Source organism: Odocoileus virginianus, chromosome 24 (genome assembly GCF_023699985.2).
Source record: "Odocoileus virginianus isolate 20LAN1187 ecotype Illinois chromosome 24, Ovbor_1.2, whole genome shotgun sequence".
Lineage (NCBI taxonomy): Eukaryota > Metazoa > Chordata > Mammalia > Artiodactyla > Cervidae > Odocoileus > Odocoileus virginianus.
The window spans coordinates 22981035-23116395 of NC_069697.1; the positions used below are offsets into that span (position 1 = coordinate 22981035).

Sequence of the window (135361 nt, forward strand, 5' to 3'; positions counted from 1 at the left end):
ACACAGAAGATAAAAACCAATATGTGTTTTTCAATATGTGTTTATTCAATTGTTTAATTATAAGATAAGACAAAGATCACTTCTTCCAGAAACCCTTCCCTGAATTTCTTAGTCTACATTTTTTGTGTTCCTGTAGCTCACTCTACACACTCCTATTAGATGTTACTATAGTACACTAAAATTCTAAAACAGACAACAAAGATGGTCTCACAGAAGACTAGGCATTTCAGATATTGGAATTTTATAATTGGAATTTTGTAAGCCACAGTTTATAAAACAACTAGGCATACAATGTTTAAAACTTCCAGTAGTCTCCCCCTTTTGGTAATAGCATCTGGGTAATCCAAAGTACCCCACCCTGACTTTGGAAGACAACTAGAGAAGCTGAACAGAATATAAAAAAAATTTCTCGTTAAAGGCAATAGAGAAATAACAAGATAGTGAAGGGCTACTATCAATACCCTAGAGATTTGGAAATCGAAAGAGGAATTTGAGAGGCTTAGAGACCGATCAGGGCTTTTTATAGTTTTGTGGAAGCTAAGGGTTTTTGGAAAACTCAGCAGTGGCCACAGGACTGGAAAAGGTCAGTTTTCATTCAAATCCCTAAGAAGGGCAATCCCAAAGAACGCTCAAACTACCGCACAATTGCATTCATCTCACACGCTAGTAAAGTAATGCTCAAAATTCTCCAAGCCAGGCTTCAGCAATATGTGAACTGAGAACTTCCAGATGTTCAAGCTGGTTTTAGAAAAGGCAGAGGAACCAGAGATCAAATTGCCAACATCTGCTGGATCATCAAAAAAGCAAGAGAGTTCCAGAAAAACATCTATTTCTGCTTTATTGACTACGCCAAAGCCTTCGACTGTGTGGATCACAATGAACTGTGGAAAATTCTGAAAGAGATGAGAATACCAGACCACCTGACCTGCCTCTTGAGAAACCTGTATTCAGATCAGGAAGCAACAGTTAGAACTGGACATGGAACAACAGACTGGTTCCAAATAGGAAAAGGAGTACGTCAAGGCTGTATATTGTCACCCTGCTTATTTAACTTATATGCAGAGTACATCATGAGATGTACTGGTGTTCTTCCAGTACACTGGGCTGGAAGAAGCACAAGCTGGAATCAAGATTGCCAGGAGAAATATCAATAACCTCAGATATGCAGATGACAACACCCTTATGGCAGAAAGTGAGGAGGAACTAAAAAGCCTCTTGATGAAAGTGAAAGAGGAGAGTGAAAAAGTTGGCTTAAAGCTTAACATTCAGAAAACTAAGATCATGGCATCTGGTCCCATCACCTCATGGGAAATAAATGGGGAGACAGTGGAAACAGTGTCAGACTTTATTTTTTTTGGTTTCAAAATCACTGCAGATGGTGACTGCAGCCATGAAATTAAAAGACGCTTACTCCTTGGAAGGAAAGTTATGACCAACCTAGATAGCATGTTAAAAAGCAGAGACATTACTTTGCCAACAAAGGTCCGTCTGGTCAAGGCTATGGTTTTTCCAGTGGTCATGTATGGATGTGAGAGTTGGACGGTGAAGAAAGCTGAGTGCCGCAAAATTGATGCTCTTGGACTATGGTGTTGGAGAAGACTCTTGAGAGTCCCTTGGACTGCAAGGAGATCCAACCAGTGTATCCTAAAGGAGATCAGTCCTGGGTGTTCATTGGAAGGACTGACACTGAAGCTGAAACTCCAATACTTTGGCTACCTCATGCAAAGAGTTGATTCGTTGGAAAAGTCCCTGATGCTGGGAGGGATTGGGGGCAGTAGAGAAAGGGACAACAGAGGATGAAATGGCTGGATGGCATCACCGACTCGATGGGCATAAGTTTGAGTAAATTCCGGGAGTTGGTGATGGACAGTTGGTGATGGCGTGCTGCGATTCATGGGGTCGCAAAGAGTCAGACATGACTGAGCTACCGAACTGAATGGAAGGATTTTGGAGTCCAGGCTTTCCAACGGGAGGCTGCATCCTAGGAGTAAGAGTTGTCCTAAAAGTAGACCTAGACCAGCACATTCAAAGACAGCTTCAAATGGCTGCATTCTCTGAAACTGAATTAAGGTGACCCCTGGCTGTTTCCTCAAGCCTCTGACACAAACAAATGTAAATCTCCTTCAGAACAAGATAACTTCATCTTATCCCTCAAATTATTTTTAAAAACAATTTTTATTTTTTTTTAAAAGAGAGCTGAGGTATTTCTTTATTTAAAACCCTTTTTATTTTGTAATGGGGTATAACCAACTAACTATGTTGTGATAGTTTCAGGTGAACAGCAAAGAGACTCAGTCATACACATACAGGTATCTATTCTTTCCCAAACTCCCTTCTCATCCAGGCTGCCACATGACATTGAGCAAAATTCCATGTGCTATATGGTAGGTCCTTGTTGGTTTTCATTTCAAATACAGTAGTGTGATATTTTGGTGACTCTTCCAATATTTAAAACTTTTTCATTATTATTATGTTTGTTATAGTGATCTATGATCTTTAATGTTACTATTGCAAAAAGATTAAAACTTGCTGAAGGCTCAGATGATGGTTAACATTTTTCAGCAATAAAGTATTTTTTAATTAAAGTGTGATGTTAACATTGGTTTTTAGACACAATGCTATTGTACACTTAATAGACTACAATTTAGTTTGATACAACTTTTATATGTTCCAAGAAACCAAAAAATTTGTGTGACTCATTTCATTGTGATATTTGCTTTATTACCGTGGTTTGGAACCATGCAGTTTGGGACACCTGATGGAGTTTCACTTGAATACTGTCTTTATAAAATGGTCCACAGCACAAAGGAGCCACTTGCATTTTTCTTCTAAATCATGGTTCCATTAGCATAGTTTGAAAAAAATGACATAGGTTTTCTAGCTAAGTGTTTAACATGAAATAAAAGGGAACATTGTTTCAAGATCAAAGATATTTGATGTGGAAAAGAATTCTAAATGTGGGGAACTCCCTGGTGGTCCAGTGCTTAGGGCTTGGCACTTTCACTGTGGGAGCCTGGTTTAACCCTGGTTGGGGAGCTAAAACCCCTCAAGCTGCATGGCATGGCCAAAAAAACAAACAATAAAAGAATTCTAAATGTGGATCTTAAATTTTTTATCTCTGAGCACTGGTTATATTATTACATTGATATTTAAAAGCTGGAAAGCCCATTTTTGCAAACATTGAATATATTTTCATAGTAATAATTCATTAAATTTCTGTATTTTTTAGAGCTTAAAAATCACTTTCATAAATATCACCTTATCAATTTCTAATACTCACCCTATGAGTCAGCTAATGTGTTATCTCTATTTTATGTTATTTTCTTTGTAAATCATATATATATATATATATATATATATATATATGCATTAGTGGTAAATTTATCTATTGCTCAAATAAAATGATAGAGATTGGATAAAGACAAATGTCATATGATACTAGTTATATATGAAATCTAAAAAATGATACAAACTAACTTATTTACAAAACAGAAATAGACTCACAGACTTAAGGGGAAGTGGGGGAGGAATAAACTAGGAGTTTGGGATTAAAATATATACACTACTATATACAAAATAAACAACAAAGACCCTACTGTATAGCACAGGGAACTATATTCAATATCTTGTAACAATTTGTAATGGGAAAGAATCTGACAAAGGAAATGCATATAACTGAATCACTTTGCTGTTTATCCCAAAACACTGTAAATCAACTATACTTCAATTTAAAATAAATAAATAAAATGATAGAGACTGTACTTATTACAGTAATTATAGTAACACCTATCATTTATTAATTCCCTGGTGGCCCAGTAGCTTAGACTGTGCTCCCAATGCAGGGGGCCCAGGTTAATCAATTTTATCACATGTAAAATGATGCCAGTAATTATAGCTCCTTCACAGAGTTGTTAAGAAATTTAATGTACATTTGAAAAAAATAATCTTTATATGTTTGGTTTACTTTTCAGACAAAAGCTCAAATAATCGACTGTTGAGTTCAAAACCAGATGATGAAAGGCATCAAATGAAAAACCTGGGCAGCCAATAAACCTCTGAAGCTTTATATAAATAGACCTACTTAATGCTCACATGCTTAATGCTCAGACCTACTTAATGCTTAAGACTCCCCTAGTGGCTCAGATGGCAAAGCATCTGTCTACAATGTGGGAGACCCGGGTTTGACTCCTGGGTCAGGAAGATCCCCTGGAGAAGGGAATGGCAACCCACTCCAGTACTCTTGCTTAGAAAATCCCATGGACCGAGAAGCCTGGTAGGCTACAGTCCACAGGGTTGCAGAGAGTCGGACATGACTGAGCAACTTCACTTTCACTTTCACTTTCAATGCTCACAAGACAATCTGATTTCAACCACTGAGTGCCAATTTAAGACCAATTGTGGATGCAAACTGACCAAGTTATACTGAATTGCATTTAGGCAGAAAGAGTTGAAAATGAAGAGACAATGACGGACTTCTGAAAAGAGAAGCAACTTGCTGGGGTCTTGAGAAAAGTTATAGCAGGCTCAAAAAACCCCAGACCAGAATAATATTTACTGGGGCTTTTCAACCCTGTATTATTGACATCTTTGATCAGATGATTCTCTGTTTTTGGCTGTTATGTATGTGCATTGTAGGATATTTAGCAGCATCTCTACACACCATATTGACAATACTGCCACAACTGCCCAGTTGTTAACAATCAAATAGGTCTTTGAAAAGTGAAAGTTAAGGGAAAGTGAAAGTCACTCAGTCGTGTCCAACTCTTTGCAATACCAGGGAATTCTCCAGGCCAGAATACTGGAGTGGGTAGCCTTTCCCTTCTCCAGGGGATCTTCCCAACCCAGGGATTGAACCCAGGTCTCCCGCATTGCGGGCAGATTCTTTACCAGCTGAGCCACAAAGAAGGCCCTTAGACGTTGCCAAACATCCCTGGTTTGGAATGGGCTGGGGAGCTGTGCCTGCTTGAGAACTCATAGATTGACAACTTTTAAGCTTTGTGATGTATGTTCTAGGACAGGTTGAGGTATTTTAATTTCCATTTCACCAATTAAGAAACTTTGTAACTAGAGGGTAAAAATGCTGTGGAGTGACTAGTTTCATTATTTCATTTATCTTTGTGGGCTTTACACAATTTCATGCTTGTTAATTACAAATCTCTTAAGTACATTCTATATGTCAAGCACTATTTTTGGGACTGGGGATAGAGAAGTGATAGAGAAGGGATTAAGTAAGTAAACTATCTTAACCTTTATAGACTTGACACTTTCATGAGGAGAGAGAGGGCAAACAAATAAATAGAAATATCATTTATAAAGTTAGAAAGTATTAAGAATAACAGAAATGTTAGGAAGGGGACTAAAGAATACCAAAATGGGCATACGGTGGAAATCTGAGATAAGGCAAATAAGAAAAGTCTTACCACAAAGGTGATACTTAAATAAAGACTTAAAGGCAACAGAGAGTAAACAGTGCAGAAAGCTGAAGAAACATCTGGAACAAATTGCCTAAGGCAAAAGTGGAGCTGGATTTGTTGTGAAATAGCAAGGAAATCCAGATGACTGGTTGATTTCACCACTTTTGCTTAAATCAACCAATAATTTGGCCAAAATAAAGTTCTCCATTGACTTCATAATCAGCTTTGAAATAGAAATTCCTTGATGTGGTTTCTTGGGGGATGAGGAATAGGGGAGGACTGGTCCTGACCACCTTATAACCTTTTGAGAATGTAAAGTGACCCTATCAAATAGAGAATAAATTCCAAATGTTTTACTTATAGTTAGCTCCTTCAGTGCATTCCAAAAGGGGTAAGTGGTCTTCACATTTTCTCTTTCCCCATATTTTCCTTTTTGGTTTTATCTAAAAGAAAAGAAAATTTTCTGATTAAAAAAGACAAAAAATATCAGTCAAAAGTAAGTTACTTTTTAAAAAAGTAAACTATAATTTGACAAAACTGAGCTATATTATTACCTGATCAAAAAAAATAGATGGGTCCAGTGTCCAAAAATTTAATTTCAGTGAAGTCTTCCATTCTACCAAGAGACCTAAGAATGAAAAATTGGAATTTTGAAGTTAAGTTATCATGTCTGTAGGTGATATTTCGAAGTACTTGATGGTTTGAAAGTTTAAATATTTTATTTTCAATGAAGTGTAAAAAAATTAAGGTGGGGCACAACCCTCCCTTTACCTCTACATTCATTTCATAGGCTATTGACTTGACATTGATACAATCAGGATTTCATGCTCATGTCAATACCGAGTTTCTCAACCTTGATACTACTGACATTTTAGGCCAGATAATTCTTTGCTGTAAAGTGTTGCCTTGTGCCTTGTAGAATGTTTAGCGCCATCTCTGGCCTCTACCTACCAGATACCAGTAGCATAACTTCTTACTCAGACAACAAAAAGTGTCTCCTGACCCTGCCAAATGTCTCCTGGGAATTAAAATTGCCTCTTATTGGGAATGACTATGCTAGTGTAATGGCCAGGAGACAAAAGTTTTGATAGGGAATGATCTGGTGCTTATGAAGATGAGTGATACTACTGATGGCAGGGTCATCAGAACAGTGCAACTCAAAAAGTGGTCCCTGCACACCTATGGGCATCTTATCTTTGACAAAGGAGAAAAGTATATACAATGGAGAAAACATAGCCTCTTCACTAAGTGGTGCTGAGAAAACTAGACAGCTATGTGTAAAAGAATGACAGAACACTTCCTAAAACCATACACAAAAATAAGCTCAAAAAGGATTAAAGACTTAAATGTAAGGCCAGAAACTGTAAAGCTCTTAGAGGAAAATATAGGCAGTACAATCTTTGACAAATTGTGGTAAGATTCTCTCTGACCCACCTCCAGCTTGATGGAAATAAAAACAAAAGTAAACAAATGGGACGTAATAAAACTTAAAAGCTTTTGCACAGCAAAGTAAACTAAACAAGATGAAAAGACAACCCTCAGAATGGGAGAAAATAACTGCAAATGAAGCAACTGACAAAGGGTTAATCTCCAAAATATATAAGCAACTCATACAGCTCAATACCAGAAAAGCAAAAAATGCAATCAAAAAATGGTCAGAAGACCTAAAAGACATTTCTCCAAAGATGTACAGATGACCAACAGACATATGAAAAGATGCTCAACTTTGCTCCTTATTAGAGTAATGCAAATCAAAACTACAGTGAGGTATTACCTCACACCAGTCAGAATGGCCATCATCAAAAAATCTACAAATAATAAATGCTGGAGAGGATGTGGAGAAAAGGGAACCCTCCTGCACTGTTAGTGGGAATGTAAACTGAAATAGCCATTATGGAAAACAGTATGAGATTCCTTAAAAACTAGGATGAATCTACCATATGACCCAGCAATCCCATTACTGGGCATAAACCTTGAGAAAAACCACAATTCGAAAAGACACCTGTACCCTAATGTTCATTGCAGCAATATTTACAATATCCAGGACATGGAAGCAACCCAGTTGTCCATCAACAGATGAATGGAAAAAGAAGCTGTGGTACATATATACACTGGTATATTACTCAGCCATAAAAGCGCTGAATTTGTGTCAGTTGTAGTGATGCGGATGAACCTAGAGCCTCTTATATAGTGTAAAGTAGGTCAGAAAGAGAAAAACAAGTATCACATGTTAACGCATATATATGGACACTACAAAAATGGTACTGAGAAATCTAGCAGAGAATGGACTTGTGGACACAGCAAGGGACAAATTGAGAAAGTAGCATTGACCTATATACACTATTATGTGGGAAGTTGCTAAATAACACAGGGAGTCCAGCCTGGCACTCTGTGATGACGTAGAGGGGTGGGTTGGGAAAGGGGAGGGAGGCTCAGGATAGAAGGGATATAGAATTATACAGATATATGTATAATTATGACTGATTCATATCCTTGTAAAGCAGAAACCAACACAAAATTGAAAAGCAATTTTCCACCAAATAAAAAATAAATTAAAAAAATCTAAAAATGTGAAATAAATTAAAAAAATCTAAAAATGTGGTCCCTGGGCCAGCAGTATCAGCATCACCTGGGACCTTGTTAAATTGCCCTCATGGGTTTGCAATGAAGAAGATGAGTACACAATGGAAGACTGGGCAGTAGCAACAGCATCAAAGAACTGGGACATGCAGTGGACTGAGGATTATTAGCTATTATTATTAATAAGAAAATTTTTTCCAAGGCTCAGGCTTGACTCTTTCCAAGGCTAAGAATCTGTTTAAAACGAAACTTGAAGTACACTAAAAGCTCCTGTTTAATTAAACATCTCTAGCTCATTGTCTTGCCGCTATGGCTAAAGTTTCCATTTTGAATAAATTCAGTATCTCCAAAATCCCTGGTTAAAGTGTAAATACTGGTATATATGCTCTGATATATACATTTGGGAAAAACATCATGCTTTGTAAAATTTTTGCACTAAAAATAATTCGGTTTATGAGAAAAATAAGATTAGGACACACTAGTTAAAATGTATGCCACTTTGGAACCAGAGCACAAAAGAAAAACAGTAATTGGCACCACACAAAGAACTTAAATAGTCCAAGCAGGCAGCTGTGGCCAGAAGATGCCTCAGGGGATATTTAAAATAAACAGAGTAGAAATGCAAATTTATGAGTGCTGAAATAATGTGGATGAAGTAGATCTTGCCAATGGGATTGAGTTTAAGTTGGGTACAGAAAGAAATTAAACCTGCCAGAATCTAAAAGCCCTAAGTCTGGGGTTGTGCCCTTCTGGAAAACGATTCCTGGGTACTAGCACTCATTTTTAGGTTTTTTTATTTTTTAGGAGTTGAAAGAGCTCTTGCCCGTGCAGCAGCTGAACTGAAGACTTTTCCTTGTCCAATTGTTACTTCTGTGACCCCCACTTTACTAGAAAAATCAGGTATGGAAAATTGAGAATGACAATTTCTACTTACACTGAAATCATTCACTTATTTAACAATAATTAGCTAATTTGCATTATAGAAACAGAAATTGTGATAAAGAGACAAAATGTTTCTTTGGGAAGAGAGAAGAAATAGCTTAAGCTAAAAATAAATATAGAGTGTTTCATATGAGTTCATTATCAGCTTGAACAGAGAGCAGGCCTTGAGGAAATCAGAGAGGTAAGTATAGCAAAAAGAAGGCAGTAAGAGGATGATTCTGAGAACATCAAACATTAAAGAACTTCAAACAGTTCTAGCATAGACACACAACAAAAGGAAAGTTGGAGCTATCAAAAACTCAAGCACTAAGAATATCCTACATTCATAAAAAAAAAAAAAACACAGAAAAAGAAAACCTTCCCTACTCAATCTACCAAGCAAACATTATTACAAAAATCAGACATCACAAAAATAAAGCCTCAATTCAAAATGGTTGCACTATGGTTACATCTCGGGCTTTCTGCAACTATAAAGAGGTGGTTATGAAAACCATGGCCCTCAGTATCAATATCTAAATGCAGCCATCACCTATTCCACAAATATTCTCTTTAAGGATTTTTTTCTTAATTTTTCTTAATCAATCCTGCTGTTGTTGCTGTTTCTTAGCAAAACTAGAAAAAACAAAACTGCAAACATTGAACATAGCATTTTAGAAATTAAGATATTTAGAACTTTAAATCTATAGGAAAGGGAAAATTACAATAGGAAAGGCAAATATATAGTAAGGATTTAAGACCACTTAAATAAAACTGTATGTGGATTAAAAACAATTAAACTATAAAACAATTATAACTACAATTAACAGTAAAAGGATAAGCAGGAAGATGTAAAACAAATCATTAAAATTGAAAAATGTGGGGAAGGGGAGTATAAAAATGTAGACCTTTTAGAATGTGTGTGAACTTGTATATCTATTAGTTTAAAGCAAATCGATATAGTTATGGGTCAACATACTTGAACTACATAGTAAGCACAAGTCAAAAACATACAATAGATTCAAAAAAAATAAAAAGAAAGGAACTCAAGCATACTACAAAAGAAAATCATCAAACCATAAAAGGAGAAACAAAAAGTAGAAATAAACAAAAAAGAACTACAGAGACAACTGGAAAGTAAGGAATAAAGTGGCAATAAGTACATATCTATCAATAATTACTTTAAGTGTCAATAGACTAACTGCTTCAATCAAAAGACACAGAGTGGCACACTAGATTAAAAAACAAAGAAACAAACATGAATCTGTACTGTGCTGTCTATAAAAGACTCACTTCAGGGTGAAAGACACACACAGACTGAAGGTAAGAGGAATGGAAAAAGATATTTCATGTAAACAGAGACAACAAGAAGGCAGGGGTAGTAATACTCATATCATAAAAAATAAAAGGCCACAAAGAGAGACAAAGACGGGCATTATATAATGATAAAGGGATCAACACAAGAAGAGGATATTATACTTGTTATCATATATGCACCCAATATAGGAGCACCTAAATATATAAAGCAAATACTAAAAGACATAAAGGGAGAAATTGACAATAATACAATAACAGTAGGAAACTTTAACACTTCACTGTAATCAAAGCACAGTTCATCCAGACAGAAGATCAAAAAGGCAACAGAGGTCCTACATGACACAATTTAGATACAATAAACCTGTTGGATTTAATTAATATCTATAGGACACTCTATCCAAAAAAATCCAGAATACACATTCTTTTCCAGAATGCATGGGGCATTCTCTAGGATAGACCACACATTAAGTCACAAAACAAGCCTCAACAAATTCAAGAGGATTGAAATTACTTCAAGGACCTTTTCTGACCACAGTGGTATAGAACTAGAAATTACCACAGAAAGAAAAATGGGAAAATAACAAACAGATGGAAACTAAACAACATGCTACTAAAAAACCAATGGGTCAACAATGAAATCAAAGAAGAAATTAGAAAATGCCTTGAGGAAAAGAAAAATGAAAACACAACTTTACAAAATCTATAGTAAAAGTAGTTCTCAGAGGGAAGTTCATAACAATACAGGCCTTCCTCAGATAAAAAAAGAAAAATCTCAAATAAACAACCTAACTTAGAAAAAAAGAACTAGCAAAAGAACAAACAAAGCCCAAAGTCAGTAGAAGGAATGAAACAATAAAAATCAAAAATACAATAAATAAATAAGATCTTTAAAAAATAGAAAAAAAAGATCAATAAAACTTAACAGTTGAATTTTTGATAAGATTAACAAATCAACAAACCTCTATCCTGGCTCACTAAGCAAAGAGAGAGAACACAAATAAACAAAATAAAAAATGAAAGAGGAGAAATAACAACTGATTCTACAGAAATACAAAAAAAAAATCATAAGAGAATATATGAACAATTATTTGACAATGAAGGACAACTGAGAAGAAATGGACAAACTCTAAAACATTCAGCCTACCAAAATTGAGTCAAGATGAAACATAATTTGGACAGATCACTGGAAGTGACATAGAATCTGTAACTTAAAAAACTCCCTGCAAACAAAAGTCCAGGACAGGATTGTTTCACTGGAAAGTTCTACAAAACTTCAAAGAAGAATTTATACCTATCCTTCTCAAACTATTTCAAAAATTCAAGAGGAAGGAAAACTCTCAAACTCATTCTGTGAGGCCACCATCACCTTAATACCAAAACCAGGAAAAAACAATACAAATAAAGAAAACTATAGGTCAATATCTTTCATGAATATAGATGCAAAAATCCTCAACAAAATATTAGCAAACCAAATCCAATAATGCTTAAAAAGGATAAAACCTTAAAAGGATAAACCATGATCAAGTTGGACTCATTCCACAGTCACAAGGATGGTTCGACATATGCAAATCAATCAATGTGATACATCACATTAACAAAAGGAAAGACAAAAACCACATGGTCATCGCAAAAGATGCAGAGAAAAACATTTGACAAAATTCAACATTCATTTATGATTAAAAACTCTCACCAACATGAGTATAGAGAACTTAATATAATCAACAGTGAACAGCCGACTCATTGGAAAAGACCCTGATGCTGGGAAAGATTGAGGGAAGAAGGAGAAGAGGGCATCAGAGGATGAGATAGCTGGATGGCATCACCAATGCAATGGACATGATCTTGGGCAAACTCTGGGAGATGCTGAGGGACAGGGAGGCCTAGTGTGCTACAGTACATGGGTCTCAAACAGTCAGACATGACTGGGTGACTGAACAACAACAATAACTTAGGCCATTTACAACAAACCCACAGCCAATATAATACTCAACAGTGAAAAGCTGAAAGCCTTCCTACTGAATTCAGGAACAAGAGATGTCCACCCTACCTCTTCTATGCAGCTCAGTGCTGGAAGTCTTAGCCACAACAATCAGACAGGAAAAGAAATAAAGGTATACAAACTGGAAGGGAAGAGGTAAAACTGTCACTGTTTGCAGATGACATGATACTCTGTATGCTGCTGCTGCTGCTGCGTCGTTTCAGTCATGTCCAACTCTATGCGACCCCATAGACGGCAGCCCACCAGGCTCCCCCGTCCCTGGGATTCTCCAGGCAAGAACACTGGAGTGGGTTGCCTTTTCCTTCTCCAACGCACGAAAATGAAAAATGAAAGTGAAGTCGCTCAGTCGTGTCCAACTCTTAGCAACTCCATGGACTGCAGCCCACCAGGCTCCTCCATTGATGGGATTTTCCAGGCCAGAGTACTGGAGTGGGGAGCCATTGCCTTCTCCAGATACTCTGTATAAAGAACCCAAAAGTTTCCACCAAAAACTGTTAAGAACAAATAAATGAATTCAGCAAGGAGAGAGGATAAAGGATTAATATACAGAAATATGTTGCATTTTTTTTACATTAATGATGAAACATCAGAAAGAGAAAATAAAAAAAAAATCCTGCTTAAAATCATGTCAAAAAAATAAAATACCTAGGAATAAACTTAACCAAGGGGGTGAAAGACCTATGCACTGAAAACTTAAAGCACTGATAAAGGAAACTAAAAATTATTCAAAGAAATGGGAAGTTATCCAATGCTCTTGGATTAGAAGAATTAATATTGTTAAAATGGCTATACTATTCAAAGCAATCTATAGATTTAATGCAATCTCTATCAAAACACCCATGACATCTTTCACAGAACTAAATAATCCTAAAATTTATATGAAACCACAAAAGACTCAGAATTGCCAAAGCAATTATTCATAATAGCCATAGAATAAAAACAATCCAAATGTCTTTCAACTGATGAATGGAAAATGTTGTGTAATTAGATAGTGGTGGTAATTGTACACTTACACTAACAACCACAGAATTGTACACTTTAAAATGGTGAATTTTGTGGCATGTAAATTATTGAGATTTTTAAAAAGGGGTACCCAAGAGCTTCACCCAGTTCTTACTTTAACTCACTGCAACCTAGATATGCCAACTTCCAGAGATCAGGTCCTTGAAAATATGTGAATGACTTAAAAAGTACCTACTTTCTGTCTCACCAGCTGCTGCCAGTTTTCAGACCCAAAGAATGCTAGAGAGCTGTTGATTCTAACCCCAAAATAACTTAATACCAGTGTTCCATTCAGAACTTCAAGACCTGTTGATTCCATTAAAGTCTTTCATCAGTAATCCTCAGTCACTGGAAATAGAAGCTTGGAATATCTAGACCAAGAATGCCCAACTGAGTGTTAACTCCTTTACATTCTGAATTTGTACCAGTTTCAATGACTTTATAAATACCAGAAATCTGTTTTAACAATATAGAGATGTACATCTTACATGTTTGGAGGAAGAGTGACTAGCATAGGGTTTTTGAAGTCAGAGGCTGAATAATACAGTCAAGGGCCAGCATCTTTCTATTCTTCTCCAGATTTCATCCCCAGGGATCATTTTCTCAGACTTGAGAACACCTAAAAGAAGAAAAGGGACTGTGTTTTCTTTTCTTTTCTTTTCTTTTTTAAGATTTAAGGAACCTTTTCCAGAAGTTCTCAGTGGCTTTTCTTCATGTCTCATTGATCATAACTGCAACACATTTCTGTGCCTTAAGAATTCATAGGAAGAGGGACTGGAATTGTTGTGTTTTAGCTTAGCTCAACCAGGCTGCATCTTTGAACTCAGGACAGATTCACTCAATCAGAACATGGTTAGGCAGAAAAGAGTAAACACCTGGACCTAAACAGGCCTATGTTAGCAAGAGAAAAACTAAAATGAATTCAGGATAGGTATCCAAAAGTACCTACTATGGGGCTACAAAGTCTATGATCCACTTAGCATGCATTCTACTAAAGTAAAACTTTCCAGTTTGACAAAGCCCTCCTCATTGACACAAAAGTCACAGTCAGTTTTTACACTGCCTCATATAACATTATGTCTTGGCAAGCAATGCGCATCAGACAGTTAAGGAAAATCAGAAACATGTAAATGAAAGATCATGATAAAGATTTCTCATTTCAATCATGATATAATAACTGATATTGAACAAAAGACCTTCCACAGTAAAACAACTGTTTTTAGACACTGGTCAATAGGAAACATAGAATTCTGATCCCTAATAAAAGGGAAACAAATGAACAAGCTTCATGATCACCACAGCTTTCTGTGTGTACGCACTTTTCAGACTACAGCACAGGGAAGGGCCAAACAAAGGATGGTGGTGTCACTGAGCTGAGGTGACACAGATCAGATATCAGGGAGAAGAAGGCTGCACAAAGAATTGTGCACAGGAAAGGACCCCAGGAGACTAGGCGAAGAACAGCTATTAGAGAACTTACAGGGAACTATGACCTGAACAATGACCAGAGATTGCACAGGGATGGGAGATGTTAGTGTTTCAACCAACCACAGTGTAGAGATCTCATTAACCATCCCAATAATTTAGTAGACAACCTAGAAAGGCTGAGTCTTAGTAGTAGGGAAAATCCAGCACTACAGCAGCATTATTCAAGAGAAATACAAGATATCACAAACATAAAATTTCTACCTTTTTTTCAAGTAACCAGGAAGATGGTGGACCTTCAGACAAAGTGTGCCTACCAAAAGCAACCTACCAACTTTCAAAATAAGAAGAGGGTCCTGCTTGCAGAAAGTGGCAAGGAGAAGCTCCCGTGATACTACCAGAACTTTGGTTTGGGCTTCAAGACACTGAAGGAGGCCATCGAAGGCACCTACATTGACAAGAAATGCCCTTTAACTGGTAATGTCTCCATCCAAGGGCAGATCCTGTTTGGGATGGTGACCAAGATAAAGACACAGGGGACCGTTGTCATCTGGAGACTACCTTTACTGCATCCAAAAGTACAACTGCTTCCAGAAATGCCACTAGAACATGTCTCTGTACCTTTCCCTCTGCTTCAAGGACATCTGGATCGGGGACATTGTCACAGATCGGGGACATTGTCACAGTGGGCAAGTGCGGGTCCCTTGCCCTTGAAAGGGACAGTGGGCTTCAATGTGCTCAAGGTTACCAAGGCTGCTGGCACCAAGAAACAGTTTCAGAAGTTCTGAGACTGGATCCCTACTCACTGCCCCAAACAAAATAAAGTTATTTTCCCAGATAGGTAGATAAATAAATAAAATTTCCTAGTAATCTCTTGAAAAAAGTAAAAATTAACAGATAAAATTGTTAATATTTTACTTAACCCAGAATATTCCAAATATTGTCATTTTAACATGCACCCAACATAGAATATGAGATATTTTACATTTTTTTCACACTAAGCCTTGAAATTCAGTGTTCATTTTTCATTTACAGAACACTTCCATTTGGACTAGTCACACTTCAAGGGCTTAACAGCTAAACATGGCTAGTGAATTTCATATAGGACAGTGGTGCCTTAGAGTAAAGGTTACTCCAGTTCTGTATAAAAAAGAGCTTAAAAACAAACCATGAAAGTACCACAGTGAAATGCAAGTAAATTGACTACCTGAACAACCATTAAAAAGTTAATTATTAAGAATACTCTATTTAGAAAGACAACAAAAATTGCCCAAAGGAGAGTCTATGGCATCCAGCATAAGAAAAAAATTACTAGGCATGAGGAGAGTTGGAAAATATTACTCTTGACCTGGAGAAAAAATTTATGAACTCAGAAATGAGAGAGATGAAAAAGAAAAAAAAAAAAAAAGAAATGAGAGAGATGATGGAAATAGGGGACACAATTTTTAAAGCAGCTATTATAAATGTGTTACTTAAAGGAAAATATAAATATAATAAAAGAATAAACATAAAATCTTAATAGAGAAATGGAAACTATAAAAAGAACCAAATGGAAATTCTAGGACTGAAAAATATAGTATCTTAAATCAATTAAGCAGATGGGCTTGACAAGAATTAGATATTATAGAATGAAAGTGAACTTAAAGGCAAAGCAACAGAAGTCATCCAAACTGAAGCAAAAGAGAAAAAAGCAAAAACAAAACATAAAACCAGGGGCTTCCCTGGTGACTCAGTGATAAAGAGTCAGCCTGCCAATGCAGGAGACACGCGTCGGATCCCTGGTCTGGGAGGACCCACGTGTCTAGGAGCAACTAGGCCTGTGCACCACAAATGCTGAACCTGTGCAATACAGCCTGGAAATTGCAACTACTGAGCCCACTGGCCACAGCTGCAGAGCAGTCCCCACTCACCGCAAACAGAGAGAAGCCCATACAACAACAAAGAACGAGCACAGACAAAAATAAATAAAACCAAAATCAACAAAGCCTCAGTGACTATGAGACAATGCTGAGTTGATTCAATGTCTGGTGAAGTCTGGCTCCCTGGTTCATAGAGAGTGGGCTTCTCCTTGTGTCCTCCCATGGTGGAAGGGGGTAAAGGAGCTCTCTGGGATCTGTCATAAAAGTAATAATCCCATTCAAGAGGGCAGAAACCCTCATGACCAAATCACCTCCCAGAAGCCCCACCTGAAAACGCCATCATATAGGTTCCAACATATGAAGTTGGGAAACAAATGTTGTCTGTGCTAAATTATGTGTGTGTGTGTGTGTGTGTGTGTATAAAATCTGTGGGTCCTCTATAAGTTTTCAAGTATAAAAAAGGTCCTGTGACCAAAAGTTTGAAAACCTCTGTCTAATCCTTTTCCATATTAAAATCTTACCCACAGAATAATCCCAGTTCAACTCTACTTACCTCTGCCTTCAACACTAAAATAACCTTCATTCTTTAATAAGGAGTGGGAATCATTAATTGGAGAGATGGATAGAGAGAGCCATGAAGAAAACTGTCATTTGTCCTCCAGTATTTCATGTGGCTCTGATCTTTCTTTTGTGAATCCTGGATAACGATTCCCAAGTAGCCCTGGTCAATGAACACTTGAAACTTCCATGTGGGCAATAATGCTCCTGCTGTCTTGCCTATGGGAACATTGCTTAGAGCCATATACATCTTCCCCAAAGTTCAGACTAAATACTTGGATGCTACATAGAAATTACGGGGTATGTAAAGTTCTATCATTAAGGATCTAACATTCTCCAGTTATAAAAAGAGATAATAATATATTGTAATATAAAAGGTAACAAGATGTTGTTGGACAGAGCTAAAATAGGTAAAGGATTACAGAAGAGAACGTGGCGAGAGAGTCACATTTAATTTCAAGAAAGGCACTCTTCAAAAGAATAAAAGAGGAGAGCATTGCAAGATCGCTGATGAAGTAGGTTTAAGGTAAAAGGATCCTTTGCTTCATGAGCTAGTGTCTAGGATAGTGCAGCAAAATTTCTTGTGAGAATTATTTTTTTGATATGCTTTAATTACACTGATCTCATTAAAGTCACCAATGGCTAAAATCAATGGTCTAATTTAAGACTTTGTACTCCTTGATCTTTATTCAGCAGTTTCATATACCTGATCAAACTTTTGTAAAACTTTTTTCTCTTCTTACTTCCATGTGATTATTTCTAATGTATTTTCTCCTTGTTCTACATTTCTTTTGTAGTTTCCTTTACAGAATTTCCCTTCCTTGTTTCTTATAACACCCCTGTTTGTTATAAACAAAACCACCAAATACTAGTGTCCCTCTAGGTTGTGTTCAGTTTTTTTTTTAAGACTTTTCTCTCAACTACTTCATTCTTAGCCTCTACCACACCCAAGCCTAATAACTCTCATGTCTCTATCTCCAGATCCATATTTCTAACTTACTACTAGATATCTCTGCCTGGATGCCATGTAGGCATCTCAAACTTAAAATGCTCAATGCTTATCTTCCCCTGAACCTTCTCCAAGACCTCTGCCTCCTCCTTTATTTGCTATCTCGGGGAGTGGTACTACTATCAGCCCAGAAACCCAAGCCAGAAAGCTGGCTTGGAGTGTCATCTTCAACTCCTCCCTCTTCACAGATACTGGACCACTGCATGTGTGCAGCCTAAGTCGCTTCAGTCGTGTCCGACTCTTTGCAACTCTTTGGACCATAGCCTGCCAGGCTCCTCTGTCCATGGGATTCTCCAGGCAAGAATACTGGAGTGGGTTGCCATGCCCTCCTCCAGGGGATCTTCCGGACCCAAGGATTGAATCCATGTCTCCTGTGGCTCCTGTATTGCACCCAGATTCTTTACCATTGAGCCACCAGGGAATCATAATGGACCATTAAGTTCTCTTAATTTTAAATTAGAAGTGTTTCTGCAATCCAGTCTCTTCTCTCTAGTCCCCCAAAAGCCTTCGGGTAAGTGCTCATCAATATTGTTATCAACAATAACATCTTAGCAAGTCTCCCCAACCAGCAGGCTCTGCCATTTCCAATACTTTCTTTAGAATATAAGCCATCAGACTTAGGGATATCACTACTGATAAAAGTTTAAAAATGGTTTTGAGAACTGACATAGTCCAGGCCCCCTTTAAAAAAATTTTTGTCTGGGCACAAGAAATCACTCTCCACTCTGTTAGCTCATAACAATAATTTTAGAAGACTGTCCACCTTCAAAAACTAGAAAGTACCATACTCTCAGAAAACAGTTCTTTAAATGTATTTGAATTTTTAAATAAATGAAGGGATTTACTTGAAGGGAACCACTGCTCTAGAATCTAAACTGCCATCAGAGTGATCTTTTACAAATGACTATGTTTTCCTAGGTTGAAGACATCTCTAAGTATTACCTAAATATATACATTTATCCACATAATCTACATGAATATCATTTTACTGGCTTTTAATGGCTATACAGTTTTTAAAAATATTTATTTTGGGGATGTATTGGGTCTTAGCTGTGGAGAAGGCAATGGCAACCCACTCCAGTATTCTTGCCTAGAGAATCCCGTGGACAGAGGAGCTTGGCGGGCTGCTGTCCATAGGATCGCGCAGGGTCGGACACAACTGAAGTGACAGCATGCACGCATGGGTATTAGTTGTGCCAATGGACTTGTGGCGGGCACGTGGACTTCTTTTTAGTTGTGGCATGGGCTTAACTGCCCTGCCGAATGTGGGATCTTATTTCCCTGACCAGGGCTTGAACCCGAGTCTGCTGTATTGCAAGGCAGACTCTTAACCACTGGACCATCAGGGAGGTCCCGGCTACACAGTGCTGTTCATTGTGTTTGCATGCTATGGACATGCCTATGGTAGTTTATTTTAGGCATTTTAAAAAATATTAATTGTAAATATTCCCTGTTACATATCACCTTGAGGCCTTACAATAAAAGCCATACTCTTTAGGGTAGGGTAGAAAGCCATTTATAATCTGGACTCAGTTTACCTACTCCTTGGCAAAAACTTCCCCTAAACCTGCCACTGCCAACTGAAAAATAATGCACAACCTAAAAGCACAGAGTTATATTTTATTCAGCAGATATATTTAGGACTTTAAGCCCGGCAGACAGCCTTTCAGATAAACATTGAGAAAACTGTTCCAAAGAGTAAGAGGGGGAAGCCAGGACATAGAGGAATTTCTGCAGCACCACCACATAGTCAGAAAAGGCTACTATTAATGAAAGAAAACGAGATATCCCAAGTTAAGGAATTTAGCACCTTTCTATGTATTGGATGATGTAACAGTCTGGGATCACTGAAATCATTCCTTTGATACGCACCTCAGCTATCTGGGCCCAGGATCCTGTTTTCTCATCAGGAGCGTCCTTAGGCTGCATTATTAGGGGTGACTGCAGTCTGATGGCTGCTAGATGGCAGGAATTCCTCAGAGCTCACCATCAGGGGTGCCTACAATCACTGATGACTTTGACATCCTTTGTTTACTGTCTGTTTATGGCAGGAAATATTTTATTTCTCACCACATTCTTTTATGCCTTTGTGTCAGTGGCTCTAAGTCAGGAGCAATTCCCCACCGCCCACCCTCCTTCACCAATATGGTCTGAATTGTATTCCCTCCAATTCACATGTTGAAGCCCCACTCCCAAATATGATTGAATTTATATCTATATCTGTATCTATACTGTAATATCTATATATTTAAAAACTTATAAAACTTTTCATAAACATGAAAAATATCCTCAGTATTTCCCTTAATATCAAGAAAACAAACTTTTCATTTTTTTTCTTAATATATTTTTTATTAACCCATTGCCAACAGTCACCTAATATGTGTGTGCCTGAAAATATTTAGGCCATCATGAATTCCATACAAATAGAAAAATTTCAAGACCATGGCTTATTAACAGCAACCTTGGCTGTATCACTGTTTGGCATATCACTGTTGTGTCAGATATTCTATTATAAGTGCTTTCTCTCCATTTCGAGATTTAATTTCCATATCCTATGACGTGGCACTATTACTGCCCTCATTTTACAAATAAGGAAACTGAAATTTGGAGAGATCAAGTTATTTGTCCCAAGCCATACCATTAACAATAACTTCAAAGAAAAGAAGGTGGGGGCTAATTATGTTGTCCACTTTGGAATAAGGTTTTCTCACAAAAAATACATTTTTTGGACAAAATAATGAATATTTTATTGCAATAAATTGATTTTACAGTAGGAAAAGTATCTCGTTAAGGGAAAAAAAATCTTATTTTTGCTTGCTTATCTAGTTAACCATCTGAGACAAAATGACTTCAAATAACTAACTTAAAAAAATATCCTATGGAGAAGGAAATGGCAACCCACTCCAGTATTCTTGCCTGGAGAATCCCAGGGATGGCAGAGCCTGGTGGGCTGCCATCTGTGGGGTCACACAGAGTCGGACACGACTGCAGCGACTTAGCAGCAGCAGCAGCAGCAAGAAGAAAGGGTAGGGACTTCTGTGGTGGCTCAGTGGTAAACAATCCACTCGCCAGTGCAGGAGATGTGGGTTGGATCCCTGGTCTGAGAAGATCCCACATGCCTTGGAGCAACTAAACCTGTGTGCCACAACTATTGATCCTGTGCTCTGGAGCCGGAAGCTGCAACTACTGAGCCCTTGTGCCACAACCACTGAAGCCCGAATGCCCTAGAGCCGGTGCTCCAAAACAGAAGCCACTGCAATAAGAAGCCCTTTCACCGCATCTAGAGAGTAGCCCCCACTCTCTGCAGCTAAAGAAAAGCCCACACATCAAGGAAGACCCAGCAGCCCCAAAAAAAAGGATAAGTTTAGTAAGACAGTGTTTTTTTTGCTTTTTTTTGTTTCTCCATTTATTTTTATTAGTTGGAGGCTAATTACTTTACATCATTACAGTAGTTTTTGTCATACATTGAAATGAATTAGCCACGGATTTACATGTATTCCCCATCCCGGTCCCCCCTCCCACCTCCCTCTCCACCCGATCCCTCTGGGTCTTCCCAGTGCACCAGGCCCGAGCACTTGTCTCATGCACCCAACCTGGGCTGGTGATCTGTTTCACCCTAGATAATATACATGTTTCAATGCTGTTCTCTTGAAACATCCCACCCTCGCCTTCTCCCAGAGTCCACAAGTCTGTTCTATACATCTGAGTCTCTTTTTCTGTTTTGCATATAGGGTTATCGTTACCATCTTTCTAAATTCCATATATATGTGTTAGTATACTGTAACGGTCTTTATCTTTCTGGCTTACTTCGCTCTGTATAATGGGCTCCAGTTTCATCCATCTCATTAGAACTGATTCAAATGAATTCTTTTTAATGGCTGAGTAATATTCCATGGTGTATATGTACCACAGCTTCCTCATCCATTCGTCTGCTGATGGGCATCTGGGTTGCTTCCATGTCCTGGCTATTATAAACAGTGCTGCGATGAACATTGGGGTGCACGTGTCTCTTTCAGATCTGGTTTCCTTGGTGTGTATGCCCAGAAGTGGGATTGCTGGGTCATATGGCAGTTCTATTTCCAGCTTTTTAAGAAATCTCCACACTGTTTTCCATAGTGGCTGTACTAATTTGCATTCCCACCAACAGTGTAAGAGGGTTCCCTTTTCTCCACACCCTCTCCAGCATTTATTGCTTGTAGACTTTTGGATAGCAGCCATCCTGACTGGCGTATAATGGTACCTCATTGTGGTTTTGATTTGTATTTCTCTGATAATGAGTGATGTTGAGCATCTTTTCATGTGTTTTTTAGCCATCTGTATGTCTTCCTTGGAGAAATGTCTGTTTAGTTCTTTGGCCCATTTTTTGATTGGGTCATTTATTTTTCTAGAGTTGAGCTGGAGGAGTTGCTTGTATATTTTTGAGATTAATCCTTTGTCTGTTGCTTCGTTTGCTATTATTTTCTCCCAATCTGAGGGCTGTCTTTTCACCTTGCTTATAGTTTCCTTTGTTGTGCAAAAGCTTTTAAGTTTCATTAGGTCCCATTTGTTTATTTTTGTTTTTATTTCTAAAATTCTGGGATGTGGGTCATAGAGGATCCTGCTGTGATTTATGTCGGAGAGTGTTTTGCCTATGTTCTCCTCTAGGAGTTTGATAGTTTCTGGTCTTACATTTAGATCTTTAATCCATTTTGAGTTTATTTTTGTGTATGGTGTTAGAAAGTGTAGTAAGACAGTGTTTTAAAAAACTTTATCAAATGTACAAAACCAAAAGTGACATATACTAATGCATTATTTGTAATGATACTCTTGCCAATGAAAGCATCAATAAGCCAGCAATATTAAAAAGATACTTGGAAACATGACATGCTGAATCAGTCCCTTGAATATTTTCAAAAAAAGAAAAGTATATATAATATGATGTGACAGATTTTTATAAGCCATGATGTAGCCATTAATGAGAAATCCTTATTATCATTGTATTGGATTGTATACTCGGTGCTAAAAGGGAAAATTGCTCACAGGGCTCCCGAAAAAATAAGAAACTGTTCTTCTTGCATTAAAAAAAAAAAATCCTAGTCTATGCTGGTCTTGAGATCTACAAGAGTTCTGGTTTCTTCTCTTTTTTAAATAATTTTTTTTAATGTGAACTATTTTTAAAGTCTTTACTTAATTTGTTACAATATCACTTCTGTTTTATGTGTTGGTTTCTTGACTGCAAGGCATGTGGGACCTTAGCTTGCAGACCATGGATTGAACCCACACCATGGGCTATAAGGTCCATGGAATTCTCCAGGCCAGAATACTGGAGTGGATATCCTTTTCCTTCTCCAGGGGAATCTTCCCAACCCAGGGATTAAAACCAGGTCTTCCACATTGCAGGCAGATTCTTTACCAGTTGAGCCACAGGCGAAGCCTAAGAATACTGGAGTGGGTAGCCTATCCCTTCTCCAGGGGAGCTTCCCCACCCAGGAATCGAACTGGAGTCTCCTGCATTGCAGGCGGATTTTTTACCAACTGAGCTATCAGGGAATTGGAGGATAACTGCTTAGAATGTTGCATTGATTTCTGTTACACATCATGAATCAGTCATATATGTATTATACGTATACATAATATATATATATCTCCCCTCCTTTTTGAGCCTCCCTACCCACTCCCCCAATTCTATCCTTCTAAGTCATCACAGAGCAGCAGGCTTGGCTCCCTGTGTTCAATCCCCTACAATCTTACTTAGGTTTTCCACATTTTTCATTCCTTTACCCCATTCAATTTCCTCTTTTAGAAAAAAACAAATGAAGAAAAATGGTGAAAATGAGGCATGCAACAGGTGGAAGACCTGGGTTCGATCCCTGGGTCAGGAAGATACCCTGAAGAAAGAAATGGCACCCCATTCCAGTAATCTTGCCTGGAAAATCCCATGGATGGAGGAGCCTGGTAGGCTACAGTCCATTGGGTTGTGAAAAGTTGGGCACAACTGAGCAACTTCAGTTTCACAGGCTTTTAAGTATAATTATTCAGTTACTTCAAATTCTGGAGAGTCATGGAAAATTAGCATACAGCAAATATTCACTACCATACTGTCAGGATTTTTTTTTTTTTTTTACTATTACCTTAGAAGTTTTGTTCTCTTGTCTCTTTTCAGAAAAGGTGAAAAGTAGAGTAAATTCCTTTGCAACAAAGAAACCGTATTTTATCAGTATATTTTAGCATCTTATTTTTTTTCACTGAAAAGATTTTATTTTGACATTGATAATTCTGTAGATCAACTTATACCTCAAGAAACCTTCTGTCAGAATTTACCTACTGACCCTATATGTTCTGTCCCCCAGGATCCTGAGTGTCCTGCACTAGGACTAAGGTAATAGCCATGGCCCAAGTGTTCCCTGAACTTGTGGAACTGGGAAGAGTCACAACAAAGCTAGAAGGCATTTTTAATACAGCGTATTTTACTCAAAGTATGTTAAAAAGCTTCTGGAAGTAGCTTTGCACCTCAACAAGGGTGGGCTTTTATTTCTCCAGAGGTTGATAGTCACATCTTTGCCTCCAAACTGAAGATCTTTTAGATCCTTTTAAAATTCCTCACCTTTATGACAGCCTAACTTGGAATAGAAAATAATAAATGATGTAAGCAAAGTATTAGTATTATTTTATTCTTATTTATATGTCTGGCTCTACACATGGACATCACCAGATGGTCAATACCAAAAAAGACTGATTATATTCTTGCAGCCAAATATGGAGAAGCTCTATACAGTCAGCAAAAAGAAGACTGGGAGCTGACTGTGGCTCAGATCATGAACTTATTATTGCCAAATTCAACTTAAATTGAAGAAAGTAGGGAAAACCACTAGACCCTTCAGGTATGACCTAAATCAAATCCCTTATGATTATACAGTGGAAATGACAAATAGATTCAAGGGATTAGATCTGATAGAGTGCCTGAAGAACTATGGACAGAGGTTCATGACATTGTAGAGGAGACAGGGATCAAGACCATCCCAAAGAAAAACAAATGCAAAAAAGCAAAATGGCTGTCTGAGGAGGGCTTACTAATAGCTGTGAAAAGAAGAGAAGCAAAAAGCAAAGGAGAAAAGTAAAGATATACCCATTTAAATGCAGAGTTCCAAAGAATAGCAAGGACAGATAAGAAAGCCTTCCTCAGTGATCAGTGCAAAGAAATAGAGGAAAACAACAGAATGGGAAAGACTAGAGAACTCTTCAAGAAAATCAGAGATACCAAGGAAACATGTCATGCAAAGATGGGCTCAATAAAGGACAGAAATGATATGGACCTAACAGAAGCAGAAGATATTAAGAAGAGGTGGCAAGAAGACACAGAACTGTACAAAAAAGATCTTCATGAACCAAATAATCATGATAGTATGATCCCTCACCTAAAGCCAGACATCCTGAAATGTGAAGTCAAGTGGGCCTTAGGAAGCATCACTACAAACAAAGCTAGTGGAGGTGATGGAATTCCAGCAGAGCTATTTCAAAGCCTGAAAGATGATGCTGTGAAAGTGCTGCACTCAATATGCCAGCAAATTTGGAAAACTCAGCAGTGGCTACAGGACTGGAAAAGGTCAGTTTTCATTCCAATCCCAAAGAAAGGCAATGCCAAAGAAAGCTCAAACTACTGCACAACTGCACTCATCTCACGTGCTAGTAAAGTAACTCTCACAATCCTCCAAGTCAGACTTCAACAGTACGTGAACCATGAACTTCCAGATGTTCAAGCTGGTTTTAGAAAAGGCAGAGGAACCAGAGATCAAATTGCTAACATCCTCTGGATCATCGAAAAAGCAAGAGAGTTCCAGAAAAACATCTATTTCTGCTTTATTGACTATGCCAAAGCGTTTGACTGTGTGGATCACAATAAACTGTGGAAAATTCTGAAAGAGATGGGAATACCAGACCACCTGACCTGCCTCTTGAGAAACCTGTATGCACGTCAGGAAGCAACAGATAGAACTGGACATGGAACAACAGACTGGTTCCAGATAAAGAAAGGAGTATGTCAAGGCTGTATATTGTCACCATGCTTATTTAACTTATATGCAGAGTACATCATAAGAAACACTGGGCTGGAAGAAGCACAAGCTGGAATCAAGATTTCTGGGAGAAATATCAATAACCTCAGATACTCGGATGATACCACCCTTATGCCAGAAAACGAAGAACTAAAGAGCCCCTTGATGAAAGTGAGAAAGGAGAGTGAAAAAGTGGGCTTAAAGTGCATCATTCAGAAAACTAAGATCATGGCATCTGGTCCCATCATTTCATGGCAAATAGATGGGGAAACAATGGAAACAGTGAGAGACTTTATTTTTTTTTTGGCTCCAAAATCACTGCAGATGGTGATTGCAGCCATGAAATTAAAAGACGCTTGCTCCTTGGAAGAAAAGTTATGACCAATCTAGACAGCATTCTAGAAAGCAGAGACATTACTTTGCCACCAAAGGGCGTCTAGTCAAGGCTATTGTTTTTCCAGTAGTCATATATGGATGTGAGAGTTGGATATAAAGAAAGCTGAGTGCCAAAGAATTGATGCTTTTGAACTGTGGTGTTGGAGAAGACTCTTCAGAGTCCCTTGGACTGCAAGGAGATCCAACCAGTCCATCCTAAAGGAGATCAGTTCTGAATATTTACTGGAACGACTGATGCTGAAGCTGAAACTCCAATCCTTTGGCCACCTGATGTAAAGAACCAACTCATTTGAAAAGACCCTGATGCTGGGAAAGATTGAAGGTGGGAGAGAAGGGGATGACAGAGGATGAGATGGTTGGATGGCATCACCAACTCAATGGACATGAGTTTGGGCAAACTCCCGGAGTTGGTGATGGACAGGGAGGCCTGGGATGCTGCTGTCCATGGGGTCACAAAGAGTTGGACATGATTGAGCGACTAAACTGAAGTGATATGTCTGTCTCATTGAATGCAAAACTTTCTTGAGAGAATTTATTTTTCACTTTGTAGCTTCCACCAAGAAAAATTAATGCTAATGTACAATCAATACATATTTATTGGACTGATTTGAAATTTCAGTGGGAAAGTTAGAATACAGAATTACTAAATTTCTGGTGCTTAGTAACCTGGGTTTGTATTCTAACCCTATTTACTTCCTGTATAACCTAGTGCAAGTCACCAAAATTATAGCTCGAATTTCCCCAACTCAAAAATGGATGAAATAAGACAATGAATGTAAAGTACAGGGTACTTCTTAAGTGCTATTTATACAATGAGTCTACTTGATTCCTACAATGCTTTAGTTAGAGGTAGGTGCTGCTAAGAAAAATACAAAACTGGCAATGTTCTTGCCTTCACGGATTTCAAACGGTTGGAGAGACACACAAAAAACAAATAATGACATAAATAAACTAATTACAAACTGCCATGAAACAAAATTAAGAATTTAGTGAGAGTAGGGACTGATTTAGATTGCTGAGAAGGGATCTCTGAGAGAATGGCATTTAAGCTGAAACTTGAAGGATGAAGAGATTCTCTATTTCCTCTCGTTCCTCAACTCTCTTTAGACTGGCTTCCATCTCTCTACCTAAATAGCGCTTGCTAAGGTTGCCAGTGGCTACCACGCTACTATATACATCTGACATTTTCCACGCTCTTACTTCTTAGCAGCACTGAACGCTGTTGGTCACTCCCTCCTTGAGACACTGTCTTCCTTTGGCTTCTCTATGAATAAACGTCTTCTTATCTCTGACTGATTTAGTCAGGGCCTTTGTAGGTATATCATCTTAACAGCTTGGACAGCCTCGCCGTGAGCTGTAATAGTGAATAAAAACGCAGTCCTTTCGAGTCATAAAAAAGAACTGTGTACAAGTTAATGCAATTTTTTCGAACTTCTCCTCGCTTCTGGTGCGCAGTATAAAACCACGAAATCTAAAAGTTTTTGGTTTCAGTCGAGGAGCCTCTCTCCCGCGGTGTAAACACCTGTCCACAAATCAGGCGCGGGCTTTCAACCTGACCCTAAGCAGGCAAGTTTGCCTGAAGCGAGAGAAAAGGGAAAAGTCTGGTTTCGCCAGGTGTTTCATATCTCCTCGGCCACGCTCGCGCCTGCTTGCGGTGAGCCCGGCCCCTCCCCGCGCACCGCCCTCACAGTCGAGTCCTCCGTAGTCCCAGCATTCCCCGCGCCTCTACCATCGAGAGCAACTTCCGGCGTCGCTGCTGTAGGTGGGTGAAGAAGGAGCGGGCCCTTGCTCTTCTGTTTCAGTGCCTCGCGCTCTCTCGGGCAACATGGCGGGTGTGGAGGAGGCATCGTCCTGCGGGAGCCACCTGAATGGCGACCTGGATCCAGACGACAGGGAGGAGGGAGCTGCCTCTACGGCTGAAGAGGCGGCCAAGAAAAAAAGACGGAAGAAGAAGAAGAGTAAAGGGGCTGCCCCAGGTAAAGGGGAGTTTTGTGTTTTCCCAGTCCCCGCCGGGATGGCCAAACCGCTCGGCTCGGGCTCGGCGTTGGTGACAGGGCCCGGGAAACTGAGCGCCCTGGACTGACTCCCAGGACTGAACGTGTGTCACGGGGGAGCTGCAGATTCCCAGTCCCGGGAAGAAGTGACTTCTTCCAGGCGTCTTTTGGGTGTGAGGTGGTGGAGAAGAGGGTGCCTCGGTTTCTGTGGGGTTGCTGGGACAGAGCTTCTAAATTGCCGGAACTTCGCTCCCACGCAGACGATGCGACGGACTTGAAGCCATGCACCGGGCCCAGCCCGCCCACCTTGCGGGTTGGCCTCCTCCTTGAAAATCTGGTTCTGACCACACTGCCGCCTCTGTGCTGGAGAGACGTAGGACATCTTTTCGTCGAGAGTGGGGGTGGAGTGGGCAAGTCTTAGTGCCTGGATCGCACCTCCCCCTATCATCCTAGTTTACGGAGTGATTTTTGTGGCGCGCCGCACTTTGGAGTTGGGTGTGTGTGTGAAGAGAGAATGCCCACGCGCTCTTGTCACTGTTTGGGTGGGTACGTGTGTGGATGTGTGATTTTGTGGCGCGCTGCACTCTTGGGGTGTGTGTGTGTGAATTTGGGGGTGTGTGTGTCTTGAGAATGTGTTCTTGTCACTGAGTAGTAATAGCAGGATGTGTGGCGGCGGTGTGAATCTTCACCGCCTAATCCTACAGTATCATCAAGCTTTGGGGCTTTAGGCCTGAATTATGATGCCACTTGTAGGCAGTCTGGGTAAAATATGCTTGAGTTCGAATGAAGCTACTCTGAATCCACTGGTAAGGCAAAGAAAACAGCTGAAAGTTTACAGTTAGATTATAAGCTAGAAACTTAAATATTTGAATATGAGAAGTCATTGTTTTTGATGCATCAAGGCCTTCATTTTAGGAAAAATTATTTGTACTGTTAAAATCAGCTGCGGAAAGAATGAGAGAAAAATGGAAAGGTCAGAAGTGATGAAGTGGAGTTGAGGGGTTGAAAAGGGTTAATCTGTATCTTTCTGAAATTTTGATTAGTTGGGAGTTGAAGATGGAGAGTTGTAGGTGCTGGGACACTTTCAGAGCAAAATTTAATTTCAGGACATAGTCTGGTGGCTGTTCCTGGCTTTCGGATGAAATCCAAACTCTTCAGTTTGTCCTTTAAGGTGTTTAGCAGACCGATCCTAATATGTTGTTAACAGTTGTGTATCTCAGTATGAATTTTCTATGGTAGCTAGCATGTCACCTCATGTACTACCTGGTAATGCTACCTCTTTTTACGTATTACTCCTATGGCTAGATTGTAATCCCTTGTAGAGCAGGGCCTGGTCTTGTGTTTAGCTGTTGGGGAATTTTGTTTTTTTTTAGTAACAGAATAACTTTTCCTATATATTTTGATTTTACCCTGCTCAGCTTGAATTTCTATCTGAAGCCCTGAAGCTTCCAGGATTTCCCACAGCTTCTTACTAAGGCCTTCAGCATTTATTGCTCATCTTAAGTTCCTGCTTGGTTAATAAAGTATTTGCTGTAGATTAATTGTTAAATACTTTAGAAAGTTAAGCTACTTAAGGGTAGGGACCACCTCATCATTAGCTCTTAGCACAGAGAATGCCTAGTGAGTATCTTGTTAAATGGGCAGTACCACTTAGATATGGAACATTTTTCTGTCATTAAATAAATTCTATTCTCCTTACAATGGTTCAGTTTTTGTTTCCTGAACACTTGTCAGGAAGAGTTACGTGTTTTTTAGCTTCCTTAGAACATATTCTAGTGGGAAGATAACTTTGTCAGATTTATTTAGTTGTTATATTTGATCAACAGGGCAACAGGAACCTGATAAAGAAGCAGGAGCCTCAGTTGATGAGGTGGCAAGACAATTGGAAAGCCAAGCATTGGAAGAGAAAGAAAGAGATGATGACGATGAAGGTAAATGATTCATTTGAATTTTATGGTTAGGAGGGCAAGAAAATATAAAGCTGCTTATTTGTCAATATAATCCAATATTTTCTGATATTTTACTTAATTGATGTTAAGACCCTAATTTCACAGGTAAAAACAAAAAGGTTTTATTAGCAACTCTTTAAAAAAGTTGGATATGTTGAATGCTTAAGTAACACAGATCTCAGCTTTTTAAAACGTACTTGGTAAAAAGCCAAGTAGTAGATGAGTATTAATAAGATAAAATTGAATGAATGTTGATCTTACTTTTATTGAACAACTAATATGTACTAGGCATTATCTTAGGATACTTCCATCCATTTTTATTTTACCCTCACAAAAACCTAGCAAACAGGAAATGGTAGTTACATGATTTGCCCAATCTGACACAGCTAGTATGTGTAAATAAAGTCAGTTTCAAATCTAGCACCTGTGCATGTTAAATCACTTCAATTATGTCTGACTCTTTGTGACCATATGGACCGTAGCGCAAGTCTCCTCTGTCTGTAGGATTCTCCAGGCAAGAACACTGGAGTGAGTTGCCATGCTCTCCAGGGGGTCTTCCTGATTCCAAGTCTGTTCCTTGTACTCTATCAAAGATACTTTTATTTATTTTTAAAGGAGCACATTGGAGTGCTTCTAATATTATGAATTTGCTGGCCCCAAATCCTTGTATTTTGGAGCTTTTGCCAAAGGTTTCTATAAAGACAACAATTCTTGGAATTGTAGAAATTGATGCTGTCAATATGACAGTGGAGGGGGTGATTAGTTGGGAGAACTATTATTCTATAGCCTCTTTAGGCAGAAGAGGAGATGGGGCTTCCCATTCTTAATTATATACTGCTGTGAGCTATTCTTCCTCAAGCACTGCCAGCCAGGGCTTATGCCTTCCAATCTTTAGCAACAAATACCTGTTGTACTTTTCTCGTGTTAGGATAATGCAAAGCAGTTGTGCTTCCTTTAGGAAGATAAGTTCTGTAAGCCTTCAAGGAGATTATGGTCAAATTTAGTTTAAAAAAAAAAAAAAATTGCCAAGAATTGATACCAAACATGGACACTGGGTTTTAGCAAAGGAAAGTACAGTGCTTAATTGCAAAATGCCAAACAGGGAGAATGGACATCTCATGCTCAAAAGCTCTGAAGGCTCTTTGTTGTTCAGTCACTCAGTCATGTCCAACTGCTTGCCGACCACGTGGCTTGTGGCACTCTAGGCTTCCCTTTCCTTCACTGTCTCCTGGCATTTGCTCAAACTCATGTTCATTGAGTCAGTGTTGCCATCAAACCATCTCATCCTCTGTCGCCCCCTTCCCCTCCTGCCCTCACTCTTTCCCAGCATCAGGGTCTTTTCCAATGAGTCGGCTCTTCCTATCAGGTGGCCAAAGTGTTGAAGCTTTAGTGTCAGCATCAGTCCTTCCAGCATAATAATCAGGAATGATTTCCTTTAAGATTGACTGATTTGATCTCCTTTCTGTTCATGGGACCCTCAAGAGCCTTCTCCAGCACCACAATTTTTTTGGCACACAGCCTTCTTTATGGCTGTGCATGACTACTGGAAAAACCATAACTTTGACTGTACAGACCTTTGTCGGCAAAATGGTGTTTTTGCTTTTCTAAGGAGCAAGCATCTTTTAATTTCATGGCTGCAGTCACCCTCTGCAGTGATTTTGGAGCCCAAGAAAATAAAGTCTGTCACTGTTGCCATTTTTTCCCCTATCTATTTGCCGTGAAGTGATGGGACTGGATGCCATGATGTTCGTTTTTTGAATGCTGAGTTTTAAGCCCGCTTTTTCACTCTCTTCTTTCACATTCATCAAGAAGCTTTTTAGTTCCTCTTCATTTTCTGCCATTAGAGTAGTGTCATCTGCATATCTGAGGTTATTGATATTTCTCCCAGCAGTCTTGACTCCAGTCTGTGCTTCATCCAGCCTGGCATTTCACACGATGTACTCTGCATATAAGTTAAAAAAGCAGGGTGACAGTATATAGCCTTGATGTTCTCATTTCCCAATTTGAAACCAGTTTGATGTTTCATGTCAGGTTCTAACTGTTGCTTCTTGACCTGCATACCGGTTTCTCAGGGGGCAGGTAAAGTGGTCTGGTATTCCTATCTCTTAAAGAATTTTCCACAGTTTGTTGTGATCTGCACAGTCAAAGGCTTTAGCATAGTCAGTGAAGCAGAAGTAGGTGTTTTTCTGGAATTCCCTTGCTTTTTCCATGATCCAGCGGATGTTGTCAATTTGATGTCTGGCTCCTCTGCATTTTCTAATCCAGCTTGTACATCTAGAAGTTCTCGGTTCACATACTGCTGAAGCCTAGCTTGAAGGATTTGAACATTATTTCACTAGCATGTGAAATGAGTGTAATTGTATTGTAGTTTGAACATTTTTTGGCATTGCTCTTCTTTGGGATTGAAATGAAAACTGACCTTTTCCAGTCCTGTGGCTACTGCTGAGTTTTCCAAGTTTGCTGGCATATTGAGCACTTTCACAGCATCATTTAGGATTTGAAATAGCTCAGCTGGAATTCCATCACCTCCACTAGCTCTGTTCGTAGTGATGCTTCCTAAGGCCCACTTGACTTTACACTCCAGGATGTATGGCTCTAGGTGACTGGTTGACACCATGGTGGTTATCTGGGTCATTAAGATCTTTTTTGTACAGTTCTTCTGTGTATTCTTGCCACCTGTTCTTAATATCTTCTGCTTGGTTCATACCATTTCTGTCCTTTATTGTGTCTATCTCTGCATAAAATGTTCCCTTGGTATCTAATTTTCTTGAAGAGATCTCTAGTCTTTCCCATTCTATTGTTTTCCTTTTCATTGTTCTCTTAAGAAGGCTTGCTTTTTCTCCTTGCTGTTCTTTGGAACTTCTAAAACAAGGCTTTTAGGGAAGGATTTTTAAAGGCAGCATTAGGGGTGAGGGTTGCCATGTGTCTGATCAGCTTGTGGACATTCTTCTGATCGGTTGTTTGTGCACTATCAGGGTGACTTTTTGGGAATCTCAGTTATCAGTTTTCTGGCTTCAACTTATCTCTAGTCAGCATTCAGTCTGGTAGTTAGCATACAGCTAACTTTTCTGCCTGGTAGGGGGTTTAGTATCTGCAAACCAACTCAAGAATGTGGCTCAGTATTATCTACAGCCCTTGAGGAGAAACTAAAGGTCCTTTACTCTGTATGGCTAAACTGTTATGATTTTGTGTTGTTGGACTGTTGCCCTTTGTTTCTGGGTTTTTCTCATGTCTCTGGTTAGATTTGCTCTTTGGAACTCAGGGAAAGCCCAAGAGTTTAAAGCTCTTTTACCACCAAGAGGCCGGATCTGTCCCACAGAGTCCTGCTTGGTTTCAGGCTCAAGGAAAAGGAAAATAGTTAGATTTTTGTTTTCTTTAAGCAGACGTCTTGTCCATTGTGCCTTGGTTTATACTTCAGATTATGAACATAGTTTGAACTCTTAATAAGAACAGTAATTATAAATTCCAGGTTGCTGTTGACTCACTATGTGTAGAGTATCAGCTGCTTTGAAAATAATGCCTTGTTTCATTGAACTTCTACAGAGATATATGAATCTCTAGACATTGAAGGAGGAAATTTTGCTTTTCAGAATGGAAATCTTCAATGTATTAAAGAAGATTTTAGAAATATTAGTAGTTTTCTCCAGTTTGGTTCATCATATTCCTAATTCATTTTGATAATGAGGATCAGCCAATACTGTTTAATTGTGTGAGAAGTCTGAGTGGATGGAAAGCTAATAGTTCAGTATCTTTGTTCTTAAGGAAAATTGATCATTGTGGAGGACAAAACATAGAGGTGGTAAAGTATACTGGTACCTGCAGTAAAAGTTACTGAAATTTGGAGGTGGAATTGTGAGCTGATTGCTGAAGGAAAGCTCATTTGACGGAATGGAACTTAAATAAAAACCAAGCAAACAGGACCATTTTGGGGCAGGACAATGCTGAGAGAGTATTCAAAGTGTAGTAAACAGTGCATACTGGCCTCATTATGAGGTGATTCATTGAGGGAGTCTCTGATCAGTTCCTTTTCCCCATTTTTCATTTGTTCATTCTTTTTTCCTCCCAGTTTTATAATTGGCATACAGTTCTGTGTATGTTTAAGGTATACAGCACAATGATTTGACTTATGTACATTGTAAAATGATTACCACGTAAGCTTAGTGAATATCCATCATCTCATATAGATACAAAATAAAAGAAAAAAATTTTTTTCCTTGTGAGAGCTCTTAGGATTTACTATTTTAAGAATTTTAATATATAACATAAAGCAATATTAATTATGTTAATCATGTACCTTACATCTCTCAAAGACAGAGATTCGCTCAGTTGTGTCTGACTCTTTGTGACCCCACAGACTATAGCCTGCCAGGCTCTCTGTCCATGGGATTCTCCAGGCAGGAATACTGGAGTTGGTTGCCATTCCCTTCTCCAGGGATCTTCCTGACCCAGGGATCAAACCTGGGTCTCCCACATTGCAGGCAAGTTATTTACCGTCTGAGCCACCAGGGAAGCCCTCATAGTAATTTATCTTCTAGCTGGAAGTTGTACGTTTTGACCACCTTCATCTGCTCACCCTGTCTCTGGTAACCTCAAATCTGATCTCTCTTTCTATGAGTTTGAGCATTCTTAAAAGAAGAATGTTATGAAAAGATAATATAGTCTTCATGTACATGCAGGTTTGTTAGAAGTGAGGAAATAGAGGCATGGAGATAATTTTGGAGGCCAGTTGACAGTAGCCTCAGGCATGTGGTAATGAGAATGGAAAGGAAGGGTCCAATGGAACAGTGATCGTGGAAGCAAAATTCAAAGGATTTAGTGGCTTTCATTCTGGATAGAGGGCTTTGATGTTGTCGTGAAAGAGTCGACACGACTTAATGACTAAACAACAACGAAATCTGGAGAGGAGAATAGTGGAGAAATTAGCAGACTCTAGGGGTCTAGGTTTCGAATTTGGGTGACTGGATGGGTACCATTGATTGAAATGGTAGGTAAAGAGGGAAAGTTGGTTCAGAGATTAGAAGAGGGTGCTGCAGGCAAAAAAGGTTATGCTGAGTTTAATTTTAGATTTGTTTATTTGCAAACGGGGGTATTGATGTGGAAAGGTAATCCTGTGGGTTTTTGGCGATGTGCTAACCCTGGTGGCTCAGATGATAAAGAATCTGCCTGCAATGCAGGAGACTAGGGTTTGATTCCTCGGTCAGGAAGATCCACTCCAGTATTCTTGCCTGGGAAACTGGAGAGAGGAGCCTGGCAGGCTACAGTCTGTGGGCTCTCAAAGAGTCTGACACAACTGAGCCCCACACCCAACATATAGACCATATACCATATTCGTTTAACATTTTCATCCCCACACAGAATGTTCCCTTTGCCCTTTTGTAGTCAGTTCTCTTTCTCTATTTGCTGACTTCTGGTAACTTTTGATATATTTTCTGTTCCTATTGTTTTTTCTACAGTATTGTGTGAAGGGAATTTTTATAGAATGCAGCCATTTTGGTGTTTGGCTTGTTTCACTTAGCATATTTTTGAGAGTTAACCAGTTGCATATGTATCAGTAGTTTATTATTTTTTATTGCTGAGTAATATTCCAAATTTGTCCATTTACTAGCTAATGACTATTTGGATTATTTCCAGATTTTGTCTCTTATGGATAAAGTTACTGTGATCATTTGCATACGTGTAGGCTTATGTTTTCATTTCTTCTGAGTAAATACCTAAGAGTACAGTTGCTGGTAATGTGGTAAGTGTATGTTTAACCTCATAAGAAACTTATCAAGCTGTTTTGCATTCTTGTCAACAGTGTTTGAAAGTTCCGGTCCCTTTGTATCCTCATAAGCACTGGTACTGTTTATTTTAATTTTAGTTCAGTAGGTGTATAGTGGTATGTCATCTTTTCATATTTTTATTTGTCTTTCATTTATCTTTGAAGTGTATGTTCAATATCATTTGTCTATTTTCAGTTGGGTTACTTGTTGTCTTACTGAGGTGTAAGTAGCTCTTTATGCAAGTTCTTCATCAGTTACATATTTTACAGCTTTTTCCCCATGCTTGTGTTGTTTGTAGCAGAAAAGATTTTAGTATTGATGAAGTCCAGTTTATCAACTTTTTTCCTTTCTGGGTCATGTTTTTTTGTGTCCTCTCCAAAAGTTAAATAATTGATGTCTTTTAAAGTCATGAAGATTTTTCTCTTATATTCTTTTCAATAAGTTTTGTATGTGTCATAAATGTTAAAAGGAAGAACTGCTTTATGTATATGATGTTTTATATTCTTAGGTTTATGTCCATTTAGAATTAATTTTTATGTAAAGTAAGGATTGAGATTCTTTTTTTTTTTTTGCATATTGATGTCCAGTTGTCATATCAGGTATTAATTGATCGGGCATAGTGCTAATGCAGGAAAGAATGGTCTCTGTCTATTTAGAGTATCCTGAGATGCTCTGAAAGACAGACATTAAAAACATAAATTGTAGCATGGTATGATAGGTGGAAAGGACTTCCCTGGTGACTCAGACGGTAAAGCGTCTGCCTACGGTGTGGGAGACCTGGGTTCGATCCCTGGGTCGGGAAGATCTCCTGGAGAAGGAAATGGCAACCCACTCCAGTATTCTTGCCTGGAAAATCCCATGGACGGAGGAACTTGGTAGGCTACATTCCATGGGGTCGCAAAGAGTCGGACACGACTTCACTTCACTGTGATAGGTGAAGTATGAGCATATGGTATTAAAATTTAGATCCTGGCTCTACCATCATTCTAGCACAAGTGGCCGTTTTTCTGTGCTGAATATAGCAACCTTGGACATTGGATAAAATAATTAACCTTAGAAGGATGATCCAGTATCAGAGGAGGAGCTTCATCTTACCCATTTTAAAGATGAAGATACCATGGTGGTGGAGGCTGATTAACTTGCTCAAGGTCACAGTGCTGGTATGATTTTGAATGTGTGTTTAAAACTGCTTATACATCATGAAGCCTTTGTTGCAGGTTCAGTCTAAGTAAATTGCAGTGTGCTACGTTGAATATTTGTCCAGAACAAAGACTGTCTTGTTTACTGTTCTGTCACTGAAGAACTCAGCACACATTTATTGAATGAATGAAGAAGGCTGCTGTTAAAACTGTAAAGCACAATATGCTAATTAGATTATATGACACAAGGATGTTGAAAGTTGTGTTTTCCAAAATTTTTAGTGTTGTTTTTGTTAAAGCTTTGACTTCAGAAACCACTAATGAGTAAATCAGTAGTATTTTGTTTTCCCTACTGTGTTTCTGTTGATATTATAAGATTGAATATAAGAAACGTAATTTTGTTGGTCAAAAATTGTCAAATAGTTGTAGTTTCCTATCACTCATCCCATTAAAGCCTTAGATTATGTTACCTCCCTCTTTGCCAGACTGCTGTTTCCTATTTCTCAATGTGGTGAAAATAAATATAAACAGGATAAACTAAAAGAACACTCATTTGTTGAATAGATTGAATATTTATCATGTGCTTGGCGCTGTGCTTAATAGTGTCTGACCCTTAAGGAGCTCACAGACAAGGAGAGGTCGGCATACATCAGTGACTGAGTGGTAATTAGAACATAGAGTTAATGTGCTGAGATTCCTTCTTTGGCTTTTATCAGTCTAGCAGTGAAAATGGAGCACTTTGAACAGAAAATATAAGCACTTATTTGACATTTTTTGATGTGTGGATTTTACTAAAATTATTAATGCTAAATAAACATGAGTTACTACCACTAGGTGAAACATTTTAAAAAATACTATATGCTAGGCATACTGTTAAACTATCAACTTCTAATTATCGGAAACAGTGTCCCATTCATCCCTTTTTCTTAGTTATGTTATTTGTGGGTAGATAAGCATACTTCAGAAATGATTGTTAAAATGTATTGAGCAGCATTTTTAGAAATTCAGATACTTAGGTCTATTTTTGATACCTTTATTTAAAATACTTTTAACTCCATAATTAATCTTGGTCATAATTATATTCTTTGTTTTTTTCTCTAAGTTTATGGGCTTTGGGCTGCATAGAAAGTTACCATAAAAACTGACAAGCAGATTGTGGCTGTTTTGGATGATCTTTTGCCAACTGTTTTTTGAAATAGTTCTCAGTTTTGGTCATCAGGTGCTTCTGAGAATCTGAGAACTATGAACCTAGGAAAAGTAAGTTTTTTTTTTTTTGTATACAATTTGACGCATAAAGAGAACTCTTTCTCTGATAACAACTAGGTAGGAAAAGGTATTTTTAAAATATGAGACCCCAGAGTCTGTTCTGTACATCTGTGTCTCTTTTTCTGAGAGAATAACATTGAAACAAGTATACTCTCAAGGGTGAAACAGATCACCAGCCCAGGTTGGATGCATGAGACAAGTGCTCAGGGCTGGTGCACTGGGAAGACCCAGAGGGATGGGATGGGGAGGGAGGCGGGAGGGGGGATCGGGATGGGGAACACATGTAAATCCACGGCTGATTCATGTCAAGGTATGGCAAAAAAACCACTACAATATTGTAAAGTAATTAGCTTTCAACTAATAAAAATAAATGAAAAAAAAAATGAGACCCCATTTACCTCTCATTGGATTAGTAATCAAGTGATATTCTTGGTCCATTTCTAGTATTTATCTATTAGGATTATCTTGGGCATATCCCTTAAACATATCTTGTTAGGATTGTTTTGAGAATCACATGAGGTTGTGAAATACAAGTATTTAACTGCAAAACATATATCAACTGTAACTAGTATCCTTTCCTATGAAGTCATATAGTCATTATTATACTGGTATTTAAGTAACACTAGTTATTTTTCTTAGCTTTAAAAAAATGTTATTTAATACATTGTTTCTTAAAATGTCTTATTCAGCAATTCTTGTATCTAGAATAAGTTAAAGTTTACTAGTGCCTTTGATTACACAAGTCAAATTCTGATACTTGAAGCTAACAATATAAAAAATTCTAAGAGTATTGGGTCAACTTTGTCCTGTGCTATTTAAGATGCACTCTATGTACTTGTGTGCTTGTTTTGTCCCTCTGCTTATAAGGTTTAAATGAATTTGACATGTCTTCTCTTAGATGGAGATGGTGATGGAGATGGAGCAGCTGGAAAGAAGAAGAAAAAGAAGAAGAAGAAGAGAGGACGTTAGTGTCTTTAGTTGATCCTACTTGCCAAATTACAAGTGATTATTATTCAGCAGGCTTGAAGAGTAGGTTTGAAGTTGCTTAAGATCCTGGTATATGTTAGGGAAATGAATGATGGCCTAATAGAGTTAGAATTTAGTGAAACTTAACTAGTGTTTGGCAAGTAGTTTTAACAGTCTTATTTTCTTCAGTTATTTAGTCAAAGAATATTAATAATAAGTTGGTTGCATTTTACTGCAAGTTAAAAAACTTTTTATAATTTAAAATTTTAATAATTCAGATAATTTTGTCAGTGATGACTTAAATAATGCCACCATGTGATAATAGAATAAACAATTTGCAGTTCACTTACCAGTTTTGATATTAAAGAGATCTTGACATATTTAATGAGGAATCCCATTATTTAAAATTTGTGAATATGGTGAATTTTTATTAGGAATATTTGTATTGTGCTATTTCAGATTCACTTAAAATATGATCCTGCTTGTATTTTGTTTCTATAAATAATACAGCCAAACATCTTAAGGGACCTGAAACTCTTAGGGAGAATAAGGGGTGACTGTAGTACTGGGGAACAAAGATTGGGTTGGGAATCAGAATGAGTTCTAATCTTGGATGCCCTTTGGCATCAGAGACCATTGATTGTCTGGCTAAATCTTTAGGATAAAGTTTTATGAATGAGAATATTGAGGGTTTGACTTTCATTTTTATCTCTGTGTTGAAAATACTTATTTTAAAAAAAAGCTGTTAGCTCTGCCAGACATTTCCCTGATACATCTCGAGGTGGAGATGGGCTTGCTTTCTTTCTAGTCAGGCATCTATTCTGGTTAGATCCTTCCACTCAGGACTTCAGTTCTGCCTCTAGCATAATCTGTATTTAATAAGCATAGATTACTTGCTTTCTAGGAATCTCTAGGAATTATAATGTCACATTCCTTTCATTCAAAAATTGTTCATAGAGTTCTTTTAAGACATGTTACCTGAAAATGGCTTGAGAGAGATCTATTTCTCAGATACTCTAAAGTCGCTTCCTAATGAAGGTAGATAAGCAGGGAGGAGTGTTAAGAGGCTGCTTTGTATTTGCACTTGATATACTGTTCCACTGATAGGCATTTTAGTATGATACCATCAGCCTGTATTGTGCCTCCTCTAAGGAGGTTGTTGAACTTGCTGTTAATTATATTTCTTTATGAGCACTCTTGAAAGACCTCTCTCTGTCTGATCTTAGTATCAAGAATAATTGTGCTTTTCCTGAGTAGTTAATGTGTTTTGTTGCAGAAATATGAACTATGCAAATAATCTAACCCCCCCCCGCCCCTTTTTTTAATTGACTGCTAGAGGATTTAGAGCCAAATCTAGTTTTGTATTGGCCTTATTTCAGGTTCTATTTTAGGTTCTTTCTGTGTTTTGATTTGTTGCTTTCTAATTTGCTTTGAATGCGTCTTATTTGTGTCATAAATCACTTCTGAAATAATCCAAGTAATGTAATCAGGAGCAGGTTACTGCCTTCATTTTCCTCATCTATAAAGTGAGAGAATTATAAGTGACAGTTAACAATTAAGTGCAATACAGATACTTCTAATTGTTCATAGTTTTAGATAATAGCTTGGACATAGTAGATTATAATTTTCAAAGGTTATCCAAGATTGCATCTAGTTCTTCGTTTTGTAGATGAGGAAACAGGCTTAGCACATTTAGCCATTTGTCCAAGTCACAGCTATTAAGTGGTAAAGGTTAGGCTTCAACTTACTTTGATTACAAATTCTTTACATTTTCTCTGATGATCTTTTTGAGTCCTTTATCTTGTCTTAGTAATTTGTGGACAATATAAAAGGCATCTTTATTAGATTTGTAGATGAAATAAATTTCAGGATTATGAGATAATCCTTTGATTAGCAAAAAACAAGATTTCAAAAGAAAACTGAATTATTAACAATCTGAAATTTAAATAGGCATATATAAAATTAGTGTAAGGTGATAGGTAGGATCCTAAGGATTTTGGATGCTTGTACAATGAAGGAAAATGCTAGGAATCCAGACCTTTCAGTAGCAGCAGGATTTTTAGAATCAATAATGTAGTCTTATACTGATTATACCTTATTTGAACTATTAGTAGAAGTCAAATCTAGTACCAGCTTAAACACTGAGAAGGCTGGTGAGAATGAAAGTGTTAAGAACCGAATCCTTTAAAGTGCCTTCTCATCATAGAGAGGAAGGAAGCATCAGTGAAGAGTAAAATTTTTTCAACTGCAAAGACTAAAGTAGAGCTAACAGATGAAAGTAATGGGGATGTTGCTTTCTAGCAGTTACAGTTCTCCCAGAATGAATGGGTTTTAGCTGGGGAGTAATGACTGCCTTCATTGTCAGGCATGTAGTGCTATCTGTCAGGGATGTTAGAGGATTCCTGGATTTCAATGTGAAGCTTAATTAGGTGACATTTAAGGTCATTTTTATTTCAAAATTCTAAATGTTCCCTCTTATGAGGAAGCTAAAATGGTGTTTCCCAAGTTTACTTGCCCGTAGAACAATTCTAAACACTACACAAAAAGAGGAAAATGGTGTTCATGAAATACTGAGTATTCCATTAAAAGAAGGAACCAAAAAGTGGTTCTGTAGATAAATGATTTGGCTCAATTGTCATAAAATATGTGTTAAAATTTCAGATAAAAAACCTGTAACATAAGACAGGTTATAATCAAAAGATAACCAAGGTTATAATCAAAATTAGGGTTAGGGTTAGCACTTCAGCTTGGTAGTTGGTAAATGCTGCAGGTATACATCAAAAGTCATGTATTATTGAATAAATTATGTAAGTTCCTGACATTCCTTGGACACAGCATTGTTCTTCATAGAGTAAGAAGTGTATAACTAGGTCTTATGCAGACTTTTAGAAGACACATCTCTAAATATTTTTAAAAAGCATTTTGGAACAGTGGTATCTTAGAATATAGTTTGGGAAATAATGTGTCCTTAACAAATATGCTAAGTACTGAAACTTTCCAAGTATTTGGAAATTTCTATGTGGTTCCTAAAGTCTTTTAGCACTGAGAATGTATATTCTTTAACCTTTATATGTCATATACCCTTCCAATAATTTTTTTACCTGTTTTATTAATACATAATGGCTTTTTATTTTATTGCTGTAGGATTTCTTTCTTATTTTCTTGTCGCTTCTTTGATTTTTATTTGTGAAAGCTGCTTCTATATGCTATTCCATTTCCAGTATAGTAAATGAAGACAAACATTAGAAGTGTTCTTTGTGCCAAAGCATATACTGTTTAAATACATAATGGAATTATGAGGAGTTGAGTATTTTTATTCCTAAATAACTGTAAATAAGAGGAGATGGCCACTGTGGTGAAATATCTTCTGTTTTTAACTGTAAAAGTGACAAGGAGATTCCTTAGTCAGGACATGTAATAACAATTAGGAACTGAGAAAAACTGTAATGATAACTGCTTAATTTTGTTTTTAACTACAGAAGTTAATGCTTTATTTGTATCTCACAGCAAAAGTTCAAACAGACCCTCCCTCAGTTCCAATATGTGACCTGTATCCTAATGGTGTATTTCCCAAAGGACAAGAATGCGAATACCCACCCACTCAAGATGGGTAAGGATCACAAAATAACTTCCAGTTTGACGTTCAAAAATTATAGCTTAGCAATAAAGCAGATTTGATTTTTCATGGAACTTTGCTCTACTACCTAAATAAAAAAACTTACGAATTTGTTGCAGAGAAAATACAGTAGAAGCCCTCTTATCCAAAATGATTGGGACCAGTAATTGGTTAATCGTTACTGATAAGAGTTAACTTAAAACAGGCATTTGTTTTTCATCATTGTTGATCCTTAAGTGTAGATCGCATTGGACTCCACTTTTTTTTTTTTCCTGTGAGCTATATTCATAATGCACTGAGTCCATTCCATTTTGAGTTTCTGTGAACAGCAAGAACTAAGTAATCTGAGGGCTGATGGCTATGTCTTTACATCTTTTTTCTGAAATCATTTCCATTTGACAAGTATTTTTTGATAGCTTGCCTTTAATGAAACTTCTCTGAGTAGTCAATTTAGTTTTCATAGAAACAATTCTTTTTAGTAATGTATAATTAAGTTACATCATTGCAGTAACAAGTACAGATGACTGGTTTGGGCACAGATCACTTGACTTTTGGAAGTGTTCTGAAAGAGTACATTTTTTCTGGTTAGCAGACTAGTTAAGAGTCTGGATGCTGTGACCAAACTATCTGCATTTGAATCCCAGTTTTAACACTTACTAGCTTTGTGACTTGGGCAAGTAGTTTTATCATGTTTGTGCTTTCATATCCTAATCCATAACATGGGCACTTAATAGTGTTGCGAGGAATAATATTTAGTATTTAGTAGAGTGATAGACGCATATAAGCATTAAGTAAGTGTTAGCTACTGTTATTCAGAACAGGAACCCAACCACTAATATTCAGAATACAGTGAGCATTGGTTCATATAGTTTATAAGGATAATCAGGAGCATTGGTTAATCCAGTGGTTGCAATAGTTGGTTAAGAAAGCTTCTACTGTACCATTGTTTCCTTGACCTATATAAAGACATCATTGTTTTTCTTTAAACTTAGAAAGGAACATGATGTTATGTCTTACAGCATGGGCATTTTTTCTTTGAATTTGAATACATCAGTCACTGTCCCTATCTTAAGCATTTTAGGATGTCATAAACATGGAGTTTTGTATTAATTACCTAAATTTTCATGGTACATATGATGTGATCACACTTATTTTTCAATATAATCTTTTTGATTTTTTTTTTGCTTGCTTGTTTCCTCTTCCTTCCCTTTCTTCCAGACCCATGTAACCACCTAGCAGGTAGCCTTCCATATTTTTCTGTGTCCATGTATGTGTACATCTGTCTCTACTTGTGTAAGGAGAGTGTTTTGGTCATTATTTGGTGTACAAAAATAAAATTGTAGGTATAGTTTTTTTCTCCTCCGTGCTTTTCTCATCAGGGCTGCATCTTGGAAGTCCCTCCAAGTCAATCAAAATATTGATTGATTAATAAGCTCTGTTATTCTTTTGAATGGCTGCATAATATTCTGTGGTGTGATCATACAGTGCTTTATTCCATTTTAATTTATGAGCATTCACTTTGCCTCCAGTTGTTTTTTTTTTGCCACTATAAACCATTTGCAATAGGCATGTATATATACTTATGCATATATATGTATGTATACATATATGTGTTTGGATAGACACATATATATATCTCCATATATGCTGACAGTTTTATTACGTGATAGTTCTTCAGGAGTGGAATTGCCAAATTAACATATTAATATTTTATGATTCCCACATTGCTAGTGATTTTGAGTGTCTTTTGATTATTGGTTTTATTCTTTTGCTCTTAGAGAAGTTTAAAGATTTTGAATAATAGTATATATTCGTATTTTGTACTTTTGTGTTCTTAGCAGTCTCTTATTTTCTCAAAACTATTTTTTTTGTTTTATTACATCTTGAATTGGTCTGGAATTTTTTGTCTAAGGTTGGGAATGCTAATTTTATTTTGTTTTAAATGGGTCGTCAGTTGTGTTAGAGTTGTTTGTTTAGTAGTTTCATTCTATTTAATTGAATGACCGCTTTTGCCATATTCTATTCTCATGTAATGGAACTCTATTCCTATTCTCTTGTATATTGGAACCAATTTCTGTATTATTTATTCTGTTCCACTCATCTCTATTTCTGTAGTATTTATTTTGATAATTTGATGAGTCAATGTGCTGCTTCTCTGCCATATAGCCCAACCAAACATAACTCTTCTTATAGTTTTCTTAGGTACTTTTGGTCATATTTTTAGTTTTAACACACATATGCACAGAAAAATGCCCTTCTTACTGGAATCCCATCATAATTATGTATTTGTTTCAGAAAATTGACAGTTGTATCATAGTATCCATTGTCATTATATATTTTCCACCCCATTCTGATTTTTTTTTTAATGTATGTCCTCTTTTTGTTATATTTGTTTGTAAAGGTTTTATTCTGTTACTGATGTGAACAAGATATTTTTATTTCCATTTCTGTTTTCTAATTGCTGAAGGGCCAGAAAGCCATTGGTTTCCTATACTTGTTAACACACTGTTAATAGGAAACTGAAAGTAATGTTTAATACAAGGAAAAAATTGGAAGTTTTGTATATCTTAGAAACTACCCTTTCCTTTTGCTGTCATTTTCTGATGCAAATTAAACATTGTGTAAGTAAAGTAGCTTCTGTTTTTGAAACAATACAGGAAGATATTATACATTATAATATCTCTTGGAGTAATACGTGTACTATTTTTCTGAAGTATTTGAGAGTACATTGTACATTTTTGGTGGGTTACTAGATAAGTAGATATTTTGTCCTTTTCGCGGTTGTCACATATGCAGGCTCCTGATGTCAGTTTCTTTCACTTGGGTAAGATATTATTCAGTTTCTTTTGGTGTATCATTATTCTTTTCCCTCTTGTAATTGGTAATTTTGGGGAAGTTACTTTGAGAATGTAAACATCTCATTCCTTAGGAACATCTTCCTTACATGTAGAAATTCATGATTTTGGAAATCAGTTTTTACTAGGGTGGTTGTTGCTCTTAAATTTTTTTTAACATTTTATGTGTATTTTCTGTGTTAAAGATTTTTGAAACCAATTTTTAATGGCTCTAATGATGTTCTGTTCTGTATCTAGCCTGATTTTATTAGTTATTTCCCTATTTTCAAGTATTAATACTGTTTTCAATTTTTTACCACTAGAGAAATTTCTGTGATGAACATCTTGGTATGTTAATTGAATCTAATTTTTCTCATTCTGGATCACTAGAAATGGAACAAAGAATTATTTGAAATTCTTGATTTGTATTTCTGAATTCACTAGGCAGTTTTGGGGACATTTGTTAATTTTACAAGCAATACATATTCATGGTAGTACAATTAGAGAATATAGATAAGCAAAAAAGAAGAAAATAAAAATTTCTGTAAATCTGCCTGTGAATTAAAATCAGTTTACTGTCTGTTATATGAGTTTTACCTTATTTGACCTCTTGGTTAATGTGGTTATAGCCAGTTTTTTCTTATTTAAAGTTCTTTTTGCAGTTTCCAAGTAATCTGTAGGGTACTGTTAGAATATTCTTTTTTTTTTTTTAAACAATCTTAATTATTTTAATACCTGTTGATGATCCTTGCTTTGTCAGTTATTTTATGAGGACTTCAGAATGATGAATATCTAATTCCATAATTTTTTCTACATTTGTTGACATTATTCTATAAGAAGAACTTTACCAACTATAGTTGGGAACCAACTGTACTGTCTTCTCATAGGCAGTTTAAACACACATTGTTTTTTTTTTCCTGCCAAGCTGTACGGCTTGTGGGATCTTAGTTCCCCGACCAGGGATTGAACCCAGGCCCTTGGCAGTGGAGAGCAGAGTGTTCTAACCACTGGACTACCAGGGAATTCCTCTTTTTCTCTTTAAATACCACTTTTCACAGGAAGGAGTTGGTGTCAACATGCATGCTTTATTATTTCTGGGCTAACGACATGTCTTTTTTTAAGATACGCATTTTTAAATGGTTTTGGTAAATGTGGCATGTAGTACCTTAAAATGCAAATAGTGGCTCAGATGGTAAAGAATCTGTCTGCAATGTGGGAGACGTGAGTTCAGTCCCTGGGTCAGGAAGATCCCCTGGAGAAGGGAATGGCAACCCACTCCAATATTTTGCCTGGAGGATCCCATGGACAGAGGAGCCTTTCAGATACCTTTGTTTGTGTCTTTTGGTCTTCTATTTTTTCTGCTTTTAACACATCCACTAATAAAAATGATGAAATATTTAAGACTCAGAAATCAAAGAGGTGTGAAGAATTTACATATTCTATAAACATTTCCTGTAAAGATTCTCTTGCAAGCAACTGTTTCGATAGTTTTGTTTTGCAGACATAATTTTGTAAAAACGGATATGTCACCTGTCAGTTTAATTAATTCTAAAATATTTGTTATGACTTAGAATGATTTTTTAATCTTATTTATAAGTTTTTGTTAAGTAAACTGAACATCAAAAAATCAAACTTAAGAAAAGGGAGACTCCTTCATATTTTCTCTTTCACTTGGGCCTTGAATTAAGATTATAGACCCTGACAGTAGGTTCTCCAGTATCTCTAATGACTTTCATCTTGAACTCAAGACTTAGCAAAATAATTTATTTAAATTCAGTTTTTGATCGATAGTTCTTTACTAACAGTGCAGAACATTACATAATCTTGTGAAGAATCCACTGTTTCAAGAGTCAGCCATGCAACCTTCAGAAGTGTAAGATAGTCATGAGATCTGTTGACTTCAATATTGGGGATCTTTATTGTATCATGTTCTGATTGTAAAATGTCAAATATTATTTGAAATTTAATTAAACTTACGTTTTAACCTATAAGAAATCACTTTGAAGAATCTTAATGGTTGGGTTGAGAAGAAATTGGGAATTCATAATGACCGATTCCATTTTCATTGCCCTGAATTCATGATATCCATCAGTTCCCTGTGGACATAGCCTTTTGTCTTACCACTCTGTAAACATTAGCTGATACTTTTGCTTTCCACAAAATCTTTGGCTTTTGAAGCAAAAGGTGCTTCAGCCTTTACTGCCAGGTATGGCTGTATCTATATGTGCCAGAATTATTTGAAAATAAAGCCAGTACTCTTGTGCCTAAGAATGATCTATTCTTAGAACATTTGGGTTCCTGGTTTGCAGGGAAGAGATTTGAACTTGTGGGAGAGAAAAGGCTAGACTGATAAGTATGTAATGGGTTTAAAACTGACCTTAAACTGGTGGTACTGTAATATTTCAGTTTTCTGAAAATATCAGTAGATAGATCCAAAATATATTTCCAAACAATAAACAGCTAAAGAAGCCTCTGTGATTCTTAAATATTCCCAGTTTCACATAGGACAGCTCCTTTGGGCCTGTGTAGCAAATCAGAGGTAGTAGATGTTGGCACAGGTAGCTGCTGCTGCAGCAGGGAAGTAATCATAGTGAACTTGATGTTGACACACAGAAAAACTCGAAGCATTTTGAGTCACTGTTTTAGCGGGCTGTAGTTTAAAGCAATTGGGTAAACTCTTATAGAGACTCAGATTGTAAATATTTTAGGTCTTGAGTATTAATTCATTGCTGTTGAGCATGAAAGTAGCTATAGATGATATGTGAATAAATGAGCAAAGCTATGTCACAGAATGGTTTTATTTACAAAACAGGTGCCGGGCTGGATTTCCCTGCAGGCTGTAGTTTGCTGAACACTAACTTTGAGGCAAATAAAAATTATTTCTTGATGACATCACTATTATACTAAGTATAATTTTTACTTCAGTGATCACTGACTTGTGAATTCTTTATTCAGTATTGCTTAAGAATCTGTGAAAACTATAAAAACAAAAGACTTTCATTTGAAAAATTACTGTTTTTGAAATGTACTGCTTAAAAAGGGAGTAGATCTCTTCATTCCCAAATACTGAATGTAAAAATCAGTCACCCTAGCAGTTTTAGAATATGAGCCATCTCCTTCAAGGAAGATGTTTATATATATATATATATATATATATATATATATATATATATATATATTTAAAATTAGAAGAATCCTGCAAAAGCACATAGTTTATGTTTTGAGGAAGATATATGCAGATTGCCAAGTCAAGTCTTTGGATTTAGTGCTTGCTCTGTTGGTAAAGTTAAATGCTAATATTTGGTCCACCTTTAAAATTTATATTACCTGGAGTGAAAGAATGACTTTTTTCCTAAGAGTCTTACAAAAGGTTTAACTTGATTTGGCTTGGTTGTAACTGTGTTGGGTACTTGTATTTCAGAAACTTTGCTGAGTTTTAATAAAAATCTGAGTATGTAATTTTTTGCTTGGAATATCTTAGTGTATTTTATCTCAGCTATTATGCTTATTTTGCTGTTTCTTAAATAACTAATGCTATACTATGCATACTATAAAGGCGAACAGCTGCTTGGAGAACTACAAGTGAAGAAAAGAAAGCATTAGATCAAGCTAGTGAAGAGATTTGGAATGATTTTCGAGAAGCTGCAGAAGCACATCGACAAGTTAGAAAATATGTTATGAGCTGGATCAAGCCTGGGATGACAATGATAGAAATCTGGTAAAAAGGAATATGTTTTTGTAAGAATGTGATAAAAAAGTTTTCTTAGCTCTAACTCTTCAGGTTTATGTTTGTCTTTCATTACTGCCCTGCCAAAGATCTTTAAGTGAAGGTTCTAGAAATACTTTCTGTAAACCTTATAGTGTTGATGTAATGAGGAAACTGTAAGAGGGTGTTTGCATCTCATCCACCCTGTTTTGTACTCGTGTTCTCATATGTACAAATGCACACATTACTGGTTCTTACTTTCTGTTTGGAAACCTGTTATTTTGCTAGCCAACAAGGGATATTAAAATTCTGGGACACAAAACATTTATAATGCAATGAAGAAAGTGATTATTTCTCCAGTTTTCCCCTTGAGAAATAATTAGCTATAGCTAATAATTAGCTGCAACTTAATTCTCTGATTCTAAGAATTTTTAAAACTTGTAACATTGAGAAAAATGTAGTCAGCCTTTGGTCTAAGTCAAGAATCTTATTTCCTGATAAATTAAGTTGAAAATGGATCATGTTTTTCTGTTTTTCTAGTGGATTTCTAGTGGATTAAATTCTCTTTATTTATTTTAGAGATGAACTGTTTTCATAGTAGTTACTTAGTTGGAGAACTGTTACTTAGTCACATCCAGAAGGTGCTCAGATCACTCCCAGAAAGTAATTTAAGTGTTTCAGTCAACTTTCTGAACTTGATGAGCTGTAAGGTACATCAAGGGTAAGAATGTAAAAGTAAAGAAGTTCTTTCTCTTTTTTTAGTGAGAAGTTGGAAGACTGTTCACGAAAATTAATAAAAGAGAATGGATTAAATGCAGGCTTGGCATTTCCTACTGGGTGTTCTCTGAATAACTGTGCTGCCCATTATACTCCCAATGCTGGTGACACAACAGTATTACAGTATGATGACATCTGTAAGATAGACTTTGGAACACATATAAGTGGTGAGTTCTTAGAAATAATTCCTTGGGTAGGGCTATAGATATTGAACTCTAACATTTTCCCTTTCTGATGTCTCACTTTTCAATAGAGCTATTAATACGTTGAGGCAGATTTTGAGATTTATGTTAAAGTATCCTGTTTAATGGAATTCAGTGAAAACTGTTGGGTAATTGAGGTTTGTTACTACCTATCAGAGCAAGGATTGAAAAATAGACTCTTACATTTTCATTCAGGTCGTTGTTTCAGACTTTTTTATTTGTAGAATAACAATAAACATTTACTCAGAACCTTTGAGTTTACCAACCTTTGAATATAATTGTTAGCTTTTCTCAATTCTTTCCTATACCCTGTTAGGTAAGCACCTTTTACTTTCACTTGACAGGTGAGAAAGCAAAGCTTAAACACTTGGGGTTTTACTAAATTGGAGAAGCTAGATTGATGGTTAGTGTCCTATGGACCTGTACATTTTCTCTGCCTGCTTGTGCTACTTAGTTCTCCAGGCTTTCTCAGTTTGATTTGTTTTTATTTATTTATTTTTTTTTGTATAACTGCCTGGTGAGTACTGAATTGGTGCCGTCTTGAAGTAACCCTGGAATTAATTTTGTCATTTTGAAACATTTGATTATGAATGCTGTCTACGTCCTTGAAGTTCTGCCTTCATTTGATCCCATCATTTTGTTTTTTGTTAATTAGCAAGGTTAATTAATAATGTAGATGCTATAAAGTAGGTAATTTGACTGATAATTAAACACAAATTTTCTCTTTCAGGTAGGATTATCGATTGTGCTTTTACTGTCACTTTTAATCCCAAATATGATACATTATTAAAAGCTGTAAAAGATGCCACTAACACTGGAATAAAGGTATGTGAACTGTAAGCACCATCTCATTTAATATATTTTGAGCACTTTATAGTCTGTTTAAGGACTTTGGGTTATGTAAGACTGGTCTACCACCCTTAGGGTTTTCAGTGAGTTATTGTAGTATAGTGTATAGAAAGCTTTTATAGGTGAAGTTATTTCTGATTGTCCCATATTTTAAGACATTAGAAAGTTAAGTTCCTGTAAAATTCTGTACCTTGAGTAACAGAGTATACGTGATTCTGTTCTTAGTGTGCCGGAATTGATGTTCGTCTCTGTGATGTTGGTGAGGCTATCCAAGAAGTTATGGAATCCTATGAAGTTGAAATAGATGGGAAGACATATCAAGGTATGTTTTCTGAAAATGCATCTTATTTTGAAATGTCTTAACTTGGCAGAAATAATTTTGCATGATGGTGTTGAGTGCTTTCTTTGGGTCAGCTGCTTTATCTTTCTCTCTTGGAAATTGAGAATATAAAGAGGGGAAACAAGGGAAGTGACCTGTTCATGGTAGGAATTCTGTGGTAGCTAGTTGCTAGGAACTGTTAGTCTGCTCTGGTCGCTGTTAAGACATGAGAGGATTTATCCCAGGGTGACCAGATGTAGGCTAGATTTTCTGTGACTAGTTACAAGGCTCAGGCAGAAGTAAGAGGCCCTTTCCATTGATGACTCCTCCCCTCTATTTTTATGTTGAATTCAGAATTTAGAGGCCAGTTACTTCCTTGTGTTTATCCCTTCCTTTAATGTTTATTCCCTTTGCTGCCTAGTCTTTCACAGCCATTGCCAATTACACAATCCCAGAGTCACTTGTGCATTTTGGTCGTGTCAGTCCAGCCTTTCTTCACTTCCCAGGGTCTATCTGACCACTTTCCAGCCATCCTTCTCCTTCCTAATCTGTGCTCATTGCTCTCTGTATCTCTTGTCTTAAAAACTTCCCTATGGGGTATTTCCTACATTTCCTTTGACCAGATCCCGACTCTTCCTTGTAATCTGAGGAAGCATGGAGACTCTCATGCTCCTTACCCCTCAGGAAACTCAGATCATTCAGTGTCCTTTGCATTCCCCTGCTGATACTTTTGGACTGTGGTGCCTTTCCCAACCGCACAGTGTCTCTTTCCTGTAAGACTTGATGGTTCCTTGTTCCTCTCTTGCAGATCCTTAAACCTATGAACATATGTACAAATAAAAAATTCTTTTTTTTTTTTTAAATTTTTATTACTTTTTACTTGGGTTTTTTTTTTTTTTTTTTGATTGCAGTGAGTTTTCATTGCTGCCTGCAGTCTTTATTGTGGTATATGGGCTTCTCATTGTGGTGGCTTCTCTTGTTATGCAGCACAGGCTCTAGGAGCACAGGCTTCAGTATTTGCGACTCTCGGGCTTAACTGCTCCATGGCATGTGGAATCTTCCTGGGCCAGGGATAGAACCCGTGTCCCTTGCATTGGCAGGAGGATTCTTATCCACTGCACCACCAGGGAGGTCGCACATAAAAAATTCTTAAGGCTTCTCACACATGGATGGGAGGTGTTAACAGCTAATGAAGAAAACTTGCTTTGGAGTTAGGCAGGTCTATCTTTGAGTTTAGATAACTTCTTTTTATTTTTTGGTTTAAAATATTTTAGAATGTACTTATTTTTAATTGAGGGATTAATTGCTTTACAGTATTGTGTTGGTTTCTACCAAACATCAACATGAATCAGCCATAAGTGTACCCATGTTCCCTCCTACTTGAACATCCCTCCTACCCTCCTCACCCACCCCACTCTTCTAGGCTGTTATCTAGCCCTGGTTTGAGTTCCCTGACGCACACAGCAAATTCCCACTGGCTGGCTGTTTTACGTATGGTAATACATGTTTCTGTGTGGCTGTCTTCATCCGTCTCACCCTCTCCTCCCCCTGCAGCCGTGTCCACAGTGTTCTCCAGGTCTGTGTCTGCAGTGCTGCTGTGCAGTTAGGCTCATTGGGACTAGCTTCAGATAACATCTGTGACTTTGACTGTAGTGAGATTCATGATACCATGTTTTCTGTTTTGTTTTTGAGAAATGTAAATTTTATGACATGCCTGGAATTTATTAGTATTCAAAAAATATTTGTTGTTTCCTACCCCCAGTTTTGGGATTGGTCTGCAACAAATAATACTTACGTTTCTCTCAGATCATCTTTTCCTTCCATTTTCTCCTTATTCTACAACCTTGGTTGGAATGTGGTCTGCCTTTCAAGGCACAGTAGGTGACAGTTTGACTTAATGTTTAGTCACCACGGAACAGTTTCTAGCATGAAATGTTGAAATCTTTAATATCTACTTTCTTACCTCTCCTACTAAGCCGGTGCAGCATTTTAGGTTCTATTCTTTCAGCATATGCTTTTTTTTGGTCAGTTATTGTATTGATCAGGGTTCTTAGTTTAGGTAGAACGATTCATTTTTACTAGTCTAAGCAGAAAGAGTATAGACAGATCATGACATTTAGAAGATGAAGAAATGGACTACAGGCTGAACTTCAAGAAGCAATTTCCCTAATCCATGTAACAGAACCAGGCCAGGCCATCAAGGGAGTGGAAGCTATAGAATTAGAAAATAACCATGATAGCTGTTGGTTCCAGAATTAGCCTGCCACTGTCCACAGCCTGTATACCTTGAGCCCTGCTTCTTCTATGTAACTTGGTTATATGTGTTAGGTTGGGATAGCTAAGAAATGTTTTTAAGTGTGTTTTTGGTTGATCTAGGGGGTCAGTTTGTTGGGTCTTGGAGGAATAGTAATGCTTGCTGAATTTTAAAGCAAATTTAGCTTGTCGTTTATATAAAAAGGAAGACTTTTTTAAAAAGCTAATTGAGAGTCTTTATTTTTCTGGACCACCCCTAAATTTGTAATATGCTCATCATTGCTAAAGATATAGGGGGAAAAAAAACCAAACCCTTGCTACCTAATTCTGCCCTAGAAGAAAGGTAATTCATACTGGATTCTACAGAGAATTCTAATACTATAAAACTAGATTTTTTTTTTTAAGCTTCTATTGTGGAATATAACAAAACTGAAAATACACACAACTTAAAAACTTCAACTAAACAATTGTAAAAATTATGTAACCTCTGCTAAGCTGCTAAGTCACTTCAGTCGTCTCTGCCTCTGTGCGACCCCAGAGACAGCGGCCCACCAGGCTCCCCCGTCCCTGGGATTCTCCAGGCAAGAATACTGGAGTGGGTTGCCATTTCCTTCTCCAATGCATGAAAGTGAAGTCGCTCAGTCGTGTCCGACTCTTCACGACCCCATGGACTGCAGCGTACCAGGCTCCTCCGTCCATGGGATTTTCCAGGCGAGAGTACTGGAGTGGGGCGCCATTGCCTTCTCCGTATGTAACCTCACCCCTTGAGAAACAGGATATTGCCAGCATTACAGAAGCCCCCAGCTTTATATACCCCTTCTTGGTTACAGAAGGCTTTTTCAAATAAGCCGTTATCTAAAGATTTGCATTTCCTTTTATCTTTACCTAATTATGCATCCCTAAACATTTAGTATATTGTGCTTAATTTTTAATTGTATGTGTGCATGTATATGTATAGGATTGTACCATATCTATATAATTGGGCCTTTTGCTCATTTGGTTGTTTCTCAGGTCAGTATATCCCTAGTTTTTTGTTTTCATTGTTGAATAAGTGTTCCACTGTGTAAACATACTCACAGTTTGTTTATTCTGTCATTGATTTTAGGACTTTGGGGTTGTTTCGATTTTCTTTTTTACCACTTGACATGCTGATATAATAATAAAATTTAGGGTTTCTTAATACTGTTGTTTTGACAAAGAATCCTCATTTTCAAATAACCTTTTGGTTCATAACCATAGTAATACATATTTTTCTTGTTTGTAATGCTTATATACATGATATTTTATGCCTAGATGGACCATAGATGGTCCATAGATAGACCCCCATTATATCCTCATCACATAATTTATTCTTTTTGCATTGTTTCCCCTGGTCCTTCTGGTTTTTAATCTATAACATTGCAACAAATAACTTTTTATATCCCTCTAGTTTTCCAATTTGTATATAACTATCTTAAGGTACAGTTGGGCTTCCCTGGTAGCTCAGCTGGTAAAGAATCCACCTGCAATGCAGGAGACCCAGGTTTGATCCCTAGGTTGGGAAGATCCCCTGGAGATGGATATGGCAACCCACTCCCAGTATTCTTGCTTGGGAAATCCCCTGGACAGAGGAGACTGGTAGGCTACAGTCCATGAGGCCAGAATAGTTGGACACAACTTTGTGACTAAACCACTAGACCACTAATGTAGGGTTATTTAATAGCACCAAACCTGATTTTTAAGTAAATGCTTGAACTCTGTACCAAAGGCCAAGAGATCTGTTTGTGCCTTGAAACCCTGAATAAGTTTTTTTTCTATTATGCCAGTGAAACCAATCCGTAATCTAAATGGACATTCAATTGGGCCATATAGAATACATGCTGGGAAAACAGTGCCCATTGTGAAAGGAGGAGAGGCAACAAGAATGGAGGTATGTATACCATAGCACTGTTCTTCTGTGAAGCATTTTGACTTTTTTTTTCTTCCGAACTATGAAGCTAGTAGTAGTTGAGTATATAGTATGTTGAGCAAAATTACCTTGCCACTCATACTCACCCCCACAGATATTGGGCTGTGTAAATGTGCAGATTGTGTCTGGTCACACTGGGGCTCAGTTGGCTGTGCAAGTGAGGCATGTCAAAGGTTTTGTCGATACTTGATGATTTATTGAGCATCTTGTTGGTGCCAGTCTCTTTAGTAGGCACTAAGATGTATAATAGTGGTGAACAAAATTTCCTGCCTGTGTAAAGTCTGCATTCTAATAGACCACACAGAGATCAAAAGTGCTAAGGAGGTAAATCAGGAAAAGGTAGATAAGGACTGCCAGGTGTGTGATTTCTTACATTAAATGGGGAATACCTCAACCTGAAGTTAAGATGGGAATTTTAATTCATTCTGAATTTTTCTTCGTTTCCCTTGACTCATATTATATTTTTAGGAAGGAGAAGTATATGCCATCGAAACCTTTGGTAGCACAGGAAAAGGTGTGGTTCATGATGATATGGAATGTTCACATTACATGAAAAATTTTGATGTTGGACATGTGCCAATAAGGTGAGAGGCTATTCTTTATAAGATTGATGAATTTCTCTTTCCAGTTAACAGCATTTTAAAATGTGTGATGGACATCCACAGTGGTACATTCATAAATGCACAGTTCTATAGCCTCTAACAATAAGGTCTGTAAATTTCTATAATTCAGCAAAAAAAAAAAAAAAAAAGCCCTATTAGAAATGTTAACTGAGATGAAATGATCTAAGTATTCTCTTCATATCTTGTTTCCAATAATTGTAATAATTAGATTATTGTTTTGCTGGTATTCCTAGGTTTTTGGTTTTACTATTTTCCCATTGGTAAACTTTGTATTTTTATTTACTTTTTAAAAACTTTTTGGAGATGATTGAAGCCTCTTCTTTATGATCAGATCTTTTTCAGCTTGATGCCGAAATTTCCCCCATAAGGGGAATTCCCACCTTAATATTATTGATAAGTTTGTACTTGAAATTTAACACTGCGTGCATAGACATATAAATATAACCTTCATGTGGTCTTCTTTCCATCTGCCATCTGTAATTGAGTATTATACATTCTGGTTTTTGGAAGTTGAAAGAGGCAGCAAAGAGAGTTTTTTGAACTTTAATTACTAAGTCATAGTTTTTGTTTGAGTTTTCCTTAATGGGGGAAATGAGTTGGTAACTTTGTAGCTAACTATTAATCTTGGACTTTTCTCTTAGGCTTCCAAGAACAAAACACTTGCTAAATGTCATCAATGAAAACTTTGGCACTCTTGCCTTCTGCCGCAGATGGCTGGATCGTTTGGGAGAAAGTAAATACTTGATGGCTCTGAAGAATCTGTGTGACTTGGGCATTGTAGACCCATATCCACCATTATGTGACATTAAAGGATCATATACAGCACAGTTTGAACATACCATACTTTTGCGTCCAACATGTAAAGAAGTTGTCAGCCGAGGAGACGACTATTAAACTTAGTCCAAAGCCACCACAACACCTTTTATTTTCTAAGCTTTGTTGGAATACATTATACCAGATTTAATTTGCAACATGTTGTCTTAACAGTGGACCTATGTAATACTTTTATCCATGTTTAAAACGGAAGGAATTTGATCAAAGGCAAACCATTTAATGTTATTAACCAAGGAAAAAGCTTCCAGGACTTTGAAATGTTAACCATTTTCTGTCTGTAAAGCTCCAAATAGTTAGGAATGACTTATACATTTTGTTTCAAACACCTAAGAGATGCTTTTCAGATATTTATATTGCCATATTCTTAATTGAATGCTTTGAATGACTACATCCAGTTCTGCACCTCTATATCCTCTGGTATTGCTTTTTAACCTTCCTGGAATCCATTTTCTAAAAAATAAAGACATTTTCAGATCTGAGAGCTATATTTCAATGTCTGTGGTGGTAATTCTCTATAGGAAATAGTTTAGCATAGCATAATGTAGGAAAATGTAGAGCCTTTTGTCTGGATTGTAGACCCCCACACTGAAACTTTCCTTCTGACTGAGTGGCTAAAACACGAACTAGACATAATATAAAGTGGGAGGAGAATTTTCGTAAGTTAAAAACAGCTTTTGGAACATTTTGCTTTTACTTTTTTTAGGACAGTATTAATGCGTGTCTTTCATTTAACCCCTTGATATTAGAAAGATATAATTAAAACATAACTTAGTAGGAACATTGTGCCAACTTAAAACCTTGATTTACTAACATTTCAACATTTAGATCCTTTGTCCAGTGGTGGTAGTTATTGAAAAATGTATTTCGCCTACTTAGTAAGCCAAAAGGGCACTTAAAACCACACAAAGAAAAACAGTACTTTCCATGTTTAGATCTCATTCTAGTTATTTCAGTTACTACTTTTTCATCATGAACCAAATTCTCTAGCACCCTGCCCCTGGACTGGTTTGAAGTCATAACATCATGGGTGGTATTTCACTTTCAGGAAGTGAAGTTACAGTGACACTCATAGCAGCTAAGTGTGTAAGTTGAATGTAAGATACCAAATATTTGAACTGAACCCCACAGTTCTTAAAACAGATTGCTTGAATTCTGTGTAAGTGATTCGTTGGGAATGTTCCCACATAATTTCAAAATTGTTGTGTACCAGGGTAAAGCCTTAATTTGCATATGCTTTAGCACAGATTGCCTCGGGGATGCTGTTTAGTTTGTGTTTTAACATTTTTCTCATAGGAGAAACCTGACTTCTGTACTGCATCATTTATTATACATTAAAAAGCTGCTCTTCCATATTAGAGCTACAAATGAATGTTACCTTGTGGCATACACAGCCTAGGTTTTAGCTATATGAGCCATGTTTATTATGGTGCTAATGTTCAATAGCTACCTTTGAATAATTTCTCCATTTCCTGTGATGATGTGCAAGTGGCAGAGCTCGCCAATTCATGCCTGGACATGTTACAGGGCTTGGACCCTCCAGCTAGCTCTTTTGGGGATTTGGTGGGAGGTATAAAGTGTTTTTATTTCTAAACCCAAGAACTTTTGAACTGAGTCAAGAATTTGGAGCTTTGTAAGATCTCTAGCAGTAGTGACCCTCTAATTGTAAGCTCCAAGCTCCCTTCCCAGGTTGGGAGCAATGGCTTTACTGCATGCCCCTGAAACGGCTGGAAAAAATATGATCCTGTAAATAGGAAAGCTGTTACTTACAAAAAAAAATTGTATTGTTTACCTGGTAGTGATGTATCTCTTGAAAATCATTTTGTCATGTTTACAATGATGTACCTTATTGGTAACAAATTATTAGTTTGATGTTTAACAATAGTGCCTTTAGTAAATTATTTTACAACCAAAATACGTTGTTTTTTTGTTAGATAAATTTAACAATGTAGAAATCCACATTGAGATATACTGTAAGAAATCTTGACTTGGTTTTAGTTTTGTTAAATAGCCTTAATTTTTTTTTTTTAGATCAGTTTTAGGTTCATAGCAAAACTGAGCACAAAGTACAGAGTTCCCATAGTCCCCTTTCCTTGACTTCACACACACACAGCTTCCCCCATCGGTTTGAGTTTTAAGAGTTTAAAAAGTAAATGCCTAGCAACTATACCACTAAACAACATAGTTTCCAGAGTTGTTTTTAAACTGTTGCACTAAAATTAGGTACACTAAAAAATATAGTTTAATCCTTGGTGTTAAAAAAGGCTAGACTCAAGTATCTTACCCACAATAAATCTTTAATGAGGTATAATTACATTGACAGTTGAGGTAACAACTTGCATAGGTATTTAATAGATGAATAATTTTAAATCTTAGCCATTTAAACTCAAGCTGTAGTTTTGGCATGAATGATTTGTCTATGAAGTGATAAATTCTCATTGCACTTCATGATCAGCTGCCCCTGATGATTTCAACCTGCAAGCAAACCTACTTAAGAGAAAAGATAATTGATTTTCCAGTGGTTAACACCGATCTGTAGAGGTTAGTGGAGTCTCTTCTTTCCAAATAAAGTTAGCAGCAGTAGGATTTTAAAGATACCTAATGAGGTTGTTAGGGAAGAGCAATGAGTATTTCATACTATATTTTTTCAATAAAATGCAAATGTGATTTTAATTCAAAAAGGGCCCAATGTTTGAATATCTAAGAGGCTTTTAGTAGTCATATAATACTAGCAAGAGCAATTTAATGTGGCTTTAGTTACTTATTCTAAGTGAGATGAACATTTTGCTCAGATGCCAATTTTGAACGTTCTCTGTCCTATGCAGTTTTTTTTCTCTTCAAGTCTGATTTCTATCCCTTTAAACCAAAAATCTTAAGATATAATAGTACAAAACTTTAAGAGATCTAACGTTAAATATATAAAATGAACTCATATCCAAGCTGAACTGTACTTGTATTACACCATAATATACTGTTTGCTACATTCATTTTTTTTTTTAATGACTGCTTTATTAGAATTTGGACAAACGTTTGCTGTCAGACAAATCAAAATTATTAATATGTCTCAGCCATCATTATTTTCATGTCCATAGTACTGAAGCCATTTAAACATGCTATTTATAAAGCTGTCATCTTCCTTTGTATAACAGTTTGACTATGCCAAGTAAAAAATAATTTTTACAACAAACTTGAAGTTCTGTTTACCAAAGTCAAGTCTATTGAGTCCTGTCACACACAAAGCCTCGGGTATTGAATGATGAGTAGGTAATATTTCACTTTGCAGTAGTTGAATGGATACACCAATCTGAAAGAAATGCCCTTTTTCTGGTAAGACTTAGTGAAGCAAGTTTAATCTGTCTGATAAGAATTTGTATAGAAAATAACTATAAAAGATAAATTATAAAATGATGCCATCTGAACTTCTTCAGTAGAAGATTGCACAAATTCATGATCTGAGCCAATTAAGACATCAAAACACAAGAAAGGGGTAACATCAGTCTGAGGTAAACACTAAAAGTTTAAAACCCCCAAGTATTTAACAAAAACTACCTACTGACACTGATACACATATACTTAAACTAACTTCATCTCTGTAAAAAATCTGTTGCAGTTAGATACAAAATGTGTAAACACAGTGTGCACTGATTAGTAAGTAAAAATAAACAGTGAAGCCCCAAATTGTTAAGTCAGCCCTTTTAAAAAGTATATATACAAATCACAAGAGGAAAACCCCCACTGTCTTTGGATCAGCTAAGGATTTCATTAGAAGAGGTATCAGCTTCTTCACTGGGATGCTGGCTACCATTCAGGAGTTCTGGAGGCAGGAGTTCAGAATGTCCATTCTCAGTAACTCGCTGGGTATAAAACAAGATATAAGCTTGGGCCTTGCATACTTCATCCATAGTGCACATGCTGAGCTTGGAATCATTGCAGTGTACCCAGAACCCTAGAGTGAAGCACAAAAATATATCTTAATGTTTACAAAGGAACTTTAGAAATTTAGAAATTTAGAAATTTCTAGTATAAATGAAAACATGGATTTAAAGAGTTTCAGTGAGAGTTGAGGGTTGGTTTTTTTTTTTAAGGAAAAATAATTGTCTAGCCAATTTAGTTCTTTAAATTAGAAATAGCAGCTTGGGCAGTATGTTACTCGAATCACCTACCTTTGTCCTAGAAGTAATTTGAAGTTATAGAATCTGATTCGTTTACTTGACACTATCTTTAACTCCTGGTATAATCTTACCAGTTAATGCTTTTGCTGGTAATTATAAAGCAAATTGTGTACAACTCATGGTAATATTAATTGCCTCCTGGGTTATACGGACTTTTTGTCCATACCTTTTTTTCTAAGGTTCATGGAAGCAGTATGCAAAAGTTTCATGTTAGAAGTTGAAATCAAAGTTGTTCCAAATATCTGTGATTCCCCAGTTATTAGGTGCTCTGTTCTTAAAATTACCTGACTTCAACCAGAAGACAGAGGACCTACTCTTGGAAGTGTGCCTTTCGCACTATTTGACTTGTAACTAAAGAGATCAACCTTACTATTTTATCCCTTCAGCCCTTACAAGACAAAACTACCACAGTCCTGCATCATAGAATATCCCATTTTCTGCACAAAACCCCTGTTTTTTTCTTCTTCTTGAAAGAAAACAAATCAAGTGGCTTTTCTTAAGATTACTTAGTGTCTAATTTAGAAATCCGTGAAGACTGAACCCTGGCTTCCAAAAGCCTACCCCAAGATAAAATACTTTTTTTCATACCTCCTTCAGAATTGTAACAGTAGGCAGTGTAGTGTCCTGAGCCAAATCCTTTCCCATGGTGCATTACCACAGCAGATAAATCATACATAAAACATTCTGGTCTGAGGGACTTCAGGGATTCCCTGCAGCAATAGGGCTCCATGTTTAAGATTTCTTCAAAGCCAACATGAACACCAATCTTCTCTCGGTTATTACGTCCTGACCACCTGCAAATAAATCAGGGTAAAATTATCAACAAAGTCAAGGGACCATAACCACGTACCTGGTCCAGACTCATAATATAGAAAACCTCAGAGAGCAGAGTACAATTCCATATAAAAATTGTAAATAGTAAATCCTTTAAATAGTGAAGTTGGCTACAATAGAGGAATTTAGACTTACTTACCAAACAAGTACAGTGAGGTTCTAAAATTATTTGGCTTCTGTAGTTAGAGGATAGTATAGGAAGAAAATTAACTTTCAGAAGAAATACAGCCTTATGGCATTTTCCCCCTTTGAAGTGAGAAATCCAAGGCACCAAAGGGTTTTTAATTCTTTACTGTCTTGTTAATACTTTGAGGAGGATATCCCAGGACCTAGAATTTGTTCCTGGGAGACGTAATCTGGGTCTTTCTTGGCCAGGTGTGGGGAAAAAAACCCAAACAAAACAGGCACCTCTTAATTCCTCAGAACACTTCAAGAGCTCTTCATAATTAAAAAAAAAAAGAAGCTGTGACCCTTCCTGTGTGTAAATCAATATAATACGCATTAGTGACAAAACTCAGATATCGTCCCTATACTGTCAATTTCTCAATCTGTTGGTCATGCTTCCCAGTACTGGATCTATGCATGTAAAGCAATGCTTTTATCATTGAATAGTATGAATTGGTGCTACAGGGGAAAAATAATGTAATAAATGGTGGTTCTTTCAAGAGATTATAGTACAACCTGGAGCGCTATGGTACAATGACAAAAACCAGCTGAAAATATAGTATCCATGTATTAAAGCATGCAGTTAAGACAGCAGCAGGTAAAGTAGGGAGAAAGGCAAATAGGTTTTATGAAGAAAAAAATGAAAATGCTTAATTAGTGTGATGTAAAATTGTATGGAACTAAAGATGAGACTTGCAAATTATGTCACCTGCCACACTAGAAGTCATATCCCAGTCTTTCCCTGTTACGTGTATAAAGAGTCCTGTATCCAGTGCACCTTTAATCTTAGTACCAAGCATGTAAAATAATGGAACTTGCTTAACGTAAGTTCCTATCATTCTCACTTTATCTCTCTTTTATTATACCATAAAATTCAAACCTTAATTTACTGAATTATGCTAAATAAGTACTTGTCAGTTGTCTAATTAGAAAATAATTTATTTCCGTTGATGAGCAGGATATCCCTTTTTGTCTGCTGATAAAAATACAGTAAAATGATAAAAGAACAAGATAACACTATACCAAAAAGTCATGATTTATTTCTGAGAGAGGGAATAGGACTAGTAGGCACACATGGGGAGCTTGTAAGGCATTAGAAATGTTCTGTTTCTTATGTTTCTTCTAAAGCTCTTGTGTGCCCCTCCCCAATCCCATTCTCCCTTTTATATGCCCTATATATTTTATATACTGGCAAATATAATAGTATATTTTTAATGGATGAAGAGAAAGGAAAAAGATAAATGTGGTGGTAAAGGCAGCATAAAAATGGTCCCTGAATCAGAAATATGGCATGGAAGCATCACAAATATTTTGGTTAGAAGATGGAAGGGAGGCAAATAGGTTTAAATTAAGCAGAGCTTCAAACGGCAGATTAAAGAGGCAATTATGAAGAACAAAAAGTTTTTTCAGTGATTTATAGTAGCCAACTAAGTACCAGAAGTTTAAACCCTTTTAATTCTATCTATAAAATCTCATATATGGTCTGACCTCTCCATGTTCCCAGGCCTTTGCTACCTGGCCCTGGGCGATATCGTGCATGCTAAGTCGCTTCAGTTGTGTCCAACTCCTTGTGACCCTATGAACTGTAGCCCACCAGGCTCCTCGGTCCATGGGATTCTCCAGGCAAAAGTACTGGAGTGGGTTACCATGCCCTCCTCCAGGGAATCTTCCCGACCCAGGGATCAAACCTGTGTCTCTTATGTCCCCTGCATTGGCAAGCGGGTTCTTTACCACTAGCACAACCTGGGAAGCCCCCTGGACAATATTAACACATAACAATTTTCATTCCACTTGATTTCACACACCCTGGCAGGTCTCGCCCAGATTCTTCACTAAACCTTTTGTTGTGTACCCTTTCCTGTTCCTTCATACCTTTGTTCATGTTGCTTTCAGGCTAAAGTGTTCCTCCTCTTGCATACATCCCATTCATTCACTTAGTATTTTGGGGCACCTATGTACTGAGCTCAGTTCTGGATTTTGGAATACAGGAATGAAAAGACAAGACCACTGTCGTTACTGAACTTCTGTTTAGGGGGACAGAAACAGGTATTAATAAATCAACTATTGCAGATATTGGTTTTTGCCAAGAAGCAAAAATAGGGTAGGTAATGTGACACAGTTGGTGGTGCTACTTTTAAATGGGGTGGTCAGGAAAGTCCTGAGATGACATATGAACTGAGATTTAAATTACATGAAGTCCCCTGTGCCATTAGGGAGGCTTTGGGAATGTTTAGATATCAGCGAATGCCTTCCTCTAGGGCTCTGATCAATTCATTTGTATGTAGTTTGTGGTACTTAGTATTTCCACTTCATAATTATTTCTGTGAATGCTTGACTATAGTCTTGAGAAAAAAATTCTACATTATATTCCTCAAAGAATATGGACATCGGGCATTTTCCAAGCATGAAGCAATTGAGTCAAATACTCTCAAGCTATAGATTTTAATTTTAAAATTTTGTACCTAAAACATGCTGAATATTATACACTATAAGCAGAGACTAGGAGAATAACATACTGCGCAAACCAAAATGCAAGGAGTCTGCTATCAGCAATGTATTCTACAAGGGAAGATAGTATCAGAAGGATAGTTACTGAACATGTTGTTTATGATTAGGGCTAGAGATAATGACAGAATTTTTTCTCCTTTAAAAAAAAAAAAAAGCAGAAGTAGATAAGTCTCCCAGTCAAGTATTAAACTTTATTCTACTACTAACCTGAATCGTTTCAGATGGAGTCTGAGAACCTGAGGTAGGTGGCAAATCATAAGCTGTTTTTGTGCTTCTGTGAGTATAACTGGTTTTGAGGAAAACCTTCTACGTTTTGCTATGATATCAAAAACAGAATGAGATGCAAATTTAAGGATACAATGAAATGCTTGAGTAAACTCAAAATAATTCAGACATGTATTATCAATTAAACATCTACTGAGTTATAGGCATTATACAGGGCTAAAGATAAAGGCATGGCCTTGCTTTCAAGACACTTAACGATCATGTAAAAGAAAGTGAAAGTGAAGTCGCTTAGTCATGTCTGACTCTTTGTGACCCCATGGACTGTAGCCCCCATGGACAGCTCCTCTGTCCATGGGATTCTCCAGGCAAGAATACTGGAGTGGGTTGCCATTTCCTTCTCCAGGGGATCTTCTCGACCCAGGGATCGAACTCAGGTCTCCCACACTGCAGGCAGACTCTTTACCATCTGAAACACCAGGGAATCCCACAATCATGTAAACCACACATACAAAACTTATGAGCTAGTCAAGGCTGACAGGTAAACAAATAATAAGCACAGTTGACCCTTGAACAACAAAGGCTTGGACTCATGGATCCACTAACATGCAGATTTTTATCTTTTTCAATCACAGTTGACACAGTTGACTGTATGTTTTGCACACACAGATTCAGCGAACCATGGATTGAAATTTACATCCACAGTTGGTTGAATCTGTAGATGTGAAATCTTCAGGGATGGTTTGGCAGATTGGCAGATTTCAGTATAAGTGGGTGTGCCTGGAACCAATCCCCCACATACACTGTACATGATTTAATATAGTCCTGAAATAAGGCAACAGAAAGATATAGTGCTATAATATTTTTAAATGGATTTGGCTATGCCAACTAAAAGGAAAAATTACTCCCTAAACACGTACTTTAATATACTCTTACCAAAGTCTAATCAATCATGGTCAGTTCACTTCTTGAGGCTAATCAGAATCCCATGGGCATGGAACCTTCCTGCCCAGAGCACCCCTCCCTGCTTCCTGGAGATCCAACCCAGCACCGCCTGAGAAAGCAAGCCTTCATTAGCTCTGTATCTGAGATCTCCTTCGGTGTCTTGCTATTTTAGTACCAGATCTCAAACAAGGGGAACTGAGGATTCTTTTTACCCTCTGCTATCTCTAGAGGTCCACCTATGGACCTTGTGCTGCAGCTTCTCTCTAGGCCATTGGCTACCAAAATTTGCTCCTGATGTCCAGGAGTTATCCTTCAACTTGTATATCAACCGCAAAGCCAGCCACAGGAGAAGCTACTTCTTATAGGAAGTGAATCAGTCCACCATGAGGCTGTCCTCTAACCCAACTCCTCTTTCCACCAGAAGTCTTTCCTCCAGGTCTATGCTCTGGAGGTATCAGACTGCTGCAGGATCTTAGGGACTTAACTTTGGGTTGTCTCCCAGAATATATGGTACAAGTGTAGCTAGACAAAGGATGTTAACTCCTTGAATTATAGTTTTAAACATTTGCCATCATAAATTAAATTCAAGCAGCTCTTTTAGGCCTTTGGTGGACCCAGCAGATATAAACATGTTATAATTTTATGCATTTATTTTCATATCTTTCTACTCCCAGATTTGGTGAAGAAAACATCTAGGACCATTCACATTTATGTTCAAGAAAATAAACACTATACACTTTATCAATAAAGGTTTATTTTCTTCTAATCTTATAAATATTAGGCTCCTATTTACAACAGATTTCATAATAGGCAGCACTCGGAAAACAATGTTGGTGTAAGTTGTTCTAGAACACCAGCAACTTATATGCCATTTTTTAAATGCTGGAACAGCCACTGTTTCTTTTATGTTAACTTAGGAATTTATTATCTAACGCCCTAGAGTCATTTTTTTTTCAGACATGGAGATTAAGGAGAATATCTGCAAATATATAGTATAAACGTTTAAAATGCCACGTACTACACGTTGCTAGAGATAAAGAAACCGGATGAAGATGTAGCAGATCTGATGTGGTTTTATCTACTGTTTCTCTGGAAGAGGATGCTTCTGTTTAGTTGAAATGGCTGTTTCATCCCCCAGTGCTGGGTTCCTATGCTCACTTCCATTAGAAGAGCTTATCACAGTAGACCTTGTCTACCTGTTTCCTCCATTAGGTATGTGAGCATCTTGAAAGTGTCTTTCCTCTTTCCACAATGACTAGAACAATGACTAATTATAGAAGAGACAGTCAATGGATGATTTTTTAATAAATCTTTGTTTTTATGAAGCCAATGTCCATTGCAGCAGTCCAGCAATGTATATTATTTCCTATTTTATAAGTGTGTATACACACACATATACATGTTATCTATATATCAATGTTTTGATGTGCACCAAAAAGACTCATAAACTAATCATTTCATTCAGTACTAAATACCTTTTACTATTCCCCTTCACTACTTTATTCTACTCACATATTAAATTTATTTTATGAATCCTTTCTACAATTTACTATAGGATCAAAAATATTTTAATGTCATCAATAAGGCAAAACAAACACGTAGTTCACAAACATCAATTATAAAGCAGAAATATGTAGCCCAAATTTCTTTTGATAAATAATTTATTTCTATACCTGTTACTTAAGGAATTTCTTCCAGTTTCCCCTCACTTGTGTTTCTCTTTGCTAACCTTAGAAAAACAAAGAGAATATGCAGCCTCTACTTACAATTACACTGGTCACACACGTAGATTTTTCCTTCTAAAGCTTCGGTTTCTGTGAACTTAGCCAACATTTCAGTAACCAGACACGGCTGGGAAGCACTATCTTTTCCACTGCATTGGTATCTTTCTGGGAATTCCAGTGACAAGTCCCAGAAAGGTTCTATGGTATTTGATTTGTTGTCACATGCAAGACATGTAACCTGCAAATAGAAATATTAGTTTCTCAGATTACAATCCTCCTGTCAAAATATTTACTCCGTTCACTAGAAGTCATTACCTGTAAATAAGCTTTTCTTCTGAAAATGTACTATCAGAATTCTGAATGATCTGCTTTATATTATTTTCAGGGAATAATATTTTCTTCCATGAACCCACTATGCATTGATGGGCTTTAACTATGAGGCATTCAAAAAGCTCTATGGGCTTTTTTTTTACTAAGTTCAGTCAAGTCTGAATTTAGTAAAAAAAAAAAAAAAAACAACTATGGGCTCACTTAATTAGATATACACTGTGTGTATATATATATGTGTGTACGTGTGTCTATACATATAATATATATTTATATATATTTAATGTGCTTAGATTATTAGACTTGAGGTTCTTTGCCCTTTTTCCTGTCTCATCTTTCACTGATGGGTTTTCTCTTCCCAAATCCCTATAACTTCTTAACCATAAAAAAGTAAAATGCTATTAGTATATTTTTATATGCAAATTTTAAAATATAGCATACTTTTATGTTAGTACATTAGTATATACAGATTTTGAAGCACTACCAATTTCCAATTTTGAATTAGTATATACCAATTTTGAAGTACTAATTTCAAAAGACAGTATAGATAAAATACACACAAATACTTCCACTTAAAGCAAACAACACTACATTAAAATCCTGATCAAAATATAGGAACCTCAAAGAACAGGAAGCCTTTCTGACAACTTACATAGGAAATATAGTAACTGAAAAAGGAAAGAATAACTTTGGTAAAGCATTCAGCAGGATTTAATGCCAACTCTGCCCATAACTGAAGACAGACTTTAAAGATCTAATAATCCACATGATATGAAATATTACTAAACACTTTCACAAAAGCTCTATTCCTGGAACACACAACAAAATAAAGAAGCCAATTGTAATCTACATTTTAAATTAAATACACTGACACAAAGAAAAGAAGAATACCCCTAGTGTTAATAGTTTGGGGACTCACTAGGACCAAGGTTTGACCTTTTGAGAACAGTTTCTTGAATATGGCAGGTTCAAAAAGCCATTCCAGCAACCAACCTCTGAATCTTCTGAAATGACCAATTTTCTAAGTATTTATTACACATTAGAAAGGAAGAGAGCAAAGTGATGGCATAACAACTTTTATTAAATTCAAAATTCATCCATAAAGGAAAAAAACAAGTACATACACTCTCACACTATTCAAAACATGAAATGGTAACTTTCTGGAAAAGAATCTGCAACCACATATCAAAAGTACTACCCTTTGACAAAGTAATTCCAGAACTCTGTCTTAAGAAAATCATTAGAAAAACTGTAGTAATTGACTGTGACATTATAGTAATGGAAAAATTGGAAATAGTTTACAAGTCAACAATAGGGGAATGGTTAAAAAGAATTATGCTATATACATATGCTGGACACTGAAATGTGAAAAAAAAGACCAAATATTTTAATAACTATGAAAAATCCTTAATTATTAGATAAAGTGGAAAAAGAAGCAGGTAAATTCAACATGACCATATAATTAGAGCAAAAATATTTATAAATATTCAGAAAAAAACTAGAAGGAAATATACCAAAATATTCATAGTTTTATGTGTGGGTTGTGTGGAGTTCTGGGACTAATGTATGATTTGCTTCTTTTCTTCTACACAGATTTACTGTACTATATAAGTAACTTTTGCATAAAAAGTTAAAAATGACAGAGAAAGATGATAGAAAAATAATATTGCATGCAACCCCCAAAACCACAACTCTTATTTGCTAAGTCACACAATGTAGAATCTAGACATTTCTGAAACATGAAGTGAAATAAACGTCATAGAAATATTTAAACTATATTCCAGAAAAGTATGCTATAAAAACAAAAGGTGGTATCATTACCATGAAAGTTTAACTGAGGAACAGTTCAACTGAATATGTGTATAGTGACTCAACTGCCTCAGTTAAAAAATAACAACACACACATTTTTTAAAAGTTCTATGCTCTGGAAAAGAAGAGAGCTGATGTCTAGTAACAGTCTACCCAAGAGCCTACTCATTCTAGAGAATCATCAATTAGATGGAAGATTCTGGTTCTGTGACTGTCACAAAGGGAAATTTTTACAGCTATAATTAAAATAGAGAAAAACCATTTAGGATCTTTCTAAATAAAATCACACCTATTTACCTTGAAACTTTCCTATCTACCTGTTCAAGTTTTCAGTCCTTGCTCCCTTTGGTTTTACAGGAAATCCTCCAGGGCTACTTTCTTGGTTCCTGAAACTACTAAGTGTGCACCAAAACCATTCCTAGTACAAAAGTGTCTTCAAATCTGTTCCTTGTGCAATTAAACTCATCTCAATCCCTCAGAGAATGAATGCAGTATTATTAACCTAAGAAGCTCTGTTTCCTAATTCCTGCCCCACCCCCATCATAAAGCTTTAATACCATGGACATAAAACTACTTCCAATGATTCATGAAGAAACAACTGTTGGAATGAGATGACATCTTCATACATACTTGTAAAAGTGATCTAATTTGACCTGAGAACAGTACTAACACTAACATATTAGCTATACAAAGCATGTGCATTTTTTAGGCTTCACTTTATGAATTTCCCAAGATGACAATAAGATTTTTAAAAAATCCATACCTGACTAAGAAGCTGTCCGTGAAAAATGTTATTCACAACATTCAGAACCTGCTTGATAAGTTTCCTTTGAGAAGTAGGGATAAGAGCTGGTAACTTGGTACCAGTCGTCTCTAGTTCATGTTGTATTTTATCCAAAAGCTCACAAAGAAATTCCTGAGCATCTTGTTGGCCATAACCACGAAAAGCAGGAATTAGTCTCCATACTGAGTGTAGCATAGCAAATGGTGAGACCAAGGCCCACTTTCCAGACCACATGACTTGGAACAAAGTATGCAATTCATGACAAAGAGAAATGTATTGTGAACTTGGCTCCCTTGGCTGAATGAGTTCCATCTTTCTACTCTTTGGTGCTACGCCACTTAGTCCTGATGATAAACTTGGATGTCTGAAGTGCACAGAATATGGCTCTTTTTCTTGACATTCATTCATTTGATATACTGTATCTGTGACTGGAGGATGCTTATAAGATGATCTTGTTTTATCACTAGCTGTCACAGCCAGCCATTGGTTCAGATCAAGTTTTAAAAAACATTGTCGAAAAACAAGTAAATGACTCAATACTTGGAGAACAGAATTCATATAGCAAGTATTTCCCAAATTTCTCAATCCTGTTACACCAGGAGTTACTGTTGGCCTTCGTTTAACAGAGGAGTCACCAGCCTCTTTCAATCTTACATCTTCTGAGGTAGACACTACTTTCTCTTTTGCTGGCAACGCTGAGGCTTGCAGCGGTACAGGAACTGTTTCTACTGTGGTGGACTGAGCCAGACCTTGCAAACGTGAATTCTTTCTGGGAGGCATACTTTCTAATTCTGCTTTAGCTTGATGTTCCAATAGTTCTTGTTGTCTTTTCTTCAGCTCTCTTTTTGCTAACTTCTCCTGAAATTGTTCTTGCCTTTTTCTTCCAATGGGTGACCGCTCAAACCAAGTTCGAAAGATTTTACCCATGAGTATCCTTCTCCTGTGCCAAAGAGCAGTATACATTTGGTCTTCATTTTGAAGCAGAGATTGGGTGCCATCATGTAAGAAATAGGAATCATCACTTGTACCCATAGACCGTAAAACCCTTCCACTACGAGTAGTGCAGTGATAATTTTGACTTTTGATTGCACTTAATGTACTTCGTAGTAACTTTAGGTCTCCAGTTGCATTATCATTAAGAACATAATCATCACAAAGGTAACAAAAAACATACATCTCATTCACCTCCAATGCAACAGGATGACTGCTTTCTTGAAAGTGCCTGAGTGCATGTTCTTCAATATATCTTCCACACGCAACATGAGAACAGCTAAGGCAAGCCCAAATCGACTCAGTTGTATTGCAGTCCACACAATGCCATTTCTGCGGGTTGAGGATGGAATGGTCTTGAGCAAGCCGCAACTGCCCAATGTGTTGGCACTTATCCATTGTTAGCATTTATTTAGTCTAGCTGAGGAACACATAATCCAAACAACTCTGTTGACAACACTTGAAGCATCTGAAAACTAAGAACAATGTCAATTTTTAATAAAAGAAAAGCAAAAAGCCAATATTTTTCTTTTTACAAGGTATTTTTCCAGGAATAATTTTGTTAATTTGCTCTCAATGGTCCTAATATCTGGGCTGCCTGTCATAATACCAAAGGCAATTCTCACTTTTCATTTACCTTAGATTTCACTAATCTCTCATCCGCCTTGCTCTGAAAGAACACACACATTACTTTCTCTGACGGTTCCCTTTCAAAAACATTGTTTTCAATTTTATGCTACCATCTACTGGTAAAGAATGGGTAGTGACCACTTTTCACATTCCATTTACCAACTGTCATTCCTTTTTAAAAATTGGGACTGGCAAGACCTAAACACATCTTACTAATATCTACATTCCAAAGGTTCTAAGTGGAGTTACTAAAATCTAATCATAGTTACAAGCATGGGGCTAAAGCAGAAAAGCTTACATCTGAATGTCACTCCTGCCACATACTGCTTTACATCTGCCTTGAGCAAACATGCTAACTTCTCTAAACTTCATCTGTGAAACAGGGAAAATCATACCACCTTCACTGAATTGCTAAAGGGCTGAAATAACCAAATATCTGGCACATAGCAAATGTCCATAGCAAACAATAAATATTTGACACACTATAGAGAATAAATCAATATTACACTCTATTTATTTAAATAATATTAAGTATTCTAATTTTAAATACTATTTAAAATTTGGCTTTCCAGTAGTATACCCATAATGACCTTTATTTAATTCATGGCTCTGTAACATACTCTGATTTGATAGACTTGACAATTTGCCTTAAGGGAAAAGTATTCTCCCCTTCTGTCTTTTGTGTTTGACTAGACTCTCGGGAATGTGCAAGGATATATAAGCAAATAACAGGAAAAAAAGGAAAAATAAGAAATCAGTGTCAATATAATGATCTTTTACATTCTTGCATGCCTAAACATTATATGAAATTAGAGGCTTACTCCAAAAAACAAACCCACAATCCCCAAACCCCAACATAATAAAAGAAATCTGATTTTGAGCAAACTTGTTCCTTTATCAATTAAAGGAACACATCTGCTACCTGTACCTAAAAATAATAAAACAAAATCTAGTTAAAAAGTAGGACATCATGAAGTGTTTTCTTCACTGATTTAACATAAATTGAATACAAACTTTGGGCTGCAGGTGGGGATCTAGATACAGAACACTCAGAACATTGTGTGCAGCATGATCAACGCTTTGAATTTTTTAGGACAGCAATATGAATTTCAATGGTACTTGCAGATGCCATCTCCAGGTCCGAAGAAAACTGCAAAGGTAAAGCTGACTCTTGCTTTCTTTCCACCTCTTTGCTTGTAAAATGTCTTAGCAATTAGATACTCCTGCCTACCACAATTTCTTCACTTTTAGATACAGGGTATGTCAAGTATAGATTTAAAATTACCAACCCCAGACCTCACATGTGCACTCCTCTTCCCTCAAGATTTTCTGAGGTCCAAAATCCATTCAAATATAGTATTTTATTTGAGTAAGCAAACAACAATAGTTGCTAATGGCAAAAGTAAGACCTCAGTGATTAATAACGCTCCATTATCCTAAATCCTTCCAGGTCCTGAGGTTAATAATCCTGAGATCATACTTGTCTCCAGTCTCTCTCTGTCCCCACACACCAATCCATAAGTCAAAATATTTGGTTCTACTGTCAAAATATATCTAGAATCTGAATACTTATTATCTCTACTGTTTCACCCTGAATCCTTACACAGTCAGTAAAAAAAAAAAAAGATCTGGAGCTGACCATAGCTCAGATCATCAGCTCCTTACTGCAATATTCAGGCTTAAATTGAAGAAAGGGAAAACCACTAGGCCATTCAGGCATGACCTAAATCAAACCACTTACGATTACACAGTGGAGGTGACAAATAGATTTAAGGGATTAAATCTGGTAGACAGATCTGAAGAATCTGTCTGAAGAATTATGGATGGAGATTTATAACATTGTATAGGAGGTGGTGATCAAAACCATGCCCAAGAAAAATATGCAAGAAGGCAAAGTAGTTCTTGAGGAGGCTATTCAAATGGCTGAGGAAGGAAGAAAAGTGAAAGGCAAGGGAAAAAGGGAAAGATATACCCAAATGAATGCAGAGTTCCAGAGAAGAGCAAGGAGAGAAGAAAGCCTTCTTAAATGAACAATGTGAAGAAATAGAGGGGAACAACAGAATGGGAAAGACTAGAGATTTCTTTACAAAAACTAGAGATACAAAGGGAACATTTCATGCAAGGATGGGCATGATAAATGACAGAAACCGTTAAGGACCTGACTGAAGCAGAAAAGATTAAGAAGAGATGGCAAGAATACACAGAAGAACTATACAAAACAGGTCTTGATGACCTGGAAAACCACAATGGTGTGGTCATTCACCTAGAGCCAGACATCGTGGAATGTGAGGTCAAGTGGGCCTTAGAGAGCATTACTATGAACAAAGCTAGTGGAAGTGATGGAATTCTATCTGAGTTATTTAAAATCCTAAAAGATGATGCTATTAAAGTGCTGCACTCAATATGTCAGGAAATTTGGAAAACTCAGCAGTGGCCACAGGACTGAAAAAGGTCAGTTTTCATTTCAATTCCAAAGAAGGGCAAGGCCAAACAATGTTCAAATTACCATATGATTACTTTCATTTCACATGCTGGCAAGGTAATGCTCAAAATCCTTCAAGCCAAGCTTCAGCAGTATGTGAACTGAGAAATTCCGGATGTACCAGCTAGGTTTTGAAGAGATAGAGGAACCAGAGATCAAACTGCCAACATTCATGGGATCATGGAGAAAGCAAGAAAGTTCCAGAAAAACATCTACTTCTGCTTCATTGACTATGCTAAAGCTTCTGACTGTGGATCATAACAAATTGTGGGAAATTCTTAAAGAGATGGGACTACCAGACCACCTTACCTGTCTTCAAAGAAACTTGTATGTGGGTCAAGTAGCATCAGTTAGAATCAGACATGGAACAAGTAACTGGTTCAAAACTGAGGAAGGAGGATGACCAAGCTGCATGCCGTCACCCATTAAACTCACGTGCAGAGGACAACGAGAGAGATGCCAGGCTGGGTGAGCCACAGGCCGGAATCAAGACGGCCGGGAGAAACGTCAACAGCTTCCAACACGCAGATGACACCACTCTAACAGCAGAAAGTGAAAAGGAACTAAAGAGCTTCCTGATGAAGGTAAAAGAGGAGAGTGAAAAAGCTGGCTTAAAACTCAACATGCAAAAAACTAGGATCATGGCATCCCGTTCCAATACTTCAAGGTAAATCAAAGGGGAAATCAAAGTGGGAGCAGTGACAGATTTTAGTTTTTTGGGCTCTGAAATCACTATGGACAGTGACTGCAGCCATGAAATGAAAAGATGCTTGCTCCTTGGAAGGAAAGCTATGACAAACCTAGACAGCATATTAAAAAGCAGAGACATCACTTTGCCAACAAAGTCCATATAGTCAAAGCTATGGTTTTTCCAGTAGTCATGTATGCATATGAGAGTTGGACCATAAAGAAGGCTGAGTGCTGAAGAAGTGATGCTTTTGAACTGCTGTGCTGGAGAAGACTCTTGAGAGTCCTCTGGACTGCAAGGAGATCAACCAGTCAATCAGAAAGGAAATTTCTACCTGGAGAAAACCCTGATGCTGGGAAAGATGGAAGGCAAAGGAGAATGGGGCAGCAGAAGACGAGATGGCTGGATAGCATCACTGACTCAATGGACAGGAATCTGAGCAAACGCCAGGAGACAGTGGAGGACAGAAGAGTCTGGCATGCTGTAGTCCACGGGGTCTCAAACAGTTAGACACAACTTAGGGACTGAACACCACCGCCGCCACCACCACCCTGGACAAAGCAAAGTCAAGCGGATTACTGCAGTTAGGCTCCGAGTGGTCTCCCACTTTTGATACTTGCTGCCACTGAAAGTTTACTCTCCACAGAGCAGCAGCACACTTTATCTTAAGACTCAAACAGTGGGGGCCCAGACCTGACACTTTAGGGGGCTCTCCTGTTCCTCATTATGTGCAGTAGCAGAGTAAAGGGGACGTGGCCACCTGGAACAAGAAAACATTCCAAACTTCCCTTTTAACTGCTACTTGGGACCTGGAGAATTCGCTGCCTGAATCATTCCCAAGCCTGCTTCCATGGTCTACAAGGGGCAATAAGAAGCCACTCTAGAATTCTATAAAGGAGAATGACACCATCAGATATGTAGGTACAGAGGGATCTGAATGGCAGATCTAGAGGCAGGATGAGTATGATTAAAGGAGACTTCTGTTCCAGATATTACAAGGAAATTAAAGATGTAGCACTGTTGAAGCCAAGATAGAAGCAGAGGTAGATCAGTGCAGACCAAACATTGGTTCAAAGAACTGACTCAATATGGGGGTCAAGAGAAGAACCTAGGGTTATTTTTTATTTGAAAGGGATCACAAAAAGAAAACAGAGAAAATTTTGTTAAACACATTTCTGGTAAGTCACAGACAATAATTATCAGTTCAACTTCTTGCAGAGATGAAGTGGGAAATGCTGTTTACACTCAAGGAAAATTATTTCATTCTTACTCTATTATTTTATATATTTATTTTTTATTTTGCCACACATGCAGCATATAGGTAGGATCTTAACTCCCTGACCAGGGATTGAACCCACATCCCCTGCATTGGAAGTGTGGAGTCTTAACCACTGGACAGCCAGGGAAGTCCCTCATTCTGAAATTTTAAAGAGGTAGTATGAGTTGACATCTTGCAGAACATTCAGAAAATAAGGCTCAAAAGAAAAAAAAAGGCCTAGAGAAGAAAATATATGTATATATACACACATATATTCATCCATTCACTTTTGGGTTATCTCAGGATCAGACTGTAAATTATTTTATTAATCCATAGTTTAAATTTCTCAAAATAACGAGAATGTGTTACTTGTGTAAGTTTTAAGTAGGAAAGATAGCGCTAAATTATAAACTAGTCTCTTTACTTCCTTCTCCTCTATATCTTGCAAATACATTCTCTTAGTTACAAGGAATTTGTCAATTTCATTACAGTTGTTACTAAAAAATCTATTTAGATGATGGCAAGGCCACAGGAAGTGGCCGATAATCAAACAGCATGATTGCATTTGATGCAAAATTGTCAAAATGGTGAAATGTTGATCAGATGCCACTTCTCTGACAGGCCATATAGCAGGGAAAGTCTCACAGCAAAACAGAGAGCCCTAAGAAATCCAAATGCCTGAGTCTAACACAAGCATTTACGGTCCACATACCTGTTTTCTTATCTGTAAAATAACAGTGGTAATAACAACAACAGGTTGATGAAGGAATTAGGAAAATTTATATTTGTAAAGCACTTACAACAATTCTTAGCTGCTAATAATTTGGCTCTTAGTACATCTTACCTTCCAATAATAATAATATTACTACTACTACTACTATTATAAATGCTAGCTTCCCACTAGTTTTATCACTTTTAGCCAGGGTTCTTCTCAGGCAAATGTGTACTAAGGTAAATTTAGGTGCTAACTGACAATTGAGATGTTAGCTGGGGACTGAGGTCTGACCTCTCCCAGGGGTATTTGCATTTTAAAAGGGGATCTTTCAGAAAAAATCTTTTTAAAAATCCAAAGAAGTGAAATCAGAATAGTGGAATGACAGACAACGAGATCAATATTTTAGAGTAGGGGGCCCGTTCACCCAGTCTATTTATGAAAGAAACCAGTAGGGGGTGGACAACCAAGGCAAGGGCAGGGAAGAAACCAGGATCTAGAGAGCCAGGCTGCAGCCTCCAGGGATCTCCAGTTTGCTTTGCTGCTGGGAGCCACAGCTCAGAGATAGTTACTAGGGTATCCCCAGAAGAGCCTCATCACACAAAGATCTAAAAGCCAGGAAGAGAAGAAAGGGGGATGGGAGTATTTCTTGACACTTATCTTCTTCTCCTGGGTTCAGAGCACTTCTTTTCATTTGCTAATCCACTGCTGAGAGGCTGTGTGTTAACTCTGGCTCCAGCACATAGCACAAGTAATTTCTGGCAGTATATTCATTTCACAAAGAATTAACAAAACATTTTTGCATTCCCCATACAGATTATGGTAAAATATTACCTGTACCTATATATAATAGCAACATACAAATAGTCAAGATGTTCTGAATGAAATCTGTATATAAAGATTAAAACTATCTATATCATTTTCTCCTACATTTTTTTAAAAGTTTCACACTTGAAATTCCAAATAACAGCTGTGAAAAGGCTTTTTTAAACCAAATATGCTATCTTTATTTTAACCACAGAAGAATTTATAAATATTCTGAAACTTTCTGTCATTCTTCACTGCTTAAAGACAACCAAAATTTTAATTTATTCAAAGAAAACCAAACTATTCAAACTTTTCATGCTATATCAATGAACAAGCACCTTTATTTTTAAAATTTCCTTCAGTAAATCTCTAAGTTTACAAAATAATTTGACTTGTTGAAAGCTAATTATTTTACACAGTTAGCATACCATTAAAGCAATTATAAAATAAAATGCTAAAATGACTAGAAGAGAAATAAAACAAAATTTTATTAGACATGGTATTTTTAGTCAAAGGTTTAACTCACGCACACATCAGACTATAGGTAAAATATTCAACTTGTTGTGGTTCACCAGCACAAAACTGTTTATATGTACCACCCAGAACTATGGACAGAGGTTTGTGACATTTTACAGGAGGCAGTGATCAAGACCATCCCTAAGAAAAAGAAATGCAAAAAAGGCGAAATGGTTGTCTGAGAAGGCCTTACAAATAGCTGAGAAAAGAAGAGAAACAAAAAGCAAAAGAGAAAAGCAAAGATATACCCATCTGAATGCAGAGTTACAAAGAATAGCAAGGAGAGATGAGAAAGCCTTCCTCAGTGATCAATGCAAAGAAATAGAGGAAAACAATAGAATGGGAAAGACTAGGGATCTCTTCAAGAAAATTGGAGATACCAAGGGAACATTTCATGCAAAGATGGGCTCCATAAAGGATAGAAATGGTATGGACCTAACAGAAGCAGAAGATACTAAGAAGAGGTGGCAAGAACACATAGAACTATGCAAAAAAGATCTTTTTAATGACCCAGATAACCACAATGGTGTGATCACTCACCTAGGGCCAGACATCCTGGAATGCAAAGTCAAGTGGGCCTTAGGAAGCATCATTAGGAACAAAGCTAGTGAAGGTGACGGAATTCCAGCTGATCTACTTCAAATCCTAAAAGATGATGCTGTGAAAGTGTTGCACTAAATATGCCAGCAAATTTGGAAAACTCAGCAGTGGCCACAGGACTGGAAAAGGTCAGTTTTCATTCCAATCACAAAGAAGGGCAATGCCAAAGAAAGCTCAAACTACCGCACAATTGCACTCATCTCACACGCTAGCAAAGTAATACTTAAAATTTTCTCCAAGCCAGGATTCAACAGTACGTGAACCATGAGCTTCCAGATGTTCAAGCTGGATTCAGAAAAGCAGAGGAACCAGAGATAAACTGTTAAATCCATTGGGTCATAGAAAATGCAAGAGAGTTCCAGAAAAACATTTATTTCTGCTTAATTGACTACGTCAAAGCCTTTGATTATGTAGATCACAACAAACTATGGAAAATTCTGAAAGAGATGGGAATACCAGACCATCTGACCTGTCTCTTGAGAAACCTATATGCAAGTCAAGAAGCAACAGTTAGAACTGGACATGGAACAATGGACTGGTTCCAAATTGGGAAAGGAGTACAACCAGGCTGTATACTGTCACCCTACTTATTTAACTTATATGCAGAGTACATCAAGCGAAATGCCAGGCTAGAATAAAGCACAAATTGGAATCAAGATTGCTGGGAGAAATATCAATAACCTCAGATATGCAGATGACACCACCCTTATGGCAGAAAGTGAAGAGGAACTAAAGAGCCTCTTGATGAAAGTGAAAGAGGAGAATGAAAAAGCTGGTTTAAAACTCAACATTCAAGAAACTAAGATCATGGCATCTGGTCCCGCCACTTCACGGCAAATAGATGGGGAAACAATGGAAATAGTGACAGACTTTATTTTCTTGGGCTCCAGATGTTCACAGCAGTATCACTGCAGAAGGTGACTGCAGCCATGAAATTAAAAGACGCTTGTTCCTTGGAAGAAAAGCTGTGACAAACCTAGACACATATTAAAAAGCAGAGACATTTTGAGAACAAAGGTCCGTCTAGTCAAAGCTATGGTTTTTCCAGTAGTCACGCATGGATGTGAGAGTTGGACCATAAAGAAGGCTTCAGTTCAGTTCAGTCGCTCAGTCATGTCCAACTCTCTGCGACTCCATGAACCGCAGCCTCCCTGTCCATCACCAACTCCCGGAGTCCACCCAAATTCATGTCCATTGAGTCAGTGATGCCATCCAACCATCTCATCCTCTGTTGTCCCCTTCTCCTCCTGCCCTCAATCTTTTCAAGCATCAGGATCTTTTCCAATGAGTCAGCTCTTCGCATCAGGTGGCCAAAGTATTGGAGTTTCAGCTTCAACATCAGGCCCTCCAATGAATACCCAGGACTGATCTCCTTTAGGAGGAACTGGTTAGATCTCCTTGCAGTCCAAGGGACTCTCAAGAGTATTCTCCAACACCACATTTCAAAAGCATCAATTTTTTGGCGCTCAGCTTTCTTTATAGTCCCAACTCTCACATCCACACATGACCACTGGAAAAACCATAGCCTTGACCAGACGGACCTTTGTTGGCAAAGTAATGTCTCTGCTTTTTAATATGCTGTCTAGGTTGGTCATAACTTTCAAGGAGCAAGCGTCTTTTAATTTCATGGCTGCAATCACCATCCACAGTGATTTTGGACCCCGGAAAAATAAAGTCAGCCACTGTTTCCACTGTTTCCCCATCTATTTGCCATGAAGTGATGGGACCAGATGCCGTGATCTTAGTTTTCTGAATGTTAAGCTGTAAGCCAACTTTTTCACTCTCCTCTTTCACTTTCATCAAGAAGCTCTTTAGTTCTTCACTTTCTGCCATAAGGGTGGTGTCATCTGCATATCTGAGGTTATTGATATTTCTCCTGGCAATCTTGATTCCAGCCTGTGCTTCCTCCAGCCCAGCGTTTCTCATGATGTACCCAGCACATAAGTTAAATAAGTAGGGTGACAATGTACAGCCTTGACGTACTCCTTTTCCTATTTGGAACCAATCTGTTTTTCCACGTCCAGTTCTAACTGTTGCTTCCTGACCTGCATACAGGTTTCTCAAGAGGCAGGTCAGAGGGTCTGGTATTCCCATCTCTTTCAGAATTTTCCACAGTTCATTGTGATCCACACAGCCAAACACTTTGGCATAGTCAATAAAGCAGAAATAGATGTTTTTCTGGAACTCTTGCTTTTTCGATGATCCAGCGGATGTTGGCAATTTGCTCTCTCGTTCCTCTACCTTTTCTAAAACAAGCTTGAACATCTGGAAGTTCATGGTTCACATATTGCTGAAGCCTGGCTTGGAGAATTTTGAGCATTACTTTACTAGCGTGTGAGATGAGTGCAATTGTGTGGTAGTTTGAGCATTCTTTGGCATTACCTTTCTTTGGGACTGGAATGAAAACTGACCTTTTCCAGTCCTGTGGCCACTGCTGAGTTCTCCAAATTTGCTGACATATTGTGTGCAGCACTTTCACAGCATCCTCTTTCAGGATTTGAAAGAGCTCAACTGGAATTCCATCACCTCCACTAGCTTTGTTAGTAGTGATGGTTTCTAAGGCCTACCTGACTTCACCAAGAATTGATGTTTTTGAACTGTGGTATTGGAGAAGACTCTCAAGAGTTCCTTTGACTGCAAGGAGATCAAACCAGTCAATCCTAAAGGAAATCAGTCCTGAATATTCATTGGAAGGACTGATGCTGAAGCTGAAGCTCCAATACTTTGGCCACCTGATGAGATGAAGAACTGACTCACTGGAAAAGACCCTGATGCTGGGAAAGATTGAGCGCAGGAGAAGAGGAGGACGGCAGAGGATGAGATGGTTGGATGGCACTATGGACTAGATGGGCATAAGTTTGAGCAAGCTCCGAGAGTTGGTGATGGACAGGGAAGCCTGGCATGCTGCAGTCCATGGGGTTGCAAAGAGTGAGACATGACTGAGCGACTAAACTGAACCACCCAGTGAGGACTTTGTGGAATCTATCTCAAGGGCTCTTCAAATCTCTTCCTGTAATAAACTCATTGTACCAACAGAGGTTCCATGGTCAGATCTAGATAGCTGCCTACCAAGTCTATCTTTAGACCTAGCATTTCTGAACCAGTGCCAGGCGCACTTCAAAGTCAGCTTACCTACACATCTTGACATCACAGAATTAGCTTTTCCAATATTCCCTTATTAAAGATGCTGTATTATCATTCAAATACCCAGGCTATAAATTTTTAATGTTTTTGTGTTTTTTATTTGACTTCTCTCTCCCATCTTTTCCACGTGAACATTCAATTTGTCACACATAGGGCTGGTGGTGGTTTAGTCACTAAGTCGTGTCTAACTCCTACAACCCCATGGACTATAGCCCACCAGGCTCTTCTGTCCACGGAATTTTCCAGGCAAGAATACTGGAGTGGGTTGCCATTTCCTTCTCCAGGGGATCCTCCTTACCCAAGACCAAACATGGGTCTCCTCATTGCAGGCAGATTCTTTACTGACTAAGCCACCAGGGAAGCCCATGTGTATAGGGGTTACCATTCTCCAAGTCTTTATTCCTTCCCATTTCCAGAACTATCACGCTCATTATGGACAAACCACTCTTCAAGTACAGGAGTAATATCCAAACTGATCTCCCATCATCAGGACTCTCCTGCCAAATTAAGCTTAGAGTTTTACTTTCAGCCTTTAGCACTTGTACTTAAAATTCTCTATTCTTCATAGTCAAATAAAGCAGTGAATTTCCAACTTCAACTAAGACTCAGAGTTAGAAACTTTACATCAGGTTCCAGTATATGTGTGTATACATATAACACACATACCTGGAACAAAAGTTTCACAATTCTTATAAAAATGATGTATCCTGATATTTCCTATTCTATTTCTTTTTTTAAAAAAAATGCAGGTCACGAATAACTAAAGGGCAGGTTTTCAAATACTGCAATGAAAAATATTATACATTTGCCAGTCATGCTTTCAAAATTCTCCAGATTTCAACCTATCTTCTTTGCCTCATTATTCCTGTCATGCCAAAAAGTATCATCTCCAGTCAATTTCCTGAACTCATCTTCCTCATTCCCTCACCTCCACCTTTTAAAAACTGTATCTATCCTCCAAGCCTCAACTCCTTCATAAAGTATTTCTAGTTAAGAAAAGTGTCTTCTCTCCTAACTTCCTAAAAGGCCAAAAGTGAATCCTTGTGTTTATATGTGCACACATCCATACTCTGCCACCTATCTGTTGGAGAGGTTCCCTATGGTAACAGAGGGACTATTTCTCAAACATCTTTTTAATTTCCTTAATTGAAAAAGCAAGGTAAAGGCTTTATGAAGATCCTATAGGTTCTACAGTCATACAAGCTACCAAATTCTTGCCACAATCAACTAGGATTAATTGCAGGTCTCATTTCAGTTTTCTTTATGGTTTTTAAATCAGAAATTTGAAATAGAAAGTCACTGATCAGTAGTGACCAAAACTGCCCCCTTCTCTTAACCAGCTCAGAAAGTTTTCTGATACTGTGTGACATCATTATCCTACTTTCTCTATTCTTAACCAAAGCCTACCATGTGTCTTGCTCCATGTTACAAATTTTCAGATACCCAAACCTGATCTTCTACAAAAGCAAACAGACATACTTCCCCAAGCCTAATTTGGTTACTTTAAATTTTGGTATGACATGTAGAGACCCTTATATTTTTGTGCTCCAAATATAAGTATTACTAAAAGCTACAAGAATCACTGAAAAATTAGGAAGGCTAATTTTTTACTTCAAAAATTAACATTCTGCTATAAACTTTAGTTATCTTTAACACAATGATCTTTCATAGGTGGCTACTTGCTCTCTACCTTGGTTTCTTTTTTAGAAGACACTTAGGAAGCATGAAAAGTTACCATATACTTATAGTTTTGGAAGTTCCTACAGAGGTTAGGGACCAAAGATCAATCATGTGAAAGTGATTTAGATTTTCTAATCAGTATCATTAGTAGCACAGTTTTCAAATTTTTCTCTTTAAAAATATGTTTTTAGGAAAGTCTAGACATTACCACACAGACACAAAAATAGCCAAGCTAAATTACTATTTTCAAAAGTGACAAAGAAGAGGGAAATGGCTAGTATACATTTCTAGAAAGAATATTTTAAAATCTGAATAGTCACTAACATAACATCATAATGCTCTATTAAGAAACTTCCCTCTTTCACAGTTCATACTTCAAGTAATCATCACATAAGATTTATATTTTATATAATTCTTAGTGTATCTTATAGGCACAGCTTTTACAATTACTAAAGGATTGTTTAAAAGTCTTAAAAAACCATATGATAAATCTAAACTCCTTTAACATGACCTGTAAGAGTTTTCAAATTGTGGCACAATATGTACCTTTCTACTCTGATCTATGATTAACTATTTCACACATATCTTTTGTTAAAATATTTTTATATACAAATGACCACATGTGAATAAGTTTAATTTTTTAAACTTTCATAACTGGGATATGAACTATTGTTTTGTAGGCAATGGGTATGTGCATCTTATATAAATTCTATTCTCACTAAACAAAAAAAAAGTATCACTGGGAGTAAAGTAGAATATTTAAATAAAATTGTCACAGTAATCATCTTTATCTCATTAAAAAAAAAATTCTCCTGAGACTTCCCAAGAGAGATGGATATTAAAGAATGGCATATGCTGAGTATTTAGCCAATAATTTTTGTAACAAGACTGATTTTTTTTTAAAATACCAAATACCCTAAACAGATCCTCTAAAAGCTATTAAAAGTAGGAAGTTTTGTTATTTTCCATAATAAAAGATATGAGGAAATAGGAATTTCAATAAGATGTTGGTCTTAGGAGTTACCACAATCTTTACATGCATTTGGATAAGAATGAAAATAATGATCCACAGTATTGCTTCCCTGGTGGTTTAGATTCTCGCCTGCTATGTGGGAGACCTGGGTTTGATCCCTGGGTTGGGAAGATCCCCTGGAGGAGGGCATGGCAACCTACTCCAGTATTCTTGCCTGGAGAATCCGCATGCACAGAGGAGCCTGGCAGGCTACAGTCCATGGGGTTGCAGAGCCAGACACGACGGAGCGACTAATCACAGCAAGGGACATCCACCGTGTCAGAGTAAAGCCTATCCACTCCTTATAGGCAGTTTTCAACTTTCCATTTATTTCACTGCCATAGTACCTCTCCTCTCAAGAGATGTTCATAAAATGCACAGGGTCAAGCACAGTGCCTGGTACATAGAAAGGGATTCAATATTTCTGAATGAACAAATTATTGAACGAATAAATAAAATGGGCTCTCATACTCTCCCTGCTCCATCTGAAGTAAGCTATTATGCCTATTTTGTATTTTGGCATGTCTCCTTGTCAATCATGATGTTATTTCCTTTCCTTTTTCCTTAGAAAAGCTCTGGTTATTCTTTCTTCCCCTAGAGATCTAGAATCTGTAATTACTCTGATCTCGCTTGAAACTCCTTATTAAACAATAAAGGAACTCTTTCCCTGGGTCTTCTAGTTTCTAGCACGCCTCTCCTGAGGCACAGAGACTGAAGCTAGTTGATAATACACGAAAAAACTCCTGAAAAGCAAGTTCTGCTGCCAGATTATTTGACTTCCTCACCCACCACAACTTACAAGTATTGCCTTCATAGGCAATTTTGTTCCAAAATATTTATCATTATACCAACCTACTGTAGCTAATTTCATAACAATAGGGGAAATATTTATAAAAAAGACTGAGCATTCTACTATGGGTCATAAATTGAGTTCAAACACTTTGTGTAAAATACCAGACTATTATTCTAGCACATCTATGATCTAGCCTAACACGTATATTCTTGGACTTATAAATTAGTTTTCTATGGCAAGTAAAACTCCATGTAAAATGAATTCTTTATAATAAAGATTTTATGATGTCTGAAGTGCTATGAAAAATCAATTGTACTTCTTACAGTAATCTTTGCCAGAAGTCAGTATTGGTAGAATCCTTTTATACTTTAACCACTTAGTGATAGCTCAGTCAGTAAAGAATCTGCCTGCAGTGCAGGAGACCTGGGTTCAATTCCTGGGTTGGGAAGATCCCCTGGAGAAGGAAATGCAACCCACTCCAGTATTCTTGCCTGGAGAATCCCATGGATAGAGGAGCCTGGGCTGGGCCTAGTGGCAAAACTGTCCCCATTACTGAATCCAGAAAATGACTGAACATACATTTCCTATCTTGATTAGACTCCTAAGCCCATGCTCCAGCCTCTCTTCTCCCTCAACCAGACAACTTCATTAGGACACGGCAATGTGTCTTCTGGCTAACATTGTAGAAAGGAGAAAAACTTCAAAGCACATTTTTTCCCCTGCTTTCTTGGTAATGCCAAAATGTTGCCTTTCACTGTACTTCTACCAACCAAAAGCCCAATTCAGCAACATTTACGGAGGTTTTTTTCTTCATGTTAAAGCAGTAAGTCAGGTGCTATGGATACAAATAAAATATAATCAGAGACTGCCCTCAAGCAATCCAACAAACAGGAAATCCTCTTGTGAACCACAAATGCTATCAATAATACTCAGTAAGATTCAAGGGTGTAAATTTTGGTAGAGGGTATATATGATACCTTATTCCTTTTTATAACATTAAAAAAAATCTGTGAAAAAGAGGGGTAAAGACAATTTGGTAAGAACAATTTACTTCAAACATTTAACCCAAATCATCAATGGATTTCCCATTTTAAATATTCCAAATGTTTTATTATTGTGTATTATACTGTTGTAGCCACACGTTTTGAGAAACAAACTCACTCAGAAGGACAATGCAAATAGTAGAGTGCAGTTTACTACACAGGCGGGCCCAAGGCAGAGTCTCCTCTTAGTCAAGGACCCGAACCAACTTTTGTGAAAATCTTAAACACCTTAAGTGTACTGCTCAAGCCCACATCCCTAAATTCCTTAAACCTAGCCTGGAAAGTGTTAAAGAGAGATACAATCAGGTTACAGCCATGATTCATAATCAGAAGGGTCAGCTGGTTATACAATGTAGCCTACAACAAAGGGTGCCATAAAGATTACAGAGGTGATTGACTACATAGGGGATTATTACATTCTTTTTGGCCAGGGGAAATCTTGGTATGGAATCTGGTGTTTATCAGTCCAGGAGGCCAGTTCCACCATGGGTATGTTATCCCCATTGCTACCAGGCACATAGTTCAAAGCTCACTGAAAGTGCAAGATAGTTTCCTTCTTTTTCAAGATGGAGTCAGCTCGGCCTGTTCCTTTCCTCCCTCAATACTAAATGCAAATTCACGAATCATTAAAAAGCTAAAAAACTTTTAAGCTAAAAAGCTTCGGACAATCAATATTTTTAATGAAAAATAAGGCATGCACAACCAAATCACTAACTTTCTGCAATATATGAACTACTTGTTCAATTCAGACAGTCTTTACATTTCAACATGAATAGTCTACAATGATAAATGCTGGATTGAAAAATCTGCTATCCATTGCAAAATAATAGCGAATACACAAAAAGCTAGAAAGCCTGCAGAGTGGGGGAGAGAGGCTAAATGAACCAAAATGTATTAAATCTTTTTCAAACGCCCTGAGACGCTAAATTCAGAATAAAAAGATTAGGGTTCCAAGAATATAAAGTGTTCATCTCTTTCAAGACAATTGAGTATTGAATTTCGTGATTATGAAATATTCTATAAACAGGTCCTTAACTTATGCTTGGCTTTCCGAATTTGAATACAGGGAACAGCCAATTCTTTTTCCTTGTTTACACCTAAAGCTGGTTTTAAAGACAACTCAAAGGGGAATTCTAGGCCCAACGTTACCACCCCCATACTTTTACCCCACAGGCAGCTACTTAAGAGATAATAAGGAATTCAAGTGCACGGCCTGAAAGTCGTATTTCTATGCTAATTTTACAAGCCTCTAACTCGCAGGACTTGACAATTAAAGCTTAAAAATGGGGAACGGGGCTAGAGGATAGAGGCTCTTTCAAGACTTGCTTATTTTTTTAACTTCCAAAATTAAAACTGCAAAAAATTATCCAGTTACCAGCATTTACAACAGCTCAAATTTTCAGTTTAAACAATTATAGTGTTTCACTTTCTTTTTTTATTGAGGAGGTGGGGGGAGAGGGCGAGTCCCATCTCTTAAACTTGAGTCGTTTTTTCTGCTTATGTATACTGACATGTTTCTTTACGCGCCCCAAGGAAGTTTAGCCTATTAGCAGCCAGCGGGATGGTTTAAGAAGCTGGTATTCAAAAGTCTAAGTGTCTCTAAGTGGCAGCAGGTGCTGGCAGTGCCTGAGCCCGATCAATGGAGGGAAGGCAAGACATTTCTTATAAAGGGAAGACTAGAACCGCCCTTCCAAAGCATCCCAGAGGCGCTTCTAGCATCACTTGGCGGCAATCACAGCCAGGAGCAGGATGTGGCTTTATCTCGACAGCGCCAGCTCCGTAGAGCGCCCCGGCCCGCATCAGAGACGCGATCATTTGCGATTACATCTTCTCCACGCTCCGCAACACGGATCAGGGCACAACTCCCCGTCTGCATCCCCAAGTCTCCCAGTTTCGCCCTTTCCCCCAACTCGCCCTCCGCCCCCAGCAAAGAAAGCACAGGGTGGTTACACGGCATCCCTGGCCACAGGGGACGCGGCTCTTAGTAGCGTCTCCGAGCACTCCTGAGGTGGTCGGCACCGGCCTTGTCATCGCTCGACCCACCTTAACTTTCCAGAGGCGCCAATTCTAAATTCGCCGGACCTGCCGCCACCTCCTCCTCCACGCGCCCCTCGGCTCGCTCCCCTGAGTCTGTCCGCAACGCTCTCTCCCTCAGGAGCTCCACTGCGCCCGGCGCGGCGGGAAAACCCCGCCAGGTGACTCCCGGCCCGGGGGGCTCCCGTCGGACCTCCGCTCCCGCAGGGAGCCTCAGTTCGCCAACGGCCGCAGCCACGCGCGCCCCTCACGCACACTCACCAGCCCCAGCCGGAGCGGCCATCTTAGCGCTCGTCTCCCGCGCCCCCGCTCCCAACTCCCCGCTCCCCGGTGCAGCGGCGGCGGCCCGGTGGGGCGGCTACGTCAGTGATGACGCCGCGGCCGACCCCACCCCCAACCCCCTCCGGGCCTCGGCGGCGACTGCGGACCGGTGGGTGGCCTGAGGTGTGGGGAAACCCGGTGCCCAGGCGCCAACTAAGGCGTGCGGGAATGGACGTTCCCCTGCGCGCCCTGTGGCTCAGCTCGGAAGGCAGAAGCTCCTCCTGGGCGGGCTTCGCACCTGTCGTAGCCGTCGGGGCCTGAGAGAGGACATCAACTCCAAGCTAGTGAGATGCAAAATATTCCCCAGACGTTTACCCCTTCATAGAATTTCTGCCTCTCAGCGTCGAATTGGTTGACAGAAACGCGCAGCCATCTCGTTTTCTTCGGAATCTGCCTACATTGACTGGCTTAGAAAGTTTTCAAGAAAACGTTTCCTTCCCGAGGAGGCAGTCGGGTGTGAGCTCAGCTGGCAGTGACTGCTTTGAATTTGGCTTCCTCAGACGGCAATTGGGCAAATAAGTTTCCAGAATGGGAAGTAAGATGTAAGGGACGCGGAAGTTGCCTCTGTCCAAAATTACTTTACCCGAAATTGCCGATTGAAGGTAATGAAGTAGTTTCCGAAAAAAACGAAGTGAAGAGACTGAGGGAGAAAAATCTGGAGAAAAATCAAGCCTACAGGTACGGAAAGATTAATCCAGTAGTATTTATTGAGCTTTTCTTATACTTTGCGCTGGGTTCTGAGCCATTTGTGCTCCGCTACCTCGTGGAGAGGATGGAAAATGGCAAGACGCGAGAACCAGCGATACAAACGTGCAAAGTTAATAATACGTTAGTGGAGTACAGTATCTTGCAGTATATATGCAAGCAATACAGTTGTTCATATCTTTTAATCAATAGTTCCACTTTGGGAAATATCTTTAAATGGTATGGCTTTTTAAAAAAATGAGCACACAAAGGTATTCATAGCGTATTATCCAAAACTATCCCAACAACAAAGATTTGAAGGGAAAAAAATTCTAACGAAAGGGGAAAGTCTAACATCTAGGATGCTGGCCTCGGGAATTCTTCTGCAGATCACAAAATGGTAATAGCTTTATCAATTAATAGTTGAAAGATACCAAATATGTACAAAGAGGTTCAACTGCATAACATGTAATATTCACTAAAGGCTAAAGATGAGGAATGAATTTGTATAGCTTAATATGCCTTTCATTCCTTTTTCTATATACTTAAGTGCATAATCTTTCCAATTCAAGGCTGTCCCCCCAAGTGTATTCCTCCCACTCAAAACACACACTGCTGTCTTGTAATCTTCCCAATCATCTTCATTTCTAAAATACACTGAATTCATTATGTGAGAGAATCTCTTAAAAGCAAATATTTCTTATAAGTATTTCTAGCATATGGTATAGATTTCCCTGTGGTTCCTAGTAAGCAAACTATAACAAGTTAAAACCCTTGCTCCTATTTTAAAGTCATAAAACCCTTTCTGAAAGTTCATTTGGCAGACTTTATCAAAATTGCCACCTCTGTAAGTAATTCAACTTTCAGAAGTCCAAAAAGTTTTTACCTGAGATTCAGGCAACTTAGAAGGCTACTCATCTCACTGTTATTTACAATAGTGAAGATCAAAGACATGTTAACTGTTCATCATTGTTGGAATAGTTAGGTACATCTGGAATATTCACAGGACAGAATATTATATAGTCATCAAAAATCTTATTTTCAGAAAGTAAGAAATGAAGGAATATAGATCAAGATAACTGTGTCTGCCATTCCCATTCTGTAGGAAGCTTGTTAAAGCTCTCCACAAACACCATGCAAGGAGAAAGAGGGACTGAGGTGGACAGAATGATGGTTTAAAGGTGCATTGAGTAGGCAAGCGGTGGATGCCAGGCAGCGAGAACCACAAAGGAGCAAAAGTTATGAATGATCAGAGGCTACAGGGAGTAGATACTGAATTACAGGGAGGCAGCAGTAGCAGGGGTCTTAGCAAAATTCAGAGTAGAACTACTTGAATTCTAGGAGCCTCCAAAAAAACTGTATGAAAGTAAAAACTAAAAGTGAGATGCAAAGATGTACTGAGAGGGAGGGGACATATGTATACCTTTGGCTGATTCATGTTATATATGATAGAAACCAACACAACAGTGTAAAGCAATTATCCTCCCATTAAAGATAAATTAAAAGATATGTACTGCATTTTAAAATATGTGAAGATTATTCACATTTAACATTTGGAAGGAATAAATCAGCATTTTAGTAATGGTGGCGAGATTACAAGGAATTTTTGTTTTTACAACGATCATTTTTAAACGCTTAGAATGAGTACCATCAGTAATCAAAAATTCTAATTTTGAAAATAAATCCTATGTTGTTGTGTGGTCAAAGTCCCTAGTTGCCAGAATTTCAGAGAATTTTCTGAGATCATAAATGCCCTTAAGGTCTTGTAAGGACTAAAATAATTTGATGACTTGACTAAATGAACAGCAGGAAGTAAAATGGCAAGAAGATGAAGCAAAATCAAGCTGAGTAAGGCATAGGTGAAGAGTACTGAAAAGGATGTCCTGAATAAAATCTCTTTGATACAAAGGTGTAAACTAGGGAGAAGTGCTGAATGGGAAGGGGGGACTGGAGAGAAATTATCTGGAAATCATTGTTAATTGGGCTAATAATTAAAGAATAGTAAGTAACGGGATAGTTTGTAACATAGCCTTTTCCTATTATTACTATCTATTCAACTTTGAAATTTCTTCAGCTACCATTTTATTTCATGTCTTACCAACCTAAGCCTAAAATATGGTATATCTAGCTTGTTTCCTGAGCATCAGGACCTCTCTATTGCAATCTCATTGTTACATAGCTATCATAAAAATCATTCTTATGTAATTTCTCTGTTTATTGTTTACCCACCACATCAAATCTAAGCTTTTAATAACAACCACAACAAAAATCTCTGTCCCTTCCCATCTTTATCAACTGACTTCCCCAAACTTATCAGTTGTATTTTCAAAATCAGTCCTTTCCCAAATCCACCTTTTGACTGCTAGGAAGTCAATCTCCTTAAGTCTCCCACACTTCGGGCTTTTCCCACATTTAAATCAGGGCAGATGTTTATCTCCCAAGTAGAAAGCCCTTTAGCTTTCACTCCTGCAGATCACTAAAATCAACCTCTTTGGGAGCCGGCCTAAAAGCTCTCACCTCCTGGATACCACTTTCCTAGTAACAACTGGACTTCCAGGTTCCCCATCCCCCACCCCCACTAGTATATTATTATGCAGTCAACAGCTTTTGTTCCGAGTTTCGCGCCTGGTTCTCTCTCTTTGCATTGTAACTTCTTTAGGGGCGAGGACAGTGCACTTGACTCCATTCGTATATCTCACTCAGTACAGTGCTAACCAAAAATAGCCTTAAAATGTTTAATGAATAAACAAAATCAGAAATTCTCTAGCACAATATGAAATTGTGGAAAAAATGTGGAGGGGTTTCCCTTGTCTCCACAATCTCCATATGGGGAAAAGAATGGCAACTTGCCCTTTTCCCAAGATAAGCAGTTTCCTAAACAAGATTAAAATTTAATGACTCTCATACTCAATTCTGAGGCCGTATACATCTTCTGAAGTGGGTGCAACACAAACGTTCTATATCCTGAGAAGAAGATATGAATGAATTAAAGGAAGACAAAATACACTGCAAATTTTGCAAACATTGGAGTTGCTTTTTATGCTTTGATTTGTAGAATTTTCTAGTCCAGTCTTTCATGAATGAATTTATGAGCTTGTTAACTTTGAGGAAACTACTTCCAAGGATTTCCAGAGTTTTACATACTGAATGTTTGTATCTAAAGTTATATACAGTTATTAATTAAAGTTATGACAAATATTTTTTGAGTACCTATGAGCCTGGTACCATGCTAGGCACAGAAATGTCCACAGCCTTCATTTACATGTTACAAGGAGATCAAAGATTAAATGGAGGAAGTGGGCAAGAATACTGAAGAACTAAAACCTAAAGTTTGATTAACTTGCAGCAACACAGTGCAGTGCATAAATTTTGTTTTTAATAAGCTACCCAAAGAACCTTAAATTTGTGAAAAATATGTTAGAAAGAAGTTGAGAGAGCAGGGTTGAAACAGAACAGCAGATGGCAAGATTTGACCTCAGTAAGTGAATAGAGAAAAAAGAGCAGAAAAAAAAAAAAAAATGGCTTTAGAACTCCTGTTTTTTAAAGAAAATCCTAGGAAAGAACAAGGATGGTGGCAGATAGGGGAGGTAAGTGAGTTGAGAAGTAGGTGCTATCAAAGCTGATTTAATTTTAAAGGACCATTGAGTGTTTATTTAGAGGTCTTGGAGGTGAATTACCAATGTAGGCCTACTGAAACTGCAACCAAGCCCAGGATTTTGGCGTTAGTGGAAACAAAATTGGGAGGCTAGAAAGTCTCTTCTTTTAACATCCTCACTGCCTCTACCCTATTCAGTTTCTTACAAATCCTCAGGCTGCTTGTGCCCAAGGCTTTACCTCAGTCTATCAAGACTTTTCTGTCCTTCCCATCAAACTTTTCCGATTTTGTTCTAGGACAAAAAGTAATCCCAACCTTCCATTTTTCTAAGGAACCTAATTATTATATACTAAACTGACCCACTTGTAATGTAATAGCATCCAGTAATCATTTTTGCATTTCTCTCTATTTAGGCCTATGCTCTAATGGAACTTCTTATAGATACTTGTAGAGTATGGACTTGCTAGGGCTTCCCAAGTGGCACAGAGGTAAAGAATCTGCCTGCCAATGCAGGAGATGCAAGAGACACAGGTTCAGTCCCTGGGTTGGGAAGATTTCCTGGAGAAGGAGATGGCGGGGGGTGGGAAGATTTCCTGGAGGAGGAAATGGCAACCTACTCCAGTATTCTTGCCTGGGAAATTCCATAGACAGAGGAGCCTGGTGGGTTTCTGTCCATGGGGTTGCAAAGAGCTGGATGTGACTGAGCACACACGCACACACATGGACTTTCTAAATGAAATTTTAAGCATTATAGCAGATTAGTGTGATAAAATATTTTCTTAAGCCAAGACACATTTCCAGGGTGATAAGCTGTGTGTGTGTGTGTGTATACAGTTGACCCTTGAAAAAACATGGGGTTTAGAAGTGGCAACCCCTCCTCCCAGTCAGAAATCCAAGTATATCTTTACAGTCAGTGTTCCGTATCCTGCAGTTCCTCTGTATCCTCAGATTTAACCAGCCGCAGTTCCTATGGTAAAGTATTATTTATTTATTGATAAAAATCTGTGTGTAAGTGGACCTGTGTGGTTCAAACTTGTGTTGTTCAAAGGTCAATACATAGATAACTATAACATGTTTATTTAGTTATAATCACAATATAAGTTTATCTATTTATTTTTATGGCTTTAAATATGTTGCATGTTTTATCTCTATCTCCTCTGTAATGTTGGGAAAGTAGTATTTGTCCTGTCTTCCTTACAAGGATATTTTAAAGTATCAGATGAAGTTTTGCATGTTTAACCCTTCCTTAAGTGTAAAGAGAAAAGTAAATGTAAATTATTAATATTTCTTTTAGGATTATTACCACCCTATAAAGTTCCTTGAGGTCAAGAACTGAGTTTTGTTCATATTTATAATCCTCTAAATTGAGTTTTGCTTCTGTACTAAAGTGACAGTTGGAGGATAAATACTATGAGGTTTCAAAATCATTGCAGTACTCTGAGAAACACGAAGACAATGTTTTAGTCCCCCTTTCTTACAGAAAGTGGTGAAGGGGGTCTGGAAAAGGAGAGTGAGAGAGAAATGAAAAATGTTAGGGGTGGAAAGTTTTAGTAAACCTTGCCAGAAGATACTAGTAATCATTCTTGAGGGAAGATTATTGAGGTACGTAAGTTTTATTTTATATTCTATATATATGTCTTTAGGTTCACATCTTTAAAAAAAAAAAAAAGGTAGAATAAGGAAAGCATAGTTGGTTAACCATAGCTGTTTGTATTATTATTTACATCTTCCCAAACCATTTGGAAATTGAAATCCTTCAGTGTTGCTCCTGGGTTGTTAAAAACAAGAAAGCTGAATAGAAAACAGCAGTCAAGGCAGTGGGTAACTTCATCATATAAAGGAAACCGTGTACTGTAGATTCAGGATATATGTAATAAAAAAAACTAACAGTTCTTCACCTGCAAGAGCTAGGATGATCACCCTGCTTTTCTCTGCCATCTTAAGATTGCTCCTTTTCAGATCAAAGTTCCTCGTGGTAATAACCATTGGTTCAGCCATCTGTAAGCAGTGTCTATTAACCTCCCTTCCCTCAGCTAACCAGAGATTAATAAAGTCTTAGAAAACCACATTTCCACAGTACATTTAAGGTGCAGGGAGATTGTATGTGAAGTGGATAGCCCCATCTACTTCATTTTATCTTTGATCCAGGAACTAGTACTTATAGAACTAAGCAGAATGACACCTGAAACAGATTTCTTAATTTTCAAAACTAAATATGTGGCTCCTGATCTTTAGAAAAAATAATGAAGGATGAGTCAATCAGAAAAAAAAAGTGACATGAATAGTTTTGGGTTTTATATATATGTGTGTGTGTGTGTGTATAAAGTTTTCTTTTTTTGTCTATTTTTATGAACTCTAAAATACCTCAGGAATGATCATAGGAAATTTGTATAAATTCACCATTCAACACTTATGAAATTATCTCTTCTTAAAAATCAGAAGTGAAGTGAACTGGAAGTCGCTCAGTTGTGCCCGACTCTTTGCAACGCTATGGACTATACAGTCCACGGAATTCTCCAGGCCATAATACTGGATTGGGTAGCTATTCTTTTCTCCAGGGAATCTTCCCAACCCAGGGATTGAACCCGGGTCTCCTGCATTGTGGGCACATTCTTTACCAGCTAAGCCACCAGGGAAGCCCAAGAATACTGGAGTGGATAGCTTATCCCTTTCCCAGGGGATCTTCCTGCCCCAGGAGTGGAACCGGGGTCTCCTGCATTGCAGGCAGATTCTTTACCAGCTAAGCTGCCAGGAAAGCCCTTTAAAAATCAGTGATAGTCATAGTATTAAAGGATGACCTACACATATAACTTACTTGCTTACGCCCATAACATTTTATTGAATTAAGATGAAATCTGGTTTTAACATGATCACTGTGGGGCTTCCCTGGTGGCTCAGATGGTATAGAATCTGCCTGCAACACAGAAGACTTAGGTTCAATCCCTGGGTCAGTCATTAGCCAATCACAAAGTTAAATTGTACAAAAGAATTATAATTTTAACTAGTCTTACTGTGAATATTTTCCCCATATTATTTTGTTTAATATAACCTACATGAAATGAGGGGCTTCCCAGGTGACTCTGTGGTAAAGAATGCCTGCCAATGCAGGAAACATAGGAGATGCTGGTTTGATCCCTGGGTTGGGAAGATCGTGAAGTAGGAAATTGCAACCCACTCCAGTATTTTTGCCTAGAAAATTTCATGGACAGAGGAGCCTGGCGGGCTGCAGTTCGTGGGGTCACAAGAGTCAGACATGACTGAGCGACTAAGCACGCATGCACGCACATGAAATAAAGGTTAGGATTATTCCTACAAAAAGGCCTATAAAGGATGCTTTTGCTGTGTTGGTGTGATGGGATACCAGAAAAGACCAAGATTCTTTGACTTGGTTCTCAGAGTCAGAAATGCCAACATTATTAAACAGTTTAAAAGGCCCCAAGTTAAAATGCAAATCTGGGAGGAAGTAATTTGTTAAACTGTTGTTAGTTCTGATATATTAGTGTAAATGAATGAATTAGAGAAGTTAAGATTGCTCTGAAAATAATGAGAAATAAATTGTTAAATTGGGGGAATAAGGAGGGAAAGTGAGAACTGTGCATGGATATTATGTTGCCTCTGGGAGGCCTGATCAAAAGTGGAGCAGCATCAGGGCACAGGTCTTTGGGGAAACAGAAGGAGGGAATCTGAACACATGCAAAACTTTTTGTGGAAGACTAAGTGCTAGTCATGAAGCCCAACCCCTTAAAAATCTACCCAAACCCCAAAAATTCTCTAGGAAAAATAACTCTTCATAATCAACTTTGTACTTAAGGGGAAAAAAAAGCCTCCTTTGCAAGTCATTTAACCTTCAAGCTTTTAATTTCTCTACCTGAAAATAAGAATTACAAAACTGATTGCAAATTCACTTTGTTTTGTGAGGATTATGTGAAAGCCTTTGTAAGCTATGAATCTACATGAATTCAAGGTAAATTATAAGTCTGAAAGGATAAATAATGTTTCTACTTAATTTATAATTTATATTGACACCAATAAAAATCAGATGTAAATTGTAACAATTTTTAATGATAATAATTTTTAAATGATAATTTTTAATGATAATAATTTTTAAATTATCATTTAAAAATGATAATTTTAAAATGATAAACATAACAGTTTTTAAATGATAATAGTTCCCAACAGATGTTAGGTGCTAATATTATTGAATCTTATCCTTATATGTGAGGGGTGTGTGTGTGTTCAGTCATGTCTAACTCTTTGCGGTTACATGGAGTGTAGCCTGCCAGGCTCCTCTGTCAGTGGAAACTTCAGGCAAGAATACTGAAGTGGGTTGCCATTTGCTACTCCAGGGGATCTTACCGACCCATGGATGGAGCGAGCCCTGACTCTCCTGCATTGGCAGGTGGATTTTTTTCTTTTCTTTCTTTTTTTTTTTTTTACCACTGAGCCACCTGGGAAGACCCAATATGTGAGGTACTTTGTTGCTAAGCTTTTCTTGTTCTGTATATTCCCTTCTCTTCCCTTTCCCTTGGTCTTTACTATCTGCCTTAAAACATGCAGTTCTTTACAGCTTGAAAGAAGTTGCCTGTCCTATTGCTTCTTGTCTCAGCCACTTTGTTTATCGTCTCCTTTACATCATCAATGAGAAGCTTTTATCAGTAGATCTCAATGGCGTAGAAATAATCTAGTTGGCATGAGACTACATTTAATTACAATCACTAAAAATTCATCCTCCATATCTACTTAGAGATATGGCTCACCTTCCCATGCCCACTTTACTTACCAATTTTTAATTCATCACCAAAGTGCTCTGTAGAAATCATAATAGCTTTATATATTGTCAAGCACTAATGGAACATTTTTCATGTCTGTGAGTTAGAACCCATGCAGCAAGACAGTCTCAGTCATATTATTTTTCTCAATCCTGCCATCTCCATTTTCATTTGTTTTTGTTAACCACCTATAATCAGGCTTCCCACCTCTCTGCTTTGAAAATGTTCCCTTAAAACAGGGTATTTCTTGTCAAATTCAAAAGCCAGTGATATTCCTTCACGACTGGCTAAAGTTGATCACCCTTTCCTTTGTAAAGCACTCTTAGTTTTTATTCTGAAGACCTATGCAGGCATCAGGACAGAGTGAGACCAGTGGCTGCTGGTATTCCTGCTACTGCTGCTTTTACTTAGTAGTTAGCTTGTATTCACTATTTTTCTCTCATTTTAAATTTTAGATTTATTTTTTATTGAGGTAATTTTGCTAATAACATTATGTAAGTTTGATGTGTGCAACATATTTCTGCTTCTAGTCTCTAAACCCTAGACAGTGTGCTCACCCCCAGAAATGTAGTTCACATCTATCAGTACACAGATATAATCACTGTTTACTATAATTTTCATAACTTTCCTATGGAGATCAGAATTTAATCAACTTGCTGAAATTCACACGTCAGAACAAGATCTGCTCTGGGAAGTATTAGGTTTAGCAATAGGGAAGAAAGCCTTTTACTAACTGGATCACTGCATGCCCTGTTTCTATATTTAGATTAAGTAGAGCTTATTCATTTCTTTTCCTATTTATCTATAGTTTGGAGCATTACTGTACTTCATTTGCGAAGATGGCTTTTCAAGTAGTTTTTTTGCCCAAGCTGTCCATACACAATTTATCTTAGTCCTTTTTTTTCTTCTTTTTCAAGTTAACTGACTCCTGCAGGAGTAGACATGGAACCTCGGATTAATTTAGGCTAGACAATGCTCTAACTACATACGCTAAATCGAAAAGTGTAGTTATCAGAAGTCAGTGAATGATAACGTAGATTTTAAATTAAGCTTTATAGTATAATTTACTCAACTTTTGACTGTCGGTGTGTGTTTTATCAAAACCACTGTAGAGGTACGGTAAGATTTAGTTACATACAATTTTTGTTTTCTCAAGTGAGTGCATAACAACAGTGTGATCTAGCTACAAAGATTTCCTTAAGGTTTTTGTTGGCATGTCAGTGTTAACAATTGGAACTTGACTGTTTCAGATTTCATCTGAAATTAGTGGTTCAAATACAACAATAAATAGTTTTCATGATTGTTGGCTCTGATTAATGTAACATTAAACCTCTTGAGTATATACACCACTACTTTTGTTTTTAACTGACAAATTTGAAAAATAAAACAAAGACACAGTATCTGTCTTATGAACACATTAAATGTAGATCTTTGCTTTTTTCATTTAATGTACCCTTATCTTTTTCAGAGGCATTTGGCTTTATTTCTTTAGCAGGTTTTTTTCACTAAATCTTTCACCTATCTTACCAAAATGCCTTCCATCATTTACTTAACAAATCTGGTGGAGGGAAGCAAGAATTATGAGTTAACCCAAAGATATATTAAGGACATTTCAACATTAATAGAATGAGGAACAGAATTATGCATTAGTGATATTTCATTGCAGAACAATTTATACCTCTCAAAGGATTTTCATCTACATTCTCCTTATTCATACTAAGTAGTATATAGCTGAAGAAATTAAGGTAATAAGGGACTTATCTGAAGCCACACAGCAACTTGCCCTAGGATTAGAAAACAAGTCTTCTTATGACCAGCCATTTCTCCTTATTGTGTACCTTATACATACCATAGAGATGATTTGAGTAATAGTTACTAAAACGTTTTCCCCTCTCAACTTGTGAAAAAATGAATTTAAATCTGATTGCCTATATCAAACAGAATAGTGTTTTGGAACCTCCAAACAGATTTTTTTAATTGAAAAATGTTAAATTATGATTTATTTTCCTCTGATTTAGCACAGTGATGCTTTCAGTTTCAAAGTTATACCCCTATCCCTAGCTCAGTTCTGCAAAGTTACATCAAAGGGACAACAATTTTTCTTTAGAACACATTCTCAAATGTTATACAGACCATAAGACATCTTATTTTCTTGTACTTTACTGTATTAATTTATCAAACTCATTTTTAATCTATTCACATTTTCTGAATAGAATTTTAGCAGTGTGCCCTATTAAGAAAAATATTATCTAAATTGTGGAAAACTTATGTTTAGGACTTAGTGTCTTTTCTTAGATTTGTTATTTCATGGTGAATTGATACTTACAGTTTCCATGTCCAAACAGAATTTGTATAGATACAATCAGAAAGCACAGTTTAGAGAATTTAACCTGCAGCTTATCTTCTGTTAGATGGCTGCCTTGCCAAGCTAATTTCACATACATTTCAAGGTGTCCAAATCGATTTAAAAGTCATTCTATTATAATTTATAAAAGCTCTTCTACCATAATGCATTCACCCAGAGGTAAACTTATGACCTTTGAAAGAGTAAACAGAAAAACGGAAAGAGAGGTCTCAAAGCAGAAACAGAAATGCATGTGTTCTCTATGTTACTCATTAAAAGGATGAGTATGAGGATCAGCTGATTCATACACAAAGTTTTACCTCCTCTTCCTGATCTGAGTTATATCCTCATTTACTCATCTGCATTTGGTTGATGGTCACAAATCAATTTCTTCTGTTACACTCAGGGATGTAGGAAGTGTCTTAATAAGCACCAGCATCCAAACAGAAAGGATAAAACCTTTGGTCTGAATTTTGCAGATGAGACAGGTGAAGTTGGGGGTAAAATGACTGGGCCAAAGTCATACAATGGGATACTTAAGCTTCCGGGATTCCAAAGCAAAGCTATTGCCTCTCAGACTTAGTGACTCCAAAACCAGGTCCTCATGCTATTATAAAATTCTTTCTTGGGGCAAATCAAAATTTACTTGCAACATTTATTCTATGATCCTATTTCTGCCCTCTAGGGCCTCACTGAACAAACTGTTTTCTCCATGTCCTCAACTCCCACCCCAGTCTCTTTTATGAATGTACAGTTTAGGGTCAGAAGTGGCTTTGTTTCCTAAAGAAATATTTCCAACCAAGAATTTTTAATGTCTTAGATCTTTCCCCCTCTCTTTTTAATGCCCTCTTGTGGTTACTTGCAAAGGCTTTAATGTCTTAAATATCTTTTGTCCTTCCCTTCCTCCCAGTCCCCAATCTCCTCTTTTTTTCTTTTACTTCCTATTTTTAATTTTTTTTACTTCATATTTTTTAGAATCATAATCTAATCAACCATTTATTTTAAATAACAGAATTATCTTTGAATCCCCTCATACAAACCCACCTGTTTCTGATCTGGGTTGCAGATGAAGCACCTGAGTTCAAAAATTTTAAATAATATCCCTAATGCATGTGTGCATGCTAAGTTGCATCTGATTCTTTGCAACCCCATGGACAGTAGCCCACCAGACTTCTCTGTCCATGGAATTTTCCAGGCAAGAATATTGGAGTGTGTTGCCATTTGCTCCTCCAGGGGATCTTCCTGACCCAGGGATCAAACCCACGACTCCTGCATCTCCTGCACTGGCAGGCAGGTTCTTTACCACTGCACCAACTGGGCTAGGATTTAAACTTAGGTGTGTTTGATTCTGACGCTCAGGGTTGTTACACTATTTCACTAAAGCAGAGGAACCAGAGATCAAATTGCCAACATCCATTGAATCATTGAAAAGCAAGAGAGTTCCAGAAAAACATCTATTTCTGCTTTATTGACTATGCCAAAGCCTTTGACTATGTGAATCACAACAAACTGTGGAAAATTCTGAAAGAGATGGCAATACCAGACCACCTGACCTGCCTCTTGAGAAATCTGTGGGCAGGTCAGGAAGCAACAGTTAGAACTGAACATGGAACAACAGACTGGTTCCAAATAGGAAAAGGAATACGTCAAGGCTGTATATTGTCACCCTGCTTGTTTAAAACTTACATGCGCAGTACATCATGAGAAACACTGGGCTGGATGAAGCACAAGCTGGAATCAAGATTGCTGGGAGAAATATCAATAAATCAGATATGCAGATGACATCACCCTTATGGCAGAAAGTGAAGAGGAATTAAAGAGCCTCTTGATGAAAGTGAAAGAGGAGACTGAAAAAGTTGACTTAAAGCTCAACATTCAGAAAACTAAGGTCATGACATCCAGTCCCATCACTTCATGGCAAGTAGATGGGGAAACAGTGGCTGACTATTTTTCCGGGGTCCAAAATCACTGCAGATGGTGATTACAGCCATGAAATTAAAAGACGCTTACTCCTTAGAAGGAAAGTTATGACAAATCTAGACAGTATATTAAAAAGCAGAGACATCACTTTGTCAACAAAGGTCCGTCTAGTCAAGGCTATGGTTTTTCCAGTAGTCATGTATGGATGTGAGAGTTGAACTATAAAGAAAGCTGAGTGCTGAAGAATTGATGCTTTTGAACTGTGTTGTTGGAGAAGATTCTTGAGAGTCCCTTGGACTGCAAGGAGATCCAACCAGTCCATTCTAAAGGAGATCAGTCCTGAGTGTTCATTGGAAGGACTGATGTTGAAGTTGAAACTCCAATACTTTGGCCACCTGATATGAAGAGCTGACTCATTTGGAAAGACCCTGATTCTGGGAAAGATTGAAGGTGGGAAGAGAAGGGGACGACAGAGGATGAGATGGTCGGATGGCATCACCAACTCAATGGAGATGGGTTTGAGTAAACTGCGGGAGTTGCTGATGGACAGGGAGGCCTGGTGTGCTACAGTCCATGGGGTCACAAACAGTTGGAAACAACTGAGCGACTGAACTGGACTGCATTTGATTCTGAAGCTCAGAATCAATAGTTATTTCAATAAAGCACACTCAGATGTCTTTGAATGTCTGGAAATTAGAGAAGTCATGTTTAAGGGGATTGCAGGTCCACATGTCTAATTTTGAGGTTATTTCTTTGGCACCATGAGCAATATTAGCTTTGTCACTATAATCAAAGAGTAGATTAGAGATAGATAAGACATCATTACTGTCTTCAAGGAATTAGATGTGATGGGGAAGACTGACAATACAATGTGGTCCGTGTTATAATAATGAAAAAAGGTCAGAGGCTTAGTTGAGGTTCAAACTCCTGTTGCTCTATAGCCTTGCTATAGACAGTAACTAATGTAGACAAGTCATTTAACTAATACAAGTTTTAGTTTCCTGGTCTGTAAAATGAAGGGAGTATGACTAAATTAGTGAACCTCTTAGTTATTAAAACTCATTGTTCATTTTCCCCTAACCTTTAGTCTTATTTTTGTTTTTCCATTCATTTCATTTATTCACTGGCTCATTGATCATTGCTTCACTCCATCAACGTGTATTGAATACCTTCCATGTTCCAGACACTGTGGTACACTGGGAACACAAAGAAAAGATACAGTAGCCCTCTTCCCTCCAGAAACTCACAGACTTGGAATGCAGATCAATTAAAGGAAGTAAATTGGAGACAGTCAATTCAATGTAGTTTCACAATAGAGTTGTTTACAAAATGCTATGAGAGTACAGCAAAGAGAGTACAAAGTGGGGATAAGGATGAGGAGGGGTAGATTTTACAAGTTGACATTTGTAGAGGCTCTTAAAAGATTGAATAGGTGTTTGCTAGGAGGAGTGCATGTGGGAATTGCAGGCCAAGGGAATAGATCGTGGTTTATTATATCTGCCTGCTCCTAATGTTTTTCTTCATCAAAATATTAACTCTTCTCTAGTTATCATCACAGTTGCTGCATATGCAGTACATTGGTGATTTGGTTTCTTATAAAAGAACACCCTAGGTAAGGAATTCCTTGGAGATCCAGTGGTTAGGACTCCATTGTTTCACTGCTGAAGGCACAGGTTCAACCCCTGGTCAGGCATCTATGATATCACAAGCCTTGTGGCTAAAAAAAAGAATACCCTAGATAGAAGAGGATCCCTTTTTTCAGGCAAATGTTCTTAATTATTAGATAGAAAAAGATCCTTAAGACCACAAAATTCTGTTTTCTCTAAGTCCATAGGACTTCTAAATGAGGAGTTTATACCTGTTTTAATAAAAAGAATCAACAAAGTTATAACAACCTGAATAAATCACACACATACACATATAAGGTATTTTGCTAAGGGATTGAACTCATGTTTTTATACTCAGAAAGCATTCTTCTTCTGAAATATTTAATGTATATGTTGAGAGAATTGAAGAAGTTTGAACATTTTCTGTAATATAAGCTATCTCCATACTGTGAAGCCCTGTAATTAGTCCCACTGTTGAGCTTAATACCTAAAGTGTGAATTGTCCTTCATTCTACAAAAGGTGGGGTTGAAATAAAGTAATAAAATAGGTTCACATTGGTGGTTTCATTACTTTTACCTTATTGTATATGCTTTTAGGCTTGTGACCTATTGTTTATTCCCAGATTCAGTTGGAATAATTTTCTACCAGTGAGAAACAACTTGTGATTCATCTACATACCCTAAAGAATAGATATTGTCATTGCTGGAGAGGGCAGACTTAGAAGCAAATTGGGAGACATTTTCTAGAGGTAGAATGTGCCTCAGTGTAAGGGAATACTTTCATCATTAGAACTGTCCAGCAGTACTCTAATTTATTTTGTCTTGTCTTAGTTATTTGTTTAATCTTCACCAGATTGTGAATTTCCTTAGAGAAAGTGTGTCATTCACCTTTATATTCTTTCCTCATTCCCCATCAGCCTAGTGCCTGACACAGATTAAACATTGAATATGTTGAAATGAACTACTTATGAAATCATATGCTCTGAAATAATGTTATTAGAGAGAAGTTGATGACCATTTGCCAAGCATATTATAGTAGGTGACATAGGCCTCCTCCATCATGGTGTGTTAGAGAATGTTGACTATGGGGCTTGGGTTCATATCCAGGCTCTTATCATTTATTGGTTGTGTAATCATGAATACATCACTTTTCTGTGTCTTGGTTTGTGAATGAGATTGCATATCCACTCTGTTCAAGTACACTGTAATCCTTCCCCTTTCTTCTACATGATCAGTTTTCTTCTTTGGTAGATTATTGCTAATACCATAGAAACATGCCATTATTTCTCCCATTTTAAAAATACCATCTATTCACTAACCATTCCTCCATTCTCTTAATAGCCAAGGTCCTTTCTTCCCATAATCTTTTAAACTCATCCCAATCAGGCTCTCATCTCCGTCATTCCATAGAAGCAACTCTTCGCTGAGCTTCTGATAACAGCAGCTTCTACATTGTTAAATACAGTGGCTAATTTTCATCATTAGGGCCATCAGTGCAATTGATCACTTCTTCTTCATAGAAATACTGTCTTCTTTTAAGAATTCCACACACTCCTGGTTTTTCTCCTCCCTCACTGATTGTTCCTTTTTAGGCTCTTTTGCTGAATCTTCTTTTTCCCACCTTTTACATTGGAGAGCACCATTCCTTGGTCTTTACCTCTTTCTCACTTGGTGATTTCATCTATGCGTGTGGTGTTAAATCATCTACGTGTGTTATGTCATCTATGAAAGTGAAAGTTGCTCAATCGTGTCCGACTTTTTGCAACCCATGGGATTCTGTATAGTCCATGGAATTCTCCGGGCCATAATACTGGAGTTGGTAGCCTTTTCCTTCTCCAGGGAAATGTCAACTAAATGAAGACAATTCCCATATTTTCCAACCCAGACTTCTCCTGTTAACTTCTAACGCTATGTATCTATCTGCCTATTCAACTTCTCCACTAGGATGTTGAATAGATAGCAAAACTTGACATTTGCAAAACTAAATTCAAAGTCTTCAAATCTGCTCTGCAGTTGTTCAGTCACTGAGTTGTGTCTGAGTCTTTGCAACCCAATGGACTGCAGCACACTAGACCTCTCTGTCCTCCACTATCTCCCATAGTTTGCTCAAATTCATGTCCATTGAGTCAGTGATGCCATCCAACCATCTTATCCTCTGTTCCACCTTCTCCTCCTGCCCTCAGTCTTTCCTAGCATCAGGGTCTTTCCCACATCAGGTGGCCAAAGTATTAGAGCTTCGGCTCCAGTGAATATTCAGAGTTGACTGGTTGCTGCTGCTGCTGCTGCTAAGTTGCTTCAGTCATGTCCAACTCTGTGTGACCCCATAGACAGCAGCCCACTAGGCTCCTCTGTCCCTGGGATTCTCCATGCAAGAATACTGGAGTGGGTTGCCATTTCCTTCTCCAGTGCATGAAAGTGAAAAGTGAAAGTGAAGTCGCTCAGTCATTCCCGACTCTTAGCGACCCCATGGACTGCAGCCTACCAGGCTCCTCCGTCCATGGGATTTTCCAGGCAAGAGTACTGGAGTGTGTTGCCATTGCCTTCTCTGTTGACTGGTTGATCTCCTTGCAATCCAAGGGACTCTCAAGAGTCTTCTCCAGCAGCACAATTTGAATGCATAAATTAATTCTTCAGTGCTCAGCCTTCTTTATGGTCCAGCTCTCACATCCATACAGGACTACTGAAGAAACCATAGCTTTGACTAGACAGACCTTTGTCAGCAAAGTGATGTCTCTGCTTTTTAACACGCTGTCTAGGTTTGTCATAGCTTTTCTTCCAGGGAGCAAGCATCTTTTAATTTCATGGCTGCAGTCACTGTTCACAGTATTTTGGAGCCCAAGAAAATAAAAATCTGCCACTGTTTCCACTTTTCCTCCATCTATTTGCCAGGAAGTGATGGGACCAGATGCCATGGTCTTAGTTTTTTGAATGGTGAGTTTCAAGCCAGCTTTTTCACTCTTCTCTTTCACCCTCATCAAGAGGCTCTTTAGTTCCTCTTTACTTTCTGCCATTAGAGTGGTATTATCTGCATATCTGAGGTTGTTGATATTTCTTCTGGCAGTCTTGATTCCAGTTTGTGATTCATCCAGCCTGGTATTTCATGTGACGTATTCTGTATAGAAGTTAAATAACCAAGGTAGCAATATAGAGCCTCGTTATACTCTTTTCCCAATTTTGAACCCTCAGTTGTTCCATGTCTGCTTCTAACTGTTGCTTCTTGACCTGCATACAGGTTTCTCAGAAGACAGGTAAGGTGGTCTGGTATTCTCATCTCTTTAATTTTCCACAGTTTATTGTGATCCACATAGTCAGAGGCTTTAGCCTAGTCAATGAAGCAGAAGTAGATGTTTTTCTGGAATTTCCTTGCTTTCTCTGTGATCCAACAAATGTTGGCAATTTGGTCTCTGGTTCCTCTGCCTTTTCTAAACCCATCTTGTACATCTGGAAGTTCTTGGTTCATGTGCTGCTGAAGCCTAGCTTGGAGGATTTTGAGCATAAACTTCCTAGCATGTGAAATAAGCTCAACTGTATGGTAGTCTAAACATTCTTTGTCATTGCCCTTCTTTGGGATTGAAATGAAAACTTTTTCAGTCCTGTGGCCACTGGCAGGTTTTCCAAATTTGCTGATTTATTCAGTGTTGCACTTTAACAGTATCATCACATCTGCTCCATTTTTCCTCATTTCAGTAAGTAGCATTTCTGTCCTTTTAGTTGTGCAAACCAAAAACATTAGCAGCTTCCTTAGCACCATGTGTCTTTGCTACTCACATTCCTCATCAAGAGATTTCTTCTCCTTTCACATTGTATACAGAATCCATTTCTCACTAGTTCCACTGCTATAACCATGGACCAAGCTACAGTCATCTCTTGCTTGGGTTATTGTAATAGCATTCTAGATAGTCTCCCTGCTTCTACTCTTGTTATCCTATAGTCTTTTCTCATCAAAACAGCCAAAATGGCTTCACATTGTTCTTAGAGTAAAAACTAAAGATCTTTAAAGTCCTAAAGGCCTGGCTCCACCGCCTTCTCCGTTGTCTGTTTTCATCTCGTATCATTTTCCTTATCACAGTGGTCTTTTTGTTGCACTTTAGAACAGTCTAGGCAAGCTCCTGCCCCTGGACTTTTACACAGACTGTTGCCTCTGATTAGACTGTTCTCCTCCCAGATATACTCTTTCATATAACACCTGTCTTGACACCGCTGTTAAAATTGCAGTCCTCCCCCTAGCACTTCCCAATATCCTTATTTATTTTTCCATAGTGTTTTATACTTTTTAAATTACTTCATCATCCTATTATATTCTAAATGATTTGTTTATTATATATGTATGTAAGCAAATTGTATATTGTCTCTCTCCTACTAGAACATAAACTGTAATGAAAACAGCAACTCTTTTATATGTCTTGTTCATTGCTGAATTTTCAGTGCTTCAGAAACAATTTGGCACATGTTAGGCATTCTGTGTTTTATGGAAGAAAGGAAGGAAGGAATTGAATATAAACAAAAACAATGTCTTGGTTTCACCTTCCTAAACTATGGTAAGGACCTAATGAAAGAATGGCTGACAGCCCTTGGTAAATCATGGAGCAACAATCAAATTAAGATATTAGCATCAATAGTATGCTTTACAGCCTTTATGAACTTTTTCTATATGTGATCATAATAAGGACTGGTCTTATGAAATCATACCTCCATTCAGTCAAACTCCCAAGATTAAATTTTCCTACATAAGTTCATTTGATTATTGATGTTCATTTATGTTTCCTTTCAACTCTTAATACAGCTATTTGCTTATGCTCTAGCATGAAAGAAAGTGAAAGTGAAGTCGCTCAGTTGTGTCTGACTCTTTGTGACACCCTGGACTGTAGCCTATCAGGGTCCTCTGTCCATGGGATTTTCTAGGCAATAATATTGGAGTGGGTTGCCATTTCCTTCTCCAGGGGATCTTCCTGACCCAGAGATCGAACCCCAGGTCTCCCGCATTGCGGGCAGACGCTTTACGATCTGAGCCACCAGGGAAGCTCATGCTCTAGCATCGTGCTACCTAAATTGTGTGGTACAGCTGTTTCTGCATATCCTTTGTGTATGTGTGATGCTGGCCATCTTGTGTGTACATGTGTGTACACATGCATGAAAGTACATATGTTTGCTACATGTGCTCTTCAACCTGGATCTCTCTGAGCCATCATTAGTCAGATCAGTAATGATGAAGTTCCTTTTATGAGGAGTCAGCCAGAGGGTTTCTGAAGTTGCTCAGTGGTAAAGAATCCGCCTGCAGTGCAGCAGATACAGGTCAGATCCCTGGGTTGAGAAGGTCCCCTGGAAAAAGAGATCGTAACCCACTCCAGTATTGTTACCTGGAGAATTCCATGGAAAGAGGAGCCTGGTGGGCTACAGTTCATGGGGTCGCAGAAGAGTCAGACATGACTTAACTAAACAACAACTATAGCAAAGACCATCCAGAAGCTCCAGACAAGCCAGATAATGAGGGTGAATGTGGGGCAGGGCCAGCAATGGATATTGTAGACAGGATGACAGGTATTACATTTTTGGGCTTGTTTTCTGTTCATTTTGAGAGGCTTGAAAGTTGAAGCACAGTGGCAGCTTATTCCACTTGGGTCCCTTACTACTCTCCCTGGCATTGGCCAAGTAAAGGACCTGTTACAGAGAGGCAGGGAAATGGATTAAAAGGCATCTTTTTCCAGAGCATTTTGGAAAATTGAGCTTTTATTTTTAGTCCTCAGAAGAAAATACACAGATTACGCTGTTTCTACAGGTTATGGGGTTTCAACTGAAAAATAATTCACCGAGTGATAGAATAATTGTCGTATAAGAGTTATAACCTTAGAACCTCTATTCTGTCAGCCAAAGAGCAGAAGTACTTGATGACATGACACTGAACTGTCTTGCACTTTCTCCAAGGGATTTGGTTACCTGCATATGTTATTACCAGCCTGCTTTTGTGAGGCTGTGGTTGTGCTGGAGGTGATAGCTGACTCCAAGATTGACTTAGTCAATTTGGCTGGTTGGACAGGCATCTTCTCTGGGTCTCCCCACTTTGTGTGTTTTCCTTCAGAAACAACCATGCTCTTTCAAAGAGGACTGCCTTCCCAGACACAGGTGTGTATGTGTGTATTTTAATGTCTTTCTCTCTCAGCTCTCATATTCCTGCATAAATCTAAAATATTTTTTTAGAGTATCATGAAAAACCATTGGGCTCAAGCTCCAGAATTAGGAGTGATTCAGAGGTTTTCAAGGTATTAATTAGAATAAAATTTCAGTGGATTTGGATTTAAAACAGACCTTGATTCGAATTTTTCTTCACCTACAAAATAGGTGATCTCACAGATTGTTTTGAGTATTGAGTGAGGTAATATATGTAAAAAGTAACAGATATACTATTCAGGCTATGATAAATGGAAGATTGTTGCTGATGGTAGGGATAGTACCTTGTGATTATGGTGACATGTTTTATTGCTGAAAATTGCAGTAGCTACAATCAGAGGGAACTAGAGTTAAAAGTGCTAAGTTAGGGGCTTCCCTGGTGGCTCAGTGGTAAAGAATATGCCTGCTAATGCAGGAAGCATGGGTTTGATCCCTGATCCAGGAAGATACCACATGCCACAGAGCAACTAAGCCCGTGCGCCATAACTATTGAGCCTGTGCTCAAGAGCCCAGGAGCTGCAACTACTGAAGCCCATGTACTCTAGAGCCCGTGCTCGGCAACAAGATGAAGCCACTGAAATAAGAAGCCTGTGTACTGCAACTGGAGAGTAGTCCCTGGTCTTTGCAACTAGAGAAAATTCTGTGCAGCAATAACAAAAAATAAATAAATGAATAAAACTTTTTTTTTTTTGAAATGCTGGATTAGATGGTAGCAGCTGATGATCCCTGACTCTGCCAATCACTGTGCCTTATTACAGAGTGGGGAAAAATCAATATCTTGACTATCCAGATTAAAGTTATGTTTGTCATACATCTAATACAAGGACAAAGGGGTAATTATATCTATGAAGTTTTATGTAAATTGTATATTTAAGCATGTTGAAGGAAATTGTTGTGGGAAGATGCTCTATATCACCCTCCACATCAATAGGGGTGGGGAGCGGGGAGAAATTCTGCAGGGCCAAGCTTTGAGCTTCACTGAGTCTGGAGTTTGGGTATTGAAGAGAAAGGGGAAAGAGAAGTTGTAAATTATATAAGGAGAGGGTACCTCCAGAGAGTCTTCAGGAAAGAGATTTACATTTGAAAGTGAGAAATTTTACATTAAGAAGCCAAGGATCACAGGGCTATGCCCTTACTAGTGAAGTCCAAGTTGCTCAGTCGTGTCCAACTCTTTGCGACCCCATGGATTATACAGTCCACGGAATTCTCTAGGCCAGAATACTGAAGTGGGTAGCCTTTCCCTTCTCCAGGGGATCTCCCCAACCCAGGGATCGAACCCAGGTCTCCCGCATTGCAGGCAGATTCTTTACCAGCTGAGCCACAAGGGAAGCCCATGTCCTTACTAGGTAGATAGGAAATTCCTGGAGAAAAAGAATAGGAAAAGAAAAATAGGATTTTCAAGGTGATATCTCTGGGAGTAGCTTACCTCTGACACTGAAGAAGGAAGTGCAACATAATTTCTTTTTTCTTTTTTTAATGTTAAAAAAACTATATATTTATTGGGCTTCCTGATAGCTCAGTTGGTAAAGAATCCGCCCCGCAATGCGGGAGAACCTGTTCAATTCCTGGGTTAGGAAGATTCCCTGGAGAAGAGATAGGCTACCCACTTCAGTATTCTTGGGCTTCCCTTGTGGCTCAGCTGGTAAAGAATCTGCTGGCAATGCAGGAGACCTGGGTTCGATCCCTGGGTTGGGAAGATCCCCTGGAGACAGTCAAGGCTACCCACTCCAGTAGTCTGGCCTGGAGAATTCCATTCACTGTATAGTCCGTGGGGTTGCAAAGAGTCGGACACGGCTGAGCGACTTTAAGTTCACTTCACTTCAAACATGTATTGGCTTTACACAATGGCAGTTTTATAGGCAGTGAGTTGGGTTTTTTTAATTTATTTTAATTGAAGGATAATTACAATTCTGTGGCAGTTTTTGCCACACATCGACCTGAATCAGCCATGTATACATGTGTCCCCCCATTTTGTATCCCACTCCCACCTCCCTCCTCACCCTATCCCTCTGGGTTGTTCCAGGGCAGGGGCTTTAGGTACCTTTGCTGCATGTATCAAATTTGGAAGTGCAACATCATTTCACAGGCCAGGTTCCAAACCCTAGTCTTCATTCTGTCAAACTGTGTAATATGATCACAAACTAGGAAAAAGTTGTGAGGAAAAACAGAAGACATACACCAAATGTTAAATAACCTTTTCTCTAATTGGTAGAATCAGGGGGATTTTAATGTTCTTTTAAAATTCTTTGTAGTCGTTTCTACATTTTACACTAAGCGTGTTATTTCTATAATAAAATTTTCATTTTTTAAATATTTCAGAAGGTCTGTTTTCACTCATCCGTCCAGATGGAACCACTGTGGTAATAGTTGCTATTATTTTGTAAGCACTCACTCACATGCCTGTGGATTGTGCAAGCAGTTTTTATCAGTATTTTGTCGTTTAATTCTCTCAATAAGTCCACGAAGTAGAGTGTTATTCCAATGTAAAAGATGATGTCACTGGGATACAGAGAGATCAAGTAACTTATTTTAGGTCATGTAGCTGGCAGATGGCCACACCAGGAAGTGAATCAGGAGGTTTGACAGCAGGGAGTCCTGCGCGTGTTTCTACTGTGTTACAGAGTCCTGGTCTCTACACTCACTGAGACAAAGGAGGTGCTCTGCCTTGGGTCTACTTTTAGGTATATCACCCACAAGTTCTGTTCGGTGGCTTCTAGACTATTAAAAAAAAAAACCCACTGTAAATAGGCATTCAGATACTCTTACAAGAAATTTTTGTTGTTGTTTTTCTTAAAATTCTTATGAAAAGGCAACTATTTTATTAAGAAGATAAACTGGAGAATTGAATTCAAATATACATGTAAAGGTTTGTTTTTGACAAATGTAATACTGCACAATCCTGTGTTACGTCATTAATGTAGCTTTTGCTTTTTAGACCACTGTCTCATGGAGCTAGGTTTTTAGTCCCTATGCTTGGGTGTTTTTAGGAATACTTGCAAAGCAATAGGAAATGACATTTTTTTCTTTAGTGTAAAAGTGTGTAGGAAAGATACTGATTGGGAATCAAGCAAGTGGTTGGTTTAGTCGCTAAGTTGTGTCCAACTCTTACGACCCCGTGGACTGTAGCCTGCCAGGCTCCTTTGTAGGATTTTCCAGGTGAGAATACTGGAATGGGTTGCCATTTCCTTTTCCAGGGGATCTTCCTGACCCAGGGATAGAAGCCTGGTCTGCACTGTAGGCAGATTCTTTACTGACTGAGCTACCAGAGAAGCCTATGTCAAGAGTATAGCTTTCATGTAGAATTTCCTTCTGTAATTACTCTAGCAAAAAATTTTTAGGTTTGAAAAATACCTCATACAGTACAGGCCAGTAGATGATGTGGATGTCCTTGAGTCCCTTGCTCATTCCCCTCTGATCTTATTCCCCTTCCTAAGGTCCTGCTACTAGTTACAAAGAACTCACAAGTCTCCAGCAGCAGCCTGTTTTAGGACCACTGTTGTTAACTTTTCCTGATGTTGAATGGGAATTAGTCTTCTGGTGGCTTCTTGTTTATGCTACAAGCGATTGAAAGAGCCACTTCAATAGATAGAAACTAGTCTTAATCTATTTCTGTTGTGTGTGATGGCAGAAGTATGCCCTCAGTAATCCTTACATTATTGAGGGTAGTACTTCATGTAGTACTTTTATTTTTAAAAAGTGCTTTCTGTGTAATACATTGTATTTTCTCTTTCCCTCTTATCTGAGAGGGAGATAGTTTACACACTCACACACACACACAAAACCTTTATTAATCCCATTTTACAGACGAGAAAACTTAAGTTAAATAACTTCAAAATCATCCAACTAGAAAGTGACTGCATTGGCATTTAGAACTCAGTTTCCAAAGGATAAATGTCTGGGCTTTAGATCTTTGCTCTTTTACACTGTAATATGCTGAATGTCAGGTCAAGTGGATTATTCGTGGTAAAGAAAAGATAAAGTTACAGAATTTGTTTTGGAGCTGGATTCAGTTTTGCAGTCTTTGGTTTTGTTTCTAGTTGATTTTTGTAGTCTACCAGATATCACTAGCTCGAAAGTATAATTTTACTCATTTTCCCCAAAAGGCTTGCCATGATGCCCATTTGATCCTTTAATTTAAAAAGAACTGGTTGGTATCTTTATGAGTATATGGATGAAATACTGTTTCATACTGCTATGTCTCTAGTTGGAGATGATTCCATTCTAGGGATTCTAGTTTACCTACTTTTAAGACATAGTATAAAACTCAGTTCTTTCCTTTGCCTGGTCAGTTCTGATGGAGCTTGGTGCTAAAACAAGAGAATATGGTCTTTTCCCCAAAGGATTAGGGAGAGTAGCTAGATTCAAGGATACATAATCCTGTCTTCAAATGGACAGGATTTTTGCTCAGTTCAGTTCAGTCGCTCAGTCGTGGCCAACTCTTTTTGAACCCATGGACTGCTGCATGCCAGGCTTCCCTGTCCATCACCAACTCCCAGAGCTTACTCAAACTCATGTCCATAGAGTCAGTAATGCCATCCAACCATCTCATCCTCTGTTGTCCCCTTCTCCTCCTGCCCTCAATCTTTTCCAGCATCAGGGTCTTTTCTAATGAGTCAGTTCTTTGCATCAGATAACCAAAGTATTGGAGTTCAAGCTTCAGCATCTGTTCTTCTAGTGAATATTCAGGACTGATTTCCTTTAGGATTGACTGGTTGGATCTTCTTTCAGTCCAAGAGACTCTCAAAGTCTTCCCCAACACCATAGTTCAAAAGCATCAATTCTTCGGTGCTCAGCTTTCTGTATAGTCCAACTCTCACATCCATACATGACTACTGGAAAAACCATACTTTGACTAGATGGACCTTTGTTGGCAAAGTAATGTCTCTGCTTTTTAATATGCGGTCTATGTTGGCCATAGCTTTTCTTCCAAGGAGCAAGTGTCTTTTAATTTCATGGCTGCAGTCACCATCTGCAGTGGTCTTGGAGCCCAAGAAAATAAAGTCTGCCACTGTATCCACTGTTTCCCCATCTATTTGCCATGAAGTGGTGGGACCGGATGCCATGATCTTAGTTTTCTGAATGTTGAGTTTTAAGCCAACTTTTTCACTCTCCTCTTTTACTTTCATCAAGAGGCTCTTCAGTTCCTCTTCACTTTCAGCCATAAGGGTGATGCCAATCTGCATATCTGAGATTATTGATATTTTTCCTGGAAATCTTGATTCTAGCTTATGCTTCATCCAGCCTGGCATTTCACAAGGAGTATGTCAAGGCTGTATATTGTCACCCTGCTTATTTAACTTATATGCAGAGTACATCATGAAAAACACTGGGCTGGAAGAAGCACAGCTGGAATCAAGATTGCTGGGAGAAATATCAATAGCCTCAGATATGCAGATGACACCACCCTTATGGCAGAAAGTGAAGAAGAACTAAAGAGCCTCTTGATGAAAGTGAAAGAGGAGAGTAAAAAGGTTGGCTTAAAGCTCAACATTCAGAAAACTAAGATCATGGCATCCAATCCTATCACTTCATGGCAAACAGGTAGGGAAACAGTGGAAACAGTGGCTGACTTTATTTTTGGGGGCTCCAAATCACTGCAGATGGTAACTGCAGCCATGAAATTAAAAGACACTCCTTGGAAGGAAAGTTATGACCAACCTAGACAGCATATTAAAAAGCAGAGACATTACTTTGTCAACAAAGGTCCATCTAGTCAAGGCTATGGTTTTTCCAGTAGTCATGTGTGGATATGAGAGTTGGACTATGAAGAAAGCTGAGCACCCAAGAATTGATGCTTTTGAACTGTGGTGTTGGAGAAGACTCTTGAGAGTCCCTTGGACTGCAAGGAGATCCAACCAGTCCATCCTAAAGGAGATCAGTCCTGAACATTCATTGGAAGGACTGATGTTGAAGCTGAAACTCCAATACTTTGGCCACCTGATATGAAGATCTGACTCATTTGAAAAGACCCTGATGCTGGGAAAGATTGAGGGCAGGAGGAGAAGGGGACGACAGAGAATGAGATGGTTGAATGGCATCACTGACTCAATGGACATAAGTTTGGGTAAAACTCCGGGAGTTGGTGATGGACAGGGAGACCTGGGGTGCTGCAGTTCATGGGATGCCAAAGAATCAGACACAACTGAGCGACTGGACTGAACTGAACTGAACTCTGCATTTAAGTTAAATAAGGAGGGTAACAATATACAGCCTTGATGTACTCCTTTCCCGATTTGGAACCAGTCTGTTGTTCCATGTCCATTTCTAACTGTTGCTTCTTGACCTGCATACAGATTTCTCAGGAGGCAGGTCAGGTGGTCTGTTATTCCCGTCTCTTTACGAATTTTCAATTTGTTGTGATCTACACATTCAAAGGCTTTGGTGTAGTCAATAAAGCAAAAGTAGATGTTTTTTCTGGAACTCTCTTGCTTTTTCGATGATCCACTGGATGTTGGCAATTTAAACTCTGGTTCCTCTGCCTTTTCTGAATCCAGCTTGAACATCTGGAAATTCATAGTTCACGTACTGTTGAAGCCTGGCTAGGAGAATTTTGAGCATTATTTTGCTCGTGTGTGAGATGAGTGCAATTGTGCAGTACTTTGAACACTCTTTGGCATTGCCATTCTTTGGGTTTGGAATGAAAACTGACCTTTTCCAGTCCTGTGGCCATTGCTGAGTTTTCCAAATTTGCCAGCATACTGAGTGCAGCACTTTCACAGCACCATCTTTTAGGATTTGAAATAGCTCAACTAGAATTCCATCACCTCCACTAGCTTTGTTTGTAGTGATGCTTCCTAAGGCCCACTTGACTTCGCATTCCAGGGTGTTTGGCACTAGGCGAGTGATCACACCATCATGGTTATCTGGGTCATGAAGGTCTTTTTTGTATAGTTCTTCTGTGTATGCTGGCCACCTTTTGCTAGATACTGTTAATAAGTCAAATTTAGTTGATAGATGGAAAAGGTCAAGAAAAAACCAAAGGCCTTTATTTTCTAATACATCCTAAACTCCAAATGCCATAAATACGGTTTAAGTAAACATCAAGGCCCCAAACTTCAATCCCTAAAGGAACAGAAATAAGTCAGAGTTTCCTGAGTTCTCTTTCCCATCAGCCTCACCTGTCCGCACTTCAGAGCCTTCTGAATTCTCAGACTTCACGCTAATAGCTGACTCTGGTTCCACTCATCCAAAGCTTTCCATTTTGATCAGTTTAAATCCCTATAAGGCAACTGCCATCAGAAGGCTAGGTATTGTGAGCTCACAGGGTCTGTGGGGGAGGGATGAGCTGGCCTGTGGGGACTCCCATCTTTAGGAGCTGGGCACTCAGCTTCAAACAAATCTGCATCACACTGGGGATTTCCACCCCTTTTTCTTTGTCAGTGATCACCATTTGTCCCCAGGGCCTGGGGTTTCAGGTCCTGGTGAGCCATTCTCATTTATCTTTGTTTTGTTTTTGACCTGCATTCTGCCTTAACCATCGACAATTATCATTTATTCTGTCCCTTTTAGTTTGGCGGTGAATGCTGTGGCTTTGCTAGCCTTTCAGTTCTGTCATTCAGGCTTTTTCTAAAGAAGAGGATCTCAAACATCAATTCCATGATCTATCTCTGGCTAAAGTAGTTAGAGCTGGAGGGGATTTCTGAGTCCAGATGTCTCCTTGAATTTTTTTTGGTGTCAGGAAAGAGTGGGAAAAGCATAATTTTTCAGTGGTTTTGAATCTCTGTCTCTCATCTCTTAAACCTCTTTGAGAATCTTTCTGTCCTCAGAAAAATACCCAGTTTTAGAGATTTACAGACTTCCTGATACCCATGAATGTACCACCTCCAAGTTAGGAACCCTGTCTTCACTAGTGTCCTTCTAGAGTCTTACGTGTTCTGATTTAACATGAAGGAATAAGTAGTGAAATTGGCTTTTGAGAAGCAGTAAGCTGATTTCCTGTCACTTTCCCATTATTTCCATGAGCATTTTTAACTTCATTTTTTAAATTCTGGGAGCACTGTGTACTCCGGCATTTTTTAGTATAGTGTTTAGTCACTTAGTCCTGTTTGACTCTTTGTGACCCCATGTACTATAGCCTGCCAGGTTCCTCTGTCCATGGAATTTTCCAGGCAAGCATACTGGAGAGGGTAGCCATTCTCTTCTCCAGGGAATCTTCCTGACTCAGGGATCGAATCCAGGTCTCCTGCATTGCAGGCAGATTTTTTACCCTCTATCTGAACCACCATGGGAGAGAGAATTTATTTCCAATTTGTTATTATCTATTTTTAACAGCTTCAATACCAACACTGTTTCATAACCTTTTTTGGAGAAATGAAGCTCTGGAATTTCTCCATCCTTTGCACGTGGCAGTAAGGTGACCTCTAGTACACTTCTGTGGTAGTTTCTGGGGCATCCTGGAATAAGGAGCCATCATTGTTCCTGGAGGGACAGACCACTGAAATTAGAGCAGCTATTGAGCTACCTAGTGCTTGAAGTTCAGTTGGGTATACAGTCATCTTTAAGGCCAAGGCTGGGGCAGATGAGGGAGGTACATCTGAATGAACCAAGTTTCATCACTGGTTAAAAGGGACTTCAAGAGACCTTGAGTCCCTTGGAAGAAACATTTCTCTAAAGGACCAAAGATTAGGTTATGACCAACCCGCTGGATTGATTTTAGAAGAAAAAACAAAAAGCTTTCTCTTTGAAATAATCAACAGGGAGAGGGATTTAAAGTCATAATGGGCTTTGTAGACAAAGAGAGGGAATAAGTAGTCTACATTTTATGTTCTGTTTTGAGTGGTGGGACATGTTGGTAGGAGGAAGAGAAGGAAACAAACATTTTAAAAGTTCCAACTCAGGGCTAAATAGTTTCTCAATTTCCCAGTCTCTGTCTCTCTCACCCTCACTCTGTACCTTTAATCCATCCTTACTCAACCACCAAAACAAGGCACACTTCGTTCACAGTCAGTGCCAGGGGTCCACTCTGGCCCCTTTCGGGTCATGCTTTAGATCATGTTTCCTGCCCACTGGAATGCTTGACCTTGGTTATCTGCTTTGCTTTTTGAAACTCCTTGAGAGTGTTTGCCGGACTGACTTCTCAGGGTATGCTCACTTCTCTTGCTTTGGGGAGGTTATGCTGCCTCAGCTCTGTTACAAGGACCCAAACTCTGGCAGTAGCTGACCCACTCATGTTGGGGAACAGCTGATTTGGACATTTGGTTTGGGCCTTTTGTCTGTTACTAATCTCCCCTGCCTTTGCCCCTTCTAACCTGGTATTTAGTCTTGAACCTGTGAGCCTGTTTCTCAAGTCACAATCTCCTGGCTTTGGTCCCATGTTTAACACCTAGATCTCATCTAACTCTGCAGGGCTCAAGCTTCTTTAGTTAGGTCTGACCTTTTTGGAACCCTGGTATAATGGGATATATATTGTGTCTCCAGTATAACATGATTGTAGGTGTGCATGTGTGCTCAGTTGCTCAGTCATATCTGACTCTTTGCGACCCCATGGATTGGAGCCTGTCAGGCTCCTCTGTCCATGGGATTTTTTCAAGCAAGAATACTGGAGTGGGTTGCCAGTTCCTCCTCATGGGATCTTCCTGACCAGGAATTGAACCTGCATCTCCTGCACTGCAGGCAGATTTTTTTTTTTTTTTTTTTTTACCACTGAGCCACCTGGAATACAAAAGCTTAATATCTACTATTCTCTTGATTAGCATTTAAAAATACTATTAAACCAAACTCTTATCATATGTTTAAATCTGGATGCCTTTTTCTACTCTTTAACATAAAAACCATAGAGGTTTATTCCTAACATACGGAACACTTGAATGGAACATTTGAAAAGTCTAAATAATGGGTTAAAAATAACAGGAGACAGAAGTTACATGTGAATTTCCTGTCATGCTAAATTATTACAAACATTTGCCTGCTTGGTTCAGAATTATTAATTCATCTCTTATCTTTCCAGCTGCAGCAAGAACCTTCCAGAGAACCACATTTATAGCTGTAGTCATTCATGATCTTAACAATAAGGATCAATGATCCTGTTCAGTAAATGACAGGTCAGAGGGTATTAATAACATAAATGGGCTCTGAAGCTGGCATCCAAGAGGAGTTCAGAGATTAGTGGGTATGAATGGTTTAATGAAAGTTGACACATCACAGAATACTAGTCCAGCTGGTGGTATAAGAATCCATCTAGGAATTAAGCTCATCAGGCATAGGAAAATGGTTCATTTAGGTTTGCCATGATTGAATGAATCTAAAGTATAGGGTTCTGTGTTCTTCTAGCATGAAAAAAATTAATTTTTGAAACAGTATATGAATCTACTTATAAAGTAAACTGAGACTATTCTTTTGAGTGCCAAGGTGATTTCTAATTTCCCATCAAAAAAGGGGAAAAAGTCATAAGAGTGGAAAAGCAGTATCTACCTCTTTATGTTGAAGATTTGAAGCACTTGACTTTTCCCGTGAAGTCCTTTCCTTAGTGCAGTTAGCCATAAGGGGGTGCTCTGAGATAATACTATTCAGCAAAGCCTCGTCTTTTCTACTTGGTTACCTGAAAAAAAGTCAATGTGTAGGTTTGTGAGAAAGCATTAGTGAGATCTAGACTCACTAACCTTTGAAAGGTGTCAGTTTAAATTAGAACAATGAAAAGATAGTAAAAACTATTTAAGCTAACCAGTGTCATTTTGTGTGGACACTTGTTTCTTTTTTAAAGAAATAAGAATCACAGTAAGCCAAAATTGCACTCAAATTCTGCAAGCCTTATCTTGAGGAACTAGTATTTCGTTTTTTCCTTTGGTTCTGTTTTTGTGGCGTTATTTTCACTATGTCTCTGGCCAATGTTGTGGGGACACAGTAAAGTCAAAACTACTTTCTTCTAAAGTTCTGCCAGGGTTTCTGTAACCTCGTCTGTTAACTTCTGTGACATTTACTGACCAGTTCTGAGGTTCTGTTCTTGCCTTCCTAAGTGTGGGAGGTGACACAGTAAGGAGGAACCTTGATTCTGTTCTTATAGACTAGAAGGGAAATGAGAGGCAATCATAGCAGCTATTCCAAGCACAGAATGTTGTGAAAGACAACTTACTAGTCAGGGTCACTAGCAGGACTTTCAGGGAGATGGCTACAACATCTGATGGCCAGAACAGAGAATCTTCATTGTTTTGGTCAAAAGAACTCACTAGGTTCTACCACAGGATGTCTGAAGGTGTTGGCTCCTTATGGCCTGGGTGGCAAATAGCCCTGGGATATAGCAGAGGGATAGAGAGAAATGTTATACCTTTGCTTATAAAAGAGTAATTCTCCCTATGTATTCCCTAAACCCATCTCCTCAGGCGTAACTTGGTAAGGCTTCTTTAGTCATCTCTGTATAGAAGAGGGAAATGTATAGAGAGGCTGAGGATTTATATAGTATATCTTGGGAGGTTTTTTTAAGTTGGAGAATAGTTACTTTACAATGTATAGTTTCTGCTGCACAGCCAAATGAATCAGCCACATGTATACGTATATTCCCTCTTCCTTGGATTTCTTTCCCATTTAGGTCACCACAGAACAGTAGAGTTCCTTATGCTGTACAGTCAGTTCTCATTAGTTATCTATTTTATACATAGTAATGTATATATGCCAACCCAACTTGGGGACTTTTTAGAATACTGTCTATTCATTAGTGTTTAGTGTCCTCTTTGAGCATGGTATTAATTTTAAAAAGTTAAGATATATCCATATCAGCATCTATATTTTAGAAATACATTTTTCTTAAATATATGTTGGGTTCCACTTCCGAGATTTGATTACCTTTATGCTTTTTTTTTTCTAGAGGTGATATAGAGAAATGAGAGAAAGAGTTCTAGGTAAAGGAAAGTGTATATAAACTTTTTTTCTTCCTTAATTTTAAAATTTAAAATAGTATTTTCCTTGTTCTTTCCACTTGTGGGAAAAAAATCCTAACTTTTTTTAGATTCTTGATTGTAACAGAATATCCTAAGGAAAAGTCTTTCTTTAAGAGTCTAGAATTAGAAACCCTAAGAGGTTATCAAATGTCAAAGAACTAAAACAAAGAGAGAAAATGTTCTCTAAGTGTTTTTTTCTTGCTGCTTTGCCATCTATTTAAGATGGGAAATTTTAAGGTTTTAAGATTTTAAAATAATAGAATCCACATGGCTGATAGTTTCCTCACACATTTTGTGGGCTGATCAAGCATCAAAAGGGGATGTGCAGTCACTAAACTGACTCCTGACCTGCACACACATTTTTTTCCCCATCAGTCATTTTGCACAGGACAGATGCTCTGGGGGCAGCTTTAGACCAGAAGAATGTCCAAGATATGTGGGTGTGGATTTGACCAAAGGTTTAGTTACTTGAATATGGAGCTCAGATACCAGCTTGGTAACAGGCCACATTTTAATGAAAAATGCACATTCAGCATGGCATTGTGTTTTTCAAAGAGGTAATTCCCAGCCATGGCGAACACAAGGGAGAAACAGGGGAATCATGTGCAGCTGCTTTAAAACAGAGTTCTTGTATATTCTGTATGTGGGGCAGGGCTCACTAGTAGCCCTTGGAAAATTAGATGATGGAATTTTGCTAAGCATAATTGAGTTTTTTTGATCATCAGTCATAATCCTCAAAAAAGAAAAAACCCTCTATGATTGAATAAAGGAAAGGCTTCAAAATTATAGTTGACTGTGCTAGAAAAAAACTTTCTAAGAGGGGTATTCACATGCTAAGAACTGTGAATAAGCAGAGAAACAAAATTGTCCTTGTTCTATTTTTTTAAAAAAGAAAATAATAGTGAAGAAAATAAAGTGACCAAAAAATCTTTACTTTTACATAAAGAGTGAAATATAAAAGTCTCTTAGAAATAGTTCTGTGTCCTCTCAAGAAGTGTGTATGTGTTTTAAACCATTTGTGATCATCTAAGTACATAAGTACATCTAAGTACATAAGTGGCTTCCCAGATGGCTCTGGTGATAAAGAACCCACCTGCCAGTGCAGGAGACATAAGAGACGTAGGTTCCATCCCTGAGTTGGGAAGATTTCCTGAAGGAGGAAATGGCAGTTCACTCCAGGATTCTTGTCTAGAGAATCCCATGGACAGAGGAACCTGGAGGGCTACAGTCCACAGGGTCGCAAAAAGTCGGACACGACTGAAGTGACTTAACACACACACACATAAGTGTATAAGCAACTAAATTGAGGTTATTTTTTAAGAATGAGAGAAATGTAGAAATAGTAGATTCAGTTACTTAAAAAAATTTTATCTATTTATTTATTTTGGCCCCACCATGTGGCATATGGGATCTTACGTCTCTGTCCAGGGATTGAACCTGTGTCCTCTGCAGTGGAAGTGTGGAGTTTTAACCACTGGACCTCCAGGAATGTCCCAGTCACTTTTTAAATAGGAACAAAATTCTATTTGATAGTGTTAAGAAATAAACATTTACTTTTATTATTATGGCTAGTTATACATGGCATTACAAACAGCAGTGGAAAATGGCTTGAAAAAAGGAAACACATTAATGAAGGTATTATATGTGAAGTAAAGAAGGTGAGAATTTTAGGCTGCTAGTCAAGTTTTATGATCAGCCCCTTCCTTCAGAAGAGCTAGGGTACTCAGGGGTTATGACATTAAGACATCAAGGAAGAATGAAGGAATTTTAGTGTTGTTTCATCTGAAGAAGGCAAGACTATAAGAGTCAAGAGGATGAAGAAGGATCAAGCTTCTTTTGGAAGGACCCTCCAAGTTGAATTTTGTTCAGTAAGTGAAAAAAATACGTCACATTTTGGCTTAGTAGTGAGCGCTTCAAATAGTTGGCTAGTGGGCAGTATGTTGTAGAGACTTTGATATAAAGATGCCATACCAATAGAATAAAGCTATGAGAGAGAGATATAGCCTCAATTATGCCAGAATCTTGACAGAAAAAACCCTCAAAACTCAATTTATTTGCAAAGATTGTGAAAATAAACAAGCAAGAATTAAACATGCACAATCTTTAGGTATAAAATGAATGTCTTTTTTTTTTAAGCTCAATGCAATTTTTCAAAAAATATTCGTTTTATCTATTTATTTGGCTGCAACGAGTCCCACTTGTGGTGTGTGGGATCTTTTTAGTTGCAGCATTTGGGATCTAGCTCCCTGACCAGGGATCAAACCCTGGCCCCCTGAATTGGGAACACAGAGTTTTAGTCACTGGACTACCAGGAAAGTCCCAAAACAAATGTTATAAAATATTTTATTTACTTCTCAAGTGTTTGTTGAATTGAATTAGGTTAAATGTTATAAGCCCATAAATATTTTATCCATTTTTTCATTCTTAATATAGTTGAGCCTATTTTCTATACTATATAGTAGGCGTGCTAGGTCTCAGTTTTATGTAGGAGATCCTATTTCCACAGTTAGCCTCTCTTAAATGATTACAAGTAACAATATAAAGAAAACTCTTTTGAGTTTTAACAGCTACTGTAATAAATTGGACCCCTTCTTGTTACCTTCTCTGTAAGATGGAAACAGATGTCAAGGCCTAGAGGTTTCCTACACTTGCATTAAAAGAAAAGAAAAACAACTCAGAAGACTCTCTTCTTGTTCTATAAGATCAGTGCTGGAACAATTGGGTATCTCTGAGAAAAAAAGAAATTGACTCCTACCTCACACCTAGACAAAAATCAATACCAAGTAGATTTATGACTGAAATATAAAAGTTAAAACTATAAAGCTATTAGGAGAAATAAAGGAGAATACCTTAAGCTTTAAATGACATTAGTGAAGTGAAAGTCACTCAGTCATGTCCAACTGTTTGTGACCCCACGGACTGCAGGATGCCAGGCTTCCCTGTCCATCACCAGTGGAGCTCCCGGAGCTTGCTCAAACTCAGGTCCATTGAGTCGGTGATGCCATCCAACCATCTCATCCTTGGTTGTCCCCTTCTCCTCTTGCCTTCAATCTTTCCCAGCATCAGGGTCTTTTCAGTGAGTCAGTTCTTTGCATCAGGTGGCCAAAGTATTAGAGCTTCAACTTCAGCATCAGTCCTGAATTCTCCAGGCCAGAATACTGGAGTGGGTAGCCGTTCCCTTTTCCAGGGATCTTCCCAACCAGGGATCGAACCCAGGCCTCCTGCTTTGCAGGTGGATTCTTTACCAGCTGAACTACCAGTGAAGCCCCTAAATGACATTAAACAAGCAACAAGAGTCACTAAACATAATGGAAAAATGGACTATGTTAAAATTTGTCAAAAGAAAACTTAAAAAGACAGAAAAGACACAACACAGAATGGAAGATTTTTGCAACCTGTAGGACCAATCAAGTATTAGTACCCAGAATAAAGAACTCCTTAAAAAAAAACAAAAAACAAGCCTATAGAAAAAGACCAAAACATGTAACGGATATTTCACCATTTCACAATAAAGGATATCCAGATGGCTGGTGAAATTTATGAAAAAGGTTAGCAACCTTCTTTCTAACCAGGGCTGTGTAGATTAGTGGGATACCTTTACACACCCAACAGAGTTGCAAAAATTAGTACATCTGACAATATCAAGGGTTGGCCAGAATAAGAAGCAGCTGGAGCTCTCATAGATTTCTAGTGGCAGCATAAATGGGCACAACTGCTTTGGAAATTAATAGTGTGCATCATCAGGTAAGAATGCTCATATTCTATGACATAAGAATTCCAGTCCGAGAAATATACTGTGTGCTTACGTTCATCACAGTTCATGTTTAACAGTTTTCATAGCAGCTTTGTCCCTAGTAGTCCCCAAATTGAAACATCATAAATGTCTTATTAGCTCTACAATGGAGAAATAAAAAGATATTTTAAAATGGAAAATTAGGCAGAAATGAAAATGAACAAATATAAGCAACAATGTGGAGCAAAAGAGAATATATGTAGTATGATTCAACATCTATAAAATTCACAAATAGCAAACTAAATACTATTATTTAAGGATACATACATGGGTGGTGAAACTAAAGGAAGCAAGGACATGACTATGATAAAAAGTAAAGATAATGGTTAACTCTAGGGGGATGGGAGAATAACAGAAGATCCATTCTCTAGAGTTAGCAAGTATAGATAATTTCTAGAAGGGACAAGGTATAGAAAGTTCATGAATTTAAAATGTGTGTAAGAGAAGAGCTATCTATAATAAGATATCATCTAGAGTTATCAGATCAAAATTCTGAAATAGAAGATAAATTCACATCCAAACCTATCTTAAGTTAGTATGGGCTTGTTTTACCTGATATCTTATGAGAGTAGATTATTGGTAAAATTGTAGAATAGGCCAAAAATTTTCTTTGACTCCTTGGCCAGCTCCTTGCATCTCATTTCTAAGTTATTTAATGAAGATGATAGCTGCTCTCTTGACTTAAGGGATTAACTCTCCCAGGAATTTGTATTTTAAGAGATTTTTTTTTCCTAGAAGACTGAAAGGTTTTAAAGACTTCTAATAAAATTTCAGATGGTGGAATTTTAAGCAATTAAAAAAAAAACAAGCAATTTTTCACAAGTGGACTCACTTTTAAGGTTTTATGAGTAGCAATCAGCCCCTGCTTGCAGAAGGCCCACCAAAGAGAGCCCTATGCAGTTGGTTTCTTTTGAAATTGGCAAAGATTTAAAGCACTTTACCTGAAGTTTTTGCTCTGTAAGAGATGAAATCTCCACTAACTCAATGATTTGTAAATAGATATAATGCATTTTGGTTGTTCATGTATTAGGTGGCTTTAATTCAATGAAATGAAATATAACCAGCCACCAAAGTATGAAACATATATGTCCTTCATAAAAGAAACTGAAAAATTATAGTCCTGGCTACAGTGGAATGAATCTTTTTGATTTATAAATTATTTTTTTCTTTTTTTTTTTTTATTAGTTGGAGGCTAATTACAATATTGTAGTGGGTTTTGTCATACATTGACATGAATCAGCCATGGATTTACATGTGTTCCCCATCCCGATCCCCCCTCCCACCTCCCTCTCCGCCCGATCCCTCTGGGTCTTCCCACTGCACCGGGCCTGAGCACTTGTCTCATGCATCCAACCTCGGCTAGTGATCTGTTTCACCCTAGATAATATACATGTTTCGATGCTGTTCTCTTGAAACATCCCACCCTTGCCTTCTCCCACAGAGTCCAAAAGTCTGTTCTATACATCTGTGTCTCTTTTTCTGTTTTGCATATAGGGTTATTGTTACCATCTTCCTAAATTCCATATATATGTGTTAGTATACTGTAATGGTCTTTATCTTTCTGGCTTACTTCACTCTGTATAATGGGCTCCAGTTTCATCCATCTCATTAGAACTGATTCAAATGAATTCTTTTTAATGGCTGAGTAATATTCCATGGTGTATATATACCACAGCTTCCTTATCCATTTGTCTGCTGATGGGCATCTAGGTTGCTTCCATGTCCTGGCTATTATAAACAGTGCTGCGATGAACATTGGGGTGCACGTGTCTCTTTCAGATCTGGTTTCCTTGGTGTGTATGCCCAGAAGTGGGATTGCTGGGTCATATGGCAGTTCTATTTCCAGTTTTTTAAGAAATCTCCACACTGTTTTCCATAGCGGCTGTACTAGTTTCCATTCCCACCAACAGTGTAAGAGGGTTCCCTTTTCTCCACACCCTCTCCAGCATTTGTTGCTTGTAGACTTTTGGATAGCAGCCATCCTGACTGGCGTGTAATGGTACCTCATTGTGGTTTTGATTTGCATTTCTCTGATAATGAGTGAGGTTGAGCATCTTTTCATGTGTTTTTTAGCCATCTGTATGTCTTCCTTGGAGAAATGTCTGTTTAGTTCTTTGGCCCATTTTTTGATTGGGTCATTTATTTTTCTGGAGTTGAGCTGGAGGAGTTGCTTGTATATTTTTGAGATTAATCCTTTGTCTGTTGCTTCATTTGCTATTATTTTCTCTCAATCTGAGGGCTGTCTTTTCACCTTGCTTATAGTTTCCTTTGTTGTGCAAAAGCTTTTAAGTTTCATTAGGTCCCATTTGTTTATTTTTGCTTTTGTTTCTAAAATTCTGGGATGTGGGTCATAGAGGATCCTGCTGTGATTTATGTCAGAGAGTGTTTTGCCTATGTTCTCCTCTAGGAGTTTTATAGTTTCTGGTCTTACATTTAGATCTTTAATCCATTTTGAGTTTATTTTTGTGTATGGTGTTAGAAAGTGTTCTAGTTTCATTCTTTTACAAGTGGTTGACCAGTTTTCCCAACACCACTTGTTAAAGAGGTTGTCTTTTTTCCATTGTATATCCTTGCCTCCTTTGTCGAAGATAAGGTGACCATAAGTTCATGGATTTATCTCTGGGCTTTCCATTCTGTTCCATTGATCTATATTTCTGTCTTTGTGCCAGTACCATACTGTCTTGATGACTGTGGCTTTGTAGTAGAGTCTGAAGTCAGGCAGATTGATTCCTCCAGTTCCATTCTTCTTTCTCAAGATTACTTTGGCTATTCGAGGTTTTTTGTATTTCCATACAAATTGTGAAATTATTTGTTCTAGTTCTGTGAAAAATACCATTGGTAGCTTGATAGGGATTGCACTGAATCTATAGATTGCTTTGGGTAGTATAGCCATTTTGACAATATTGATTCTTCCAATCCATGAACACGGTATATTTCTCCATCTGTTTGTGTCCTCTTTGATTTCTTTCATCAGTGATTTATAGTTTTCTATGTATAAGTCTTTTGTTTCTTTAGGTAGATATACTCCTAAGTATTTTATTCTTTTTGTTGCAATGGTGAATGGTATTGTTTCCTTAATTTCTCTGTTTTCTCATTGTTAGTGTATAAGAATGCAAGAGATTTCTGTGTGTTAATTTTATATCCTGCAACTTTACTGTATTCGTTGATTAGCTCTAGTAATTTTCTGGTAGAGTCTTTAGGGTTTTCTATGTAGAGGATCATGTCATCTGCAAACAGCGAGAGTTTCACTTCTTCTTTTCCTATCTGGATTCCTTTTACTTCTTTTTCTGCCCTGATTGCTGTGGCCAAAACTTCCAAAACTATGTTGAATAGCAGTGGTGAGAGTGGGCACCCTTGTATTGTTCCTGATTTCAGGGGAAATGCTTTCAATTTTTCACCATTGAGGGTGATGCTTGCTGTGGGTTTGTCATATATAGCTTTTATTATGTTGAGGTATATTCCTTCTATTCCTGCTTTCTGGAGAGTTTTAATCATAAATGGATGTTGAATTTTGTCAAAGGCTTTTTCTGCGTCTATTGAGATAATCATATGGTTTTTATCTTTCAGTTTGTTAATGTGGTGTATTACATTGATTGATTTGCGGATATTAAAGAATCCTTGCATTCCTGGGATAAAGCCCACTTGGTCATGATGTATGATCTTTTTAATATGCTGTTGGATTCTGTTTGCTAGAATTCTGTTAAGGATTTTTGCATCTATGTTCATCAGTGATATTGGCCTGTAGTTTTCTTTTTTTGTGGCATCTTTGTCTGGTTTTGGAATTAGGGTGATGGTGGCCTCAAAGAATGAGTTTGGAAGTTTACCTTCTTCTGCAATTTTCTGGAAGAGTTTGAGTAAGATAGGTGTTAGCTCTTCTCTAAATTTTTGGTAGAATTCAGCTATGAAGCCATCTGGTCCTGGGCTTTTGTTTGCTGGAAGATTTCTGATTACAGTTTCGATTTCCTTGCTTGTGATGGGTTTGTTAAGATCTTCTATTTCTTCCTGGTTCAGTTTTGGAAAGTTATACTTCTCTAAGAACTTGTCCATTTCTTCCAAGTTGTCCATTTTATTGGCATAGGGCTGCTGGTAGTAGTCTCTTATGATCCTTTGTATTTCAGTGTTGTCTGTTGTGATCTCTCCATTTTCGTTTCTAATTTTGTTAATTTGGTTCTTCTCCCTTTGTTTCTTAATGAGTCTTGCTAATGGTTTGTCAATTTTGTTTATTTTTTCAAAAAACCAGCTTTTAGCTTTGTTGATTTTTGCTGTGGTCTCTTTTAGTTTCTTTTGCATTTATTTCTGCCCTAATTTTTAAGATTTCTTTCCTTCTACTAACCCTGGGGTTCTTCATTTCTTCCTTCTTTAGTTGCTTTAGGTGTAGGGTTAGGTTATTTATTTGACTTTTTTCTTGTTTCTTGAGGTAGGCCTGTAATGCTATGAATCTTCCCCTTAGCACTGCTTTTACAGTGTCCCTTAGGTTTTGGGTTGTTGTGTTTTCATTTTCATTCATTTCTATGCATATTTTGATTTCTTTTTTGATTTCTTCTATGATTTGTTGGTTATTCAGAAGCATGTTGTTTAGCCTCCATATGTTTGAATTTTTTTCCTGTAATTGAGATCTAATCTTACGGCACTGTGGTCAGAAAAGATGACTGGAATGATTTCAATTTTTTTGAATTTACCAAGACTAGATTTATGGCCCAGGATGTGATCTATTCTGGAGAAAGTTCCGTGTGCACTTGAGAAAAAGGTGAAGTTGATTGTTTTGGGGTGAAACATCCTATAGATGTCAATAAGGTCTAGCTGGTCCATTGTGTCCTTTAAAGTTTGTGTTTCCTTGTTCATTTTCTGTTTAGTTGATCTATCCATAGTTGTGAGTGGGGTATTAAAGTCTCCTACTATTATTGTGTTACTATTAATTTCCTCTTTCATACTCGTTAGTATTTGCCTTACATATTGAGGTGCTCCTATGTTGGGTGCATATATATTTATAATTGTTATATCTTCTTCTTGGATTGATCCTTTGATCATTATGTAGTGTCCATCTTTGTCTCTTTTCACAGCCTTTATTTGAAAGTATTTTATCTGATATGAGTATTGTGACTCCTGCTTTCTTTTGGTCTCCGTTTGCGTGGAATATTTTTTTCCAGCCCTTCACTTTTAGTCTGTGTGTGTCCCTTGTTTTGAGGTGGGTCTCTTGTAGACAGCATATATAGGGGTCTTGTTTTTGTATCCATTCAGTCAGTCTTTGTCTTTTGGTTGGGGCATTCAACCCATTTACATTTAAGGTAATTATTGATAGGTATGGTCCCGTTGCCATTTACTTTGTTTGGGGTTCGCGTTTATACCACCTTTCCGTGTTTCCTGTCTAGAGAAGATCCTTTAGCATTTGTTGAAGAGCTGGTTTGGTGGTGCTGAATTCTCTCAGCTTTTGCTTGTCTGTAAAGCTTTTGAGTTCTCCTTCATATCTGAATGAGATCCTTGCTGGGTAGAGTAATCTAGGTTGTAGGTTATTCTCTTTCATTACTTTAAGTATGTCCTGCCATTCCCTTCTGGCCTGAAGGGTTTCTATTGATAGATCAGCTGTTATCCTTATGGGAATCCCCTTTGTGTGTTATTTGTTGTTTCTCCCTTGCTGCTTTTAATATTTGTTCTTTGTGTTTGATCTTTGTTAATTTGATTAATATGTGTCTTGGGGTATTTCACCTTGGGTTTATCCTGTTTGGAACTCTCTGGGTTTCTTGGACTTGGGTGGCTATTTCCTTCCCCATTTTAGGGAAGTTTTCAGCTATTATCTCCTCGAGTAACTTCTCAGGGCCTTTTTGTCTTCTTCTGAGACTCCTATGATTCGAATGTTGGGGCGTTTCACATTGTCCCAGAGGTCCCTGAGGTTGTCCTCATTTCTTTTGATTCTTTTGTCTTTTTTCCTCTCTGCTTCATTTATTTCCACCATTTTATCTTCTAACTCACTTATCCTATCTTCTGTCTCTGTTATTCTACTCATGGTTCCCTCCAGAGTGTTTTTGATCTCATTTATTGCATTATTCATTTTTAATTGACTCTCTTTTATTTCTTCTAGGTCCTTGTTAAACATTTCTTGCATCTTCTCAATCTTTGTCTCCAGGCTATTTATTTGTAACTCCATTTTGTTTTCAAGATTTTGGATCATTTTTATTATCATTATTCTAAATTCTTTTTCAGGTAGATTCCCTATCTCCTCCTCTTTTGTTTGATTTGGTGGGCATTTTTCATATTCCTTTACTTGTTGGGTATTTCTCTGCCTTTTCATCTTGTTTGGATTGCTGTGTCTGGAGTGGGCTTTCTGTATTCTGGTGGTCTGTGGTTCCTTTTTATTGTGAAGATTTTACCCAGTGGGTGGGGTTGGACGATTGGCTTGTCAAGGTTTCCTGGTTAGGGAAGCTTGTGTCAGTGTTCTGGTGCGTGGAAATGGATTTCTTCTCTCTGGAGTGCAATGGAGTGCCCAGTAATGAGTTTTGCAATGGGTCTATGTGTTAGGTGTGACTTTGGGCAGCTTGTATGTTGACACTTAGGTCTATGTTCCTGGGTTGCTATAGAATTTGCGTGGTATGTCTTGTTCTGGAGCTTCTTGGCTCTTAGGTGGTGGTTGGCTTTGGTGTAGGTATGGAGGCTTTTGGATGGTCTCTTATTCCTTAATGTTCCGTGTAGTCAGGAGTTTTCTGGTTTTCTCAGGTTTTGGGCTTAAGTCTCCTGCCTCTGGATTTCAGTTTTATTCTTCCAATAGTCTCAAGACTTCTCCAACTATACAGCACTGATAATAAAACTCTAGGTTAATGGTGAAAAGATTCTCCACTGTGAGGGACAACCGAAGAGGTTCACAGAGTTACATGAAGAATAGGAGAGGGAGGAAGGAGATAGAGGTGAGCAGGAGGAGAGAAAGGGAGACTCAAGAGGAGAGAGACAGATCTACGCAGTTATCTGTTCCCAAAGTATTCTCCATAGCCCAGACACCCACACATATTCACAGAATTGGATTGGGAAGAGAAGGGGAAAGGAGGAAATAGAGGTGTTCTGAGGTAGAAAACAGAGAGTCGAAAGTGGGAGAGAGTAATCAACACACTCCTGAATAGAAATGGGAATTGAATATTGGATTCTTAAATGTCCAAAATTTATATCACATACTGAAAAACAAAGATTAAAAATCTAGCGTAGAGGTTAGACTCTTTGAAATACAATATTTAAAAACAAAAACACAAAATTTAGAAATATATATGAAGTTCAGTTTAAAAATAGGGCTTCTCTCTTTTCTTTTTGCAAGGTTATAGTGAAATGAAAATGAAAATTAAGGAATAATAGAGGAGTATTAGAGGACTTTAAAAGGAAATAGGAGAGAAAAACAAGAAAAAAAAAAGAAAGAAAAAAAACCTTTTTTTCCCCTAATTAAAAAAAATCATAAAAATATATGAAAATGAAAGTTGAGGAGTAATGGGGGAGTAGTAGGGAATTTTAAAAGAAAATAAAAGAGAAAAAAATTTTTTAAAAAAAGGAAAGAAAAAAAAATTTTTTTTTTTTAATTTAACAAAAAATATACATATATATCTAGGAATTTCTCTGGAGCTGTTGCGGTCAGTGTAGGTTCAGTTCAATTTCAGATAGTTCCTCTTTCCACCTTACACTTCTGGATATCTATAGGCCCCTTCCGGTGTAGTTGGTGTTACCTTCAGGGATTTTAATCTGTTGCACCGGTCCTTTCTGAAGCGGTTCCCTTTGTTTATTTGGCTTCTGTTTGCCGTCTCTTCGGTGTCTAATTTCCGCCCTGACACAGGCGGGCAGAGGTGATCTCTTATTTAGGTTCGCTAGTTCAGTCCTGCTACGGGGAGGGCAGGGCGCTGCAGACAGATACCGCTCTGTGTGGGTAGCACTCACCGTGTTTCCGGCCACACTGGGTTTGCCCCGCTCACGGGTGTCTGTGCTTTCCCCGTCTACACTGCTCAGGCTCCCAGCTGCTCTATTTGGAGCGGGCCCTGCGTTGAGTGCGGTTCCAGTTTTCGGGTACTCCACAAAAGCGCAGATTCGGTTGCGCCTGCCTCTCCTGGCCTGAGCGGTTCAGGCAGCCAGCGGCTTGGGCGCACTCTCCCCGGGTGCGGCGCGCCTTCTCCCTCCACAGCGAGCGGCTCAGGCAGCCAGAGGCTTGGGCGCAATCTCCCCGGGTGGCGCGCCTTTTCCCTCCGCAGCCCCAGCTCGCGCCACCGTTCAGGTCTCAGGAAGTCTTTAGATAGGAACCGGGGGCCTGTTTGCAGTGTGGGACGGGGTGGCTTCTCTGGGGCTGAGTTTGCCCATTTCCCCTGCCCCCTGCCTCCTACCTCCAGCGGGGATAGGCCGGCTCTTCTCTGGAATTTCTCAGTCCCTTTGTTTTGCGAACCGCTGGCAGTGTGTTCGGGCCGGTTAATTTTTTCTTGCTATCCCACAGTTTAAAAAAGCTCCCTCCGACTGCTCTCAGGGCCTTGGGGCCCAGTCCTTACCCTAACCAATGCTGCCTGCTCCTCTCCGTTTCGCCCCCACTTGCTGGTGGCGGGTGCGGGCGTCTGGGGTACTTTTCTGCTGGGAGTTGCTTTTAGGCACGTAATCTGTGGGCCTTATTTAATTTTTCCTCCCAGTTAGGTTGCCCTCTGAGATTTGAAAACTTCCCTCAGACCCACCAGCGCGAGGGTTTCCTGGTGGTTGGAAACTTCCTCTATTAAGATTCCCTTCCCGGGACGGGTCTCCGTCCCTAGCTCTTTTGTCTCCCTTTTTATCTTTTATATTTTGTCCTACCTCCCTTCGAAGACAATGGGTTGCTTTTCTGGGCGCCTGATGTCCTCTGCTAGCGATCAGAAGTTGTTTTGTGAACTTTGT

General features: G+C 38.0%; 2 protein-coding genes across 3 annotated transcripts; one reads left to right on the forward strand and one right to left on the reverse strand.

Annotated features, from left to right (window-relative positions):
• Positions 1–28221: 28221 nt before the first annotated feature.
• METAP2 (methionyl aminopeptidase 2) lies at positions 28222–58032 on the forward strand. Its single transcript, XM_020912815.2, has 11 exons — positions 28222–28483; positions 30328–30432; positions 39516–39581; positions 43091–43193; positions 49590–49751; positions 50502–50683; positions 51450–51544; positions 51794–51890; positions 55946–56049; positions 56557–56672; positions 57353–58032. The coding sequence occupies exons 1-11, from the start codon at positions 28333–28335 to the stop codon at positions 57603–57605; spliced, it is 1434 nt and encodes a 477-aa protein (XP_020768474.1). The 5' UTR covers positions 28222–28332; the 3' UTR covers positions 57606–58032.
• A 1498-nt stretch (positions 58033–59530) lies between these two features.
• On the reverse strand, positions 59531–89763 carry USP44 (ubiquitin specific peptidase 44). 2 transcript variants are annotated; one of them, XM_020912812.2, is made up of 6 exons: positions 89684–89763; positions 71013–72499; positions 68155–68350; positions 65429–65537; positions 62303–62508; positions 59531–61488 (listed from the first exon to the last, which is right to left on the reverse strand). In XM_020912812.2, exons 2-6 carry the CDS (start codon positions 72429–72431, stop codon positions 61289–61291), a joined length of 2130 nt encoding a protein of 709 aa, XP_020768471.2. In that variant the 5' UTR covers positions 72432–72499; positions 89684–89763; the 3' UTR covers positions 59531–61288. The 2 variants fall into 2 exon arrangements, with proteins under 2 accessions (XP_020768471.2, XP_020768470.2); XM_020912811.2 differs by lacking the exon at positions 89684–89763 and adding an exon at positions 89432–89668.
• Positions 89764–135361: the final 45598 nt, after the last annotated feature.

Coding starts and splice junctions, on each gene's coding strand:
- METAP2 (XM_020912815.2), top strand. CDS start 28,333: ATGGCGGGTGTGGAGGAGGCATCGTCCTGCGGGAGCCACCTGAATGGC. Junction 30,433..39,515: donor AAGAGATGATGACGATGAAG/GTAAATGATTCA, acceptor GTCTTCTCTTAG/ATGGAGATGGTGATGGAGAT. Junction 51,545..51,793: donor CCACTAACACTGGAATAAAG/GTATGTGAACTG, acceptor TTCTGTTCTTAG/TGTGCCGGAATTGATGTTCG.
- USP44 (XM_020912812.2), bottom strand. CDS start 72,431: ATGCTAACAATGGATAAGTGCCAACACATTGGGCAGTTGCGGCTTGCT. Junction 68,351..71,012: donor ACGGACAGCTTCTTAGTCAG/GTATGGATTTTT, acceptor TTCTATTTGCAG/GTTACATGTCTTGCATGTGA. Junction 61,489..62,302: donor CTGTTACAATTCTGAAGGAG/GTATGAAAAAAA, acceptor GCTTCACTCTAG/GGTTCTGGGTACACTGCAAT.